Genomic DNA, 144,179 nt, shown 5'->3' on the forward strand with positions numbered 1-144,179 from the left:
ATGAGGGGAAAGCCAGAGGATGCACACAATTTCCCTATCTCTTATAGGTAGTGCCCTGCATATTCCTGGGAGTCTTATCCATGAGAAGCCATTCCACCCTGGAACAGAAAGACAAGACAAAAAAATATCCCTTTCTTTTTCAACACTTACCCAGTCTCTGCCACTGTGCAACAGAGCATCTGTAAGATGGCCATCATTTCTACTCTATCACTTCAGTTTGACTGAGTACTGGTGCTGCCTCCCGGAGGACAGGAAGCAGACCACACCTGTGACTGACTCTGATCCTGAGGGATGCCCACCTGAGTCACCGGCCATCCCTCAGGCCAGCAGACCGGCTCAGAGGCCAATGGTTCTTCTTATTAACGGTGTGTGAGCTATGTAGATTCTGATTGAATGCAGGCCATTAGATAAAACTTTGCCTCTTTGGAGCGCCTCTGGCTAAGTACACACTGACTCACGAGGGCCTTTCTACAGATTTGCACAGACTGGACAACCATTTGCTTCCGTGGGCTCACCATTTCCACCCCCACCCCGATCTGAGTTCTTGTCAAAAATTATCCAACTCCTGGGCAACAGGACTAAACACTAGGGTCACAAGTGAAGAGGAAAAAAGAACCACAAATGTCTGCTTCTAGACATGCCAACTGTAGAACAGACCTCCTCTTGTCGTGAATATAGCCCATTTAATATGCTCCATAAATACTATACACTTATATCACATTTCACACAGAGCAGTAGGGGTCCAGAGGTAAACTTCCTCTCACCAGGCTCTTAGGAAAAGAAATAAAAGCTTCCCTGAATGTTTAATGTTCTGCTGAAGCATTTTGATTATTTTATCCCCGACTCTAGAATTAGAACACGGTTTGCACCCATTAGACTCTTTTGTATGCTCAATAAAATTTTTTAATCTTTAATAAGTTCTGCACTGTTTGTCAAAATAACAATTTTCTTGTTTTAATACATAAACACATTTTTCTTATTCCTTAATTATGTTTCCCAAATAAGAAACTAAAAGCCTCCTTTTCCTTGTTGATACCTATAACTGTTACTTTTATTTTCAAGTAATCAGTATTTGGTTTTGTTACTTGTTTCTTTTTAGAGGCAGGAGGTCTTGAGTCGTAGCCTCAGTTGGTCTTGGCATTGATCCACCAGCCTCAGTTCACTGAGCGCTGTGATTAGAGTGGCAAGCCATCAATGTCATATTCCTATCAATATTGTTAAAACCTTGCCTAACGCATGTTTCGAGTTAAGTAAATAAATAAACAATTCTCTCTCCATCACATTATCTCCCCTTTCTTTAGAATTACGGAGACCAACACTGAAGAACAACCCTCCATGCCATCATCGTATCTTCCTTCTGTACCAAACATAACATTGGTTAATAGTCCCTGCCACATCTCCGTGGGAAAGTCTGTACTGGGCCATTATCAGGTTCAATGCAAGTGGATGTTAGTTTCCCAAAATTTCCATTTTCACTTGAAGGCTGCTTTGTGTTGAACCACTGACAACCAATTCGATCAGTCTTTTAGAGTGACTGTCTCGTGTTGGTTTCAAGAACATAACTGACAAGAACTCAAGGCTGCGTTCGTGCGGTTTTCCCGATGGTCTTTTTGAGTGCACATGCTCTCTGGACAGCACCTGCAGACTGCTCACCTTCCACCACACAGGACCTTTCCCTCCCGATCCTGCTATACTGTGTAACAGAATCACCTTTATTTGAAGTCCATGTGTGTATGTGCACCTGTGCATGTGTGCCTATGCATGTGTGTTTGCACATATGTACACACGGATGTGGAGGCCTGAGGTTTCAGTGGGGGTGTCTTCCTCAATAATATTCTACCTGTTTTCAGTAGCGTCTCTCACTGTACCTGGAGCTCACGGCTGTGACTACACTGGCTGGCCAGCACGCCCAGAGATCCTCCTGTCTCTACCTCCCAGCACTGAGGTTACAGACGTGACATGGCACCCAACATTTTAATGTGAGTGGTGGGGATCTGAACTCAGGTCCTTGGGCTTACATGGCGAACATTTTAACGAACGAGTCATCTCCCCAGCCCAGGGGCACTCTTGTGTACATCCCAATTTTGTCATTGTGGTTGGTTTTAATGTCAATTTGCCACAAATCCGAGGCACCTGAGTAGGAAGCCTCACCAGAAGATTGCCTTAAGACCCACCTGATTGTGAGTAGAACCTTCTAGAAGCAGTCCACAAATGAAGGGGCAGCAGAAGATTCCTCACATTTTGGTCATCTGACTTCCCTCTTGGAGGGTTGATTTCAGTTGCTGCTGCTTCCTTCACTGATACCAAAACCAGTGTTGCCAGACTGTCTTCGTGGACTAAGGACCTGGAACCTTCCAGGTTTTAGGCCCCCAGGCTTGTGGACTGAGCAATTGCTGGATGGCTGGCCTCTCCTGGGGAAATCCAGCTGCTTCGGGGCCACTTTTCCCACAGCTGAGTCCCTGGGCCTCAGGGTTGAGCACCTACACAGTCCTCAGCTTCTTGGGTGTGATTCGGCTGTTGTTATTGTTTTAAGGTAACCTAACCTAAGAAATTTGTTATATATTAAATACAAATATATATCCACCCCATAATTCCTGTTCTCTGAAGAAACCTAATACAGTCACACAGAATTAAAAGACAAACAGTGGTTTAATTAATCACTTTTATTGCTTTATCAAGGGCATTATTCCACAAAACTGTCCTTTTTCCTCTCCTTTGAGTGGACTCATCAAAGGAGTTTATTCTATGTGTTTGAAAAAACAACTGAGTTCATTTCAAAGGCTCTTGGAATATACCCAACCTCAAAACCATTAGTATCCCGTCAACTACAATGTCAGTCTTAAGTCTGCCAATCAGCTCAATCACTGACTAAAAAGAAAAAAGAAAAAAGAAAAAAGAAAAAAGAAAGAAAAGGAAAACTTAAGTCCATGGTAGTAAAATTTTGAATATTCATAACAGCCTGTGTAGGTTGGTTATAGAATCTCTTCTCGTGCTCTAGAGAAGATGATTGGATGATGTGGTTCTCGTTTTACACGTTAAGTGATATGGAGGACACACGTATGGCCTGATAATCAGATGTGCTAGGAGTATTCACCACTGTCCATTACTGACTCATTTCAGAAGCATCAGTGGCACTGACTGAAAGAACCAAGGAGTAGAAAGGAACAAGGGAGGACAGTCAAGAAGCCCAAGAAGACAAATACAATAAGTCTCTCTCTTATTAAGGCCCGAGATGTTCTGATGGCCTCACCTCTGACTGGTTATAATTCAGCTGTTTGGCCCAATGTGTTGAGAGGATAAAATCTTAGAGTCACCTCTACTCCTGCTCACACTGTGGTCCCTTGCCCATCTCCCCGTAAATCCTATCTCCAGCCACACTAAGGTGTTAAGTTAATGTGGGAGAGCCTGGGGGACCGATGGGTCCACAGTTACAGGTAGAGAAGTCACTAGGGCATAAAAGCTCACTCTGGTGTGTTGTACCCAGTCTCACATCCTGGAACACAGGAATGGGCAGGTCTGCTCCGGGAAGACTGATTGGGTTTCTCTTCTTTGCTTTTCCTGATTGGTCTTCTGTGAATGAGCAACTGGGGACCAGATCTACAGACCTGGTCATTTTCATGTCCTCTTTCTTGGTCAAGTACCAAGATTCAGGTTCCAAGATTCAGGACAAGGTAATGGAGAGGCAACAAAACATCTTCTTTGGGTTTCAGGTCTGAACTGTACTCATTCATCAAGCAGGAAGGTTTGTTAGGGTTTGTCACCTGCTATCATGGGACCAGTTCAATGTTCATTTGAAGCTGTGTGCGAAACTATCAGAAATCCTATAGGGGTAACCAAGAATATTCTGGGAATTCAGTAGCTATTTGTTCAGGTTTTTTTTTATTAGTGTGTGTGTGTGTGTGTGTGTGTGTGTGTGTGTGTGTGTATGTGTGTGTAAAAGAGGAGGTATGGGGGATATGGATATTTGTAAAGGTGTCCTTGGAAGACATTGGATTCCCTGGAGCTGGAGTTACAGTCTGTCAAACATGGGTGCTGAGAACTGGACTTCCTCTGCAAGCATTCTCATCACTGAGTCATCTTGGTAGCCTCCTAGTTCCTGGGTTTAGTACCAACACAAAATCCAACGCCTTTCCCGGAACCCTTCCCCTTCTTTCTCTCATGCCCTACATCATTACATTGCCCATCACAATGCCGATTGCACAGAAGTCAATAAATATATACTAAATAACAATCAAGAACAAGGAGGCATCTCCCTAAAACTATCATCTATCGATCTTCTTAGTGGACAAATTTTAGTAACAGTCTTCACAAATGGCTACAGACAACAGTATTTATATAAAGTGTGAACATTTGCTTATCTAACCATCCCAACTGTTACACAGGGTTAGCTAGTACAGCGGGTGTATGGCAGAATAGGTAGAAAGACCAAGTAATGTGAACAAGGTAATAAAGGTAATACATTGCAGAGTGTCAACTCAGTCTATATTTTCTTACTCTAGTACCATAATGCATAATTTCATATCCCCTGAATTTTTCCAATACTTTTGGTAACATAATTTATTATTTTAGTATAGGTACTATACCATATAGTATATATTTATTGTATTATATAGTGTGTATATATGTTGATAATACAATATGCAATAAAGATACACACTAATAATAAAAAATTTAAAAACAAAAAAATTTAAAGAACCATAAGAATGTTTTATAAAAATATTCAAGACTGCAAAGTTTTCTGTAACATAAACTAATCACCGCTGTTCTTTGAACCTCCCCACACATACTTTGATGATTCCAAGATGCATTACTTGGGCAGAATTGTGCCTATCCTGCTCTAGGGTAATCAGCTTACTCTACACTGGTGCCGCGGACAATATGTTAAATTTTAATGTCAAATATTAGGCATTTGCCAAGTGTGGTGGTGCACACCCTTAATCCCAGCACTTGGGATTAAAGTAATGTAATTTGAAGCCAACCAAATCTACAAAGAGAGTTCTAGGCCAGTCAGAGATAAATAGTAAGACCCTGTTTTTGTTTTTGTTTTTGTTTTTTTAATGAATAAACACCATATATAGAGAGAGAGGTAGGGCCTTTGGGAAGTAAGTAGGGAATGAGTGGACCAGTGCTGTCATAGAATTAACCTCAGAGAACTCACTCACCTAGTGTCACGTGACTCACAGCAAGAGGACAGCTGTCTGTGAACCAAGACATCCCTAACTGGACACCAATGGGACCACCACCGGCATTTCCCAGCCTCCAAAAACATAAGAAGTAAATCTGTGTTATTTGTAAGACACCAAGCCTGTGGTATTCTATAAAACAACCAAGAGAGACTAAGACAGAACTTGGTATCGGAAGCGGGGTGCTGCCGTACAAGAACCCCAAGTGAGTTAAGTCTTGGAACTGGGGAAAGGGAAAACTAGATGAGATCCCTGATTGTATTTAGCAGGAACTGTACCATAATGTCTTAGAAAACTACATAATATCACTGAGGTTTTTCCAAGTTCAGGTCTGTCCTACCCTGTGTTCTGTAGACACTGAGCTGGCTTTCCTATGTGTAACATATAACGGACAACTGGGAAAATGACACTCGTTTTCACTTGTTCTTCTGAGCAACATACTAAGCATACTAAGGATAATAATGGCCCTGACAGATATTCTAACTACGAGAAGTCAGTCCTTAAGGCAACAGGAATTTAGGTTCTAAAACTTTAGATTTGTTACATGACCAAAGACAAAGTTGTCTCCATTTTCAGGAGCAGAAGTAAAGGCAACTGGCAAAGACTAGAAATCATATTCATAAAAATTCTGGTAGGTTTTCTGTCTACTTCACCATACTGCTTTGAAACTTTGTCCTTGTGAACAATCTAAGTAAAATACACCGAGGCACTGAAGCGACTATTGCATTGCGTTTATTGCGACCCCTTGCGGCAGCTCACAGAGAGAAGTGTGGCATGTTAGCACAGACATAGGCAAAGTACACTTAGGCATTCAGAAGGCAGCTCTTATTTATAGCAGAGGCCTGCTATATGAGGAGACATTTCTTACACAATGGTCAGAAGCAAGAAGGCATCTTATTAAGAAAAACCTAAAGACAGAGGAAGCACATGCTAAGTATCAAAAATTAGTCTCAAAGCATTTAAGTATCAAATCTATGGGTATGTAAGAGTTCTATAGTACCATATAGAAATTTTATTTTCATTGAAATGTACTCTAGTAAAAATATTTTTATTAATTCTTTGAGAACTTCAAACAATGTGTTTTGATAATATTTACCCACAAGTCCTGTCTGTATATTTTCCCAAATACACCTGACCTATGTCCTACAATGTCATTTCTTTTTTTTTTTTTAATAACCCAGAGAATCCAATTAGTGCTATCCATACATTCCTGGGTATGGGGTGAGCCACATGAGCATGGCTAACCTACCAGGAGCTATACCATTGAAGAAAAATGACTCTCCCTTCCCCAGAATACATCTACTGTCCACAGCTCCTTGGTTGTTGGTCAGGGCTCAAGAATCCATTCCCACGCCAGGCTAGAATGACGGCTTGATCTTGTGCTGGCAACCAGAGCTTCTGCGAGTTCATGAATGCAGCAGGCCGTAATATCCAGAGGACATCATTTCACTCCAGTCCTCCCTAACCTCCACTTCTTACACGGTTTCTGCCTCCTCTTCCTCAATGGTCCCTGAGCCTTGGGGAGGGGTGTGAGGTACATGTCCCATTTGGAACTGAGCTCTCCCCTGACACGCATTCTCTGCACTTTGACCAGCTGTGGCTTTCTGCTCTAGCTACTACCCACTGCACAAAGAAATGTCTCTTGGTGTCTGACAGCTAGAATAATCTCCAGTCACAGGGCTATGAGCTCAGCCGAAAGTTTTACGTGAGTGAAGGTACTATGGAGCAAGAAGGCAGGAAATACGCAAGAGTGGCATTTATATCACGATGGAAACTAATTGGACTTAAGAACCTCATGCCAATGACCCATGTCTGGAGAGTCATTGAATCGAGAGAAGAACTCACAACTCTCATCTTTCTAGACCAATACAGTTTCTAACTGTATTCTAACTTTTACTCTGATACCCACAGATAATGGTAATTCTCATAATTGGTTGGGGGAGCTCATCATAGAAGGCTACTCTAGAGATCCATGAAGGTCAAAATACAGAGAATAAGTGAACGTGGGTTATCCGGTCCTGATAAGTACATGTGCAACACGACACTGAGCAGGGAAAGCGTACACAGGCTCCTACCCACTAACCTAGAAGCTATGTTTAATTTACAACTGCTGGCAAAGGAAAAATTAGCTTTTTCCAATGCAATCTCACTGAATATATCAACCACACTTCAGGGTAGGTCCCATGCCCAGGACTAGCTGGCCATCACAACACAAACTCAATGACATTTCTGTACACTTTTTGTCTCATTTTGCTTTGTATAGACTTTTTTGTCTTGTTAGTATTTTGCTTGTATATTTTGTTTTCAGTTTTGTGAGTATGTATAATATTAATAATTATAAACAAATAAGCCAAGAATTTGAAAGTGAGTGAAGGGAAGAAATTAAGGGACTGACAAAAAAACAGTGGAAATGATATAAATGCAGTATACTCATATATGAAATTCTAGAAAAAAATAATTTGTTACAAAAATGAAATAAATTCTGCTTATACCTATAACAGAACCTGAGTTGAAGAGATTTCCATTTACAGTGGGCAGCAGTCACTCGAGAGCTGCACAGCTGGCCAGCAGGCTAAATTAAAAAGCTGAGTGCTCAGCCATAAATGGGACATCTATCTCCAACACCTGTCCCCGGTCAAGGTTTGGGAAACACTGAGGAAAGGGGGCTAGAAAGGATGCAAAAGCCAGGAGGCAGGAAGGAGTGTGGTGAAATGCTGTCCTCTGGACACGGCCATGCTATCACACAGATGAACTCACAGCAGCCCATGCTACCTGGACAAGACCAGCATTAGATCACGTCAGTCAAAGTCCCTGCAAAAGTGGGGAAGATGATCTCCAGGCTATTTACAGAGGCGCTATTTCCAAGGGAGAATGTGGCCACTGGCAGTGCTCCTCTGAGCCAGTGTATGGCCCCTCGCATGTGCACATATGAGCAGAACTGACTAGATTTCGTGTGTTCTAATGTATTTTTAAAAGACAAAGTTGGGAGGAGTGGACATTGCAGGGACATTGGGAAAGGTGGAGGGAGAATCATGCTCATCACACATGCATCATATTTGAAGTTCTCACAAGGTTAATAACTGCCTGAAATATTGAGATTTAAGACACACATGAAATATTCAGCATTTGTTTTAGACATTTATGGAGGGAAGGTAAAAATACTACATTATTTTTTCAAAGGCATAAATCCTTTTGTAGACCATTTCTGAGGATTCAGAAAGAATTCCACTTCATCCAGTATACACTTTAAAGTCTGACCTTACACCAATAACCCCTTTCAGACCTTGCTGCTTTGACGTTATTACATAAAATGGTAGAAAATCCCTTTCAGTCCTGTGTAAAATACATATGCTCCATTCTCCAAAGAAAATACTTCTCTTGAAAAACACACATCAGTGCCAGTTTATTCCCACATTAGTAAAAGCACCTATAAAATTAAACATCTTAAATTTTCATGAGGAATTAAAGAATGTTACATCCTCAAAGATAAGTTCAGTCACTTCTTCAGATCTAAAACCCAAAGTCCAGGGAGGTTAAGAAACTTGCCTAAAATCATATTGAATTCAGGACAGCCAGGGCTGTTACAAAGGGAAACCCTGTCTTAAAAAACAAAAACAAACAAACAAAATTATGTTGAATTAATGATAGACGTAGAGTTGAGGAGAATCTCTCCACAGATGGGTCCTCCCACCAGCAAGGGGACCCTACTACTCATCAAGAATGTGCTGTTTGGGGCTGGAGAGATGGCTCAGAGGTTAAGAGCACTGTCTGCTCTTCCAGAGGTCCTGAGTTCAATTCCCAGTAACCACATGGTGGCTCGCAACCATCTGTAATGAGATCTGGTGCCCTCATCTGACCTGCAGGCATACAAGCAGGTATACCACTGTGTATATATAATAAATAAATCTTAAAAAAAAAAGACTATGCTGCTTTTTCTCCTCATTTCTTACAGTCTGGTTGCCACAGTTCGAGAGCAATGGTGTATGTATTTCCACAGTTAAGAACACAGGCATCAACACAACCGTTATCAACAGGCTTTTAAGTAGACCAGTAGTCTCCTTACCATCTAATGGACTGAAAGCCAGTGTTGTTTTTCTTTGTTTTCAGAAAGCACCAGTAGGTAACCAGACAATACGGCTGAACATTCTCTGACCGCATTAGAAACCAGCAATGCTCAACAGCAGACGGCCTGCCTATGATGATAGGATGTATACATTGTGCTAATGATAATCAGATTCACCCCAGAGGAGAGCCCAGGGCATTCACTTCCATCACCTGAACCAAAAGAAATGGCTGTTTGCCGTGAACCGAACATCTCTTCCTCTCCCGCTCCACAGTATAAGAAACAATTAGTGACATCTCACAGATAGAAAAACTAGGAGGAGACACAACTTTAGAGAAAATTGCACTTCAGAGAGAAATCAGAGGAGGCCACGAAATCAGAGGGTGAAGAGAATATAGACAGACTAGTTGAAAGGACATCGAAGTGGGCGCGAGACAGCCCAAGACCAAGTTCAGCACAAAGGAGATTTACTTTACCCAGAGAGACAAAGGACAGGAAATAAGAGACAAGGACAGAGGATGAGAGGGAAGGGACATTTGCCACAGCGGGACAGACTGCCTCTCAATAGAGAGGAGACCCATAGGTAAGACGGTTTCTTTATAAAGGAAAAGGGGGGACACCTATGTTAGAACGAGATGTTTAACTTTGATTGAGCGTGTTAATTAGGGCAGCCAAAAGGAGGCTTTTGATTGATGGACTTTAAAAGCTTCGATAACTGCGCCTTGGTGGTCATCCTCAGGGGCGTGATGTGGCCAAATAAGGGAACAGACCTTGGCAGCTAGCTTTACAAACATACCCTAACAGCTTAGCAAGACAGAGGGAATGGGGGAAGGGCCAGGCCTGCCTGAGCCATGTGTGCCATGCTCGGGCCAACTAGAGCCCCTTGGCTAGTGAGGTGGCTTGGGGGTGTAAGACGAAGGAAGATGTGTCCTTTGGACTGGGAGGACAGAGATGCCTAACACAGCTTTTCTTACCCCCATCCCTGAGAACAGATGGAATCTCTCATTGCCAAGTTCTAATGCGCTTCATTCATTCTCCGCACCAAGAAACCGGGCTTGCCAAACACCAATGAGCTGCTGACAGGGAGGTGAGTATCACCCTTCCACAGCTAGATCTGCAGCCAGGAGAGCACTTGACCTTGGGTCAGTCTCCACAGAAGACAGCGAGCACATGGGTCCAAACACAGAGACCGAAGGCAACCAATGTCCACTCAAAAAAGTCTAATATCCTTTTTTTTAAGTATAAAAATATAGAGGCAACCTCTAAAAGTAATTCATGGCTATTATTTGACAGGGCTCTTTGTGAGAACAGCTACAATTAATTCTTGCTCTAAAGGATACTCAACGGAATAGCTATTATCTCCAAATATTAAGGCATCCAAGAAAATTCATCTAATTGGGTCATTCTAGTACTGTGTAAAACTAGTCCTTGAAGACCAGGGCCCAAAACTCTTCAGACGAAAAGTTTTGATTCCTATCCACCAGCCACCTTAGGGCCTGGGCTTCTCTCTTAGACTGCTGAAAGCTGGGGAGCCACAGCTCTCTCAACGATCTCCCACGCAGGGCTGGAGCGGCTGGGGATGAGAAGGCGAACAGGCTTGGCTCCGGGCAACTCAGGTGGCTAGCATCTGCCCTCCATTGTCTGGGTGGTAAGCCCTGCATTGAGAGAAGGAGAAAAGGAATTTAAAACATACAGGAAGGAAATGCAGTCCCCATAGTCCCACCACCAATAGGGGGACACAGCACACTTTCCATAATGCAAAGTCTTTCCCTCCAGTCTCGGCAGTTATATGGTTGAAGTGTGCATGGGGAAAGTATGATATTTATTGAGACTGTACCATGCATGGGACACTACCAGATCCTAGCTGAGGTAGTCTCACTTAATTCTCCTGGCAATCAAATGAAACAAATACAACCACCATATTTTATAGAGACCGGAAGTGGCATTCTAAGTACAGTCCCAAAACAATGTATCAGCACCCCTAAGATGGATCCCAGTTCCTCCCAGAGTCCTCTTTCCTCTCCTGCTTGTTGACTTATTTAAATACTTTTCTCCTGTAGGTCAATGCCCATATCCTCCTCTGCACAGGAAAGCCTTTTAATGTGATTAATATAGTTCTTGATATTTTGATTTAATGTTACTTTTCTATTGCTGTAACAAAACCCCATGATAAAGGCTACTTATAGAGAAAGAACTGTTTAATTGGGTTTATAGTTCCAGAGGGTTACAGTCTTTGATTGTAGAGTAAAGAAGCAGCAAGAGGAACAGCTGAATGCTCACATCCTCACCTACAAGTAGGAGGCAGAGAGGACACACTGGGAATGGAGTGATTCTTTTGATACCCCAAAGCCTATCCCCAGTGACACACCTCCTCCAATAATGTCATGCCTCCTAATTATTCCCAAATAATTCCACCAACTGGGGACCAAGTAATTATATGTTTTTCCCTCCCAAACATCTCCCCACACAGACATGAAACTTCATGTCCTTTCTGGCTCTTAAAAAAAAATCGCAAATAGGCACATAGCCTCCTTGCCTATTCTGCAATACACAACCCCAGGATCCCCCGACCCCTCCTGCCAAAAACAAACAAACCAACCAACAAACAGAAAGCCTAAATGGAGCTGAAAAGACTCAGTTATCCTTAAGGGACTGGCCACTGGGAGCTTGATCATGTTTCAATGAGTATATAGACAACACAAATTGGATTGATGTATTTTTTTTCTTTTTATGTTTTTGGGGGGAAGGGAACACAAAGGCGGGGGAGTGACGGGGGGGACGAGAAGCGAGTGTGATTGGGGTGAATTATATGAAATTCCTAAATAATCAATAAAAATATTATATTGAGCAAAAAACTAAACAGCCTGATTTGTGTTGGTCAATGACTCCTGGGCATGCAACCCGCCCTGGAGTGTGGCTGACATACAACTCTGCTAGAGAAAGGTGATTTTCTCTCTTCCTCCAGCTATCAATTCCAAATAGCTGGAGAGATTTAAAAAAAAAGTTTCTCTACAGTGAAATATGCCTGAAATCTGTAATTCACTTAGTAGCGATGTACCAATAGTAATTTCTTAGTATTGATACATGTATAGTGGGTATATAAAATGTTAGCATTAGGAAAAGCTAGGTAAAGAGTTTAAAGGATTTACAGACAGCAGCTTTTCATTGAAACGCTTCTGTGAATAAAACTCGTTCAAGAGAAACATTGTTAAAGGCAATGGCAAAATACCTTAAAATTTCCGGAAAAACTGATGTTTCCATAGTTCATATTCAGCTAAGCTATGTCATACACATTAGAGAATAATGAAGATGCCCCACATACTTGTCAGGAAGCCACTGGAGGCTGTGATAAACCAAACCGAGGGGGCAAACCGAGATAACAAAGCAGTGTCAACACAGGAAAGGACGGAATTCCTACGAGGCCATGGAAGCTACCGCGGGCTGACACGCCACATCGCCACAATCAGTGCCGGAAGCGACGGTGCCCACAACACGATTGTGAAGGGTGGTTTTGTCTTAAAATGTGTAGGATTATTTGATGCTTTCACCTATAGGCAGAAGAATCTTTTCCTAAAAATAAGTTGTTTGGCATAAAAATAACAGTAATGTATCAGGTTTATAATTAGTATAATCCTAATCTATCTCAAAGTTAGAAAGCAGAGCAGTAGACCAAACTTAGAAATAGAATAGCAATTTTGATGCTACCCATGGTTAGGTCGATATTCTTTATTTTCTTTAAGCTGCCCATAGGAAACGTAGGCGAAGACACTGGGGTGCCTACTCTGAGGGAGAAAGGGGACAGGGGTGAACAGCTTGTTTTAACATCTGACATGACCATCAAGGGAAGTCTGAATTAGTTTACTTGGGAAGGCAAGCCCTCCCAACCCTCCTTATCTTAAGTTTGGTTTCTACTAGTTTTGGCAATGTTACTGGCGCACCACATCTGTCTCCAGTGAGACTTGCCCTAACCTTGGTGCTTTCCCAGCACTAAGCATCTGCTTAGACAAAGAACTAGAGACCAGAAGGGAAAGTGGGGGGCTTTTAACAAAAGTACAGGGAGGGAGATCGGAGCTTTGGAATAAGGGGCAAAGGCAGACAAAAGGGGTGGGGGACAGTCACATTGTGTCTCTGACTTTTAGCTGAGGCTTTTATTAGAGTAGACACGAAAACTGCACTTCCCTCCCTCGGACCAGGCGAGGAAGAAAACAGTCATCACTGTGTTTCTGGCGGTTTTAAACTTTGTGTCAGTTAAATGCTTGGACCCTAAGATTCAAGATGCGTGTGTGAGAGAGGAGACAGCTAGCTGAATTTACTAGCTGGGTTCACCTGTTAGCTTGTGCCAGCCATGCGGCGAGAAGAGCCAGAAGAGCACCTACTGCTTTCAGTTTACCTTTTAGTTTTAAGGCCAGTTCGAGAACCCACGTTTCTCTTTTGACTTCTTTTTTAACTAAGCCGTAACACACAGTTTAAAGGCTGTTTTCTGAAATGTTAGCAACTGAACGTTGTAAGTTGCCATTTTGACAATCAGCTGTCTTTCCCAAATCCCTAACTCTTGGCCCACCCTCACAACACCTCACCAAGAGTTCTTAACCGAGACATTTCCGAGCACAGAGACTCAAACTGCAGGCTGTGAAGAAATGCTCAGACTTAGACTCCAAAGTGGGGTTGCTTTGACCACGCATTGGGTTGGGGTACCCCTGGGCAGGAGATAAAGAGATTCCACAAAAAGATACCAAAGTGAAAATCAGAAACAGTGGTTCACATTCTCAGCAGTGGAAGCACCAGAGACAAGTAGTTAAGAACTGACCACCGAGGGGCAACTTGGGATGCATACAAAACACCACACACCTGTCCCGACTGATGGAGGATAAGCTAAGCTGTCTTTAAAAAGTCGTGGAATCACTGGTACTGGGAATGCGCTGGACACAAGGACAGTCTGAACCATCAGCCAGCTAGTAACTGTATTGGCCCTGTCTGGGAGTCGTCCTCCATCAGACCCTCCACAGATGTTTACATGAGGCCATCAGCAATAAAAAGCATTCTTCTGCCACTCAAGAGAAGGGTCTACTGAAGGCTGTAGTGTTAAGTTCCATCTGCAGGTAACACTACAGAGAGAAGAGACGTAAGAAATGTACTGTGCCTGCCTAAGGTTCTACCAGGAACCTTTCACAACAAGATCTGAAGTGTGTTTGATGAAACAGCTATGGCATTTTTAGAAATAACTAACTTTCCGCACCTCCTTCCAGCTGAGGCTTTGAGTAGAAAAACCAGCTGTTTCGAAAATACGGTTTTCAAAGACTGTGCTTCCAAAGAGAATACGCCTCCTAGGCCAAGAAAGAGATTCCGAGTTCTACGATTCTGAACTCTTCCAGTCTGTTAGGAGCTGAACTCCAAGAACAAGAATCCCTTTCCAGGAAAGGAAGTGTGAACTGTAGCATTGGGCACTAGACAAGAAAGGGGCGGCAACCACACAGGTAATGAGGAATCGGCCATCATTCCCCCAAATTCCAAAAGGTCAAGAATGGTCTCCATACAGTGTGGGACAGCGGGGAGGGCCCAGTGCAAATAAAGCTCATTGTTCTTCTCTGTGAGCTTCCATGAAACACCAAGGAGGAATGAAAACACAGAGCAGAAAACACAGAGAAGAAAACACGGAGAGTCCCCCTCTTTGGTACAATGTAAGAACGGTGAGCATTCAAGAATCCCAGGTTCTTTTCTCATAAGGAAAACCATCTAGTGTCACTAAGTGATTCTAAGAAACTCCTTCATCTCCTAGATCTACCTCCATGGGGAAAACAAAACCAAAAAAAAATCATCTTTCTAATGGTTGTGGAAAGTCTAGAACTAATTTTGTGACCAGCAGGCCACAGTGATACTAAAAGTCACCTGCTATTGGTGAGGGACATGGAATTCTCCCATCCAAATTGCCCAGAAATATAAAGTATAATCTGTCATGGGAAGGAGAATCATGAAAATCTATATAGCTTTACTCCTAGATGGAGGAAATCAGAGCCACCACATTATAATCCACAGCAGCAGTCTACTATATGGCAAGAGGAAAAACATCGAAGCCTGTGGCAAAATAAAAGCAAACAACAATGGTAGAAGAGCTGCTCAGTGGTGGAGTACTTGTCTAATACATACAAAAGCCAGAGGGTGATCTGTAGCACTGGAGCGGGGCAGGGGGGGGGGGGGGAGGAACGAACACAAAAGCAAAATCCAGCTCCACTCTCAACTAGACTGATGGAAGCCAGGCGGTGACAGAAGCATGTCCACGTTCAAATACTAATGTTAGACGACCTCCATATCTGTCCTGTTGCTTGCAGCACCAACAATCAGTCAGGGACCGTGGGACACATGAAAAGTAAGACAGTAGCTAAGTAAGCGTTATCAAGAGAAAAGGAAATGAATGGAAACAAACCCAGAGATGACTCGGAAATTGACAGCCTCAGGGAGGGCATTTACGATGATGGCCAGTAACATGCTAAAAGCACAGTGGATGCTGGGGAAGGTAGGAGAGCACTATGGTGATTTTATTGAGAAATAAAACATGAGTCAAATGGAAGTAAGTTTCGGTAGTCACAGGGATGTTCTATGATTTAATTTTTTAAACAAGTATTTGCTTAGGGACGGTAGGGGATGCCATAGTGTACACGTGGGTGCCAGAAGATAGCTTGTGGAGGTCACGCCACTCCTTCCCCCACACAGGTACTAAGGACTCTAACTCAGGTCACCAGGCTTGCGGGACCAGCACATTTAACCATTGAGCCATCTCATCAGCCCATCCATCTCTGATTTTAAAGCTACCACATCAAGAGGGGGAGAGAAGAAAAGCAGAACAAGGGCGTTCGTGGTTTTTCTGTGGGAACTATGAGGCCAACAACGGTCTCAGAGCTCTCCCCTCACATCTGTCTATAACATAAAGAACAGAGACATTTCCAGGCAACTCCTGTTACAGTAAATCCTATTAGCCTGAAGTCAGGCTGCTTTGTTTTGTGGAAGTGGAAATAGGAAATATTTAAATTCTCCTGCACAGTCAGGCCAGAAGTATCCCCCCATCTTCATATAGTATTTAGCATTCTGATCCCCCAAACATCATCCAAACTACATAAAATATTGTTTAGCATTTAAGAAGCATTTTGACCCAGGATATGTTCGTTGGATAACTTTTAACAGCGAGTGTCTGATACCAGAAGTACTAGTCTGTACATTCAGTAGATGGTAGTTAAAAGTTTGCTCATAGAAATAAAATAATAAAGGCTAAATGTTGGGGACAGGGCTCGGTGAGTGAAAGTACGTGCCTCTGAGACCTGAGTTAGAATCCCCAGAAGCCCTGGAAAGCTAGCTGTGTGATAATGTACAACTCCAAACTGCTGAGGTGAGATAGGGTGCCAAGACAGGGGACTCCCCGGAAACTCACAGGGAGCTAGCCTGGTGTACACAATGGTACCACACAGCAATGGTGGAAGATAAGAACCAATCCGAGGTTGTCATCTGACCTCCACACTTAATCTGTGGCACACATAACCATTCTCACACATGTAAGTGTATGCACACATACACACACATGCACACATGCTCTCTCCCTCCCTTTCTCTCTCTCCAAAAACCAAAAAGGAATAAAGCAATTCATTCTCTCCTGGCAAGAGTTCAGCTGATGATTTATGGTTATGATGAGGGTGCTCATTTAATACCAATAGCTGTGTGTATCTTGCCAGGAAATTCTGAAATGTGACTCCAACTCTATTTAATTCTATCTTTTGTTACTGGAGTGTGTATTCTCTGGGTAGTTAATGGAGTCACTGTTGACAGTGTGTGTCCTCAGGACTGAGGCAACTGTACTAAAAAGTTTCTTCCAATACTGAGGATGGTCCTTTGGAAGATTCTAATAGAATCTGTACTGTAAATATTCATGTTCCCCATCAGAGAATTTTTCCTTCACAGAGCCTGTCAAGGTTTATTTCCATAAGTATCCAATGCTGTCTGTTCAAACTGCAAGCACATGACAAAGGCAATGTCTTTTATTGATGTTATTATCTAAGTCAGTCAGTCCAAGATGGGGGAGCTGCCTAATAATATTTTTACAGCATTATTTCTCTGTAAATAAAATAGAGATGTCCAAGTAAAACGGTATTGACTGGACACATAGTTTAATTTCATCCTCTCCTGAATTCCCACAAGATGAAAATAATAGGATTTTGTGTTATGGTATGGATTCATAAAGAAAAACAAAACGATGAAGAATAGCCAAATTTTGGAAATCGTGAAGTTATTAATAGATGGGTGCAAATGATTTCACTGAGCAGAGAAAGCCCAATTTCAACACCGCTGCAAATACAAGGAGACATTCTGGAACGTGGTGAGAGATGGGATGGATCCTGGGCATAGCTGTGAAGCTGGGACTAGCAGCAAAGCCACAGCCCCTTGTTGTCTGAATAAGTGGCGACTGGCGCGCTCAGCACGCAGAAACAGCGACAGGCGCCATTCCCAGCAAAAACAGGTCCGCTCCGAGAGTCTCAAGAGAGGGACTTAATTTTGTTAATAATGAGTCACTGTACACTTTCTTTCTTTTCCTTGCGGACGGGAGGGCGAGGGATGTGCACGCTGACGTGAGAGAACGACCCTGCGAGTCAGTGCTCTCCTTCCATCACGTGGTTTCTGGGGCCCCAACTCGGGTTGTCGGCCTTGGCACCAAGCACCTTTAATTACTGAGCCACCTCACTGCCTACCAATGAGACTTTAGATCCCAAAGGTTAAGGGAGAGTAGGCTTAGATGAGAGTAGGGACACTAAGTCAAGCAGATAGCTTCCTATAATTTAGACATGATATCTCCCCAAAAGGCTCATGTAGTAAAACCTCGGTGCTCAGCTGATGGCGCCATTCTAGGAGGCTCTGGGACTTTAGGATACAGGATATAACAAGGTGAAGCAGGTCACTGGGGGCCCTCAGGGTGTCCCTCTCCCTCTCCTTCCACCCCACCCCTATCTTCCACTTCCGTTCGGCCCTGAGGTAACTTAACTGGCCACATTCCTGCTGCCATGGTGTTCTCCCATCCGCACTCCAAGAACAAGCGCAAGGAAGGAGAACTGACATTCTAAACCAAGAGCTAAAAGAACCCTTCGCCCTACGCTGTCTGCATTGGGGTTCTGCCACGGTGATTTGGCTGCCACACATCTCAGGGGCCTGAAGAGCTCAGATCGCTCTTGTTTCAGCTGAGTAGGGAGGGCTGTGACCAAATGCAAACCTCACCTCCCTCTGTGGGACTCTCCCTTCCTTCCATGACCACCGAAGTCACGGAACACCTCATAGCCAGATCCCAGCACAACACAAAAGAGGGTCCTCTGTGGCACCTTTTCTTTAGTCAACGGAAGACAGATTCTGTCCCCTTCCTACCCCGAAGAAATGGTCCTGAGACGCAGGGTATGTGTCACAGTGGATAAGGACAAAGGTTTGCCGAAGAAGCTCACAGAAAAGTCTTCAGCCCTGTCACATCCTATCCAGTCCCCTTCCTTCAGGACTTCCTTCCCCTCTTTCCCTCCTCCCCTCTGGGGTTGTACTCCCTAATAAAACCACAGTCCTTAAGACTCAGCTTCCAGTCTGGCTTCCTGTGGAGACCAGGTGAAGTGGTCCCACAGAGCATGTTCTCCCTGATGACAGCATGCTCCACAGCTGTGATCAAGGGCCTCGCGTGTTAACAAGGGTAACGCGCCCAGCTGTCACCAGCTCTGAGAAGAGATGGCCTGAATGAACCAAGAGAATCCTCTAGCAGGGCTGACCAGGCCATGCTGGCAAGAGTTAGGGAAGCCATGTGGAGCCCATCTTGAGGTGTGTGGGCTGAGGTGGAAGGTACACAGAGCAGCTCTCATGAAGTTGGAGCGACACACTCATGAAACTCAATGCTGTCACAAGAATAACCGAAGCTGTTCTTAGTGACATGTTGAGTGGCTCCGTGAACTTGGCTGCGCTGGCAACCTGCTGTAAATAGAGACGTCACAGCTTCCTTGGCGGAACACCGAGCAAGGTGGTCCAAAAGCCCTGGGAGCCGGGAAGGATCGGTTTTTACTATGTGATTATGATCCCTGTGGCAGAGGACATTCCCCCTCAGATATCAATGTGGAAAGCACTAGCAAGAGGACTGACTATATAAGTGTGTGTGTGTGTGTGTGTGTGTGTGTGTGTAATTATACATAGGACCCAAAATATTGCATTTAAATAGCAGTAAATACATGACTTTCTGCAATTGTAATTACAACTCTCCCTTTTCTTTCCTCCCTCCAAACCTTCTTAGAGACCCCTCCCTGCTCTCCTTCCCATTCATGGTCTCCTTTTTTCACAACTGTCATCGCATATGTTGTTTATGTATATACATATATGTTCTTAAATATAACCTGTTCAGTCTATGCAATGTTACTTGTCTGCAAGTCTTCAGGGCTGATTATTTGGCACTGGACAATCAATTGGTGTGTTCTTCCCTGGGGAATTCTCCTGCTCCCAGCATTCCTTGGTTGCCTATAGTTCTTTGGGTAGGGCTGATACAGGATTAGCGAGCCCAGTGCCAATGGATATATACGTGTGTGTGTGTGTGTGTACGTGTATATATATATGTGTATGTGTATACACACAATATATATACATACTATATATACATGCTATATATGTTTGTGTGTGTATATATATATACATACATACATACACACACACACACACACAAAACACTCCCTCACCTAAGGCTCAGGGAACATAGCAGAAGAGGGGATGGAAAGATTATCAGAGTCTGATGACCAAGGAGTTTCCTTTGAGATTGTGTTCTCTACTAATATCAGAAGCTACCTCATAAAGTCTCACCAAGATGATCACCCAAAGGTGAGCTGACCAACTATGACACTGACGGACATGCCAACTGGACAGGAAAAGGCCTATGAGACCTCAACCCTACATTATATATTTCTTAAAACTTTATTATCATATATATTTATTGTACCTGTTTCTCTGTTATATTTAGGCATTTTTATATAAATATATATGATACATGGAATATAATTCCCCCATATCACTCTCCTCTCCCCTAAGCCCTCCCACTTCCATTAATTCCCTTTGTTTCCTTAGATGGTTTTGGTTTTTTAAGTTATTTGTTTACATGTGGATTTATGAATCTAATTAATCAAGGAACCACATATGAGAGACATTTGTCTGAGACTGGATTAATTCATTCAACATGATTCACCCGAGTTCATCCATTTCCTTGTTAACGATTTAACGTCTTCAGAGCTGAACAAAACTCCATGTCTATGAACCACATTTCCTTTCTCCATCCGTCTGCTGCTGGACAACTTGGTTGGTTCCATAACAGTTCCTGTGGACGGTGCTGCAATAAGCATCAGTGTGCAAGTTTCTGAGAGGCATTGATCTGCAGCATCTTATGCAAATACCCGGAAGTGGTATAGCTGTGTTGTGTGATGGATACATTCTTAGCATCCTTAGGTGCCTCCACACTGGTTTCCATCGTGACTGAACTAATTTACCTGCCTACCAGGGTTCCGTCATGACCATAACCTCACCATCATTTGGTGTTTTCACAATGACTGCCATCCCTAATGGAGATGGGATTTCAGGGTTTTCATTTGTCTTTCTCTGATGACTAATGGGGTTGAGCATGTTTTCCTACATTTCAGCGGCCATTTGTGTTTCATGGTTTAGGGCTTGTCTGTTTAATTCATTGGCCCATTTATTGTTATGTTTTTGATGCTAATATTTGCCGTTCTTTATATAGTCTAGATATATCAACACCCCTGCCTGAAGCACAGCTGACAACAGTTTCCTCCCGTTCTGTAGGCTGTGTTGCTTCTGCTGATAGTTTCTTAGGCTATGCAAAAGCTTTTGAATTTCATGAACTCCCATTTGTCATTTCTTGAGAGTATTTGCTGTGTCCAAGGGGGTATATTTAGAAAGCTCTGGCCTATTCCTATGCCTAGAAGTCTTTTCCTCTAGGAGTTTTTTTTTTTTTAAATTAAGGTCCTTGATCCACTTTGAGCTGATTTTTGTGCACGGTAAGAGAGAGGGGTTTAATGTCCTTCTTCTGCAGGTTCCAGTGTGCATTTTTAAATCTTTGTCAAAATGTATAGAAAGTCTTTCATGTCAATTAATTCTTTAAGATTTTAATTCAATGCATTTTGATTATATTTACTCTCTAGTCCTCTCCCGACTTCTTCTAGATCCATCCATACCTTTCTACCCTCCTTCATACTTCATGACTTCTTTTATTTTTTTTTAAAATAATCCATCCAGTCCAATATGTGCTGCCCTTATACTTACTCCAGGGTGTGGGGCCATCCATCGGAGTATGGCCCTACCTACCAAGGATCACACCCTTAAAGAAAACCGATTCTTCCCCTCCCAGAATCAACCATCAATATATCTTCAGCCAGGAGTGAGACTTCCTGACCACCGCTCCCTCCATGCTGAGATGTGTCCGTCTTGCGTTTGTACAAATCTTGCATATGCTGTCATAATCTCTGTGAGTTCGTATGTGCGACTGCCCTGCTGTGCCCAGAAAACACCATTTCAACTCTAACCCGAACCCTAACTCCCCATCTCCGGTTCTTACTCTTTCTCTGTTCTCATCTGCAATGATCCCTGAGCTTTGGGAGGAGAAGTGTGATAGACACATCCCATTTAGAGCTGAGTCTAAGCTCTTATTCTCTACTCCTTGAGTAGCTGTGGATCTCTGTGTTAATCACCATAAACTACAAAAAGAAGTGTCTCTAATAAGGCTGAGAGATACAGTAATGTATGGGCATAATGGTAAGTCATTAGGACTTGGTTTAATACTATGTCCATTTAGTAATACAACAGTGGTAGGCTCTCCCCTAGGGCCTGGGTCTATCTAGCCATAGCACAGGTTCTTGACCCTTATAATGATGCCAGGTATAAGTACTATCTTATGAAGAAGGCCTTAAATCCAATCAGAAAGTGGTTGACCACTCCCAGAATATTTGTGACACTGTTGTGCCAGTGGGCACACCTTGCCAAGCCAGTCATTTTTTTTTAAGTTCACATAATTCACAGTTAGCCAAGACTGATGATTACTTTTCTCCTTGGGTAGTATATACAGCAAGTGCCAATACACATAAAGCTTCTAGGTCAGTACCAGCCTGATTCCTCTATGATCTATGGCTGGAGTATATAGCGTCTTCAGCAAGAGTCTTACCTAAGTTCTGGAGGGTGGTCAACAGTAAGGGCAATATCCTATAACATTTTGAGGGGGAGTCCATGGGACCAACAAGTCAAAAAGCAGAGGTAATGCATTCTTACATTTGGCTTTTGATAGCCACAGGTCTAGGTGGGACATTGTCCTCATATTAAGTGGTATCTCCATTTAAAAATACATATGCATGTCTATACATATATGTTTCTATAGTATTAGGTTTCCATGACTTTTCAAAGGTCTGAAGTGTTAGTTATCCCTCCCCATAATCTTTCATTTGCCCTACACGCCCACTTAATCCTCCATGCTCCATTATTTCCCATCACCCTTCACGTTAACTTCATTTTACATTCCTTCCCTTGAACCCAACCCTCAAGACTCTTACCAGTTTCTTGGCCTCTATGGATATTTCAAAAATATCTAAAGATTCAGTGCTAGTACCCACAATTGTGAGAAAAAAATGCTATGATTGTCTTCTTGGTCTAGGTTATCTCTCTACAAATATTTATGTCTAGCTCTATCCATTTACCTGCAAATTTCATGTTAGTTTAGGTCATCTACTTTTCCATAAAGTTTTTATGTTCATTTGTCAGTTGCTATAAAAATACTTAATAGACTCTCTATTGATATTATGTTAAATTCCTATCAGTTTTAGAACTGACAACAATATCGAGAAAATTCTTGGGCATGATTTATCTGTCCAGTGATTTAGCACCTCCTCAGCTTCTCTGAATGGTATTTTTCATTTCTGGAGTGTGTTACTTCTAACTGGCCAGACAACTCTAATTAGTTCATATTTTATGGTACTATAATAGTATTTTTAAACAACTTATTTTTCTGTCTATTGCTAGAATATGGAGAAATCATTTTATCAACTTCATATACATTTGTATTCAATTTAATTTTCAAAAATTAGTTCCGCCATTTTTCTTGTACATAACTCTTGTTTGCTGTCCTACATTATATCTTAGGGTAGTCACCAAGTATTCTGCTATTGAACACTATAAACTAGGTGTTTCTAACAATTCTGGAGTCTGGGTAGTACAAGATCAAAGAGCTAGAGATTTCTACATTCAGTGAGAACCTGTCTCTGCTGGAGGCATCTGGGGTCTGACTCAGATCTGGCCCCTTGCTTAAACCCCTTCCTGTAAGAAAATCCCTTAAAAATTTCTCAATCTTGGTAATTCCAAGGTCAAGGTCAAGAAGCCCCCCCCACTGCGCTAACTGCTGCTTCTTACTTCTGTTAAACAGCTTGCTTGCTCTACTTCTGCTTGCAACTGACAACCAGGATATGGTTTTCGCCTTTAAAAGCTCCCTGCAAAAAGTAGTCAGGATTGCTCTGTGAGAATGTTTTCTCTCCAGGCAATCGCCAACCATATTAATAAGTACTACTAAATTAGTAATCCTATTTTGTTGAGTGGTCCTTGTGGTCTTTGCCCCACAACATTAACCTCATTGTTATTCAAAGTCTTCATATAGGTTGAGCATCCCTCACCCAAGAATCTGACAAGCTAAGCATCCCTCAAGTGAGACCTGAAGATCTGAAATCCGAAATGCTCCGAAGTCTGCAACTTTTGGAGCAGCAAACTGACATTCAACACTTTCTAATTTTAGAACATTTCAGGTTTGGGATTTGAGGATTAGAAATGTTCAGCTGTTAAAGGCTATGCAAATAATTTATAAATTGAAAAACTTCAATATCCGAAATTCTTCTGATCCCAAGCATTAAGGATTAGAACAATTAAATTACATTATTCAGCATGACTATATGTCAGAAAAAAACAAGATCAAGAATGGAGACAGAGGTAGCTAAATGCATACGCAAGGTGAGTTTCCTAATGGCAGGCTATGGCATTGAGAGAAGGGGGCTGGCACAACTCACAAGGTCCTTAACCACAGAACTGAGGGCGGATTTACAGGACTGTGTGTGCAGATGGAAAGCAGACCTCTTAGGTTTCTGATCTGGGAACCGACTCCCTTCTTCTGCAGCCCCGTGTGTCAATGCCCAGCACCTGTAGCAAAACTCTTCTTCAGAGAAACAAGGAGGACTGAAGAGCTTCAGAAGGTCCTGAATTGTAAGCATGCCAGTGTCCCCAAAGAGTAAAATGATCTTCTACCTTCTTGTATAGCCCACCACTCTGCTAGGAACAGAGAACGGTGGCAGGCAGCAGCCACAGACAGAAGGTCCACACCACACAGAGAGGCAGAGACAGCACACACACGCGCGCACACACACACACACACACACCAAACTTGCACTAACTCACCTGCTCCTGTAGCCTACTGTTTTCCCACACCCTGTGGCACACCATACACTCAAACGTATCAATGTAGTTGTCCTGGTTGATGTCTTGCACTCCCCACTTCCGCTCCCGGAGAGCTGTCAGAAGTCGCTGGTTAGAGATCTCACCCTTCAGTTTCCATTCTACATAGGCCTCATACGATCGGTCATCATAATCCAGCTGCCTAATGAAATTTGCCAGTTCTCTGGGGTGAGAAAATTCTGAAACAAGAATGGCGCTTCTGTTACTTGGCAGCCAGTCTGCGATGGTGGGGGATCCATAATACACGGGGACGACCCCCAGTTTCAGGGGTCTCCAGAACTTCTCTGTGATGTAATCATCACAGACTGCATTCTCGAACGCCAGGATGAACTTATACTGGGCGATGATTCTGTAGAAGCCATCGGCGTCCATGGAGGCTGGGTTTTTCAGCTGCTGAGGAAGCTCTTTGTTCCGCAAACACTCGCCGTAGGAATCGACTTCGATGTAAGCCATCAGCTCCCGAACATAGCTGTCCCTGTCTGACGGTGGATCACAGTCGGACTGCACGTACACCAGCGGAGCAAGTCTTTGTCTTAGGTTGTTTTTTGACTGCAAAGGAACTAGGTATCTGCGTGACTTCAGGACTCCCACATCCTCCAAGTACTGGGTGGTCAGCGGCAAGTGGGAATGCCTGCTGAATGTGGCTGTGTGGTTGAATAAGGTGATGACCGGCTCGTGGAAGAGCTTATAGTTGTTTTTGGGGGACTCTTCATGGAAAAGGGCCCAGTCATGATGGGCTTTCCGAGGCAGAGGTAAGCTGTCTATGTTAAAGTCAGTACCTAGGAGGAGAAAATAAAATATGAATGAATATGCCCAAAGGAAGCAGGAGACATCAGGGTAAGAGTATACTATAAAGGAATGTGATGCTATAAATACCAAGTGCATATGTCAGCGCTCCTCCAAAGCACCTAGAAGTCAACGGTAAAGCATGCGCCCAAAACTGAATAAGGAAAGAATTGCCAAACATAAGGATTGTCGTTTTCATTCTTTAAAAAAGGTACAGGGAAGAGTGCCTGGGTAGATTTAAAAAGAGGCATTATTCTATTGCCTTCTGCAAATGGCTCTTCATTCCAGAGGCGTTGTCCACAAGACAGCAAGAGAAATGAAGACATCAAGACAGACAGTTCCTTAAAAAGAGGAAAGCAAGAAAAGGAAGTCAAGATGGAGAAAAGCGACTGGGCTGGCAGACTGATTAATCAAGTTAAGTGGGGAGGAATCACGCAAGAGTAGCCTTAAGAAATAGGCAGGATGGATTTTTTTTTAATCCAAAATGATTGATTTCAACAGAGTGCAGTTGATCAATCTTAGTCAAGATAGTAGACAGGAGGTTTTTAAAGACAGAAGCACTGATAATAGCCCTATGTTACAGACTGCTGCAGGGGTAAGCATGAATTTACAAGTACATCAAAAAATAAAGAGGCATAACAGACTTATAATTAGGAGTGATTCTGGCTTCCATGGAATTAATTGGAAAATCTCTGAAATATGATAATATTCAGATCGGTGTGATGGATGTGGTCAGCAGTTATTTCCTGACCATGGGGGGGTAAAGATCCGTTCAGGAAGAACTAATTTCTATGACTAAGGAAGAAAAATGAAGACTTCATCACAATATGAAATTTCTGGATGCTCCTGACAATGATGTTGTGAACACTGGCTTGAGATTGTTAAACATTAATGTACGGAAATAGCAAAACCAAACCCCCCCCACACACACACATACAGACACACACCAGAAGAAGAAAACGCCATCGTCTGCTACCTAGTGGGGAATTAAAATGTACCAAATAACTATAGCAGTATGAAACAGCATCTGGTGGGCTCACAAAAACCAGTTACTTAATGTTAGTTCAAATGCTCTCAAGTGAATACAAACTCTTTGATGCCAATAGTACATCCATGAGAAATCAGGTAATCAAAGAGTGTTTTAGTCACAATTGGAGAGAATGAATGTGGCAACCTGGAACTGCTTAGTCACAACTTACTGAGCTCACATGGTGGGCAGGGTGAGAGTCCTGCGGGTCATCCTATGCCTCCAAGCCAACAGTCCTCGTTGACTATGTGAAATTCAACCACAACTTCACGGCTAGATAATATCCAAAGTGGAGGGACCCGTGCTGATAGCGGCCACAGATATCTCATACCTGGCTGACTGTGAGGTATGAGCATGACGGGGCATGTCTGAGAACATGAAATAGAGAGGCTAGAGCGTCCCTGCAATGCCCAGAATCTAGGAGTCTGTTCCTCAGCAAGTGCAGGATCCCCTACATGCTGCAAAGTGATGAGGGAACTGAGACACGGCCAACTTTGCATTTTGTGACCAGATATACCAACGATGCTCACTGATTCTTTCCTGTTCACTAATTCTGCCAGGTGTGATGCCAACTTAATCCAATGAGACACTGCACAAGGTTTCTGAGTTCCATGGAACATATATTTTTTCTCATTCATGACTCAAAAGAAGGTTGTAAACTTTTATAGGTAACATTAGATTACATCAGAGACTGCTCCTAAGGATATTGGCTAACCCTGTCTTCTTAATACCATAGACATCACCTTCTTGTTTTTCTGTATGTAATAATCTCCCCTCCTTGTTCAGCTGTATGCAATAGCCCTGCCTCTCTGTTCAACTCTACATAATAAACACAATGAGCTTTCGGGCTACTGTGGTTTCTTCAGCAGAGAGCCAAGACTACCCAGTCCAGCAAATCCTGTGTCCATCTATGATTTTTTTTCCTTCATCCCCTCATCACCTAGACAAATACGTCTCTGGAGCCTTTCTGTGTACAGCAGAGCAAGGACACAGAAACCACAAAGCAGCATTCACAGGGCACAGAGAACCTGAGCGCTACCTCTGCTTGTCTACATCGGTGAAGCGCAGCAGGAAGGAAAAGGAGCTGCACCAAGAGCTCTGTGGCCGCTAGGAAGGGCCAGCCATGTTGGGTTGGTAACATGAATGGGACTGAAATGAGCCTGTTATTCATGACATACATGCTGTGCCTCTAGACAAGCTGCGACAGAATGCCAGCATCAGAAAGGACAGAAGATGACAAACGTCCCACATATTCAGTCTATGGTAACAAAATCAAAACAAAACCATGCCCTGCAGAATCTAAGCAAAAGTATACTTGTTTACTAAGAATCAGTGCACAGAGCTGGGCATGGTGGCATGTACCAATAATGCTAGAATTTGGGAGACTGGGGGGAGAAAGAATGCGCTCAAGGCTAGCCTGGACTACAGCCAAAACAACACAGCACAGCCCTATCTCCAAAACCAGTTATTGAGAATTTACCTCAATGGCAGAACGTGGTACCTAGCATGCACAAGAATATAGGTTCAGCACCCAGCAACCCACCCCCCGCAAAAAAAAAAAAAAAAAAAAAAAAACTAAATGTGAAAGCGTAGAGTTCCCATTCTCTCCTCTTAATTCTGTTGAGTCTGCAGGGATAGGAAAAATGCCCCTATTAGTGGGACATGTCACTTTAATAGACAGAAAAGTTAAAGGACCTAACTTACCAGAAATACTTCACATATTTCCTATTTTAAAAAGCATTTCCCAGCACCAGGCAGTGGTGGTGCATGCCTTTAATCCCAGCACTCAGGAGGCAAAGGCAAGTGAATCTCTGAGTATAAGGCCAGGCTGGTCTACAGACGGAGTTCCAGGACAACTAGGGCTACACCAAGAAACCCTGTCTCAAAGAAAGCAAAAACAAACAAACAAGAAAAGCATTTCTCAATATCTTTACTAAGGAGACAATTTTTAAAATGTCACTTTGCCCCCATACGTTACTGTCCTAGGCCTAATCATCAGACAGAAAACACTCAGAAAGAGTAAAGTCATAGCCACCACAGACCTCAACTCCCACACTGGGGACACCAGAGCCTACAGCAGAGTCAGTGCTGGACCATTCCAAAGGTGAACGATTTAACTTTAGCTCCAGGATAATGTCTATTACAAGAGTGGAGCTGAGCCAGGCAATGGAAATAACAAGATGGAGCTCCATAAAATTCTATCTATGTTTATATAATCACTTTGGCTGCCGCTTCCATTTAACAACTTTGGATTCAAACTTTCATTTCTCTGGGTTATTTCGTGTTTGCTGAATATTGATACAGTTATTAGTCCCTTTAAGCAGCTGCTGATGGACAGAACTCACACACTAAAATGCACTGTAAAGGGAATTGCAGTTTGGGATAAAGTTGATGCTGGCAAATCGTGCCAGGCTGCTGACGACAGAGACCGATTTGCAATAGCAGTAAGAGGAGTGGCATGCTTTACAGCAGTGTCCGGGACATGTTTATGCGCCTTCCTCCTGCTCAGGGCACGTGGGCATCTTTCACCATCCCCACACAAACTGGGAAAACAGAAGGCAACTCGCATTATTGGCCCTACTTGGTGACTGCGGTTTCTGTCCCGCCTGGTCCTGCAGCCGTTAAGTCCCAAAGAATCACACAGAGGTCTATATTAATTATAAACTGATTGACCCATTAGCTCAGGCTTCTTATTAGCTCTTATAACTTATATTAGCCCATTATTCTTGTCTGTGTTAGCCACGTGGCTCAGTACCTTTTTCAGCCAGACTGTCACATCTCGCTTGCCCTATGTCTGGATCATGACTGCGGACTGCAGAATCCTCTTCCCAGAATTCTCCTGTTCTCATTGTCTCACCTCTACTTCCTGCCTGGCTACCAGCCAAACAGCATTTTATCAAACAAGCTCAAGAAACAAATGTTTACAGGGTGATACAATTGTCTCACAGCACCCACTGCAATCACAAAGGTTGGCTCACTCATCTAGAACTAAAAAGCCAGGTGAGGACCAGGAGTCAAGCTGGCCAATGTCGGGAAACCAGAATATGACAGTGATGCTGATTCTAGAGAGTGAATGAATGAATGAGTATGAGTGAAGGGCTATGGGCACCCTCAAGTGCTCCCACAAAAAAAAATATAACTTTAGTACCTCTAGTCAATACAGTTTGCTTCTAAAGAAGGCACGGCTTAACCTAGAAGAGAGCCCAAAGAGTCTTCCAAACCTAACAACAAAATATTCCTACCGTGAAGCCGAACAGCCTATGAAAATCCAGTCTATCAAAAATACTCAACAAGGCTCTCTCGCCAGGCGTTCTCGTTAGAGTGACATCGTCTTTAAACCCTGCGTGGCAATCCCTGACGCACTGCCGTGATGCCCAGGGAAGACAGGGCGACCTGGAAGTCCAACTACTTCCTTAAGATCATCCAACTTTTGGATGATTATCCAAAATGCTTCACTGTGGGAGCAGACAATGTGGGCTCCAAGCAGATGCAGCAGATCCGCATGTCTCTGCGAGGGAAGGCTGTGGTGCTGATGGGCAAGAACACCATGATGCGGAAGGCCATCCAGGGGCACCTGGAGAACAACCGAGCTCTGGAGAAACTGCTGCCTCATATCCGGGGGAATGTGGGCTTTGTGTTCACCAAGGAGGACCTCACTGAGATTCGGGACATGCTGCTGGCCAATAAGGTGCCAGCTGCTGCCCGTGCTGGTGCCATCGCCCCATGCGAGGTCACTGTGCCAGCCCAGAACACTGGTCTGGGGCCCGAGAAGACCTCTTTCTTTCAGGCTTTAGGCATCACCACTAAAATCTCCAGGGGCACCATTGAAATTCTGAGTGATGTGCAGCTGATAAAAACTGGAGACAAAGTGGGAGCCACGCTGCTGAACATGCTGAACATCTCCCCCTTCTCCTTTGGGCTGATCATCCAGCAGGTGTTTGACAATGGCAGCATTTACAACCCCAAAGTGCTTGACATCACAGAGCAGGCTCTGCACTCCGGCTTCCTAGAGGGTGTCCGGAATGTTGCCAGTGTTTGTCTGCAGATCAGCTACCCGACTGTTGCCTCAGTGCCACACTCTGTCATCAATGGGTACAAGCGGGTTCTGGCTCTGTCTGTGGAGGCTGAGTACACCTTCCCACTTGCTGAAAAGGTCAAGGCCTTCTTGGCTGATCCATCTGCATTTGTGGCTGCTGCCCCTGTGGCTGCCGCCACCACTGCTGCTCCTGCTGCTGCTCCTGCAGCCCCAGCGAAGGCTGAAGCCAAGGAAGAGTCGGAGGAATCAGATGAAGATATGGGATTTGGTCTCTTTGACTAACCCTCTCAAAGCAACCAATTCAGACAACTTAGTCCAAGAAACATGGAAATAAAAGCTTACTTCTGTTAAAAAAAAATACTCAACAAGGAGAATTAAAACTTTCTGAGGAAAGCAGTATAGAACAAAGGAAAGCCTGGTGTGTTGCTCAGAGAGTACATTTACTGGTGCTTTTAAATCCTTTGCCTGTGAATTTTCTTGACTTATTCACACAACTCCAGGGTTCTAAGCAGTAACTAACATTATGAAATAATATTAGTAAGAGGATCTTGTCACGTGAAACTAAATTCTGAACAAAGGAACTAGCCACATGCACCTCTATAGACACCCTTTTTCTCTCTAGCCAGGTGAGGAGGGGTTGAGGAACTAGCCACACGCACCTCTACAGACACCCTTTCTCTCTGCAGTTGAAAAGGGGCTCTGACAGGGCCCTTGGCTCAGAGAGCCCTCCAACCAACTGCTGGGCCCATATTCCTCCTGCTCCTCCCATTCTCTCTCCAAGGGTCCCTCTGCCTGCCCCCTAACCACTTCGCCATCACGCAACCTCCCTCTCTCAATTACACACACTCATTAAGCACGCCTACTCCGCCCCAGACATGGACATTTCTCAAGCTCCTTATAGAGTCTGTGCTGAGGGCCAGCCAATAACTTTGCAATCCCCTTCATAATAGGTGCAGGGCCTAAGGCAAAAGAAAGATCAAGTCCCATACACCACTTACCTAAGTATTTTAAAGGCTAAAGATCAATCTAACAGGCAATTCAGTGTTCTCTCCTTTTACCTTTGCAAACATAACTTTATGATTACTGATGTGCACACGCATGCACTGTGTAAAACAGTAAATGACATGTACTCAAAACAAACTTTTTTAAAAGTATAGTACTACATGCCCTTAATCCTAGCACACTGAAGGCTGGGGCAGGAAGACTGAAATGTCAAGGTCAGCCTAAGCTACACAGCAAGTGAAAATAGCTATACATAATGAGACATGCCTTTCCAAAAAACAGTGAGGCGCCCCTGTTATCTGAGCATACCAGAGACTAGAGCGAAAGGACCACAAGTTCAAATTACCCTGGGCTACATAGTGAGATTCTGTCTCAAAAAAAAAAAATCAAAGATGATGATTTCTTTAGAGGCTTGTTGGCATGAGGTGAAGAAAACAGAAGGAGATTGTTCTGCTCAATATCATTAAATGTGACAGAATCCAGAGCCACCTAGGAGACAAACCTTTAGCTATGTCTATGAGGAGGTCTCTAGGCTCTGCAATTTTCTTTCCTCTCTCCCACCTTACTGGTTGACTATTAACCCCAGCTATCTCTCCTACATTCATAGTTGAACCGAGGTCCATAGTAAAGTATGTATCCCCTACTGTAGTAAAGCAAATAAAATGTCTTTCTGGTTTTAACAAGTATTTAGTGCAGAACTTTTATGGCCCATAATTTGCTATCACCCTTTGGCTAACCACCAAGCCCTACGGACACCCTAGCAGTACAGCCTGCCCTGGAGACGTCAAACCAGGAGGCACGCCAGCGCAGGTTCTGGAAGGGGACTGACGTGAAGCCTCTGGGGCAGAGAATTCTCTAGTACTATTTCTTGAACGTGATGCTGTGCCAATACTGTGTATTACATGGGACTTCATCCTGCAAACCTGCTCTCTCAGAATCCCTGAGCAACTGCCCTGCAATTAGGTCTAGCCAAAGGGAGCATGGGGTGGGGGCTGGAGAGTAAGAAGGAGCCTCCCTCAGTGGAGCCTCAAGAGGGGCAGCCAAGGCTGTCACTTTGCAAGAAGCCGCTGCCAGTGAGCTTCACCAGCACACAGGGTTTGCTATAACTGCTCCTTTCCATAAAGTACTCCTCCCTTTGCTCTATCAGTTGGTGCTTCAAGCGCTGTGCAACCAACCCTCTGCTGAAGGCCCACTGCTTGTCACGCCTAGACTGACTTCTGCTTTCTTCTGCCAACAACTTATCCATAAATCTCCTCTTGTTCTTCTGTCCCCTCACTTTTCTGAAAATACTGTTTTTTGTTTGTTTGTTTCGTTCACATGTCTAACACCTTGTCAGCCCCACTGAGCTTCTATTTCCCTGCCCAAGGGAAACTTCTATTTTCCCTGCCCAAAATTAACTTTCCAGTTTATTTCCCTTAGAACATCTGATAAAATACGAAAACATAAAAATGCATGCTTCCTTTTTATATAAAAATAAAAAGGAAACGTTTTTAAGAAAGAACCATCAAATTACTTAAAACCAAACCAAAAAAAGCCCACATTTTTTCATCCCTGTACCCCTTTATAATTCTCCTCTGGGATGCAAGTTAAATCATACAGGACACTAAGATCCACGCAGCAACAGATTTTTAAAAATGCAAAGGGAAATTGTATCAGAGTAGATTCAGAAGGATGGCTCAGCAAGTGAAGGTGCTCGCTGCCAAGCTTGAGGACCTAAGTTCGATCCCCTAGTCCTCCCTGGTGCAAAACAAGAACTGGCCCCATGAATTGTCATCTCATTTATGTATTTGCCATGGCATGAGTATGCCCTCCTTCCCTTGCACACATGCATGCACGTGTGCATACACACACACACTCAGACGCATCAAACGGGAAATAAATGTAAAGAAAAATTAAAACGATGTTAACATCCTTTCATGAAACACATCCTTGTTGCTCATTACTCATCTATGCAGTCAACATGTATGGAGACGGCAATACTGAAAGAGGTACAACCACTCCTAAAGAGCACAGATTTGCTAGGTCCTGCTAATTGGACATTAAACTAAAACTCGGGAACCTCAAAGAGGAACAAAATGAGCCTCAGGGGATATTATGATGATGATGTAAATGTTAAGCCATTAGCTGAAATTCAAACTAGAGTAGGATACATACATGCAGTCACTCCCGAAGAAAGAGAAGAATAATTATGTCTGGCTAGTCCAAGAGATTGGTGCTGAACTACTGACAAGTCCACAGAAGACCTAATAATCAAAAAATTAGGCTCAATTACTAGCTCAAGACAAACAAGTAAAGCCATTGTTGTAGTCTCTGGTATAGCTATGAATATAATCTGCATCATGATGATGATGATAATGACCTACCAAGCATGGGGATCAGCCATATAGGAGGTGGACTACAGGTAGACTGAGCATGCGCGCTAACAGGAATGAGTAAATGAATGAGCGCTCATCCAACAAGGCAGCGGACAATGCTTAATACTGGAAATCACGACAGGGTGCTAGACTGTCACACGCACTTATTTCAGAAACATGAAAACCTGGAAAGGGGAAATTGTTTTATAGTGAGAAGAGCTTTTCGCATAATTTGAAACCATGTACAGCTACGAACCTGGCATTATCCATGTAAACAGAGGGAGTATCTCTACCGTGGTGCACACAAGTCTTTCAATTGTCACATGGCATTACGCCACTGTGTGCAATGCAGTCATGTCCATATTCTACCAAGACCTCCAGCTTACGAGGACAGGTCAATAGTATGAAAGCAATCAAGGAAACACTCTTCACAATTTAGGCCCACTGAGTCCTAAGACAATCGATACAGTGGTTATCTTCAACCACAAACAAAATTTCAGGGCCAGTATGTGTATCCGCCATAGACTAAAGGTATACTTTACTTAAGTCAAAACCTAATACTAAGTCAGTCTACAGTCTAGTCAAGGTACCAATGACACATTTTTTCAAAGCAAGTTCATCCAGCAGGTACATATGGAAATTGCAAGCCATTTTACCCCACTCTTAACATTATCTAGAAGCTAAGATTTACAAAAATGAATTCATTCTCCAAACCTCCATTTAATCATGCTAAAGTCTCTCTGTATATTGAAGGGAGAAGAAATATAGAATAAAGCACTGTCCTCCCACATCCATCACATTTATATCTCCAGCCAGCTTTTAATAGCACGCCTCATCATTTAGGCGACAGACTCAAACAAGGATCTGAAGTCCACGTTAAGAATCTCTAGTAATACAAACTAAATTTCATCTTAGAAGTCCAGATCTAATGCTATAGACAAGATTCAATGTTCTGTCAGCAAACAAAAAGCAAGGTGGTAAGTGTGTAAAGCAACAGAAAATCTGTGTTTGCAAATAGTTTTTCTCTTTTTAACATGAAATTTCTAGTACTAAAACATTCATTACTACTATAACTTCTATTAAACTCAAATATGTGTTTCTATGTGTTTCTATGTGTGTGTGTGTGTGTGTGTGTGTGTGCGTGCACGCGCATGTGTGCACATAAAAAGGAAGCAGAAGAAAACAAAAACCAGCCCCACCCATGTCCCATGTTCCCCACTCAACATGGAAACTTGTGGGCATCTCCCCACAGCATGTTTTGTATATGTCAGAGGGAAGGAGAGCATGTATGTATGTATGAGCAAGAGCATGTAGCATGCACATATGTATGAGAAAGAGTGTCTGTAGAAATAAATGAGAATATATTCTAAATTCACCGACAGGGTGGGTCACTATTGACAAGTCTGCATTCCCTCATTATCTCTCTCTCTCTCTTTCTTTCTCTCTCTCTCTCTCTCTCTCTCTCTCTCTCTGTGTGTGTGTGTGTGTGTGTGTGTGTGTGTGTGTGTGTGTGTAATATTCCTTTTCACTGTGTGAATATGTGTCACTGTGATTGGGCTAGCAAAGAAGTTGATTGGCCAATAGCTGGACAGGTAGAAGTTAGGTGGGTCTTGCAGAAAAAAAAGAGAATGCAAAGAAGGAGAGAAGCCTCACAGGCACGGGAGAGATGACTCAGAGAGAAGGAGATAAACTTGTATAGTGAGAAAAGGTTTCAAACCATCTGGCAAAGCATAGATATATGGGTTAATTTAAAGTGTAAGAGTTAGCAAGTAATAATCCTGAGCTAATGGCCGAGCATTTATAATGAATAAGTCTTCACCTACATGTGTCTACATGTAGTTTCTATATGAGTTCAGGCATGTCCGTAGAAGTCAGAAGACAACATTAGATTTGGTCTTTACCGTCCACCTTGCTTGAGATAGGGTCTCTCTTGTTCACTACTTCATAAGTCACTAACTGGCCCGTGAGCTGCAGGCAATTCTCCTGTCTCTGCCTCCCAATGCCCAGATGAAGGCACACTGGGATTACTGATGTTATTGCAACTGCATCCATTTTTCTAGGAATCTGAATTCTGTGTAGCTTGCACAGCAAGCACTTCACTTACAGAGCCATCCTCCCAGCTCTCAACAAGTCTTGAGAAAATCAATCCACAGTAAGATTAGTTCCTTTGATACTGCTCATATATAAATTTGAAATATGTATCCTAAACTTTATCCTGTAAAGACTATGACTCAAGGAAAGAATAGAACAGGCCCCAAATGAAAGGAGCAGGTCCCTACCACCCTGATCATAATAGTAATACCTGAAAGGAAAAGCTCCCTGCTTCCTGGCCCATCCACCACTGTCTCTGGATATGAGCGCAGCTCAGGTCTGCAGTTGGGCACAGAGGCAATCAGCAGGCAAGCAGATACACAGAAGCACAAGCACAGCACATAGCAGCAAGAGGGAGATCATTAGACAAAGTGTAGGCTTTGCTGGCTACTCTTGAATAAATGATGTCATAACACCTTCATCTGGTGCAGCCATCATTTTATCACATGGAAAGCCTCACCAACATGTGGAGAAATGACAGGGTTAAAAAAAATATATGTTTCAATGAAACTGATCTTCTAACAAAACAAGTCTGCTTGCGCTGAACTTCTGCTTGAGTTAATAAATAAAGGTCCTTATTACTAAGCCACTTTGAGCCAGGCTTTTTGACAGTTATAATCTACTGGTATTAGAGTATGGTCTACTATATGGAGGTCTACACATGGGAGTTTAAGAAGCAGTGTAGATGGGACCTTTCCCCGTTTTCTTTTTCTAAATAGTTTAAGTTGATTCTGACAGTAAGATTCTAGGAAGCAAATATTTCTCCAGGAAGAATTTTTCAAGTTGCCCATCTGCTGGATGTTCCTATTCGGTTATCACATGGCCTTTTCCAAGTATTGTGACAAAAGCACTTACCATATCCAACTATAATTGTATATGTACTTGGCTGTCTCCCTATGGGTCAGGGAGCCCTTCAGAAAACACAAGTTTATTTATCTTTGCCTGAAGAACTCAACACAGTGCCTGCCATCTAGTAAGTATCCAAAGGTACTCAGAGAAAAATAAATAAATAAATGTATTGTAAGCTCTTATTATGTAAACACTCAGGTCATAGCTTATTCTGTCAATTCTATGTCAAGAATAAGAAAGAAAAAGACTCCAGCTGTGGACTAAAAGCAAGTCTCCAACAAGGGACATAGCTCAAACATGGATGCACTGGGAATTCTAAAAAAAATCCTAAATATTGAAATATGGGACAGCTCTCTATGTAACTGTCACATGAAGGCTCTCATCACACAAGAGCAAGTATTCCGGTTCACACTACTAGCTGTTAGATTCTGGGGTCTGTGTTTCACCCAATAAGGTCAAAAAGCACATATGGCCATAAAACAAAATAGTGAATTAGAAATTGGTGCAGCAATTTGCTGAGAATAATCACTTGTCTTATGAAATCTTTATTGCCTTATTTTCTTGGGTAAGTTTTATTTTAATTTCTCACGGTAATATTTCATAGCAAATGAGCATGTTATAGTACCACCTTGTTAAAATAATACTATGCAATAAAATATAAGCAATAATTTGTAATAATATAAGCTATTCTTTGCACAAATTTATAAAGTCAGTATTTGAGAAAAAATTACAAGGAGTTACAGGCATGGAAAATGAGACTTAAAAAATGTTAGGCTCTCAATTTGAGCTTTGAAATGAAAGACACTTTTGGTTGGCTGTAACTTCTTGGTTATCCCATGCGACTGGACCCTACTTATCCAAGTGTTTATCATCAGTAGTCAGCCATAGAGAAACACTAAGTTTCACTCTGAAACCATAGGAAATCCTTAAGTTATCACTACAAACAAATCAACAATCCAAACATACTAAGTGTGTCTGAGAAGCTTTATACAGGTCAGATGTATAAGTAAACAAATCATATTTTGCTGTGAGTAAGAAAATTTATGACGCCGGGTGGTAGTGGCACATGCCTTTAATCTCAGCACTCAGGAGACATAAGCAGGCGGATCTCTGTGAGTTTGAGGCCAGCCTGGTCTACAGAGTGAGTTCCAGGACAGGCACCAAAGCTACAGAGAAACCTTGTCTTGAAAAAAGACAAAAGAGAAAAAAGAAAATTTATGACTCAATAGTGCTTGAAATTTTTTACTAAATATATTAAATGTTGAGATATATGTAGATATAGATACCTAACAACTCAGATAGAGAACTAATAATACATACAAGCAAAGAACAACAAACAAGTTCATAGTTACTGTAACAGGTTGGATCTGAAGCATCCTACGAAAACTTGCGTGTTAACAGTCTTGGTGACTGGCCTGCCTTCAGTCTGCAGTGGTGGAACCTTCCAGATCCAGAGCCTAGCAGAAGGCAGTTGGGACTTGAGTGGGAGTTCCCCTGGGGGATGCTGGAAGCCTGGTCCTCCTCCCCTCTTGTTCCCTGGCTGTCACGAGGCCATCAGATTTGCTCTATCACAGGCTCCCCACCTGTCTTGTGTCACTGCCAAGTGACAAATGAGGCAAGGGCCACGCTCTGGAACTCTGAGGCATTTCCCTCTCTTGTGTCCCTCAGGTATTTCGTCAAAGGAGTGGAGATCTTCCAAACACACACAACACAAGAAGAGACGATAGGCGGGGGGGTAGTAAATTTTAAAACAAAGTACATGTACAATTGGAATCAACATAGCTTTAAAACAGCCAAATCTGAAAAATACCTAAATATATATGTTCATTTGTATACATGTATATATTTGTACACACACACATATAGTATGTGTGAATCAGCTCAATAAAGTAGAAAAAAACTACAGGCCAAACAATTTTACATTAAAATTCTAGAAGAACGGCCTTTATTACGACTGGAATGTGGATTGTAAAAGATGAAATTTCATTGTTTCCTGGGAGACTTCTTTATGGTTTAAATTTTTCTACAGTGATATATTTGTGGGCTATTTTTCTAATTTTTCAAAGCCAGAAATTTATAGAGAAAGGCAAAGAAAAGCAAAAGAAGGCCTCGGAAATTTAGTAAAGTGTGGAAAGGCTCAGACACATTCCCAAAACTGCCACCTGGTCCCTCTGCTCCTAGGAAATACTGCCGCTGGCATCCTGCCTGCTTGTAAGAGTAGCACGGATCACAATTTAGATGGAAAGTCACGTAGTACAGTAAGCAATGCAGGGGGTCTTTGTTGCCGTTATGCAACTGATAGCAATCTGCTCACAAACCCCACTTGAGTGCTCTGTAGCTGGACTACCTGAAAGGGTCGGAGAAGTTATTGCCACCAGGATGGACCAGGAAACCGTCTCTTAAAGGAGCCATGCATCTGCTTGTGGCCAGGAAACAAAGTCTGAAAGAAACATGATTACCAAGAAGCAGAAACTGACACTGGCTATTTTTTGTCTTGAAGCACATGTTAAGCTTCCTTTGGCTTCCTGTGGATGCGCACCGAAGATGGAAGTTATAAAATAATCCCACACTAGCTCAGAATTGAGTAAGCCAAGAATTTCATCTACCTCAGAGAGCGAAAGCACAGATTATACTTGAACATCAGCAGGCGGGGCGTTCTGCTAATTCCCATCTAATGAATGATTCCGGATGCAGGTGAAGATCAACACCCACCTGCTAGGAAAACGCCCGACAGTTCAGCCTAAAAACTGGCTAGATTTTAAAAATTACGCTGACATCAAAATAATCAAACTGGAGCCTGTCAAACCAAGCACCTTACCTTGAAATAATAATACCTCATAGTTTAAGGTATTAATCTTAATGCTTTTGATTGGGTACTACTTTTCAGTATAATAAAAACCTAAATAAAGGCGATGCTCTTAAAATAGTATGGTGGAAGACAGAAAAGTAATAAAACACAATGTGTACATAATTTTTTAAAAAGAAACTAAGTTATAAAAAGAATTTTTTAAAAAATTTAACTAACTGAAATCAGGGGATGCGTTTGCCTCCAGCAAATACTCTAGCTGGATCTGGCTTCCAAATGGAGCCTCTCCAAATGTCTACCTCTGTCCCCTAGTGTTGTTTACAGTATGTCCTAAAGGAGGCTACAGTGGCCAGTTAATTCCAGTTTGTCCAGAATGCATTATTTTCCCACTGAAAACCCTGTAACAAAGGGTCTCCCTGATTCGGGGCACATGGAGATGGATCCATAAAAACAAACAAAACAAAACAAACAACAACAAAAGCCCTCCAATCGTATCAGCATGAGGAAAGGCATGTAACTATGTTTAGCTATGCCTAACTCTTTGCCATAAAAGTTTGCAATGTGGCCTAAAGATCAGAATTTAGTTCCTTGAATGAAAAAAAGAGGACTGTCAAAAGCAAGCTGTCCAAGAAGATGCCAAACGCAAGAGGCAAGAGGACAGAGTGTACAACCCAATTCACATGAAGTCTTCAAACTGACAAAAATGAGACTCTGGTGACAGAAATCAGGTCAGTGCTTGCCTGGTTCCTGGTAGGTGGCAGGAAGGGAGGTGACCTTACTTTCTGGAATTTGGAAATTTTCTGTACTTTGTCTAAGGTCGTGAGAACAAGATACATTTCTTGTTTCCAAGAAATTGATTCATTGATTCAATTGTTTCATTGATTCCAAGATCACCAACCGGAAGCTTAAACCATCAACTTGCCCTTTAGATAGTTTGAACTGAAGCAATACCTGCTCGTACATGACTGAGTACCATTTACAACAGCAGAGGTAAGAGATCATCCAGAGTGTTCCGCTGCAGGTGACTGCATACGCTATATACATACAATGAGCATTAATTACTCAACCACATAAACATGTAATGCATGCTAATAAGAAAGCTTTAGAAACTGAGTGTGGCAATGAGTGCCAGTAAACCCTGCACTTTGGAGGCTGAAACAGGGAGAAGGCGAGTTCGAGGCCAGCCTGGGCTACCCAGCAAGACCCCGTTTAAAAACAAGTGGTTCAAAATAAAAAATAAACTAAAAGCAGAGCTGCCATGTGATCTAGCAGCCTCAACGCTGGGTGCATATCCAGGGGATGTAAAAATGAAATCAGGAGGCTGGCGTGATATCTACATACCCACGCCTATTGTCGTACTGTTCTCAATCACCAAGACAAGGAAACAACACGAGTGTCCGTCAGCTGATGACTTCAAAGGATGGAGTCTTGTCATCTGTAGGGAACTAAAGCTGATTTTCCTACGTGGCATAAGCCATGCCCAGAAAGAGCTCATGGATATGCAGAAGCTAATCTTGTAGAGGTTTCAAGTAGTCCAAAGGCTACTGAAGGCTGAGGGAGACTAAAGTGGGTGGCGAGGGAAATGGGAAGAGTTGATGGATGGGTACCAAGCCACAGAAGTAAGAAGCCTTACTATGCCACTGCACAGAAGGGGGCCTTCATTAACAATAATTCTCTGTGTTTTAAGGAGCAAGGCAAGACTTTTAATTTTTATGGTTTATAAATAATAAAGCTATAAATGATACACCAGATATTTTTAAAACAGACTTAAAGTCATTAGATTTTAACAAGCTAAGCATGGCATGTATGTATACATGTCCTGATACAGTATAACCTTGAATCCTGTTTATAGACTCAGTGAGTTCGTACTGTGTTTGAAAGACTTATTATTTTACGAGGCTGAACTTGAAATCATAATACTCTTGCCTCAGCCTTCTAAGTGCTGAAATTATAGCCATCATACCTGACCCAACTTCTGTGCTTTTATATATCAGCTTTTTAAAAAAATATTTGTAGGGGTGCTGGAGAGATGGCTCAGCACGTAAAAATACACATTGTTCTTACAGAGGACCAGGTTCCATGCCCAGAACCCACAAAGTGTCTCACAACCATCTGCAACTTTAGTTCCCAGGGATCCAATGCCTTCTTCTGATCTCCTCAGTTACCAGGCACATACATGATACACATACATACATACAGGCAAAGCTTTATACACATAACATAACTAAAATCCAAACAAAGACTTAATAATGTTAATAACTGAGTAACAACCTTGGTTCGGGAAGTGGTCTGTGATCTGATTTCAATGCCTTAGCTGCTTACGTCAAAGAATGTTTACGAGTCAGTCAGGTAAAAGGTAATAGCCATAGACTGAATAGAAGGACAGATGTACCAAAAGGGGACCAGGAAATGCAGATAACCTTTGGTAAACAGATGCAGCAATGGAACATTTAGGGTGTTCTAAAACATTAGTTTTAGAGTGTTAGCTTGCCCTGATCTGAGGAAAACATGATCCTAATGCACCCCAGAAGACTGGTATGCTCTGACCACAGCTGGCATGTGGGGTTGCAACTGATGGAATCCACGTTGTTGCTAAGCAGCCAGAGACAGTCTGCAGCAACCACAGGAGGTACGGTGCTGCCGGCCAATGGTAATGGTAGACGATGGAGGCAGCTCAATCCTTAAAATGACCCACAAGGACCCTTCTGTGAACTTGCATGGAAAATGTCTCAAGTACAACAGCCAGGAGTCTCTCACTTGCTACATATTTGGCAAGGGATAAGGCTTGGGCGCACGCGGGTGTGTGCAAGCACATACATTTCTATGTGCCAAAAGTCTTGTCGGTTTCTGTTAGCCAACAAGGCAGCTCTTTGCAATGCATCAGTTGAGCCAAGCATCTTCCTGGAATTATTTCCCGGTTGAGAAATGGAAAGGTTGTTGGATGGCCTCTTCCATCTAATGGTATGTAACAAAGTCTAGTACACAGTGGAGACCCTAGCCCAGTAAAACATCAGAGCCAATTGGATCCTCTGCAACCTGAGAGTCAAACTGGCACTCAGGGGCCCCACACGGTGCAGTCTGCCCAAGTTGGATCCTTCAGGACAGCAGCCTGTTCCCGATGACCACCCCTAGCAGCCACTGTGCTCAGGTTTCCTACCACACGCTGGTCCCCTCTGCCTAATAATGTGCCGTGGACAGCCATAGGTGTTATGGGCTGGGCTATTTAGATGCCAAATGGAGAAAATAAAATCCTCCCCCAGTACCTCGCAGCTAGTGCTTGGGAAAATAATGGCACTATAGAGATATCGTTGGGTCTGCGCGAAAGAAATTAGGGGATTAGAACGGGTAAATGACGTTATGAGAAAAAATACCACATGCACTGATCCAAGGTGAGAAAATTAAGATAGAATAACACGAAGTAGAAGGATCAAGAGGCAGGGAGCGCTGAGGCAATTTTCACCTACAGCATGGCTAGACCGGGGCCAAGGTGAACTACGGAATCATAGCATTACATTTTATGAACCTGCTCTCTGACTGATAGGGCAAAGAGGGTGTGCTGATTTTAATTCATTAAATGACTCTGTCCCAAAGGGAAAAACCTATAGTTGATAAGAAAACAAAAGACAGACGTGGTTGCACACACCTATAATCTCAAAATGAACTCTTTATGGCTGAACATTCATTTTGGATTTAAAAGAGATGTATGACAAACTAAGAGGGTATAACCTAGAACACCAGCACAGGACCAGCTATGTACCAAACACAGAGAGTGTCACCAGATTATGACAAACTAAGAGGGTGTAACCTAGAACACCAGCACAGGACCAGCTATGTACCAACCGCAGAGAGTGTCACCAGATGACATCAGTTCCACAGCCCAAACACTTGCAATGGCTGCTCAGGCATCCAGTGCTCCTATCTCGCAAATGAATTTGCTGGTTCCTGAGTTTTTACTGATTCACAGGCTGCACACCAAGAATCAAGTCTCAGGCATTGTACAGTAACAGGAGACATTTGATAGAGCTAACCCATGAACACTGACTGAAAAACAAGCTTTTGTATTTAAAAATCCATCCTTACCAAATACACACGTTTTCACGTTCTGTCTAAACTCCTGGGGCTGGAAAATATTCAACAATCACAAAACTCGGCCCCTTTGAAATCAGCTATTACCGAGGTAGTTTCTTTGAACGATGCCTCAACATGTCTTCAAAGGCATTAGATATAAGGCCAAGGAAAATGAAAGCGATACATCGGGAATTAAGAGTAAGTCGACTGTGAACTGGTAGAAAGGCCTCCAAAATAGACAAGGATGGCTCTCACACAGGCTGCACCTGCCTCGGTTCCATTCACTCTGGCACCACAGAGACACACACAGCAGGGACGAGTCAGAACCTCTGTCACTCACAAGCCTCACAATGGGGGAAGCATAGCCTAGGGATCTACTCAGGCTGCTCCATTAGTGTTAGCTCTGGGTCTGACTAGATTCATGACGCAAAGCGTGCCCAGCTATGGCAAAGATGTATTCTGTACCTAAACCTTTCCAAGCAATTATTGTATCTCTGTTTTTCCATCTTAAGACCTTGTTTACTGAGGTAAGGGTTCTTGAATTAGAGAATGAAAATGTGTACTCCTTAGCCATATAATGCCATCATAGTGTTATCTTTTCATTTGTTTATATTTATCTTTCAAAACTGAAAATGCTAACGTATTAGCATTTAATTTAATTTAATTTAATTGTTAAATTTAATAATTGTTAAAACCCTAGTTTGTAGCCAGGCATGGTGACTCACATCTTTGATCCCAGCATTTAGGGGGCAGAAGCAGGAGGATCTCTGTGAATTCAAGGCCAGCCTGGTCTACAGAGTGAGTTCCAGGACAGCCAGAGCTATACAGAGAAACCCTGTCTTGAAAACAAAAACAAACTCTAATTTGTTGATACTTTAAGGTTTGACCTCTAACAGGTAATTAGGTTCAAATGAGCTTATGAGAGGTGGGGACTAGTGTCCCTCCAAGAGAAAGAGAAACCATCCTCTCATTCTCTCCAACAAGTGTAGACACAGCAAGAAAACAAATATCTACAAGCCAGGAAGAGGATCTTACCCAATGCAGGCTTCAAAGCCCTTTGGCCTCGTACTCCCCAGGTTGGGGACTGTGAGGAACACTCCTTAAGCACTCAGCCCATGGGATTTTATAACAGCAGCCCAAACTAAGACACACTGCCGTCCTGGAGCGATCCCGGAAAACTGTCTTCTTTCTTTTGTCCTGCTGCCTCTACTATGGTCAAGTTACTCTACCCAATTTCAGTACCATTATTTCACCAAATAAGTCAGCAAGAGATTAGGTGAGCAATGTGATGACGATGTGGTATATATTAGTGTACAATGCCATAATATCCCACCAAAAGAGCAAGCAGTTATAACACATATAGCACATGCACTTCTCAAGCTCTAAACAATAGAACGTTTAACATGCACTGGGTCATGGTTCAACTGCTTCTAAACAATAAATAAATAAATAAACCAAAAGAATTTGATAGAAAGATGAACTTGACCTGAACTTATAATTTACTAATATACACACCAACTTTAGTATTGTAAGAAACACCGGGGTGAATCAACTTTTAAAGAGAATGTTTATGTTGCCACTGAGCTTTGGTGATTTCAGGCCATGCTCTATCAGCCCAGTTGCTTTAGGCTCATGGTGGCTGTTGTGGTTGAGTACATGATAGAGAAAAATTGCTTATTTCACGGCTGAAACATGAAGAAATACAGAAGGAGGGGTTGTAGTGTCCATACCCACATCTGTGGCAGGCTTCCCGATAATCTAAAACCTCCCACTAGGCACCAGCTTTTAAAGGTTCCACTACCTCCAAGTAGCTCCACATGGTAAAACAATGGCCATTTGTGGAGCACCTAAAACCCAAACTATGGCAGTATCTTTCTTTCAAAAGCACCAAGCTCTGAGATTATCAACCAAAACCTAACACCTAACAATTTAAACTTCCTTACCATAGGCACTGTTTTCCTTCTTTTATTCCTAAATTAATATACTGTTCATTTCCGTGTGTGTGTGTGTGTGTGTGTGTGTGTGTGTGTGTGTGTGTTAAATGCACAATATGAAGTTGGACACATGAAGCTTGCAGACAGCATAAAGGAAAGTACTGAGCTCAGCTCACTGCGTTACACATTCCTCAATCTCCTGGCTAAACACAAGCCAGCTCTTTCCCAATCCCAAACCACCACCAAAATGGGGAAAATAGAAACCTACAATACAAAGCCAGAGGAAATCACTGAATCAGCAAGGGATTTAAATGCACAATATGGAAGGTACAGATTGTGGTAATTTGAATGTGGTTACCCCCATACACTCATACGGAATGGCACTATTAGGAAACATGGCTTTGTTAGAGTAGGTATGGCCTTCCGGGAGGAAATGCGCCACTGTGGAGGTGGGCTTTGAAGTCAGTCTCATATATGCTCAAGCCACACCTAGTGTCTCAGTTCACTTCCTGGTGTCTTCAGATGTAGAAAGCACCATGTTAGCCTGCATGCCACCCTATTCCCTGCCACCATGCTCCCCATCATAATAACGTACTCTGAACAGTAAGCAAGCCCCAATTAAAATTTCTCCTTTACAACAGCTTCCATGACCCTGGTGTCTCTTCACAGCAATAGAAACCCTAACTAAGACACAGATGAAGGACCCAAGGAGGAAGGTGATATGGAAGAGGGGGTGTTGTTCTGCTGGATCTTGAAAACTGCAGGACCACACTAATAACAGACCGAACTGGGAGGATGGGAGTAAAAAGGTTGAGATTGATAAAAAGTATAATCACAGATAAATCAAATACCACACAGCAGGTGACCCAGAAAAACAGGGTTCTGTCTAGTTCTGAAATGAAAATCATCAGTCTTGGTTGGCACACAGTACAATAAATGGTGATATTGAAGCCCCCGCAACAACCCCTACCACCCCAGGTCCCATAATCTTGGCAGTCAGGATTTACAGAGTGATAACACTCCCTTCAGAAACCAAGCAGCTCAATAAAAAGGATCTACGTTAAGTTTAATACTTAATAATCCCCTGCGAGGAAAACAAGGTCAATCAGCTTCCCCTACAACCAACCTGAGAGAATAAGCAGACAGGAAAAAATAGAACTGAGGAAGAAAAACATTTAAGTATTAAGAGCTTACTATGGAGAAGTTGTGACCGCAACCACTCAGCAAAAATACTAACAGGAAAAAATGAAGCTAAAAGCATTATAAGAAAATGTTATAAAACTATGATTAAAAAAAAAAAAAAGACTTGAAGTTAAAACCGAAACCTCCATGAAAGCTGAGCAAGGGCTAACGAACTGGCTCAGCAGGTAAAGACCGGAGCTGATGACCAGTCCCATCCCCAGCACCCACATGGAGAAAGGAACACTGACACCCACAAGCTGTCCTCTGACCTGCACATCTGTGCTTGTGACCTGAGCATCAGCCTATATGTACACATAAATAAGTAAATGTCAAAAAAAAAAAAAAGAAATTACAACAAAATGACAAAGTAATGAAAAGAAAAAATTAAAAATAGCAAACTTGAAAATTTCAATATCATCTTCACAGTGGCTTCAAAAGCTGCAGTCAGAGAGGACACCATAGAGAAAACACACCATGACACACTTTTTTCAGGCTACAAGGTTTGCTAGGTGACCATTCTGAAGAAGAAAAAGGCCCATAAGAAGCTACATTCACACAAATTCTTGAAACCCTATTTATAAAAGAAAGAAAATCAAAACAATTCCATATACACAGCGGACTGATCTAAGAGTCTACCCAAGTCTAGACAGAAACACTTCTAGTTAGAATGCACGGTACCTTTTCTTCAAAGATACGACATGAAATAGGAACTCGGGGAGATGAACAAGCTGATGAACTGTAACAAAATTGTGCTGTGTGACTGACTGGTTACAAGGGGAAGAAGAAGCAGCAGAACCACAGCCATAGCTAAAAGACAGGAGCCTTGAGTTCTCAGGAAAATGATGCCCAACCTCAATTTCATACTCCCTTCACACCTGGTTTAGTAAGGGTTTCTACTGCTGTGAAGAGACACCATGACTGGACTGGAGAGATGGCTCAGCGGTTAAGAGCACTGGCTGCACTTCCAGAGGTCCTGAGTTCGATTCCCAGCAACCACATGGTGGCTCACAACCATCTGTAATGAGATCAGGTATACATACAGGAGACAAAACACTATATACATAATAAATAAATAAACCTCAGAGACACAGACAGAGACCATGACCACAGCAACTCTTATAAAGGAAAGCATTAGCTTTGAGTTTCAGAGTTCAGTCCATTATCATCATGGTAGGAAGCATGGTGGTATGCAGGCAGGCATGATGCTGGAGAGGTAGCTGGGAGTTCTACATTTCGATATGCACACAGCAAGAAGAGATGGTCACACTTGGGACAGCTTAAGCATATATGAGACCTCAAAGCCCACCATGACAGTGACATGCTTCCTCCAACAAGGCCACACCCACTCCAACAAGATCATACCTCCTAATACTGCCACTCCGTATAGACCAAGCATTCAAACGAGTCTATGCAGGCCATACCAATTCAAATTACCACAACACCCTTCCTAGGAAACAATTAGAAAATGGGTGGTAGCTACTCAGGGGGAACAAAACACAGCACCAACAATAGGGAGTCCACCATAAAGAAACAAAAATGGGGAGAAAGAAACTCTCAGACTATTTGAAACTTCAGAATGAGGATATCCCATAATATTCAGCACTATTAAAAAGCAAAACAAATGTCCCCTATGAGAAAATCAAATTAACAGGTCATTTTAATAGGAGACCTTTTACTTCAATCTTATTCATTTAAAACTTATTTACTGATAACTTTATGTGTATCTGATCTGTCTAATGGAACACAAACTTAACCGTAAGTAATTAATAAAATTTCACAGTCTTTGAAGATTTAGTTCAAGTAAATAAAACATACCAAAAAATGAAGAAAGAAAAGAGAGAAAAAAGAAATAAGTCACTGGATCTAAGCAAAGTTTCCATGGTAACAGTAATGAAAACAATGATGATCTGGGATCTATTTACAGTCATATGAAGAAGAAGATGATGACCTGGGAGTAATCAAACCCAAACAGGAAGCTGACGGCTGCTGCAGAGGGTGAAGAACAGGAGATATTTTTCATTCTATCCGCTCTGGATCTCACGTGAAATGCGCCATGAGGAAAAGTTAAATTACAGCATTACATTGCAATAGATTTCTGATGTAATGTAACGATATTATACTTGAGGTAGAGAAATATATGCGTCTGGGGAAATTTATTAAAAATGAAGCTAACAGGGCCAGCAAAATGGCTCAGCAGGTGAAATAATTGTTGCATAGCCTGATGGCAGGAGTTTGATCCCCTAGACTGACATGAAGGTGGAAGGGGAAAACCGACTCCACAAAGATGTCCTCTGACTTCCTCACACGTACCAGGAAACACATGCACCCTTCCATACACATGCACCCTTACACACACATGCACCCTTCCATATATATGCACCCTTCCACACACATGCACCCTTCCACACACATGCACTCTTCCATATATATGCACCCTTCCATATATATGCACCCTTATACACACATGCACCCTTACACACACATGCACCCTTCCATACACATGCACCCTTCCATACACATGCACCCTTACACACACATGCACCCTTCCATACACAGGCATTCTTACACACACATGCACCCTTCCATACACAGGCACCCTTACACACACATGCACCCTTACACACACACGCACCCTTACACACACATGCACCCTTACACACACATGCACCCTTACACACACATGCACCCTTACACACACGCACCCTTACACACACATGCACCCTTACACACACATGCGCCCTTACATACACATGCACCTTACACACACATGCACCCTTACACACACATGCACCCTTCCATACACACCACACACAATAATAATAAATTTTTTCTTAATTTGATAAAACTAACAGTTCTCAGGGGCTGGAGAGGTGGCTCAGCAGTTAAGAGCATTAGCAGCTCACAATTGAATTCCTAGCACCCATACAACAGCTCACAACTGTCTGTAACTCCAGTTCCAGGATTTCTGACACCCTCATAAAGATAAAATCCAGGGGAAACACCAATGAACATAAAATTAAGAAACAAAACAAAAATACCTAACAGCCCTCTATATGAGAAGTTAGAGAGATGCTGCTGCTGCTTGTCCAGACAACCCAAGTCCAGTTCCCAGCCACCATGTCAGGCAACTCATAAGCACCTGTAACTCCAGATCCAGAGGACCCAATGCCCTCTTCTGACCTCCACAGGCACCTACATACAAATGTACCTACTAGACATGTACACGGGCATAAATCAAAATCAAATAATAAAATCTATTTTAAAAGAATCAACATACTATTTAGAAGCGGTATGCACTGCTCTCACTGAGGGACCTAGAGAAATCAAATGATCTGGAAGCTTCTACCCTGCTGGGTAACAGATTGCTAAGGGAAAACCATCACATACAGTCTTACTCAGCTGTGGACTCTTCACGCTATGCTACTGACCAGCCAGACGAGATAAGCCCACCGGCTCAATCGCAGCAAATAACTTATGGGGGTAACCAAATGCTTTCTGATTCCCTCCTCAAGAGGCAATTCATACATCTGGCCCTATAAATCTGGACAAAAGCCCATGGCTGGGAAGGCTACATGCCCTAGTGGGAAAGCTATAGCTGTTGTTTTTCTAAGTGACAATGATCCACCTTCTAAATAATAATATTTATGGCCATAGACTGGTGCAATTGTCAGCTTCATTCGCAGAAGCTTCTTCTGCAGAAAGTAATGAGAACAAAGCAATGGTTGAATGCTCAACTCTAAATGAGATGCCTATATCCCTCCCTCCAAGTCTTGGGGAACGTCAACGGAGAGGAGACAGAAAGAAGAAAGGTGAAGTTCAGAGTGCCGTGAAAGGTGAAGTTCAGAGTGCCGTGGTGGACTAGCTTACTGGCACCACAAGGTCACTGCACCTTAAAATTCACAGCAGCTGAGTTTACTTGCAGAAGACCTGCATGCGCAACACTGGATCTGTCAACATCTGTCACGGGCAGGCAAGATGTCTGAGTTCACTGTCAAGCCTGACAACCTGAGTTGGACCCCCAAAACTAACACAGTAGGAGGAGAAAACCAATTCCTAAAAGTTGTCGTCTGACTTCCACATATGCACCATGGTATAATATATACATGCACATACATGTACACGTGTGTGAGTGTGTGTGTGTGCAGACACACTCCCAATAAATAAATGTAATAATTTTTTAAATGACCTTCTGTCATGGATGGGGAACAGAATCAAAAAGTCCCACCCTTCCCTGAGTAATTATAGCCAATAGCCTGGGTGGAGGATCTCCTAAGGCTCCAAACCTCTCTGGAGAGCTACTGGAAGTTGGAAGTTGTCGAGGTAAAGAAAAGTTTTCCCCTGTAGTGTAGTCCCTGGTGAGGTGGCCGTGCTCCTATAAATAACCTCCTAGTTGTGATTCTGTAAGCAACCCTATTGAAGTTCTTAGACCACGCCCCCATCCCAAAGAGGAGGAAGAGGGGAAACAATGGAGCGAGATGGCACCCAGCTGTAAACCCAGAATTTGGGAGGCAGGAGAACCCCACATTCGAGATCATCCTCAGTTGTAAAGAGAATTTGAGACAGTCTGGCTGCAAGCAACCTTGTCTAAAAATGAGAGAGGAAAAGGTGCGCGAGAGAGAAATACAAAATTCCAGAGGAAACCTTCAGAATAAGCAGGAAAAGAACTACCGTTCTTGTTTTGATTTTTTCAGAGATAAGGCCTTCCTTCCTAAATTGCTTTGATTCTAGTCTCTCATTATAATCCTGCTCCTTCAACCTCGTGTGTTCTGGAATAGGCAAGGGCCACCGCACTAAGAGTGATTTTGTTTGTGTGTGTTACTGTTATTTAAAAAAAAAAAGTTTGACTTTGAACATTAAATTTAAATATTAACTTGGTAAAATGATCAAAATTCTTCATCCTAAGGTCGTTTGTGCTCCGCTAGTATATTATCCCCACGCTGCTTTTCTCCTTTGTGTAGCGAGATGAAGCATTAAAGAATGACACGTGAATATTTTAAAGCATAATTAGGGGAATAAAAATCAAGGCCTGCTCCGTTTCCAGGTTTAACTGTACATAGCGCCCTCTGGTGTCACCTGATGGGAAACCATCCTGAAATCTGTAAATGAAATTTACTTAGCAAGGTCCTCTTGAGTCTTCGATTATCTTCATGTGCTCAGTCTCCTAATTCGAGGCCCCAGAATTAGGCTAGGTCGATTTCTTTGAATGCACTGCTTCACTGTAGTCTTTTGCAAAAGTTTTCACCACATCATTATGGAACCCGGTTAATGATAAATTTAGAGAGAAATATGTTCTAAGTCCCAAGCAAATGCTTCTTTAGTTGGTGGAAAAGAACCCTTTTTGCTGTTCCCAGCACCTTTCCAATCTACAGATGCTTTCCGAATCCAAAGCAGAGTCGGATGGAAGCTTGACATGAAGGGGCGTGCGCACAGAGAACAGGAAGTGCCTGTGGCAGTAGCTGCTTCCATGACCCTTACTGACGTCTGCAGGCTTCTGAACGGCAGCTGTACTGTCACCATTAGTAACCGTTTGACCAAAATTCCCTAAGGACAAGGCAATACAGATAATATACCTAAATCACCCCTGCTGGTGAAAATGGGAAGGCTCAATAGCAAAAGGCCACGCTGATGCTCCCATTCCTTTCAGAAAGGAAAAATGAAGAAATTCAACAGGAACGACTGCTTTTGTCATTCACTTCTGTGCACAGAGAAGAGTGTGTTTCCTTTCTAAGCATTATTTGCTGTTTGATAAAGTTGCATATTTCTCCCTGCCAAAACATGGGCTCGTGTTCAGTTCTCTGTTGCTGGCTGACAGAGTGCCCTGCACTTCCTCAATTCTGCTGACTCTCAGTGTCTTGAAGTGATGCTCTGCCCTCCAGGTCACAGATTCCTACCCACACTGGCTCTGCTGATCATTTAGTCAGGGATCTGGGCTGCGGTGCTCAGGCATAGCAAGTCAGAGCCTAAGTGGGACCACTAGGGGCAATGAGGGCAGCAGGGGCACTGAAAGTAGTGGAGACAGTGGGGGCAATGGGTATAGCACGTGTTATCATTTCCACCAACCCAGGTTGCCGGCGTTCTGGAAGAATGCTTAGCCACCCAAGCACTGGCACTTCCAGGTTCCACAGTCGTGCATGCACCACCAAGCATTCGGACAACTTACATAGCCACCCAGAATCCTTAAGCCCTACGTGATCTATGCGTAGCGTGGTCATGTGATCTATGCGTGCTGCAACTACGTAAGCCCCTGTGCGCATGCGCTAGGAGGCCTTTAAAAGCTGGACATGCACGGTCAAAGCTCTCCTTCCGCACCACACTTCAGATAGGCCTGAGCGTCCCTTCTTATTCCCTCTTCTTAATAAACTCTTAAAGTGGGTTCCGTTATGTGTCTTGTGATCCATTCTCATGCTCGGTAATTTCAGTATGGGTAGTGGAGGTAGTGGGGGTGAGAGAGCCCTCACAGAAACCTATAGCTCAAGGTCAAAAATTCGGTGTCTCTGAAAAGATTTTAAGGTTGGTTCCTGAGCTGTGAGCCAATAAACCGCTCCCCTCTCTATACTGGTATCAGCTTTGAACAAGAAACCCTCACAAAACATTTGTTTTGTTTTCATGTAAAATCACGAGGATAATCCTGACAAAATTCTCCTATACAGACCAGCCACACAGGACTTGGACACCAGCCTAAAATGCAATATTTCTTCCCAGGAACCAAACAAATATATAATTAGGATAACAGTATCCTGTGTAGCTTTTCTGTGTGAGATGCTGAGAATGGAATCCGGGGCCTTCAAGTACACTTAAGCAAATCCTCCTCCACCAAGCTGAATTCTTCACTTTCTCATAAAAATATTGGTCCTATTGTGACATAGAGATGAAAAGAACATATGTCTTTTTTTTTTTTTTTTTTTTTTTTTTTGGTTTTTAGAGACAGGCTTTCTCTGTAGCTTTGGAGCCTGTCCTGGAACTAGCTCTTGTAGACCAGGCTGGCCTCGAACTCACAGAGATCCGTCTGTCTCTGTTTCCCGAGTGCTGGGATTAAAGGCGTGCACCACCACCGCCCGGCTTTAAAAGAACATATGTCTTTTAAGTTAAAAAAAAAAAAAAAATGCCAGAATCTTCACGCCTTCTGAGTATATTAGAGACACATAGATGTGTGAATCAAAAGGCTAGGGTTCAAAGTTCGGATTAGCTTTGGATGATTGACAATGAGGACCATAACTCACAGAGCAGGGCACAGTCGTCTCTCAAAGGAGTTAAAGGGTGGTCTCAGCAGATCAGCTTGTGTGTATAACACAGAGAACTTTGAAAATGTTAGTTTGCACCCTCTTCTATGTCTCAAGGTCCAGCCTGTTAGTCCTCGATCCTGTGGAGGGACAGAACTGCCACCATCTATGTTCCCTAAGCTCCCAAAGAAGAGAAGGGGCTGGCCAAAACAAAGTGCCGTGTCCCCCCCCCCCGCCCCCGCCCCCCACCTCCGCGTCCTCATGCACCAGCCAGTCTGCAGCAGGGCTTCCTTATGTACTGACTTGGGCGGGATCCTCTCCAATCCCCGAAGGAACCCTGTGAATGAGGATGCCCACACACCCTGCCAGCCCCCCCTTCCCTAACTCCAGCTAGAAGCTTCTCATTCTCAACCCATTTTTCGTCTGAACAAATTGTTCTCTGGCTTCTCGGTTTTCAAATTGACATTTCTCTCTCCCCTAGTCTGCTCCTAATTAAAGGGCCTGACAAACTTGGTCTGCTAACCTCACAGCGGCGGCTACTCTGACAGCTCTCTGCTGCCCCCTCTTGTCACCGTGCGGAACAGGAGACTCATGAATACACTGTGTCTTTCGGTCAAGGCAACTCTTTTGACAATACTTGGCATGCCTGGCACTGTGCTCGGTACTCGAAATGCCATAGGGAGCAAAACGAAAACTGCCCTCCTTTCTGTGAAACTCACGATGCAGTAGGAAAGGCGCACACTGACCAATCACATAGTAAACGTTATGTCAGAGCTCAGAGGGCTTAGGAGATGTTTTAAGACCAGGTATAACGTTGTCAGGGGATTAGAGGAGGCCCCCTACAAGTAGAGATGCAAGCTGGGATGGAAGGATGAGGGGAACAAGGAGAATGAGGAGGGGTGTGGGTAGAAGGGACATCCCAGAGGAGGAAGCAGCATCGTGGTCTCAAATGGCAGGAAATCGTGGAAATTAGATGAGAAGAAAGAAAATCAGCCTGGTTAGAGGAAGCTGCCAACTGGAAGGCAAAGCCACAGAAGAGGCAGACAGCTGCAGGCAGGACCACTGGAGGCTGCTGGGAGTGGGCACTGTCCAGGAACGAGGTAGCGGTACTTAAGTCGAGAAGTTAAGGTAGAGTACGGGAGAAAAGAAGAAATCTGGTAAGGAGGCAGAGGCCAGAAAACGTTTTCAAGATTTAGGAGACACTATGGAAGCAAGGGAAGTGGACGACAAACTGGTTCCCTACAGAAGGAAAAGGAGACCCAGGGATGACTTCTAGTTTCTAGATCTCATGACAGTTCAACACTAGAGCCATTTCTGAGTTTGGAGGTGACTGTGTGGCCCTTGAAATGGATAGCAAGCACAGAACGGGCACTGTGGTGGTTTACATGAAAATGATCCCCACAGTCTCACAAGGAGTGACATTGTTAATGAAGTGTGGTCTTGTTGGAGGAGGTGTGTCACTCAGGACAGACTGGGAGATTTCAGGCCTGCTGCCCGCAGATCCTGTGGGACTCCCAACTATTTCTGCAGCACCACGTCTGCCTGCATGCCACCACGCTTCCCACCATAATAATGGACTAAACTCCTGAACTTTCAACAGCCCCAATTAAATGTTTCCCTTTAAGAGCTGCCGTGGTCATGGTGTCTCTTCGCAGCAATAGGACACTGACTAAGACAGGCACTCAGACGGAACCGACAACCAGGGGACTGACCGAAGCCCTCTGCATAGATGTTACAGTTGTGTAGCTTGGTCTTCTTGTGGGACTCCTAACAGTGGGTTCGGGGCTGTCTCTGACCCTTTGGCCATCTTTTGGAACCCTATTCCTCATACTGGGTTGCCTTGTCCAACTTTAATACAAGGGAGGTACTTAGTCTTACTGCAACTTGATAAGCCATGTTTTGTTGATATCCATGGGAAGTCTGCCCTTTTCTAAACAGAAACGGAAAAAGGAGTGGATTTGGGGGGGAGGACAGGGAGGACCAGGAGAAGAGAATGGAGGGGAAAACTGTCGTTGGGATGTTGGAAGAAAGGAAGGGAAGGAGGGAGGGAGGGAGGGAGGGAGGGAGGGAGGGAGGGAGGGAGGGAGGGAGGGAGGGAGGGAAGATGGAAAGAAGGAATTCAGGCACTCAGAAAAGAGATCTACAGAAAAGGGGTATGTACTTGAGCCATCAGCCAGAGTCCTGTATGAGTCTCAACACTAATCAGGGCCTTGCCTTATTCCATTTTCTGCTGCTATAATTGTTATTCCTTTGGGTCTGGTCCCTTTAAGAGCTAACCACGCCCACTCCCAGCCACTTCTAACCTCCCTCACCGCCATCTTAACTCTTCCTCTTCTGTCCCCTATCTCTTGGCGTGTGCACACGTGTCTCTATTTCTCTCTATGTTTATCTCCATATCTCTCTTCTTTAAGTAATAAATATTTAGTTTTATGTTTATCCTTTCGTCTATTTATTATGTTCTGTACGCCTTTTATCCACCAACTCCATCCACCAGCTCTGCCACTCGCCGCGTGGAACCTGCACCCGTTCTGGGGGCAGCCTCTTCCTGGACTAGCCTGCCTCGGTCACCCGCCAACATATTATCTTTTAAAGAACAATAATAATGGGTTACCCAAATAGAAAAGTATGTGGAAAATCAATTTATTTCTAACATTTTTGGACCTGAAGGAGGAGCATTATTGTTTGGTCATTACACAGTGGAGGGCTTTGTGGCATACGCGTGGGAGCATGCAGGAGAGAGGAGGGACCCACTTTTATAATAACACACTCCCTTCTCAGATAAGCCTCTCCTGCAGTGAGGACATTACTACACTCACGCAGAGTCCTTGTGGTCTAAGCACTGCTTAGGAAACCGCATCTCCAACACCGGTAGACTGGAGCTAACATCCAGCATCGAACTTCAGGGATCCATTCAAACCAAGGGAGCCCTTCGGGAGCTGGGGGAGTGAGACTCTGTGAGGAGCTTGTGGAATTTTTTTTTCCAAGAGTGATGAAATAGAAACATGTTTCCATCAGCGATTTGGGGTTGCTACTGTCACTGATGGGAGGAGTTCAGGGAGACCAGCAAACCTCAGCACAACCCCGAGATCAAACATCCCATGTCCCGCTGCATCAAGGATGCTGAAAAGTTTTGGTTTTAATTTGCTGGGCCCAGGATCGAACTTAATCTTATTATCAACACCGAGGCTTATACTCCTTCCCTGCTTCCAATTTATATTCAGTCTTCCAGGAGTGTAGGATTGTATAAATTACAGGGAAAGTGGTCTCTTGTTGAGCGCCTCCCCAGCACTACTCCCCAGTGGAGGAAATCCCATGAGCACTGAAGGGAACTCACTGTTTCTCTATCATCCATGCTGGGGACTGCGTAAAAGACCCGTGGTCACCATCAACGACTCTACAAATATGTACAATTGTCTATTACAGCGTCTGCACGCCCAAATACACAAAGATTGAAATACTTACTAAACACAAGTCATTTCTCTTTATACGTCAGGAGGGCATAACATACATTTTTGAATTACTCTCTGTTGTGCCACGTGGGCATTGTTGTTCCAAGGCTAGTGGGATTATCAGCCACCATCCCAAGGAGGACAAGGAGAATGAGAAACCATGCCTTGGTGTAATTTACACTGATTAATTCCACCCTGGAGTTCCAGCTAGACAACGGTGGCCTTGCCAGTCAGACAGAGAAAAAAAAAAAAAAAAGAAAGAAAAAGAAAAAAAAAGTGAGAAGCCAGAAATTCTGGGTAGGCAGAGACTCATCCCTGTAATAATTCTAGAATGAGGACTTGCTTCAGGCTGTGACATTACACAGTAATTGCTCAGCCATCTTTTCATGAGTGACTCATCAGAATCAGGGGTCCTGATAAAGGCTGAACCATAATTGAAGAAAATTTGGGCGCCATTGTTTTGTGAATAAAGTAGCTGTCTTGCTGGAGATTTTCGCCATAGCTAACTCCCCCTCTGTTACATATTTGGGGATTAATTCTCACAGTTCAGAACAGTCTCCCATGCCTTTGGAGTTTACGAATCACGCTGCTAGGCCCTCCTTCCTTTCTCCTAGGTAAACACAGAGACCTGCCTTCCGGCAATTATTTTTATCAACAGGTATTTGTTTAGGGTTCAGGCAAAACCGTCCCATTTAAGATATTCTCAGATATCCAAGGACACAGAATTACCGCTTGCCCAAAGCTGCTGAGTCATAGTGGCTCAGACAGACAGAAGAATAAGATGCCCTGGTTTTAGCGCACTTAAAGACTCCTAGCTCCTTATGCTCGCTCACCTTCGCCTCAGTTTACTGATGATTTTAGTCCGGGAAATTTACTGCTTGTGTTTAACTCTCAAGGACAGCAGGAGACATAATTAACTGCAACCCAGAGAAAGACCCACAACGCCCACGATCAGAGCGACTGATAACAGCATACTCCGGAACTGATAATTTAGAGGCCTGGGCTCCTCTTTGCTTCTACCACTTAGAGCAATAAGTGTAAACTGCAGATCTAGACCCAGAGAAATTGCAGCGTCTGGTGAATGTGCAGATCAGATCAGGAGCCATTAGCTTCCCCCTGACTGCTTATGTAGGTTGCCTGGTTACCCGGTATCATCTATGCATGCTGGGAGAAAAAAAAAAAAAGTGGTGAGCTGATTTTTAAAAAAAAAAAAAAATCTGTGCCCTATTCATTTTACTGAAAATAAACCTTTTTAGCTCTTTACCAACCACCTAAAAGTGTAGTGTAAAGCACTAGCCTTCCCCTCCAGAATTCCCTGATTTAATTTCTTTCTTAACTAACTTTCTCCATTAAGGAGTTCACCAGACACCTTTGAGCTGACAGCCATGGATCTTATTCAGCAGTATGGACGATTTTACACCAGGAGAGTCTGGGAAAAACAGGCAAAGAGGTGGAGTGCAAGGAATTCTGGGGAATGAGAAGAGACTGGTGAGAAGACAGAGATGGCTCTGACACACCTTTGTGGAACTTGGTATAAAAGAGGAATCGCCCACAGCCATGGGAAGATAAACTTAGAAATTGTGTTTCCAAGGGAAAGGCGGTACACAGAGTTTACTAGTGTGGTCTTCCCTCTTTGGGTGGGCACTAATTCTCCGGACTCCCTCCATCAGCAAGTGAGGAAAAGAAGTCACGATCTCAGGTGCTCCTGGAAGAGGAACCCAGGTAAGATCTGCTCTGGTCCCCAATCAGCATGTGGCACTTCAGAGTGCCCATAAGTCTGACCTTACCGCATTTCATGAAATTAAGGTCCAATCTAGGATCTCTAAATTAACCCTTCACATAGCATCTCAAGAGCAAATCATCAGTTAAGAAATGGCGAGACCTGCCCAACTCAGCCTGCTTCACTAGGACAAAAGAACAGACTGTTTAAAGACTACCACGCAGAAATTCGTCACATCAGAATGAATATGATTAAAAATATATGATGTTAATTTACCAAAGAACTGATAAAAAATAGTTTAAATAAGACTAGTTTTACTTTGACTTTTCCAGAAACTTACACTAAATTTTCCAGGAACATGGGATTATATAAATTAAAGGGAAAGTGGTCTGCTCTTGAATATCTACCCAACATGCTCCTCAGCTGAGAAAACTGGATCAGTGCTCATGTAATTTAGTACCAATATGGCATTTCTCTCTTATCTACACGAGAGTCTTTGTAAAGAACCCATGGTCTCCATCATTGACCTCACACAGCCATACAGATGTTCACTATGCCGTCCATGTGCCCCAGAAAACCTACAGATTCAAGAAGAGGATTCTGACCGTAAATTATCACCTTTATGCGTGGACAGTATCGTGTGAGTAGGAAAATAAAAAGGGGTGCAGAGTAGGGAGCACCTCCTTCCATTTGCTAATGGATATTTTTACAAGCAGAATTGCCTGTGAGCTCTGAGGCTTAGCAACGGTCTTGTCTAAACAGCTTGAGACACCTTTGGAAGGATGCAGGCAAGGATGCAGAGGGAGTCACGGGAAAAGGTGTCCAGGTGGAGACAACGCTGCCAGATTTGCTCACAGAGTACTCAACTCTCAGAAGAACGAAAGTGGACTTTCTGGAGAGCAGTCCAGTTTCTCGAAACTTCCCATCCAGTAGGCATAAAAGAAAACACCAGACCAAACCAATATTAAAGCAAATCCTTGAAACCGTTCTTCCTCTCTAGGTGAGAAGATCTATCTTCCAGATTTCTTAGATTAAATACGAACAGGCCTGGAGAAGCACAATACTTCGTGATCGACGTTTTATTGACATTTTTACTGGCCAGGAAGGAGGAGAGTAACTGAACTGACATTTTTATACATCATAACTATAGTAAGATTAGGATGGACAGAGTGCCCAGCCAGACAAGGAATTAAAGGAATATGCTGTTAATTTTTCTCTTTCTACACAGACAACTCCTCATCAATACATAAATTCTACCTCCACCTCACCGCTCCAACTGTAATTTTGCTACTGTCGTGAATGGTAATGTAAATGTGTGGTATGGAGGATAATCTTTGGTGACCCATGGTCATCTGACCCACAATGGGGTTGGGACCCACAGGTTGAGAACCACCGCTTTAACGGCACAGGGGCCAACCAGCCCTGGGTATACTGGGTAATCTCAAAACTCTTGTTCATCTACACTGCCAGCCAGATACAGGTTATGCACTAGCTTTTTTCTGACAATTGAAATACAGACACTTTAGGAGACAGAGACTGAATAAACGATGATGCCAATCCAGGACCATTTGTGATGGTTGCCCAGGGGAGTTACCGTTCGGTCTCACCGTTATACACAGGTTTAGCTAGGAGAATCAATGGGCTAAACGGAAGGCGGACACAGACCCAGGGAGCCTTGCATGGCACACTAACAAAAACAACAAACACTTAGCACTCGGTTTTCCATGTGAGTAGTAGCAAGCAACCCGGCCTACGGTACAGTGACAGCCACAGCCGAGGCACACTGTTAACATGCCAGGAAGCTGGCGGAAGGCGAGGCCACCTCTGAGAAAACACGGGCCCTAGCCTGACTAGAAAATAAGTGTGGGGCGTACAGATCTACAGTCCTGGACAGTCACCACGCAGAGTCCTGTTTTACCAGCTCCCACCCATCACAGCTAAAGGGGTTCCTACCAGGATAGAAGGAAACCATCAACCAGCAGAGCGATTGTTACTGCATTTTAACTGATAAAAATACAAGATTCTAAACGATGGCTGAGAAGGAAGAGGAAGGCTAAACACGCTGTGCACAATGGTTGTGTTTGTGTGTGATCGCGTGCGCGCACGCGTGCGTGCATTTGTGTGTGTGTGTGTGTGTGTGTGTGTGTGTGTGTGTGTTTGTGAGTGTGTGTGTTGGAGGACACAGGTGCTCAACTTGTTTCCCTGGGCAGAAGCCATTGCTGTGCTTAAATAAATGTCTACTGGAGATTCCTAATAGCATCCACAATATTCCGTATTATTTTTCACGTTTCAAAACTTGTAGGCAGAGGACAAAAGTCAGTGATGAAGCACTTACTGAGCATGAATGAGGCTCTGGTTCAATCCTCAGTACTTTGCAAATAAACATTCAGTTTGGTTGCTGAGGAGATGGCTCAACCAATGCTATCCCAAAGCAAGAGAACCCGAGTTTAATCCCCAGCACCAACCTGAAAAAGATAGATATGATGCCCCATCCTTGTGATCCCAGCACTAAAGAGACAGAGACCAAAAAATCCAGGCTGACTGCCCAGCCACCTTAGTCTAATTGGTAAGTTCTGGGTCCCAGTGAAACACCGTGACACAAAATGGAAGGTAGATGGCTCCTGAGAAGTGACATCCAAGTTGACCTCTGGCCTCTACATATACATGTGCACACATATATATACTCACACACACATGACCATGCATGTACGCACACCTACATAAGCACACACACATATATTCAACACACATACACAAACACACATGAATTCCTACTTGCAACTTGGTTGAGACTTAAGTTGTTTGCCTATGCTTCTAGTCTGTACATATTTACCATTGTATAGTATACTGCTGTGTCAAGACAGCATACTGCATTTGACTAAACCTTCTGTTCAAAAAATATTTTTAAAATAAAGGAGTTATTTTTAGAGCTTTGTGTGACAGTCAAAATGCAGACACACTGAAAATACTACGTCATCATCCTCAGATGGTGTATGTAAGAAATACCTGAGACATCAGTAAATTGAGTCCCACTCAAAGATATAGAATTGTGTGTATGTGTGTAAGTTGCATGCATTTGTGCTTGTGTGTGTGTGTGTGTGTGTGTGTGTGTGTGTTTCAAATCTGGGGGGGGAGGGGTAACCTGAAACAGTTCCGGCCCAAGGACTTCAGTTAAAAGCTACTCAACCTGTGCTGTGGATTTCTCTTGGTTTTTATGCGCCTAGAATTTTAGCGAATGCTTACTTATATCAGGGCACTCATGCCCACTGCTCTGTGGCCCTGACTCTGTGGGACATGCAAACCCCCCAGACTCTACTTGAAAGAACAATGAAAATGGCTCAGTTCCACTCCAGTCTTGATTCTGTCTTTCCAGTGCCACCATTAGACACATTATACACTCACACACACCACACACGCACACATATTCACCCATGCTCACACATACTCTCGCATACACACATGTGCACAAGCACACACATGCAAACATAAACATTCACAGGCACACACAGGTATACACACAAGCGCAAACAAATATACACACTCACAAGCACACACATGCGTACACACAAGCATACCCATGCAAATATACACACTCACAAGCACACACGTGCACACACAAGCACACATGCAAACATAGACATTCATAAGCACACATGTGTACATAAACACATACATGTGTATACACAGGCACACACATGCGTACACACAAGCATACACATGTGCACATAAGCATACACATGTAAATATGCACACTCACAAGCACACACATGCAAACATGCACTCATAAGCACACACATGTATGCACAAAATCACACACATGCAAACATGTACACTCACAAGCACACATGCATACACACAAGCACACACATGCATACACATAAGCACACACATGCAAACATGCACACTCATAAACATACACATGTGTACACACATACACACACACACAAAGACACATGCCGTCACCTCCATGCTCATTCATGCAGTCTCCCTTTCAGTGACATCTTAGCTCATCTGAGCGGCTTTGCCTTCATTTGGTAAGTTCATTCATTCATCTGCCCCATCATGGCACCATTGGCTTCCCAGACCCGTGTCCTGCCAACTACTGCTGCATACTGACGGGCCCACCTTCCTGCATAGGGTGGCCCTTCAATTCCAGCATGACAGATAATCAGCTTCAGGAACTAATAAGTTCTTTGAACAATAATGCTGAGAAATCTCAATCTCCCTCTCTGTGTGTGTATGTGTCACCTCCCTTCCTTCCTCTCTCCTTCCTTTCCTACCTCTCTTCTATGTAAGTAGTGTGGGGGTATGTGTATGTGTATGTGTGTGTGCATGTATGTGCATGAATGCATACATGCAGGGTGCATGCACAAGTGACTGTGGAAGCCAGAGGACATCTACAGCCATCATTTTCCAGATGGCATCCACCTTGGGTTTTTGTGAGACAGTCTTTCACTGACCTGGAGTTCACACGCGGGCTAGGCCAGCGAGCCCCATGGATACTCAGGGCTCTGCATTCCCAGCACGGGGTTAACAAATGCACACCTTATGTCTGGCTGTTTTAAGGGTCCTGGGGATTGAATGCAGGTCCTCATGTGTGGTGGTTAGAATGAAAATGATCCACATAGGCTCTGTTTGAACGCTTGGTCCCCAATTGGTGGAACTGTCTGGGAAAAATTAGGAGGTGTAGCTTGTTGGAGAGCTGATATTGGGGATGGGCTTTGAGGATTCAAAAATCCTCAACATTCCGGATGACTTTCTCTTCCTCCCTGTCTCCAACTTTTGGATAAGATGTAAGCTCTCGGCTACTGCTCCTGTGTCATGTCTTCCTGCCAGCTGCATGCTCCCCACCATGGTGGTCATAGACTCTAGCACCCTCTGGAACTGTGAGCTTTCTAAGTTGCGTTTGCCATGGTGTCTCTTCAGCGACAGAAAGGTTTCCATAGCAATCACCTTAACAACGTAGCTCTCTCCTCAGCCACCCTTTTATTCTGATTAATCTAACGTCAAAGACATAAACAACATCATGCTTGTTGATGTCCACTTACATGTCTGTCATGATCATCAAAATTCCCTGCCTTCATCACCAATGGATATTTAAACCGATATCGGCAATACCAAATTCCACACAACAGATTTATTTAGTAAGCACTACATTCACCTATGAAACCACTGAGCAGCCCATCCAACCAAGCCTAGGCTGGTGTCTTAGTTGCTGTTTTACTGATATGAAGAGACCTCATGACCGAGGTGTTGTAGAATATAATTTTAAGATGTGTTACATTTGTTTATGCTGTGGAACATTTGTTAAACGATGCAAGGATGTGTTGCATTCTTTTATGTCGCATTTGTTTAACTCTGTGAAACTGTGTTATTTTGCCTGCCTAACACACCTGATTGGTCTAATAAAGAGCTAAACGGTCAATAACAAGGCAGGAGAAAGGATAGGCAGGGCTGGCAGGAAGAGAGAATAAATAGGAGAAATCTAGGGAGAAAAAATATCAAGGAGCGAGAAAAGAAGAGACCAGTCACAAAGCCACGCTGTCAGACATGGAATAAGAAGGAAAGAAAAGATACACAAAATTGAGAAAGGTACAAGCCCAGAATCTAAAGGTAGACAGGGTTAACTTAAGAAAAGCTGTCAAGAAACAAGCAAAGCTCAGGACAGGCATTTATAAGTAATAAGAACTCTCTGTGTGTTTTTACTTGGGGCCTCCCAAAGAGTAAGAGTAAAAACTACACCAAGGCACCTTATAAAAGACAGCTTTAATTGGGAGATTGCTTACAGTTCCAGGGGGTTAGTCCATGATCATCATTGCGGGGAAACACAGTGGCAGGCAGGCAGACATGGTGCTGGAGCAGTAGCTAAGACCTGACAGAGGAGACTGGGCCTGGCACGGGCTTTTGAAACCTCAAAGCCCACCCCCAGTGACACCTCCTCTAACAAGGTCACACCTCCTCAACCTTGCTAAACAGTACACCAGCTGGGGACCATTCATTCAAAAGTATGAGCCAAGAGGGGCCTTTCTCATTCAAACCAGCACAGTTGACCAGGATTGTCTGAAATTTGCTCAATGTCTCCGGCCTTCCACACACCCAACACTGAAGAAATCAGGTGTTCTAATATACATCCAAGGAGAGCTCTGGCCTCTCTGGGGGGGGGGGGGGGATGAACAGCAACTCGCCTTTGAACAAGACTTTAACAGATGAAAGGAGGAAGGAGAAGCCCCACTCACCATAGAAGAGGAAGGCCTTGGTCATGTGATGCTGCTGGAAGGTCCGGTTGATGGTGAAGAAGCAAGCATCTGTCCCACACTGGCCCAGCCTGCCAGTCTCCCCTGTCAGTGGGGACCACCACAGCACAATGGGGTAGCTGCCAACGTCCACTGTATTCTTCACACCCAAGGCTAGGGCTGCCTTTTCAGGAAATGGGTCGAGACGGTGAGGCTCTTCCTCCACTTTTTTATGTCCATCTTGCAAATTGGAATTTTCAAACTTCTTCCTTTCAAATCTTCCAAGCTCAACCACGACCTGAGAGTGAAGACAGCCATTATCAGAATTTGATGCTTCCATTTTATTCGACACAGCTCCCACTGACGAAGATTTAGCTTCCTGTCAGTTTTCTGTAACAACATACCACAACTCCTTTAAAGTAACACACTTAGAACCACACAGGTTCTGGAGGGCAGGAGCTAGAGACGGGCGCATAGTCTAAAAATCAAATGGCCAGAATAGCTACATCCTCTACAGAGCCTGCGGAACAGTACAGCCTCTTGCTTTTTCTTTTAGGCATAGCTCACAATGCTTATTTGGCTCTCGGTCCCATTTTCAATCTATTGCCACCACTCCTCTTGCTCCTGACACTGCCCCCTCTGTGAAGAAGTCCAGGGAAGGTTCTCTGGTTTTAATGACCTGTGTGATTACCTTCGACCTCTGTGAACAATTCTGGATAACCTCCTGTCTTGTTCCACTGGGTACTGCTATAACAGTATACCTGAGGTTGATAATCTCTAAATCTTAAAGCTCTGGAGACTGTGCTGTCCAACGCTGAGGAGGCCAACAGAGGGAAACGGACAGGAAGGGTTGCGGTGTAGCTCAGGGCTGGAATGCTTGCCCCAAACACTAGAAGTTGTGGGCTTCATCCTGGCACCTGCCCTTCACCAAAGAGATTAATTTAGAGCCAGAGCGATGGTATATACATGCGATCCTAGCACTTAAGAGGTTGAGGCAGAGACTGGGGGTGGTGGTAATGCATGCCTTTAAACCCAGCACTCGGGAGGCAGAGGTGAATCTCTGTGAGTTTGAAGCCAATCTGGTCTGCAGAGCGATTTCCAGGACAGGTCCAAAGCTACACAGAGAAACCTTGTCTCAAAAAAACAAGAAACAAAGAAAAAAGAGGCTGAGGCAGTGAGATACCAAGTTCAGGGTCAACATGGGGTGCAGAGTGAGATCTTGTACCAAAAAAGGGAAGCAAGAAAGAATCAAATTCATCTTTTTATCAGCAAACTGCTCCTAAGATAGCACAATTTCATTATAATAGCACTAATCTTAATAATATTAATAAAAATAGTGTCCACAAGAGGACACGCACCCAGTAACCAAGGACAGCTCCTTTTTAATGGGCCTGTTATTCCTGGTGTGAGTAAAGTGCCGCTGACCACCACACATCACCTGAAGTCCATAACTCCCCTAAGGAAAGGGTAAAACTTCGACTAGATTCTCAACAGTACCCACGCCAACTAAGATGTTAGAACCTCCTCTATGGAAGTCAAGTGCTATTTCAGAAGAGCTAAAAAATACATTAGCTTTAAAGAACCAAAACCAAGTCAGCTCTTGCCAAGCGCTTCCTCGGCACTTTTACAATGTAATAATGTGACTCTTCCCCAAAAGCTTGATGGGAGGAAGTTAATTTACATCCCCAGATCCCTCTCTTCATCTGACTGTCCTTCTTACTAATGTACAACCAGTAACTTAAGGAAAAAGAAAGAAAAGACTGTCAAAACTCCATGAGATGGAAGCTCAATACAAATGTGTTCCACGTGCCTCACCCATGTCTCTTGTGAAGTGTAAGTTCATTTATAAATAAGGAGGCAGTTTGAAGGAGAGCTGTCTCTGCAATGCAGCTCTTAGCGTGTATTTATCCCTAGATGTCACTGTCAGGTTGTAGGAAATAGGAGAGAAAGAAGAACATGAAACAAAACCTGAAGGATAAGATCGGTCAAATCTATAACTGGATATCAACATGCAGAAGAATGAAAATAGACCCATATCTGTCACCATGCACAAAACTCAAGTCCAAATGGATCAAAGACCTCAACTTAAAGTCAGCCTTATAGAAGACAAAGTGGGAAGTACACTTGAACACATTGGCACAGGGAACCACTTCCTAAATATAACCCCAGCAGCACAGACACTGAGAGAAACAATTAATAAATGGGACCTCCTGAAACTGAGAAGCTTCTGTAAAGAAAAGGACACGGTCAACAAGACAAAACAACAGCCTACACAATGGGAAAAGATCTTCACTAACCCCACATCAGACAGAGGTCTGATCTCCAAAATATACAAAGAACTCAAGAAATTGAACACCCAAAGATCACAGAATCCAATAAAAAAAAAATGGAGTACAGATCTAAACAGAGAACTCTCAACAGAGGAATCTAAAATGGCTGAAAGACACTTAAGAAAATGTTCAACACCTGTAGTCATCAGAGAAATGCAAATCAAAGCAACTCTGAGATTCCATCCTACACCTGTAAGAATGGTCAAAATCAAAAACACTGATGACAACTTATGCTGGAGGGGTTGTGGGGAAAAGGGAACACTCCTGCATTGCTGGTGGGAATGCAAGCTGGTACAACCCCTTTAGATGTCAGTGTGGTGATTTCTCAGAAAATTAGGAAACAACCTTCCTAAGTAATACCACTTTGGGGTATATATCCAAAGGATGTTCAATCGTGCCACAAGGACATGTGCTCAACTATGTTCATAGCAGCTTTGCTTGTCATAGCCAGAACCTGGAAACAACCTAAATGCTGCTTGACTGAAGAATAGATAAGGAAAATGTGGTACATTTACACAATGAAGTACTACACAGCAGAAAAAAAAATAAGGACATCTTGAATTTTGCAGGAAAATGGATGAAGCTAGGAAACATTGTTTTGAGTGAGGTAACCCAGACACCAAAAGACAATTATCACATGTACTCACTCATAGGTGTTTTTTAAACATAAAGCAAAGAAAACCAGCCTACAAACTACAATCCCAGAGAATTTAAACAACAGTGCAGACACTAAGAGAGACTTACATAGATATAATCTACATAGATTATAGAAAGAAGAAAAAGACAAGCTCTCCTGAGTAAATTGGGGCCTTGGGGGAGGGTTCAAGAGGGGAGGGGAGAGGCAGAGAGGGGAGCAGAGAAAAATGTAGAGCTCAATAAATGTCAATAAAACAGAAAAAAAAAAAAAGAGCAGCCAAATCCACAATCCGGAGGGCAAAGAAACCAGTTCCTTCAACAAATTCAGATATGGAAAAAAACATAACAAAATAAACCTCCCAAACAAACAAAAATAAATAAATAAATATCAAATGCAAAATTTGATATTTGCTAGCCAAATGTAGTGTATGGGGATGTACTAACTGCAGATTTGGAATGCCATTGTAAAGTGAGTTTTCTCTGGGAGAAATCTAGCATGCCCACTAATAGAGGGTACTAAGAAACAACTGTTCACTGCAGCAGGTGAGACAGCAATTACATAGTTATGTTCTTTTTAAGTCTCTGGGCTTGAGGGACAGCTGGGTGACTAAGTGCACATACTGCTCTTCTAGGAGACCTGAGTTTGGTTCCTAGCATCCACATTAGGCAGCTCCCAACTGCCTGTAAGAGCTCTACAGGATCTGAAACCCGCTTTTAATCTCTGCAGGCACCCACACCAATGTGCATATGCCCGTGCATACACACACACACACACACACACACACACACACAATAAGTAAGTAAATAAGTAATGGGAAATCTATCTGGTTGATGTAGAGAGCACATTCACAATCCCAGCATTGAGGACAAGGGGCTCTAGAACAGGAGTGAGTTTGAAGTCAGCCTGGGCAGGAGAGACAGAGACAGAAACAGGGACAGGGACAGATCAACCAAACCAGTCTCAAAAAGAAAAGTAATCCATATTTGTTAGAGGAAAAAAAGAAAAAGAAAGAAAAGAAAACCATACTGGGAGATGCTAACCCCAGTCCACCAGTGGACACCAGCAGCATGCCATGCAGCCGGAGGTAGGTGAAACTGAACCAAATGCATCCACTAAGAGCCCGCCTGCACCTATAATGATCTCTTTGTGATAAGGAAGCATGGTCCAGCCCAGCATCACAGTGAACTGAGTGGGACAACACGAACCAAACACAGGCCTCGAGCTGTCTGCCCCGGGCTCCGAGGAGAAAACATGGGCCCACCTGGCACCTTGCAGCGCCAGCTAGATGGGCACGATATGAGTGAGCAGAGGTATGGTATGGCGTAAGGAAGGGACAGGGAGACAGACAGACAGACTGGCTGGTTCATGCCTGTGGACAGAGGCATAGCTGATGAGGCGAGAGAGGAGGGGAGCGGGCTGAGGGGAGTGGCTTGATTACCACCCAGGGTCAAGATGATATCTGGCCTTGAGCTGCTGCTGGGACTCACGGCTGTGTTCCTGGCTTGCCAACCATGGTCTCTGTTGATGGCCCTGGCCTCTGATGCCAACAAAAGCAGAGAGGCCAGAGCTGTACAGAGCTGGCCCCAGGCTATTAGCAAGGCTACTGGTTGCTCTCCACAAACTGGTGATGAGGCCCTACTGCTAAAAGTAACACTGAGACATCCATGGGGACCAACTAGAAGATCCATGGTGCTAGAAGGCACTCTGCATACTATCAGAGGAGAAAGGTAATGATACCAGCCAGCTACAAACCCTGAAACCTATCACAGCTACCTACCTGCACGATAAAATGGTTCAACAGTGGCATAACAGTTACAGGAGTAACCAATCGGTTTCTGATTGGATGTAAGGCCCGCTCCTTAAATAGAACCGCTGAGACTGCTAGGGTATCCAAGAGCAGACTGGATAGGTCACGGGCCTACAGGTAAACTATGAATACTATTGTCCTGCTAAAGGAATAGATCAATAAAATGACTCCTAACGCATCCTTTCACACCAATAGATCAGTGCCTTACTCAGTCCAGCTTAGAGAAGCTTCTTAGAGAAGCAACACAGAGACCAATAACTGAACAGTGTGCAAGAGTGAGAGACTTTGGAGCCCTTGGTTCTAAATGGGATGTCGTCATCAAACCTCTCACCTCAGGGGTCAGGATCTCCGTGGAAGAGGAGGCAGAAAGAGTCAGAGGTAATGGATGACTCCAAGGAAACAGTGTCTTCCAGACAAAACAGTACTGACGACGCCCATGTGGACTCACAGAGACCGTGGCCGCATGCGCAGGACCTGCACCGAGTCGCGCAGATGCTGTCCTAGCACTGAGACAGGAAGCTGGACTCTGGCTCCCATCCCTGACTAAGATGCTATCTAAACTTGACACAAACTGGCAATGGAAAAATCAGTTTTCTCCAATAGGGTGTCACAGGATGGATCAACCACACTGCACGGCAGGCTCCACGCCAACACAAAAACGCTCCATCTTTTTCTGTGGGCTTTTTGTTTCATTTTGACTTTTTTGATCTTGTTTTTGTTCGTTTTGATTTTAGTTTTTGTGTTTCTCTGCTTTTTTTTAAGAGAGAGAACAAAAAGCTGGATAGGTAGGAATGACTGGAGAAAAGTTGGAAGCGAGAAAAAACATGATCAAAATTATATATATATATATATATATATAATATATATAATATGTATATATATATATATGAACAATTTTTAAATAAATTTTTTTAAAAACTGACTGAACACGGTGACATATGACTATAGTCACACACTTAGGGCATTAAAGGCAGGAAAATCAGATATTCAAGGTTATCCTTGAACATGTATCAATTCTGAGGCTCACCTGGGTTACATGAGACAATTCTAAATAGAAAAAGAGAAAAAGAAAATGTTCTCCCAAATGGTCACGGTGGTTCCTTCCTTTAATCCCAACACTTAGAAATCAAAAATCGAAGTATCCTGAGTTCCATACCATGCTGGTCTATACAGCAGAAATCTAGACATACACACACACACACAGATGAAAATAAGAGAAGAAAAACAGAAGAAGGGTGCTCTCCTTTGTATTGTGTAGCATGGGCTCAGGATGCAGAAAAGTTAAGCAGACATCAATTACTCAGAGTTCTCTGAGGAAAGGGAAGGGAAATGGGGAGGAAGGCTAGGGCCTAGCAACGAATCCGCTATACACAGCCCGGACTCCCAGTACCTGCAGTGTGACCATCAGAAAGACAGTAGCTGTCATGCACAGGCAAGACGCCAGAAGCTTCCGCCTCTGAATCCGCACCATGCTGCCCTGTCCCGGATGACTGAGAAAGGGCTGGCCTAGCCACCAGGAGTCCTCCAGTCAGCCCGCAGCCAGAGACAGCTTCACATGGAGGAACCATCTGGGTGCCAATTTCCTGCCGGGAGCTGGTCTCCATGAAGGACTGAGATCCAAGGTTCAGAATGGGTCCGGGTTGGCGCTGGGAAGGAACAGCATGCCGTCTTCTCAGGCTATTATCAGAGCAGCCGGAGTCCTCAGACACAGCGCCATCCAAAAACACTGCAACAAATGGATAATCTTTTAGCCACATGAGCTGACAACATAGGTTTAGTGCACAAAAGCACCGAAGTCTTAAACCAAAAGGAACCTTTTAGATCAGATCGTATACCTCACTAAACCTAATACCTAATCATACACATGCCTAACACCTCACTCAGAAAGAAAGTAGCTGAGACCAGAATGGTTACCTAGCTTGCTCAAGGCCACACAACCCCATCAAATCCCACGTCTCAAATCTTCCCCTAATTTCTTTGCCATTAGAAGACTGGATTCCAGGGTTACTTAGATGAAGTCACTTCTTAACCAGGTCTCAAAGGAGTAAGAAATAGGCCACATGCCCACTTCTGAAAAGGGTGGAGGAAAAAAATAATAAAGGCTCAGGTTTTCGTTAATGATGGGATAGTGATCAACTGAAGAAACCAACCAGATCAGGGAGGGATTCTGCTTACTGGGTTATCTACTGAGTCTTTTGTGGGAAGAACAAGAAAGCAATGGATGTGTGGGCAATATGAGTTTTTCATGGGTCTGAACTGGCTGCTTTTTTTTTTTTTTTTTTGGTGTTTTTGAGACAGACCCTCACGAAGCCGGACTGGCTTCAAACTCACTTGTGTAGCCAAAGACAGCCCTGAACCTCTCATCCCTTCCCCACCCAATTCGACCTCCTAAATGATGAGATTATAGGCCTCCATTAACAAGCTCAGATTTATGGGGTATTAGGAATAAAAACCAGGGCCTTGTGCATTTGAGGTGAGCAGTATATTAACTGAGTTACCTTCCCAACCTTTCCAGGAGAGAAAAACAAAACCTCTTAAAAGGCACAGGATGGTAACAATGAATGCTTTTTATCCCTAACACGCCGTAACTCCGACATCCTGGGCAAATTTCTATGGACTGTACATTCACATTGTATGTGATCCTGTGACGGACTGTACATTCACACTGTGATCCTGTGATGGACTGTACATCCACACTGTGACCCTGTGATGGACTGTACATTCACACTGTATGTGATCCTGTGATGGACTGTACATTCACATTGTATGTGATCCTGTGATGGACTGTACATTCACATTGTATGTGATCCTGTGACGGACTGTACATTCACATTGTATGTGATCCTGTGATGGACTGTACATTCACACTGTGACCCTGTGATGGACTGTACATTCACACTGTATGTGATCCTGTGATGGACTGTACATTCACACTGTATGTGATCCTGTGATGGACTGTACATTCACACTGTATGTGATCCTGTGATGGACTGTACATTCACATTGTATGTGATCCTGTGATGGACTGTACATTCACATTGTATGTGATCCTGTGATGGACTGTACATTCACATTGTATGTGATCCTGTGATGGACTGTACATTCACATTGTATGTGATCCTGTGATGGACTGTACATTCACATTGTATGTGATCCTGTGATGGACTGTACATTCACATTGTATGTGATCCTGTGATGGACTGTACATTCACATTGTATGTGATCCTGTGATGGACTGTACATTCACACTGTATGTGATCCTGTGATGGACTGTACATTCACACTATGAACCAAACCCAAACATCCCATAAGTTGCTTTTGTCACATACCCTGTTACAGCCACAAGAGAAGTAGCTGTTCCAGAGTTAGACGGCTCAGTGTGCCAAGCACACAAGTGGCCCTGGTTTATCACCCTCATCACGGACACGGCAGAAATCACCCCTTGGTTCAGTTGCCAGCTCTGCACAGCCAGTATTTGAAGCTAGGACCCTACAATCTGCTAACTTTCTTTGAGATACTCAGTCTTAAGTCTGTAGGAACTATTTTAAGACAATGGTGCTGCTGATTTTGGTAAAAGAGTACTTAATAGATGCTTTGCTATTACATGTGTAATAGATGTACACATCTTCTGAACAGCAGATGTGTTATAATTTTTAAAAAAAGTTGCACAAGAGAAAGACACCATGCCACAGAGGTTTGTTTTTTTTTTTTTGTGGGTGGGACGTAAAAAGAGGGAGGGGGAAGAGGGAGACTGGCCTCTGGGGACAGGAGCAACAGAAGGGGGGGAGACAGATACAGAGCTCGCGAGCGCACGCAAGCAAGGTGGGCAGGGCCCTTTTAAAGGGAACGTAGTGAATGTGCACAGAAGGTGCTCTTAGTGGCTTCCGCTGAGGACTTGTATCTGTGAGAACCCCAAGAGCCGGCCAGTACAGATACTCGAATACCAACGAGATGGGCAACCCTGGGTAGTGTACACCAGCCATGCACGTAATGCATTGCAGAAGCTCACCTCTTAGAGTTAGGAGTTGGTTAGTTAGAGATCATTTTAGATGCTTTATACCGCAGCCTATAAACAGATACATTCCTCTGTCCTGGAAAAGAATATTATGGGGCATTGTCCTGAATGACTCAGGTTCACACAGGAGGCAAAGATGAAACAGAAACACGGGGAGCCTGCCTCTCTTGGGGTGCCATTACATTGGAGCTTGAGGGCTTTCATGGTACTCTCTGTGGGTCCACCTGTCCTCACAGTTGGAGGACTTGGGACTTGATGGCATGCTCCTGGCTAATGACTAGCATGGGTTAGATTGAGTGCTACTATTGTAAATACACCCTAAGGCCTGGCAGGTTGCTGCAGAGTGTAATTCACATACTGGAGGCTGCTCTTCAGTGGTGAATATTTAATCACAGCCAGGTTCCTGACACCTTCCTACACTCCTGGCTTTGGCAGTAAACTAACTTGAGGTTCTCTACATGCAAGGGAATTTGTGCGTGCTCTTGAATTATTCTTTGGCAGTTGATATGACCGATTAAACGTTGCAAAAAGGCCCTCCAGCCGTCCTGAGATCTTAGCTATAAATATATCCCGAGCTAGTTTCATAATCTCTACCTTCTGTTTTCCTTTACTCTCGACCTTTCTGTCCTAAAGCCACCACTGTTTCTGGTGTCTCTTTCCTTTCTATTGATCTTGGAGTCAGGTGACCTGATTTAAACCTACTGCTAAAAATATGATCCCCGGCCAACTGCTTAAATTTAGTGAGGTTTAGCTTCAGTTCTGTAATAACTGGAGTTAGTAATACCTACCTTGTTTTTCCAAGGTGGTTCCAAGTAATATTAAACGAAGGGACAGATTTAAACCTCTTTGCAAAATGTTACAGTCTTAAATTGACTTTTAATGGTTTATATGATTGTGTGTGTGATTGGTGTGGGGTGAATGAGGCGGCGTGTGCCAGCGGGTACATGTGAAGGTCAGAGGACAGCTTTCTGGAAGTTGTTTCTGGTCTTCCACCACGAGTTCAAGGATCAAACATAGGTTGTCAGCTTTGCATGATAACGTTTTTACACACCGAGCCATCTTGCTGGTCTGAGGTGGTGTAGTTTTAGTCTCATCTAAGATGCTAATATTTCACTACCTAATATGGGTCATATTAATTATTATAGCTATACTAAATTACTTTTGCACATAAAATGAAAGTTTAATACTCTCTCTGCCATGCAGGGGAAAGGATGACATTTATTCCTTAAAGTGAATCCACTGAGGATCAGAAATACTTAGCCACTTCCCCAAATTTATACAGTCCGAATGACAGACCCGCACCTGGGATTCAAAGTGCTAGGTCTACATTTTATGTAGCTAGTAGCTATTAATATGTGTGGAATAGAATCCTGCAGGGCACTTCCGAGGTTCTTAGAGCCTTTTGTTCCCTTCCCCTTGGCCCCACCAGATGACAACTGTTCTCTACAGACTTGTTTGTTCTCTGTGATAGCATCATTTAGTGTGACCTTTATAGCATTAACATTAAAAACAAGGAAAGAAGACATGAATTTCAGAGCTAAACTGTTCTAGTTGTGGTACTTGCCAAAGTACCTTTCTGGAAACATCCTCATGACATTTCCAAGTCATGCTTTCATGGCTCTGACAATCAAAACTGACCATGACAAATCCTGATCCTCAATGTGTTCCTCTCTTCCTCCTCCCTATTCCCATTGGCTGGAAGGAAGCGAGGCAGAAGACAGACAGCTCTAAAAAGACTCTTCTGATTGGTCTCCATTAGCAACTGGGGAGTTCAGAGCGATGGGCTAAATATAACCCTAGAGAGGGGTTTCAGAAGAATCTAACTATCAAACCTAAATTAGTCACAGGAATGTCTAATTTCTCAAATAGGTTTGGTTCTCCAAGAGATCTTGTCACTTTGCACTGCATAAACCTCCATGACTGGCATGGTGGCACACGCCTTTAATCCCAGCACTTGGGAGGCAGGAGGATCTCTGTGAGTTGGAAGCCAGCCTGGTCGACAGAGCGAGTTCCAGGACAACCCAGGCTGTCACACAGACAAACCCTATCTTGAAAAAAACAAAACAAAACAAACGAACAAAAATCTCTAGTACACCCCTTATATTGCGGCCATCCTTAGAAAGAACTGACATGGTAGGCTGGCAGGAATGTGTCTTATTTTCAAGCACTTTTTACTGCCTCCTTTCAACTATGCCACATCAAGACCCCTCATTTATCCTGATGGTGACTGCCCTCAAAGCCCCAAAACTGGGCTTCCCAGCCCCAGCCCCTTGGATTCTGCACTCGGCTAAGTATAAATTAATGTCCTAGAATGAAAATCTTACTGAAGTCTGTGCATGATTTGCAAAGGTTCTAAAAAGAGCCCAGTATGGGGCTGTAGCTCATTGGTAGATCACCTGCCCACATACACAAGGCCCTGTGCTTCATCCCTGACAGTGAAAAATAACATGAATGTATACCCTACTCTATTTCTCTAGCTTACTTCCCTGGTCTCCTCCTCGAGGTCTATGTTCCTGCTGCTCCCAGAATGTAACTTGCCTTTTCTGTACTGCTGACTCAACTCTGAACACCAGTACCTCTTGTACCATCCTAGACATTCTAGACATTTCCCAAGACTTTGGGGGGGGGGGGGGAGGCGGTGCCATGGACTGAACTAAGAACTTCAAACACACTAATTAGGCAAATGATCTACCACTGACCTACATGATTGAACTTATTTTACTTTCCTTTTTGTTTTTTGTTTCTTTTATTTTTGTGGTTTTGGTTTTTGTTTTGTTTTGTTTTGTTTTGAGACAGGGTTTCTCTGTGTAGCTCTGGCTGTCCTGGAACTTGCTCTGTAGACCAGGCTGGGCTCGAACTCACACAGAACCCTGTGCCTGTCTCCAGGATGCTGGGATTAAAGGCGTGCCCAGATCCATTTTCCCTTTTAGTAATTCAGAAATTTCTTTCTGAAAACTAAGGCTTTACATAAGCTTTTTAAAAAAGTGTTTAGAAAGCATGTAAATTAAAATAAGCTTAATGTTTCCTTTTTCCAAAGCCCATTCCAGGAATGCTCCCTATAGTCACTAATTGTTGTCACTGTAAGGAAAACCAAGCCTGACAGAAGCAGCTTACGGGAGGAAGGACTTACTTTGGTTTTCCATTTCAAAGGATTTCAGTTCATCCTGCTGGAGAAGGATGATGGATCAAATAGCTCCCTCCATGGTAATGGGCATACCAGGTGGTAAGTGCTCCCACAAATCAGAACCAGTAGCTAATATAACCTTCACAGTTCACCCCAGTCCCTGGAGATCCAGCCATGACAAGCTCAATAGAGGCTTGAGTCTCAGTAGTTTACCCTGAGGCAATACCTGGTTCCCATAAAAACCACAAACTGAGACCACACAGGTACCACCCGGTAACAGACCATCCAAAAGAAATCCCAACCATTGTAGATAGGATCACCTGCCAGCACACACCCATCTCTTTTCACCAGGACACCCCTAGACAAATGTCAGCCAATCAGGGGTCCTGAATCTTAGAAATTCCTCACCCCTATGTCTGCTACTATAAAAACTCAACCCCCAACTGCGCTGGTGCTCTCCAATCATGCCAATAGTTGGACAGACGGAGAGTCCAAGTTCTAACTTGAATAAGAATAGAGTTTGGTCTCCTAGTTGGTTTTGGGGGTAATCTGGGCATAACAGTCACCTCCTTCCATCACTGAGGCCATGCCTCCTAAAGGCTCCACAACGTCCCAAAACAGCATCATCAGCTGAGAACCAAGTGTGCAGACATGAGCCTGGGGGGAGAGGGCACTTGATGTAAAATGATGAAAGTTGAGGGAGATGCTAAGTTTCTTGGGAAAATCAACTCTACATAAGTATAAAAGCACTTAAATATAGGCTGGGAAGGTTCCTGTATGGTGCCAAATTTATACATACATGTAACATGAACCAAATTATAACCTTTTCCTCTTGTTTCCTACATATAATCCTAAGGAGGGGTTTCTGAATGTTGTTTATAAGAACAAACATGGAAACTGTTTCACTTTGATCCTTGAAGAATACAAGGTGAGCAATAACACAGTAACAGTGGAGCCTTTGATTCTCTATTAGACACTGCCATCTAGCAGGAAGCCAGCAGACAAATTATTACAAATTCAGAATTTTAACTCACCTTATTGGTCATCTGATGCACTGTCTTTGGCTTAGAGGCAAGAGAGGGGTTCTGGATTTCTATTTTGTTTTTTTTCTTTTCTTTTCTTTTCTAAGACAGCATCTGGCAACATAGCCTTGGCTGGCCTCTAAATTGCCTTCTCCAGCCTTGGCCTCCAGAATGAGCGCAAGAGATCCAAGCTGCTGAATGGAAGCAAGAAATAAAAGGAGGACACAGTTGCTCCTGGGTTTGGTGGAGGAGAAGGTTTACTGTCCATAAGAGGAGAGCACAGTCAGAGGCAGGGACATCTGGGAGAGTCCAGAGTGGACATGACTGGTATGGTGGAGCAGAGGGTTTACTGTCGATAAGAGGAGAGCATAGTCAGAAGCAAGGACATCCGGGAGAGTCCAAAGTGAACATGACTGGCAGGCTGAGCCATGTTGGGAGAGAGAAGAGAAGAGAGGGGAGAGACGGGAGACCAAGAGGCCAAGAGGGCTATCCCAGCCAAAATGGCTGAGTGGGGAGGGTAGCCTAGACCAGTCCCCTGGGCTGGAGAAGTTTAGGGTAGGGGTGGAATATTCTAGCTAAATGGATCCTGTAACAGGCTGGGACTGAGGGATGCTGGGAGAACCTGGCAGGCCACCAGCAGAGGCTTTGCTGTGTTCATGGACACCTCAGGCGATTGTGCACTATAAGGGTCTCAGAAAGCATTTGAGAGACAGGTATAAGACAGGGACCATGGTGCTGTCTGTATTGGGGGATGGAAACTCGAGTGTTCAAACACTTGAGCTGTTTCTTCAAGTCAGACATCAATCCAGGCCCTGCCTGAAAGAACTCCATCTGAGAGTATGGTGGGCCAAAGAGATGCAAGACTAGAGTTTGTAGTATGGCATCTCTGGCGAGCGGAGTGCTGCACTTCATCTGAGAGAAGAGAAGCTACATTTGAAGACATTAAGGTCCTGAACAAGTTCTGCATCTTATGATACGACATGAGTCTCATATTAAGCGCCCTAGCTGGGTACAAACGCCCTGAAAAACAACTTGCGTGTAGATAATCAAAGCCAGCTCCTGCAGAGGCTCTTCCAAAGTATATACTAAATGCACAAAGTTTCCACCGCAGGAAAAGGCAAAACTGCTACTGGCTGGGCACAAGATTCTATCAACAAGTGTTTCTCGGTGAGCTCCCAGGTACCACGGAGCAGTTCTCAAGACAGTGGGGGCAGTGAGACTTTTGCCTGTGGCCTTGCAAAGCAAGCTGAACTGTCGCCCCGGCCCGGCCAGAAAGAGCACTAAATCACACCCTCGGGATACCAAGCTCCTCCTCCCTGCTCCCTGAAACCAAGGCACCGGTGCTTTTAGAGGCCAGATTAGCTTGCACACCAGTTTCTGACTTGAAACGCGGCACCAGGGTTTCTAGACTCTCTCAGCAGACGTGGGTTCTTTGCCAGGGCCCAGCAAATTGTCTTCTCTTACACTCCGCTTCCGCGCAGAGCAGCGGTGTCCTTCAGCTAGCTCCAGCAGGCGCCCCAGTCTCCGCCAGCCCAGAAGACTCACCTTATGCTTCCGAGAATCAAAACAAGTCCCCATCAATGTACTCCAACCAGCCTCTGGGGTGCGGGACGCTCAGTGCACCCCAGGGTCCTCGTTTTCTATCTATGCCCCCGAGCTCTCCCGAAGACCCGGAAAGATGGAATGGCAAGCGCAGCTCCAGAATCATCCCGCTGCAGTTAGTCTCCATAATCCAGGATCCACGTTTTCATGGATGCGGTGTTTAAAAGCTCCCGGTCTCTGCTTCAAAAAACTTTGGACCGCCCCCTCACCCGCGTACCTCAAGACCGAAGGCTCAAGAACGCTTCAGGTCCTGAAAAGTTTGGAAAGTTCTCTATAAAAGTCTCCTGGAGCTGCTCTTCCAGAGGACCCGGGTTCAATTCCCAGCATCCACATGGCAGCTCACAACTGTCTCTAACTCCAGGATCCAACACCTCACACAGACATACATGTAGACAAAACTATAATGCACACAAAATAAAAATAAATTATATATTTTTTAAAAAGCTTCTCAAGAAAGGGAGACTCTTGAGACATGTAGGGAGATGGGGAGGGGACGGTAAGTGAGACGGGAAGAGGGAAACCAGGTGCAGCAGCCAGGAGGCCCAAAGGTACAAAGAGAGCGGCCACCTAAATGTTTGGATTTTATTGGGAAGGGCAACCCAGCCCCCTGGGCTAGAGAAGTTTAGCGTAGGGACAGAGGGATTGACTGCCAGGTCCTTTCTGATGTGTTAAAGAGACACCTTAACCTCTTTAAGTGTCAGATTTGAAATCTAACACTTTTAAGTCTCAGGAAACTGCCCTCGCTCTCGAAGGACTGAAACACAAAGTCAACTTTCAACTAAATTAAGCCAATGCACCCAGCAGGGGTTTGCTATGGGCTCAGTGTTTTAGATGCCCGTACACTCCTGGTGCCAAGGTGTTGGGAGCTGGGACATCTTGGTGACTATTGAGATTCAAACCCTTATGAAAAGGTAGGGGCGACCACTTCAAACTATCAGTCTATTCATTCAGATCCTAACAGATATATTACACAGCAAGACTAATTGCAAAAAAAAAAAAAAAAGAAAGAAAGAAAGAAGAAAGAAAGAAAGAAAGAAAGAAAGAAAGAAAGAAAAAAAAAGGCATCTGAAGTTTTGTTTTTGGAGACAAAGTTTCTCCTGGCTGTCCTGGAAATTCCTCTGTAGACCAGGCTGGCCTGGAACTCAAACTCACCTGGTAGAGCAGGCTGGCCTCTGCCTCCTGGTGCTGGGATTAAAGGCATACACTGCCAGTTTAAAGTAGTCTGTGTTGTTGTTGTTGTTGTTGTTGTTGTGTTGTTGTTGTTGTGTTGTTGTTGTTGTTGTTGTTGTTATTAACAAGACCACTGTGGCACTGGCCTTGGGACAATGTGGTGCCCAAACGCTGAAAAAGGTGCCTGAGTCAGAAAGCAGCCTCTTTAACTTTTCTTCCCTGATGAATAAAGAATCTTTCTATGCAAACAGGAGTTTGGGTGTGGTTTGTGCCTAATCCAGGGGCCAGGAAGGCGCCTCAGTTGTGTCGGAGTCCTCATCAGTACTGTTTGGAAGTGTTTGTTCCTCTTGTCAACTTGGCACAAACTAGGGTCAATCATCAGGAGGAACCTTAATGGAAAAGATGCCTCCACTATATTGGCCTGTAAGCAAGCATGGATTATGGGATGGGGGCAATGTATTTTCTTGAATAATGATTCATGTGGAAGAGCCCAGTCCACTGTGGGAGGTGCCACCCCTGGGAAAGTCCTGGGATCTATAAGAAAGGTAGCTGAATACGAGCCAGAGAGCAAGCCAGTAAGCAGCATTCCTTCACAGCCTTTGGTTCGGTTCCTGTCTCAAAGTCCTGCCCTCTCTTCCCCCCACAATGGACTATAAGCTGTAAACTGAAATAATCCTTTACCTCCCCAAGTTGCTTTCTGGCCATGGTGTTTTATCCCAACAACAGAAAGCCAACTGGGACAAAAAGTAAGAAAATTGTTGTAACAAGCTGTAGAATCATCATGATGCTTTGTGTCGTTATGAAATATGAGGTAAACTCTCTCCTCTAGCCACTGCCCACATACGAAGCACACACACTGAGCTTCTATACCTTTAGATGTCAAGAAGAATGGTAACCATGCCCGATGGTATAGCTGCATCCTGGACGGGGGGGACTCTACAGGCAGAACTTCAAAGAAATAAAAAGGAAGTATCAAAATTTATAAAACTGTAAAATAAGTCTGGACTGAAGCTTGATTAATAAAAACCCAGAGATAAAAACTGGGGTTCAACCTGAAGGTCAGAATGCAAAACAGCCAGCCACTGACTCGTACCTCTACCTCAGTACAAAATGGCGATCCAGCCTCCAGGAGTCTCAGAATGGGGCTGTGAGTGAGAGCTGTGTCCTCTTATATTCCTCTCTAGTGCTGGGATTAAGGGTGCACACCACTAGGTCAGAAAAGCAAAACTGGACTCTTCTCCAGGATGTCCTGCCTGAGAAAGAGCCACAAGGTAAGGCTGGAGATTCTTTGTTAAGACACCACAAGCCCTGTGCAGCGCGTGGCAGAAGCTTTCAGTCAGAAACATGTCTCCCTACCTCACAGCACCTTAACATGCCCAAGGTAATCAACCTCAAATCCAGAGAGTTTTATCAGAAAAAGGAAGGAAGGAAGGAAGAAAGGAAGGAAGGATCCAGTTTTTGTCAGATGGAGTAAATTTAAAATCAAGAGGCTACACAGGGTGCTCATAATGTTGTTTAAAGTCTCACATGGTGAAAAATGCACCCAACCGGGATGTAAATGGGCAGAAAAGAACACTGGGCTGCTGCAGAAGGGCACAGCTTTAATCCCAGCACTCTGGAGGCACAGTCAGGCAGATCTCTGAGTTGGAGGCCAGCCTGGTCCACAGAGTGAGTTCCAGGACAGCCGGGGATACACGGAGAAAACCAGTAGATCCTGACTATTGTCTTTATAACAGCTCTCTCTGCCACAACATTCCTCCAATGGCACTGAGCCTTTTACCACAGAAGTCTTACTGGGCACACAAATCACAGACTGCTGCCCAGGGCTGGCAGCACATGCCCCAAACAAACTGAACTCAGTAGAATTTTGGGAGGTTTTGTCTCTCAATGCTTTGTCTGCACTTTTGTTGTGGTTTTGTTTTTGCTTTGTGTTTGTTTGTTTCGAGGCAGGGTTTCTCTGTGTAACTTTGTCTGTCCTGGAACTCATTCTGTAGACTAAGCTGTCCTCAGACTCACAGAGATCCACCTGCCTCTGCCTCCCACGTGCTGGGATTAAAGGCGTGTACCACCACCACCCAGCCGGGCATTTTGTTTTTAACCTTATAAACCTTTTTTAGGTCTCTATATTATAATTTCCTATTTTACTTTTATAGATTTTCTGTGTGAGCAAATATGTGTGTCTCTGAGTCTGTATGTGTTTCTTGTGATTTTTGTTTGGGCTTTTTTTTCCTGCTTGTTTGTTTTGTCCTGTTCTGGTTTGTTTGTTTTTATTTTATTATTATTATCATTTAATATTACTATTTTAGATGCCTGTTTTGTATTCTAGTGAGAGAATTGTGGATTTGATGGGTGGGGAAGTGGGGAGGATCTGGGAGGAGTTGGGGGACAGCAAACCATAATCAGAATATGTTAGCTGAAAACATCTATTTTCAATAAAAAACAAATATCACTGAATCGAACATTGAGAATGTGTAATGTTTAATTGATAATATACATATATAATGTAATCCTATGCTAAGATAGAAATTCATACATTATGAAAAATAGGAGCTTTTCCTTGGAATTTTAGACTCTCTATTCTTTTGGACTGGGGTTACAAAAACATACTTTTCCTCCTTTATCTTTCAGCTCATAAGCTCTTGAAGAATGCCTCAAAAAGACTCTGTTGGAGAATGCTTTCAAAGCGAGAGATCAAGGACAGAAGAGCAAACTGTCAATTGAAGAGGACTCTCAGCCCTGCTATTTCAAACACCACTCCACGGCTGGGTGAAGGCTGCCAGCCAGACAGTACTTTAAGTGAATCCAGGCTCCTCATCTAAGATTTCTCTGTGCTAACTCTAGAGAGATCCTCAGGGTCACTTGACTTAAAGATGAAGCTCTTGAGAACATCTTTGTTCCACTTTCTGCGTTTTCTCACTTGGCTTCAAGCGGTATACCTGAGTTTCAAAGTAATGTCCCTCCAGTCTTGTCACCGAAATCCTTCCATTTCACCCATCCAGAAGGACAGGCTATGGTACTTCTTAAAGGTCAGGGAAAAAAACGTAAACATTATTCTTTCCATTCCCAATAATAATGTCCTAACAAGTCTCACTGAATAGATGCCCAGTAGGCAGAGTCATTAATACAAAAGCCAAAAATACAAACAAGATATATATGCGAGAAGACCTCTCGTGCTAGAACATTTGCTATTTCTCCTTGGAAAGGATGCACACACTGTTTCTGACTGACTGACCAACAGATGCGGTTTCTGCAGCTCAGAAGAGGTGGCCGATCAGACTGAGGCAGCTCCAGGTGTCACCCACGGTGCCCAAGCCGTCAGAAAACACCCAACGTCAGCCAACCGGTTCTTAGAACACTGAGTTAAAAGGCCCAGTGCTATGAACTCGGGTACAGAAGCCACACAGGGATTTGTGCATTCAATTATTCAAAGACTCAACTGGATTTGGGGGATTGAGTTTGCTGGTTGATTGGTTTTTACAGTCCTGGAAAACAAGGCTTAAAGTGAGCCAGCTAATTATCGCAAAGGACTTTAACAGCTGGGCTGTGGTGTGGCGGTACAGATATATAGCCCCAGAGGCTCAGGAAGCTACTGGAGAGAGGAATGAACGGTCAAAGAGGCATGCCTGGGCTACAGAGCAAGTTACAAGATACCACTCTGAGCAACTTGGTGAGACCCTGTGTGAAAAGAGAATTTATAAAAGTCTTTATTATGGTGATTCAAAAGAGAAATACAGACTCGCAAAATACAGGACAAGATTGAAGTCACGATGGGTCCAGCTGTGCCGATCTGCCCCGGGGAGATGTGAACAGCAGCTCAAGCTTGCTTCTGCTCCCACCCCACAAGAGAGTGAGAGGGACCCCTCCTCTTCCTTATAAGAGATCACATCCACACGCAGAAGCCACGCCCTAAGGCCAGCATCCCAAAAGTTATTGGGGAAAACAGGTCTAGCATGCATGAAGCCTCAATCCAACCCCCAAGAAACCCCTCTCTCTCTGGTCCACAATACTTAAACACAACATTTTGATGTGCTTAGGCATTGCTCTGCGTGTTTTGGACAGCAAGAAAAGTGACATGGTGCACCTTAAACATGTGACCAGGGGTCTCATTTGGCTTCCCATTCTCAGAATAGCAGCAACAATTACAGACAATATTAACTATGTATTCAACAATTCTGTTAAATGCGTCATGAAGATCAGATCATTCAGTGTTCACCTCAACACTTGGAAGAAGTTTTCCTTTGTTCCCATTCGGCGGGTGAGAAATGAAGCTAACAAAGGGCTAAGCAAGTCTCCCGGGGTTGCTGTTCAAATCACCTTTCTACCAATGTGAAAAAACGCCATGGCCAAGGCAACTTATAAAAGAAAGGATTTATTTGGGGCTCATGGTTCCACAGGGTTTAGCACCTATGATGGTGGACAGAAGCAGCAGGCGGACGTGACTGGAGCAGAGGCTGAGAGCTTATATCATGAGTCACAGAAGGAAGCAGAGAGGGCTAACTGGGAATGGTGTGTGGCCTTTGAAACCTCAAAACCTGCCCTTCCCCGCTTCCCAGTTAGATCCGCATTTCTCTTTGTGGCAGCTGTGTCCTACTATCCCCCTAGTTTCTGATGTGATGCAGGGATGTGTGTGTGTGTGTGTGTGTGTGTGTGTGTGTTGTGGGACAATCTTTTTGTACACTGTGAAGATATGTCACTCAGATTGGTTTAATAGAAAGCTAACAGCCAACAGTTAGACTTATTCTTAGCTATAAATGTCCAGTCTTAGCTTGGCTTGTTTCCTGTCAGCTTTTCTTAATTTATGTTTTGCCTTTTGCCTCTGGGCTTTCCCATTTTCTTACTTCTGCAAATCTTACTTTCATTCCATGAATTGGTGCGCAGCTGGATGGCTGTCCCCTGATCTACTCCCTCTTCTCTGGCCACTACCCTTCTTCTCCCAGATTTCTCTATTCAGCCCTGCCCATTCTCTTTCCTGAATACAAAATCAGCACACAAAACTCAATAGACTTTCTACAACCAATGACAAACACACTGACAGGAAATGAAGGAGGAGGCACTCCCATTCACAATAGCACCAAGAACAATATATCATGGCAGATCTCACCAAGGAGATGAGAAAGACCTATGATAAAAACTTTAAAACTAAGAAAAGAGGTCCAGGTAGAAACTAAATGATGGAGGAAACCCCCCCCATGCTCAAGGACTAGTAGAATATTAGGAAAAAATGACCATCCTATCAAAAGCAATTTATGGATTTAATACAGTCTTAATCAAAATCCCCATGTCAGTCTTCAAAGAAGTAGAAATGGGACGCACACATGCCACAATGTGTGTGTGTGTGTGTGTGTGTGTGTGTGTGTGTGTGTGTGTAGTGGGGGGATGGGAAAGGACATCCTGAGGGAGTCAATTCTCCCCCTCCATTGCAAGACATGGGGATCAAACTCAGGTCATCAAACTTGACGGCAAGCACTTTTACCTGCCAAGCTCAGGAATGAGAGTCTCATCATTAAGTGGTTCAAGTAAGTAGTCATGTTAAGAAATCTCATAGCCGGGCAGTGGAGGCGCAGCCTTAATCCCAGCATTGGGAGGCAGAGGCAGGTGGGTCTCTGTGAGTTCAAGGTCAGCCTGGTCTACTGAGCAAGTTCCAGGACAGTCAGGGTTACAAAAAGAAATCGTGCCTCCAAAAACCAAAATCATCATCATCAACATCATCATCATCATCGTCATCATCAACATCATCATCAGCATCATCATCATCATCGTCATCATCAACATCATCATCATCATCGTCATCATCATCATCAACATCATCATCATCATCGTCGTTGTCATCATCATCATCAACATCATCACCATCGTCATCATCATCGTCATCATCAACATCATCATCAGCATCATCATCATCATCGTCATCATCATCATCATCATCATCATCATCGTCGTCGTCATCATCATCATCAACATCATCATCATCATCGTCGTCGTCATCATCATCATCAACATCATCATCATCATCGTCGTCGTCGTCATCATCCCAAGTGGCAGGGAGCTGCAGTCGGGTTCTTAGGCCTGAGGACAAACCATGGCTGTGGCTCACAAAAATTTGGGTCCAGCACAGGCACTTAGAAAAATGATTAATAAATGGAACCTCATGAAACTGAAAACGTCTGTATGGCAAAGGGCACAATCATTTGGGAAAAATGGCAGGCTACAGAACAGGGGAAAATCTTTACCAGTTATACATCTGATAGTCAATATAATTAAAAACTTGGATATCAAGGAAACATATAGCCCAGTTAAAAATGGAGTACAGAACTAGAGAGTTCTCAATAAAGGAATCTCAAATGGCTAAGAAACACTTAAAGGTTCAATATCCTTAGTCAACAGGCAAATGCAAAAAAAAAAATTACTTTGAGATTTCATCTTGCACCAGTCAGAATGGTTGTAAAAATTTTTTTTCTTTCCTTCTGTATGTTGTACTTTCCTACTTCTGCCTTTCCTGATTCTTCTGTGTCTGTCTGGCCATGGGGGGTCTCTTTTTCTTTCATTCCCCCTCCCCACCCCAGCCTAATTTCATCCTTCTGCATACTTGGAAGTAGGAGTAAGCCTGGAAGACCAGCCTATACCTCTTCCTTGACCACTGACCATTCAGCTTTTTATTAGACCAGTCAGGTGCCTTCTTAGGCAGGCAAGATAAAACAGTAACACATCATTACATAATTAGACAAATACAACACATCTTTACATAGTTCAATATTCCACAACACTGAGCCTGGCTTGGTCTTTTAAAAGTCTCAAAAGTCACCCTTAGCTACATGCCTGCTCCATCAAGAATATACCTGTTTCAGTAAAACCATAACTCCTAACCCTCCCCCAGTTTATCAGCTGGGGCCTAAGCATGCGAATATATTAGCTGGCAGGGGCTGGGGCGGGGCAGGGATTCTCATTTAAACCACAGAGCACTACAGATGTGTATGGCTACCTACTTCCTTGGTATTGTTTCTGTGCTTTTAATTAGCTAAGAAATCTGTCCAATCTGAAATCATGAAGACATATACATATGTTTTTTTGCAAAGCTTTCTACTTTAAGCTCACCTATTAAAGGCTGATCACTTTGTGGGGATTGTTTGTTTGGTTGCTTGGTTTTCATTTTTCAAGATAGGGCTTCACTGTGTAACAGCCTTGGCTGTCCTGGAATTCACTCTGTAGACAGAGATAGAGATCTGCCTACTTTCTCGAGTGCTGGGATTAATGGCATGTGCCACTACACCCGAACTCACTTTTTTTTGTTTGATTTTTATTTTAAAGATTATTTATTTTTATATACATTGGTGTATTGCCTGCATGTGTGTCTGTGTGAAGGTGTCCTCAGGTCCATTGGAGCTGGAGTTACAACAGTTATGAGCTGCCATGTGGGTGCTGGGAATTGAACCCAGGTCCTTTGGAATAGCCAGTGCTCTTAACCCCTGAGCCATCTCTCAGATGAGAAAGCTGATCTGAACATTCCTTCTTCCTGCTATCTTGTAGATTGTTTGAACTTTAAGAATTACACTTCATCATATTTTTATCGTATCCTCTCTTTAGTGGTTGACTGTAAGAGAAGCAATATCATGTTGCCATATTCTGTTATTGCTGTTTGGTCAGAGATGCAATCTAGGCACCAAGATCTTTTAAAGACCCCAAGAGTAGGCTTCAGAGGCTTTGGGTCTGGTTTCCTCGTGGTCTTATCCCCTACTGTTGTTTTCTCTTGCTCTCCATTCTCTAGGCTGCATTTTCCCCTTGCTCCTCCTTCCGCCCAGCATCTCCTCATCTGTGGGACTCTGCGTTTGTTCTTTGTCTTCCTTCACAGATAGTCGTGTTGTCATGACGTATTATAGTTTCACCTCATTGGCATTCCCTACTAGTTACCGTTTCTATGGAGTTCTCCCAATAAACCTTTCTGAAAACCCTCTCTCTTTCCACTCTTCCTTTGCTTTATCATTCTAGTTATCACCAACACCGTGAAGATGCGATCTCCCTATAGTACTCAAGCTACTGAGCAAAAGCAATCCTCCTATCTCCGCCTCCCAAACAGCCAGGAGGGATTTCTATGGTGCATAGCTGCTTCATTACTTTTGCAACACTTGCTAGACCCTAAATATTACATTATATAGTATATGGTATCACTTATTTACTTATTTTCTCCCCATGACTCTGTACCCTGAGGGCACAGGACAATTTCCCTCTTTGTTGTTGTTTGCCTAGACCCTGTGAATGTATCTGGTATATGGCAGTCGCTCCAGAATCACTTGGTGAACTATTTCATGACTTTTGGGGGAAAGAAATGGGGAAGCAAACCTTAATTTTGTTATTACCCCTGATGACCTTTTGAAAGCATTTTTCTCAATGGAGGTTGTATGAGTCTGGTAACCTGAGTTTGATTCCCAGCACTATGGGAGAAGCAAGGCTGAGGGGAGAATTTGTCAGTTTTGGGGGGTCACTTGCACACATTTTTTTGTTGTTGTTCATTTTGCTTTAAAGTAGTTCTACAGTGTGTATTTCAAAGTGAGGAGGAAGACAGCCCTCAGAAGTCGCAGCAGGAGCCGGGTGGTGGTGGTGCACGCCTTTAATTCCAGCACTCGGGAGGCAAAGGCAGGCGTTTCTCTTTGAGTTCGAGGCCAGCCTGGTCTACAAGAGCAAGTTCCAGGGCAGACTCCAAAGCTACAGAGAAACCCTGTCTCGAAAAACCAAACTAGTCGCAGCAGGCTAGTAAAAGAGCTGACACCTTTAGGCCTTATAGGCTCCCAGCCACAGCCCGAAGGAGGACGGCGTTAGCATCAAGTCCCCGCGCGTGCATAATGGGAGGCTCGGGAGCGCGCCTTCAACTAGAGAGGACAAGTGAGTCCCACTTTTTAGAGGTTTTGGGCGAGTCCACAACGTGGCCTGCCACTGAGGAAGATGCTAGGAACAAGCGCTCCGAAAACAAACCGAGCAAACGAGAGCGCCGCTCCCTGCGCCGCTAGGGTAGATACAGGCGGCGAGCAAGGTCCGAACTGGTCGAGCGCGAGACAGCGGAAGTGCGCACGCCCAGTCCACTAGGAGACGTCACGACCTTCCACGAGATTGAGACACTCTCGCGATAGGTTATGCCGGGCTCTCCGGAAGTGACTCCCCGGAAGGAGCATGTCTGCTTTCCTTATCCTGCCTAGCGTGGCGTGCTGATCCGCCGACACCATGCAGTCGGATGATGTGAGTTCCCTCCTGTTGCTCTGGAGCCCCGGGGTTTGTTCGGGCCATTTCGTTCTCTTAGGACTCAAACCCACATACTTAGGTGGCCCGTTCGTCTCCTGTTTTCTCGGATTGCGAGATTTGCAGAACCCGGTTTTCAAAACTGGGTCCCCCCTCGAGCCCACTGCGGTTAAAAGGCCAGGACACCCCATCCTCCCGCCGGATCGACTTACTTACTCCCTGGTGCCTAGCGGTAAAGGCCTTTGTGCCGTTGCCAGCAGAGTGACAAGTGTCCCGGGACTTGGGAGGAGGGAGAGGTGCCAAGTTTACAACTCATGTTTAAGGGTCCAGCTCGTCCATGAGCGTTCCTTTTCAGTATACGTATCCTGTGTTAGGCTTTTCTCTACCTTGCTCTACTGTCTGGGTCGTAATTTCGGTAGTGTCCTACGTTCGTCGCTTTACAGGGGTTGTTAATACTTAATCAGTTCCAGCAGTATTTAGGCACTGTGGTAATTACTGAGTACTTGGTTGTTAATCAGTCAGAAAAAAACTTGTTTTTATAAGCACACTGGGGATGGAGAACAAACAGATGAAACGTTTGCATGGTAAACGATACCACAAAAGAAGAGTTATGAGGAAGAGTAGAAAGGAGAGGTCACTGCAGAAATGGCCATTCAGACTTTTCAATGAAAACCAAAGAAATTGGGAACTAGCCAGCCACTGAAGGAGGGTAGGAATGGTAAAGATACAAAGATCGGAGATGGGAAAGGCGGAGTATAGAGGGCATCGGAGGGGCTTGTTACAGGAATCAAGATGGTGAGAGAGGGATGATGAATTTGATATCCTTGCCAGGGCAAGGTGAGGTGGAATCGTGAAGGAAACGTTTTTAGGTCCTTTTAGTGGGAACTAGGGAGAATGTTGTATTCTTTGGAGGAGTGTGGAATTAAAAGTGGCATCTCGGTATGTTTATCATTGGGATCCTTCTAGAGATGCCAAGTGGGCAGCTAGATACACAGACAAATGTGGTGCTTAGGAGAGGTCTGATCCAATGCTGCTTAAAAGCCTCCCATTTCATTAGTTTCCTACCTCCCCCACCAGACAGCCCTATTAAATACCCAACATATGCTTTATGCTTCTTCGTTTTTTCCTTTAATTGCTTTAGAGTCTTTCTCAGTTCCTCTAGACAGTCCATCCAGACTTCTATGCTCTCATACACCCATATATAGCTCTTAAATTGACTGCATGCAACTTGTTGCTGCATCATTTATATACTTTCTCATAGCTAAATACTGTGCTTGAATGGTTGCACTTTATTTCAGCCACAAGCACTCGAGTGTTTATGATGTCAGGGCCTGGAGATGTCTGCTTTTGCATTAGCATAAAGAACACGCTAGCTAGTGAGAGACAGTGAAAGGGATAAAGTTGTGGGATGCATGTCTAAGTATCTAGTACTGTGAAAGGGATAAAGTTGTAGGATGCATGTCTAAGTATCTAGTACTGTGAAAGGGATAAAGTTGTAGGATGTCTGTCTAAGTATCTAGTACTGTGCAGCCTTTGACAGTGAATAGTGAACACATGTGAAAAAGAAAAGTCACCGGGTATATGTGATGTGACTCTTTTTAACACTATGCACAGGTACATACTACAGATGGTAGAATGTATGTATATACTGGGGGAAATTCTGGGAAAATAGTTGCCAACTGTTAATTAAACTCTGTTACTAAATAATAAGCCCTGTAGACCAGGCTGACCTTTAATTTACAGAGATCTGCCTTCTGCCTCCCAAATGCTGGGATTAAAGTCATGTACCACCACTGCCTAGCCATATTTAGGGCTTTAAACAAAAACAAAAACAAGACTACTGTGTAAAGGAAACAAGTCAGGCCTATTAAAAGAACACTTATTTTCTTTCCCTTTATATTTGGACGCTGCAGCACTGTGCTATGACAAGACCCTAGCCTTTTTTGTTTGTATTTTGGTGGTAGTGGTGCTGGACTTAACTGAGGGCTTTGCACATGCTGGGAAGAATTATACCAGTGAGCACCATTTGCAGCCTGGAGAACACTGCCTCTTTTTACATTAAACAGAACCTTTGGGGTCAGAGTAAAAGGGCTTTCACTTTGTCTTGCAGGTTATCTGGAATACACTAGGAAACAGACAATTTTGTTCTTTCAAAATAAGGTGAGTATATTGCAGTCTAGACTGAAACGTATTTAGTTGCCCCCTTGGTTGGAAACACTTCTTTCCTTTCATCCTAGAACCAAGACTCAGGGCTTTTGCAGAAATGAGTATAGTCTGACTGGGCTGTGCAATCGATCATCTTGCCCTCTGGCAAACAGTCAGTATGCGACCATTAAAGAAGAGAAAGGTATGAAAACCACACAAAAGTTTATAAAAGGTTCTTTTTAGTTTGACTGTAAATAGTAACATGGCTGTTTAACTTATCCATAGGACAGTGCTACCTGTATATGAAGGTCATAGAACGAGCAGCTTTTCCCCGGCGACTCTGGGAGCGGGTAAGTCTCACTGAGAAAACTGCAGGGACTGTTGTTCAAGACACTATGGCCATCTCTAGACATTGAAGCCATCTTCTTTATGCCCTGTCATTACTAACATGAAGGCCTAACGATTTACCTTCCCCCTCGTTTCCCTTTTCTGTTCCACAGGTCCGACTTAGTAAAAACTATGAGAAAGCATTGGAACAAATAGATGAAAATTTAATTTACTGGCCTCGCTTTATTCGACACAAATGTAAGCAGAGGTTTACCAAGATTACCCAGTACCTGATTCGAATTAGAAAACTTACACTGAAGCGGCGGTAAGGGCCAAGTTCATTCCTTTATTTACGTTCAGTCTTTTCCTAGACCGTGTCAAAAGCAGCACTTCCTGTTAAACTCACCTGTGACTGGGATATGGCTGTGTCCAGTGGCTCTGCAGGATTTTAAAGCACAAGATGTGTACCCTACCTACCTGGAATTTTTTCTGTGTTGGTCCCTGAGAAAAGCTGAAATGAAAGCTTTCAAAATGATGTAAAAATGTGATTATCAGGAGTGTGAACGACACCCAGGGTAAAGATGACATGGAATCCACAGGACTAATAGTTCTGAAGGAGTGCCAAATGGAGGCCTTTTCGTGGAGATCAGCAGAGAATGTTAAAAATTACGTGAACCTTTTTCAGAAAATTCCCATTTCTTGGTTCACTGAAGCATTAACCTTAGTATAATGAACCTAAAGAAAATAAAAATAACCACATTAAAACACATGTTAAAAACCGGGCAGTGGTGGTGCAAGCCTTTAATCCCAGCACTCGGGAGGCAGAAGCAGGCAGATCTCTGTGAGTTCGAGGCCAGCCTGGGATACAAGAGCTAGTTCCAGGATAGGCTCCAAAGCTACAGAGAAACCCTGTCTCGAAAAACCAAACCAAAAAAAAAAAAGAAAAGAAAAGAAAAAGGAGGGGGACGACTGGAGAGATGGCTCAGAGGTTTAGAGCACTGACTGCTCTTTCAGAGGTCCTGAGTTCAATTCCCAGCAACCACATGGTGGCTCACAGCCATCTGTAATGAGATCTTGTGCCTTCTTATGGCCAGCAAGCATACAGACAGACAGAACATTGTATACATAATAAATAAATATTTAAAAAAAAAGAAAGAAAGAAAAACCCACATGTTAAAATATTTGACTTCTGTAGCTGGGCATAGCAGTGCATGACTTTAATCACTTGGGAAGCAGAGGCAGGTTGATCTCTGTGAGTTCAAGGCCAGCCTGGTTTACAGAGCAAGTTCAAATCTTCTGACCCTGTAGTACATGCTGGCCTAGAACTTAATATGTAGCTTCTAATTCACAGTGATCCTTCTGCCTCAGCTAAGTTACTGATGTGAATGAGCCACCACTTGGGCTCCTGGCGTTTCATACCATTCAACTGTAGGTGTGTGTGTTCATGCTCACATGCACATGCAAACCTAGAGCTTTGCGTTACGTGTCAATAGAAAACCAATTCTAATTCTTTAATCTTTTGAATGAACTTGAATTTTCTAATATAATGTATTTGATTTCTGCTAGGAAGAAACTTGTTCCTTTGAGCAAGAAGGTTGAGCGGAGGGAGAAAAGAAGAGAGGTAAACACTGTTCTGATACTTACATAGCTTCTCTATCTCCATGTGAGAAAGGGGTTGGTGCCTGGGGTTCATCATAATGAGTCACAAATTGGGGAGTGTATCTTCAGTGACATAGGGTCACTTTCATATCTTCAGATTATGATTTTCAGTGAAGGCTAAAATCAGATACTCTGGGGTGTTTGGATATAATGGAAAACAGTAAGAAGGTATTTTAGATAACTCCATATCTAAAATTCCTGTCAGACATTTCAGAATTTAGAATTTTGACATTGTCTGACTCATACATTATCTTCAGCCGAGTTTAAACCCTGTCTGTAAGTAACCTTATGGCTATTTTTGGTTATATTATTTAGAAAATTGAAAGGTTTTGATTGTTGGTTTAAAAAAAACAAGGAACGGAACACTCTGCTCTGGTCTCGGGCTAAGCTATTCTGAAGTAAACTGGGTTGTTTGGTTACTAAAGGGTGGTGATGGTAACATGCACGAAGAGAGCAGCCTGCTTCAGAAGTTCCAGCTTTTGTCCGGAGTAGTCTCTGTCCTCCTCTCTGATACTTCTGAGTTGAGTCGAGCTTCCTCCTCAGAATCAGCTGTCCTGACAAGTTCCAGTTCTCATTCCTTCTTGGCATTCACGGTGCTTTCACCTTCACGAAATGGCATTCGCTTCCTTTTGTCCTTTTAAGGACTAATCACATGGACCTTTAGATCTCTAATCTGTTGTTTCATTGCTGTCCAAGACAGCCTCTTACTATGTGACCTAAACTGGCCTAACATGATCCTCCTTTAGCACCCCAGGTGTGTATCACCACACAGAGCTTATATGACTGGAGACTGCACTGAATTCTTAATTCTCCACTAATTATACACCAATTTTTATTCAAGTCCAGCTAGTGTCTTTCCATATTCCCTAATTATCAAACAGGTGCTCTTGCAAACATTGCAGAGAAAGGTACACTTCTTCTATGTGAATTCAGAGGCCTCCTTCCCACCAAAAGTATTTTCTGACACTTTTTTCAATGTACTTAGGTATTTATAGTGTACATAGAGCACACATGCATGGCATACCATGTCACTCACAGCCTTGAGTGACAGTCCTCAAGCAGCTCCTCCTATTTTCTTGAGAGCTTTTATTGGCCTGAACTCTGTAGGCCAGGATCTTTCCCACAAGCTTCCAGGGGTCCACCTATCTGCCTCCTTTGTTGCTATTGACACAGTTATTAGTGTATGCCATCATGTGCCTTTCTGTGTGGATTCTTGGGAGTCCAAACTCAGGTCCTCACTTGATCAAGTCACAGGTCAAGCACTTTACCAACTGAACCATCTCTCCAGCCCCTCTTGACATTCTTAAATGTATGTAAGCATATACGTGCAGTTTGTCAATCAAGAACTTGTTAAAAATCCAGAATACTATTGCTGAAGTCATAGGAATTATTTTCTTTAGTTGTTATGTTTATGCAAATTATAGATGGGAATTCTTGAAAGAAGAAATGTGTCTGGATAGAGAGGCAAAAGCCTCACTAATGGAGGCAAGTAGGAAATAACTACACCACATCATACTGTTATTAAAAGCTGGTAATTATTGTGCAGGCTAAAAAATGAGTCCTAATGGAGTAATGGATCTGCACTTTTTCTTATAGGAAAAAGCATTAATAGCTGCCCAGCTGGACAATGCCATTGAGAAGGAATTACTGGAAAGACTGAAACAAGAAACGGTGAGAAAGCTAGTAGTGTTGGCATGTGTTTTCTTAAGTAGTAGCACCATGTTAGGAAATACAGAAAATGCATTTTTAAATTTTTATTTGTTTGTTTATTAGGTGGGTTGTTTTTTTGTTTTTGATTTTGTTTTGAGACGTGGTTTCCCTGGTTGTCCTGGAACTCATTTTGTAGACCAGGCTGGAGCCAAACTCAAAGAGATCTACTTGCCTCTGTCTTCCAAGTACTGGGATTAAAGGCTTGTGCCACCACTGCCCAGGTAATCCATTTATTTTTAAACATGTCACAAATAGCTGTCCCGTGGCAATTTGTCCATGGAATAAAACAAATTCAATGTAGGCCTGTCTTCCTGGTGAGACTTTTTTCCATTTGCCCTTATTTCCAAGCTCAACAGTGCTGTATAAAAACATAGAAGTCATAGGTTTTCCCTCCATCCATGCATAGCCTCCAGGGCCAGACCTGATTCCGGGCAGCAAAGAACAAAAAGATAGGCAGAAAGCTGGGGTTGGATGAGAAACCTGAGCACCCTGGAAGCTTATCATGTTTAATATATAGAGTTGAACAGGGAGGCAGTTATTACACACAGCTGAACAAGGGAGTAGGCTTATTACATGCAGATAAATAAGGAGGCAGGGTTTATGGTACACAGCTGGACCAAGGAGACAGGTTTAGCTAAATCTTAGTAGGGGCAGTCTCTGTAGTAGGGACTTCTTCAGACCATAAATGTTGGGGGAGGTGGTGCTATAGTAGACATCAGCATGTGCACTCAGACCAGAGGACAGCTTTGCCATCCCTCTCTGAGCCTCACCTTGGGACACAGCTTTGCCGTTCTTCCAGGGTCTTATGCTCTGGGGTCCTTGGCATAGCCGTACCATGGCATCAGCAGACATTCACTCACTCCAGTACCTCCCTATAGTTTATCTTGCTGTTTTGAGACTATAACTCATGATAACATCACATTCATTATGTAGCAAAAGATGATCTTAATTTCTTGATCTTCCTGCCTCCAACCAGGTTGGAATGGGGAGGTCACCATGCAGGTGTATATGATGTTGGAAATTGAACCTAGGAATTTGTATGTGCTAAATAAGTACTCTGCCTATCAAGCTCTGTCCTCGGTCTCAATGGCTAGAGTGTTTGCTTTTGTGTGTTACTCTAGTCTTTTGAGGTTCTTTAAGTTCTTAAAAACCTTTTTAAAAGGTATCTCAGTCTTTTGACTAATAACAGTGTCATTTAGAAAGATGGAAAGGTGATTAAAATGTGTTACTTCCCTTTCTAAGCAAAATTAGATTTGTCCCAATGTTGTGGTTTCATAAACTAGTAGATTTGAAATGACTTGGCTCTCTTCTCCATAGAAGCTATCTATTTAACTGCTGATTGTTAAACGTTGTAAATATACTGTACATAGGTTGGAAACTATAGAGATATTGTTCATCACAGTTTTCTTATTTAGTGCCTGACGATGAATAATATGCTTGTTGGGCAGAGGAACTTTGAAAAATGTAATACTCAGGAACAGTTAAAGGCAGTCTATGTTTATTCTTCAGTATGGCGACATCTACAACTTCCCCATCCATGCCTTCGACAAGGCCCTTGAGAAACAGGAAGCAGAGAGTGACTCTGAAGATGAAGAAGAAGATGAGGAGGAAGATGAAGAGGTGAGTATAGTTTGTCTTGTATTAAAACACAGTAATCTTTAGGACATGTTCTCATGTAATTCAGAGGCAGCATTTTCCCCATTTTTTTTTAGAGATTTGTTATATATACAGTATTCTGCCTGCATGTCAGAAGAGGGCATCATATCTCATTACAGATGGCTGTGAGCCAGCTTGTGGTTGCTAGGACTTGAACTCAGGACCTCTGAAGAGCCAGTGCTCTTAACCTCTGAGCCATCTCTCCAGTTCTCCACCCACCTTTTGTATCATGTGATGATTAATTCTGGTTTAGCAGAGTTCAGCCAATAAACTATAGGCTTTATTTTTCTTTTTAATTTATAAATGTTAAACTTGAGAGTAATGGATTTGGTAGACTCTGATTCACTTATTTATGAAGAGGTAAAACTACATGTCTAAACTGGATCTTCATTTTTTTTTTCCCCTAACCTGTAACTATGTTTTATCTTAGGATGTGGGTAAAAGAGAGTTTGTAGAAGACGATGATGTAGATGAGAGTGACCTGAGTGATTTTGAGGTGAGCTCTGTGGAATAAAGAATGTTTTGTGGGCTGCTACAAAAGTGGGGAGCAGGGAGGACCTGAACACAGAAGCAGGGAAGAGTCTGGAGAAATTGTGCACTCCCATGTCTGACTTCTGTCTCCACGTATTAGGATATGGATAAACTGGATGCTGGCAGTGACGAAGAACAGGATGAGGACTCCTCCAGTGAAGAAGAAGAGGAAGAGAAGGCCCTTAAGGCCAAACACAAAGGCAAAGCACCCTTGAAAGGACTTTTGCGGAAAAAACGGGCCTATGTGGAGATAGAGTATGAGCAGGAGACAGAGCCCACAACCAAAGCCAAAACCACATGAGTTTCCTTCACGTTTTATCCTGAAAAGTCAACACTTCCAATTGTGCTCCTTTGTGCTATATTTCATACAGTATTTATATTGCTAATATTTATGTCACTCAGGGAGTGAGTGAAGAGAGAGCCTTACAGTGTAAAGAGTATTTTTGTAACACGTGCTGTTTGTAACAGCCTGAGCCCAGGGAGCTCACAGAGGAGCCCCTGGAGCTGGACTGACACTGTGTGTAAATGGTTCTAAATTACAAGTGATAAATTTTCCCTTCCCAATTTTTACTTAGAAATGTCAGTGTTTCTTTATCCTTTTTAGTTTTTTGAGACAGGGTTTTTCTGTGTAGTCTGGGCTGTTCTGTAACTCTTTCTGTATACCAAGCTGGCCTCAAACCCAGATCCACCTCTGCCTGCTGAGTGCTGGGATTAAAGGCTTGTGCCACCACCACCCAGCTTCAATATTTTTTTCCTTGTTCAGTTTCTCTTATAAACTGAAGGAAACAAAAGTTCAAACTTACAATGTTTAGTATAAAAATAGATTTTCCGTAAGTCCATCCACACCCTTCCTTGCTGGTTGGTCATGGTACGTGTCACTCAGGGACACCTGCAGAGCACTGCTGCACTTTCCTGATGCAGCTCACCACTGTGCTGTCTTCACAGGACAGGACAATTCTAGACAGGAGACCCTGAAACATGAAACCAAACAAGCAGTAAATTTGTAAAACCTGTTTCCCCATTGTCTTATCTCATACACTTGAGTGTATGGCACTAAGGGAAGTGCCTCTACCAGAGGAGGTGTCAGTTAAAACCTGTTCCATGCGTGTACATAGCCCACTGGCTTCTAAGAGCCTGCTTCATTCTAGCAAAACAACTCAAACTGGACCTCTGGCTGGAAAACTGCACAAACGTAAAGAGCAGCTGTGAGATGTTTGAATAAACTGTAAAGCAAACCACACCTGAGCTCTACGTATTTTGGAGCATGAATTACTTCTCATGTTCCTTTAATCTTTAGAGATTCTTACTGTAATAAAAATGGGAAATTAGTCTTTCAATTACTTGTAAATAAATACATGTTATAGATTCCATAAACTGTAGTTCTGAGAATTTTGTGGGACATGAAAATGAATTTCCTGCTGGTAAATTGAGTATTTGGAAACTGGGGAGATAGCTTAGTGGGATGAGCATGCGGACCTGGGTTCAGTCCATGTCATCAGTGGGAGCACACACCTGTAACCTAAGTATGGGGAGGGGGAAACAGGTAGATCCTTGGGGCCTACTTGGCCCATCAACCAACCAGCCAAGCCTGCTCGAAGAATTCCGTGTCAGTGAGATCTGTTTTAAAAAGTGGGGACTGGAGAGATGGCTCAGTGGTTAAGAACACTGCTCTTCCAGAGGACCGGGTACAATTCCCAGCACCCACATGGCAGCTCACAACTGTCTGAAGATCCAGTTGCAGGGGATCTGACACCTTTACATCAATTAAAAATATTAAAAAAAAAAAAACCCAAAGGTGCGTGAATGATACCGTCACATTCATTTGCCTGCACATGCACACGAGAATATGGACAAACATCTCAAGAAGTGTCCCTCCTACCATAGGAACATTGTGGTATCTCAATTACAGTATTAATCCTTAGCAGCTAAGAACCTCATTGCTTTGGGCTTTGTTGGTACTGGTTTTAATTCAATGTCTAGAGCAGAACTTTAAGGTGTCTCAGTAATACAGTAGGTGTCATGTCAATCTCAGAACAGAACTTAATTGTATAAAATCCTGGTGGCTTGGCTTGTTCTTTCTTGTCCTGAACGCCAGTAATTTCTGATCTTTTTTGCTCTAAATGAATACTATAAAAGTATGGCCCTACCACCAAAAATAAACAGAGTGAGGTATCGGACAAACAGTCCAAGACTAGAGAGTACAGAGGTAGGGGCCTAACACCCTCCATGTTCATGTCCAAACTTGGTTGGGCATACAAGTACTTAAATTACAATTAATCATGGGTTACCTAGGCACGAGGCCCACTGAAACCGACTTGCAGAGTCTTGCCTTACCTTCACCTGCCCCTGAGAACAATGGTCCAGAAGAATCAGGCAGTCTGTGGCTTCCTGGAGCAGGGTGCTCTTAGTGGCCTCAGTCGTGAGACTTGTGTCCCTTGCTACATCGCATATCAGTTTCAGGAGGGCCTTCAGCAAGACCACAACTCTGCAGGAAATTCTGAAATCACGAAAAAAAAAAAACCTTCATATTGCAAACTGGAATGTTAAACTTGGACAAGACTTGGTCCAGATATGGGAAAACTGAGTCAAACAGGAGCAAAGACAGCAGATTGTTAGTCTCAGTTCCTTTCTACTGCACCCAGCCTGTGTACACACACTGGCTTGCTTGCTCAAGAACACTTGACACCAGTTAGGGAGCAGAGACAGGTGGATCCCTGAGAGTCTGAGCAGCCAGCAACACCCTGCTGTCTCAAACAAACCACCAGGAAACTGTTTCCTGCCAATGCTTAATTCTGTTCAAGGAAACTGCCCTATTATGGGCTGAGAAGATCTCTCCTGCTCAAGGCCCTATAATTTTGACCTGAGATGAGACAGCCTAGTCATGTAAGTTAATGCTTGGACATGAAGGGTAAAGTGAGACTGCAGGTAGTGGTATGTACTTAGACTCCTAGCACAGAGGACACAGAAGGATCTAGAACTTGAGCTCTACTACAGAGAAAAACCTTAAGAGAAATAAGGATGACTGGCACGGCTTAGGTATCAATATGAACTTTCAGTCACTGGCTACTCACTTGCCTAGTCTATTATTCTACTTTACTATTAATTGCTTTTCTCTAAATCTTCCTCCTTCCGATGAAATAGACAGAAGTATTGGTTACATGATATTCTGAGTACACATCATGCCACTAAGTTATAGGCTTTAACTTGGTAAGTTTTACAAGCCAAACTTTAATGAAAGGTGGAAAACAATATGCACTGTGGGATATATATGTATGTGTATATATGTATATGTATACACACACACGCACACGCACATGCAATATTTCTGGATGCTTTACCTGGGCCAAGTATACTGCAAGACAAGTTTCAGGGTTTCCAGTATCTTCAACCTGGTTTCTTCTTCTGGTCCGTCATAAACCTCCAGATAACCAATGATAACTTGCTCCAGCCTCTTCATGTGCCGAACAGTTAGGATCCCCAACCTAAAAAAAGAAGAGGAAATGAGATGCCAAGAAGTTGAACATGGTGTGTGTGAGCAGAGCAGCCCAGGCACTTACTTCTTCACAAAAGCGGGCAGGTTTCTGGCATACGTCCTACGTAAGAGAAGGCGATGCTCTGGCTCCATGTGGGTGAGGATCAGCTGTAGTACATCATGACAGTGGGCAGTGGCTCGAGCTGCGTCTCCCTTCCAGTGCAGAGCTTTCTCTAGCACAGGGAATAAATCTAGGAGGCACAGGAGCACAGCCTAGAGAAAAGAATGAAAAGGAACCAGCGTTCATTTATTTGCATTCACAGCATTTCTGACTCTTCTAAGGTCTTCATTAATCTACTGCCCCTAGGATATGTCACAGAACTCTAAAAGACATATTACTGCAGATTTTCAAACCTCCTCTCAAGAACTGTTCTTTACTAATCTGTGAAGTGGAAAGAATGGCTGAGCTCAGGCCTTGCTTAACCCAGGAATCTAGATCTATTGTCCCTTAGACTTAGTGGTCCATGACAGTCATGGGCACTTTACATCAGACTGCTCCACAGAATCCACGATGGCCCAAACTTTTTTATTTGAAGTTATCATGTCCAGGCATTCCCTTTTAGCACTCCGGCTTTTCTAGGTTTCTGACGATTTAAAAAAATCTCCTTTCTATCCCATGTTAATAAATTTTCGATCTGATATTAAGTGGATTCCCAGTACTCAAAATATTATAGGTAGAGAAAGCACAGAAGAGAAGCAGGGAGGAGCTGCTGATCACTGTGCTGTGCATCTGCCATCTGCCATCCCAGCACTTAGCAGCCAGGGTCAGTGCAGGTTTCCGGCCAGCTAGAATCAGACCCTGTTACAGAAAACAAGAGCAACAAGTTGAGGAGGCTCAGTAGAGAGCACTTTCCTTGCATGTATGAGAACTGGGATTCAACCCCAGCACAAAGAAAACCAAGATGTCTCTACTAATAACTTTCCATAGCTTGTTTCTTCTGTCTTCACAGTGTTCTCTCTCCTAAGAAACTACTTTTTACCCTTCATTAACATCTATCCCATCATTCCCACAGTCACCTTAAAGCTACCCTCAACCTTGCTAGTTGCCTATTGCTGCTGGTCACACATTACATCTCTTGTAATATAGCTATTGCTGTATTATGCATACACCGGGATTGATGTATGCAGTCATATATTTACATAAAAGTCTTCCAAAGGGTTTCAAGCTAGAAACACTCTCTGAATCACTTATTCTTGAACCTACCAGATACACATAACAGCCATCAGTTAGTGGCTGTTGGCTGGAGAAGGACACTAAAGTATCTACATACAAGAGGTTTCAAATCCATTTGTTGACATGGACCAGCACAGAGGAAGAACATTTAATTAATAAAAACAGATCTACCCACAAGTGGCGTATAGTTGACATTCATGAAGATAAAAGCTGGGCTGTTCTGCAGATGTTCAGGGGAGTGGATGCCCTCTTAACACTGAGATGCAGCAGCTTTCAGGTGTCCTCCTTTTCCCAGGGGACAACAGCTCTAAACTGCAATACTACCCTCGACACATCCCAGAACCCAGGAGGTTAGGAGTAAATCTTACACACCTGAATGAGGTTGTGCTCTGGCATGTACAAGTGGTTGAAAAGGGCGTGGTAAAGGACCTGGGCTCTGTTGTACTGCAGCAAATCAGCAGCAGGCTGCAAACACACAAATTATTCAGTTAAAGGTTTCTCAAGAGTGGCAAAATGTGGCTAATTTTAAATTAGATATGGGTATATGCAGATTCAGTAAACCACCCTTTTCTGCATGCATTTCAGGAGTGCCACAGTACAAACGTCTCCTTCAGCAACACTCTGTACATTTTGACATGATCCCTTTTGAGTTCTGCTTTTTTTTCAAACTTGAGAGCTACCAGTTAATTTCTATAAGCATGTTTGTCTTTGCTTCTATTATCATATATATATATTTATATATAATATATTTATATAATGAAGCATGACTTTGTCTCTTCTAAAATTGCCAATTTAGTTATTATATTATCAGTGAGATACTATTTCTACCAGGTTGGATGAGAAAGATATATTATATATATGAAGAAAAAACATAAATAAGTGAATAAAATGACAACATGAAGAGAAAGCTACTTATAAGACATAAACAGAGAAAAATAGCTGAGAAAGGAAGCACAGCCATGAGTAGCTCAGCCCGCCCAATCAGTACAGGCCGGAGTGAGGCTGCTCACCACGTTAATCACAATGTGATGGAGGCACTGCACACCCAAGACTTTATTCTCGGTCTGATAGTCATCTGAGATGAGCAAAGACGGAGGAAGTATCTTCTCCAGATGCTGGCTGAGCCAGGGCTGAGTGACCTGCTGCAGAGTCCAGGAGAAAACATGTTTAACTGCAGGATTATTCTTCCAGGATTCCCTGCAAGGGCACATGAAAACCACGCTAAGTAAAATGACACAATATTAGCAAAGAAACTATTTAAGCTTAACAAGAGTTTCTGTTTTTGTCTTTAACAGATTTATACATATACATTTATATATCCTACACAACTTGTTTTTTCAAATACATTTTATGATTTGAATTACTTGCATTATACACATTTAGCAACTGCCCAGACTCTGGGTAATATAAGCTTATCAAATAAGTAGCCCCATTTATAACTACAGCTATGTAAAAGTCCTCTAGGTCAGTGGTCATGTTGGTGGATGATGTGCCATGTGCTGAGGAGAGGAGAGGAAAGGTGTCTCATCATTACAGTGTCCAAGTAACGAATCAGAACACGAGCACCAACTCAGTTTATAAAAGGAGTCTGCACATCTGCCTCAACCTCCTCAAAATAATTACTGTATAATAAACTATATTGCCTTGAGTTACAAATAATAAAATAAGATTCATGGACACTACCTGACCTAGTCCTAGCCAAAACAATAAAAGAAACACTAAAACTGTGCACAGTGTTGCACCTCTGTAATCTTAAGCATGAAGGAAACTGAGGCAGGAGGGTCTCTCAAGGTTGAGGCCAATGTGGACTAACTACGTAAGAGCTCAGAGACAGGCTATAAAGTAAGCATGTCTGAAAGAAAGAAAGAGGCGCTAGTTTCAAAGCCTTTTAGCGCCAATTTTATTTTGTGTCAGCATTCTGGTGCCAGAAGACTAGGGCTCTAGCTCAGGCAGTAATGGGCCTAACACGCACAAAGCCCTGGGCTCAATCCGAGGCAGAGCACACAGCAGGCATGGCGGGGTACGCCTGTGGGGCATATAATTAAAAATAATAAAATCCCTTTAAAAGGAAAAAAAAAAACCTTGCCTGGAATAGATGTGATGACACACAAAGACATTAGAGGCAGACCAATCTGTCAGTCCCATGTTGGCCTGGTCTATAGAAGAGTTTCGGGTCGGCCCGGACTATATAGTGACACTCTATCACAAAAATGAATAAATAAAATATAAATAAATGAACAAAATTAAAACCTGGCTGAAAACAAAACAAAAAACTAAACGTAGCAAGACAAAATTCACAGCAAGTACTTTAGCTAATAGCAATCCAATTCAGTCCACTTTATAGTGAATTGATTTTCATCACTTTATTTCAATTATTAGTTCCTTATATAATAATCATCCTAATTTAATAATTAACAGTTATCAGAGTCAGAGGTCCCAATATTTAAATCCAAACTGAAAGATTGGTGTTTAGCATAAGATACTTGATTCCATACAAATGGGACAGAATTTCCAACTTCCCAAGGCAGTCGTTCTAGGCAGAAAAATGGAGTTAGAAGACTACGGTTCTAATCTGGAGTTTGCCTCTATCTGGTTACCTCATTTCTAGCAGGTCACAACCGCTCTGGGCCTTAAGAGATCGACTATGCCAACATTTCTATCTGCCTGCTTATAGTGAAAGGTGCAGTACTCACTTATTCAAACGGGGTTTCAGAAGCCCCAAGACCGCAGCAAATCTCCCTCGATCATCCTCATTTTCCCCGCACAAGAATCCTGCCACAGAACTGCACTCCGTAACCCGAAGCAGTAAGGACAGCACCTCGTCAGCCACCTGCTGAGACCTTGTGCTGGTCCACGGCTGCTTCAGTCTGTGTGTAGTGGCAAAAACATACACGGGTCCCGCCAAGTGGCGGAGGCCCGTCTTCCACGCAGGGCAGACCGGGGAACTCTTAGCAGTAGTTTCCACCTTCCCCAACAGCTTGAGAAACAGTAACCCGACTTCGGTTGCCTTCTCGGGCACTTCGGAATGGCCGTCGCCTCCCTCTGCCTTCTCCTGGGGCGGGGCTGCGAACTTTTCCAGGGCCTTCGCCACCTGTCCCAGGACCTCGGGCATCCCCCGAGTCCCACTCCCCGCAAATAACTCGTTCCCATCGGCGGCCTCGATTAAAGCACTGAGGTCGTGCAGGACGGCGGGTCTGGCGTGGCCCCGGCCTGGCGCCTGGCTAAGACCGTGAAGAATCTTGGAGAGGGCATGTTCGAGGGTGCGAGCAGAGCCCTCGGAGGGAGGGGAGGCCTCGTCCAGCTTCATTCCAGCTCGCTCCCGGGTGGGTTGGGTCCCCCACCGGGGACGGGGTCTAGAGTCTCAGAGGGAAGATCGCCCCCGGGCTGGGAGTCTCCCAACGAACGGCACGGAAACCAGAGACAGACGACTAGAGTGCAAGAGCCTCAAACTCCTAACACGTGGAGGAATTAATCCCTCTGAAGACCGAGAACCAAAAAAAGTAAGTTTTAAAGATAAACTACTGAGCCGTGACACCTTCGAGGCCCCCAGGACCTACAGCTTTCCCGGTACAGACTCTACACTCAGCAACTTCCGGCCCCGGGCTCGTTGTCGCCGTAAAGTGCAAAAGTAACTTCCGCCAGGGGAGCCGCAACGCTTCCGGTCACGACTTACAGCCGGAAAGCAACAGCCAGGCCGAGAGGGAACGCTGTCAAAGGTGGAGCTATGAAGAATATATTTGCATAATTAAGCGTCCGTTCGATAATTTTGCTGCTGATTTTATTTTCTAGAGCAGAGACAAGAGCATGCTCCCAAAATCTCCCCAGTAGATTTTAATTGTGCTAGATTTTGTGTTCAGAAACTAAATAGAGCCGCACTATGTTAGTCGCCCTCCCTGTAAAACCTGTAGGACTGACTTGACTGTTCCTCTCGCACGCAGGAAACTTGATCCTTTCATGGTTCATGAGCATGATGATTGGGGTTTCACGCTACTGCGTGATATGTGCCGCCCATTAAACCTTGTTACGACGTGGGCACATTACCCGTCTGACGTGAACTTTATAGGATCCTTAGTTTTGTTGTGAATTTTAAGTTAAGTTACTCGTTTTGAATGCTTTAGGACATGCCTTATTATAACTATACTTCTTTTAAGATTCTTGTGTCTATGAGTGTTTAGTTCGCAGCAGACATATCCGTGTATCGCCTGTGTACCTAGTCCCTGTAGAAGCCGGGAAAGGCTGTTCATACACAGATGGCATACCGTGTATATTGTGCGCATACCGTGTATATTGTGCGTTCCTGGTCCCTAGGGAAGTGAGAAAGTCTGGTTCGCTGAACTTGACTTTTTGAAGGTTGTTAGTCATGGCATGCCTTTAATTGCCGAGCCATCCCTTATATTTTGATTGTGAGCCCAGTGTTTAAGGGCTGAGCCATTTCTCTAGCCCACTATCCTTTGAGCTCCCTGGCCCGCACTTCACAGTGCACTGTCTGTAACTACCCTATCTATGAGGCCTAGCTGTCCCCCCTTTTTCCTGTGTGACATTTTGCATAAGTGCAATAGCTCAGATCTCTGTGTCTTAATTTCTGCATTGGAGAAATTTTTTTTAGAGTTTCTACTTCTTAGGACTGTTGGGAGAATTTATTTTTAAGTTTAATACACGTAAATGCTTAGGACAGCCTCTAATTGGCATTAAGGTCATACAGATGTCACTCCTGTGGTTTTGCCACAGCACCAGCATTAACTTTCTTCTTTCCGAGGAAATTTGGTCATTAGAATCCTAACTCAGGGTCTCTTTCGGTTGGCTTTTCCTACATCGACCAATTGGTGGCACTCCTGATCAATCACTGTTAAGCACATCCAAAGGAACCTTCCCACACAAAGGCCCAAGTGCAGCATGACGCTGGTCACTAAGAGGTTATTGTGTTCATTCTGTGTGGGACATTTCTTCTTGGTAACATGTGCCCCTTGTGTTCAGTGGATCCGTGCGTCCCCTTGGACTTAAGGAAGGCTCCTTATTGTAGAGATCTCTCGCTGAGCTTCCTGAAGCCAGAGTTGGCCTTGCCTTTATTCCTAGTGCCTGGCACAATGTAGCCAGGCAACAAATGTATCCTGAACCTCCATGTCTGCACACAGAGGACAGACAGAATTGATCACGGTCCATGCACGCATTGAAGCTGCATGGATCTGCATCCACACAATGCAGCTCGGTACAGCTGCACTGAGAAAAAGAGAGCAATCTTTGTGTAATGTTGTGGAACTCCGGGATATATAATGAGTGAAAAGAGTAGAGGGGACGCAGTGTAGGTTTTGTCTTGTTAAAAAAAAATATATGGGAAAATAGCAAAAATGTTTTCACTTCACAGAAATGGAACCTAAATAACAAACTCAATAAAAAAAATTACACATAGGGCATACTGGCTTATTTTATGACAACTTGACACAAGCTAGAATCATTGGAGAAGAAGGAGCCTCAGCTGAGAAAATGCCTTCATAAAATACAGTTGTAAGGCATTTTCTCTATTAATGATTAATGGGGGAGAGCCCAGCATTGTAGGTGGTCCCATCCCTGGGCGTATGACTCTAGTTCTATTAAGAAAGCAGGAAAAGGAATGAAAGCTAGACACCCCCCCTTTCTCTCACACACACGCACACGGTTTTCACTTTGGAATCATGTAAATGCCATACATGGTTATTATCAGGCATTGCAGCACAAAACTATAATACCAGAATTTGGGAGGCTACGACAGGAAGATCCAGTCCAGCTTCCGGGAAATAATAATGTAGCTTATTTGGGGGCATGTGTGCCTAGCATGCACAAGACAATGAACTAGAACCCTAGCACCCCATGAAGCTACATGAAGGCCTGACTCGAAAGAAAGGAAGGAAGAAGAAAATTATGAAGTCACATTCACTAGAATGGCTAGAAACAAAAAGCACTGGAAACTTTTGGCAAGGACTTGGGTAATCCGGGAAAGAATATGAAATGCCCGCACAGTGGTGAATGAAGCGGTGCAAATGTTGTGGAACGGTCTGACAGCTTTTCTGAGAATTAAACAGATTTAACGGAGTTGAACAGGATTCAGCAATTCTCTTCCTAGCTATATAGCCAAGACAACTAAATTCTTGTACTGACACAAAAACTTGGACATGAATGTTCACAGCTACAATCTTCTTAGGCAATTAAATCAGTTCTACAGGGGAAAAAAAGTGGATAAACACTATAGTTCATAGGGCAGACATCACCTAAGGCCCATATCAAAGGCTTATTTCTCTGAGTGATCCTGGAGGTTTTGGCAGCCAGGCATGCATTGCTGTGGTAAATACTTAAGAGTATTCTCCCCTTCCCCCAAGACAGGGTTTCTCTACATAACAGCAATGCTGCCCTAGAACTCTCTAGACCAGCCTGGCCTCGAACTCAGAGGTCCGCCTGCCTTTGCCTCTTGAGTGCTGGTATTAAAGGCGTGCGCCACCACTGCCCAGTGTGAGACTGTTCTTATAAGGAAGGAAAGATTATTTTGGCTCATAGTCTCAGATGTTCTATGTCTTTGAGTCTGCGGTAACAGAGTAGATCATGGTGGGAGAGAACAGAAAAAGCTGTTCCTCCAGTAGCATTTGGAAAGATAGGCAGGCAGGCAGGCACATGCACACCTGCGCACACATACACACACACACTCAAGTGGGGGGCAGGGAGAATGACTAAGGACATATCTCCAATGTCTCCTTTGAAGTCAGGCCTCTGATGATCCAAACACTTCCTGCCAGACCTTCCTTCTAAAGGTTCTGCCACCTTGCAGTAGTGCCCCAAGTTAGAGACCAAGCAAGCTTTTGTCACATGGGCCTTTGGGGTGCACAGTTCACACCTAAAAAAGCCTGTGAGGTGAGTGATCGTGCTCTGCCATGAACTCCCTGGATGTTGCGTCACAGGCCCAAAGCAACCTGGCCAATAGATTACATATTAGAATCGACATAACCATGAAACAAACCTTTCTCTTGCAGAAGTTGACTACCCCAGCTGCTTCGCTATGATGACAAAAACTAGCACAGAATCCCACTGATGTGGGTTGTCTTTCTGTATATGTGTTGCTTTTATTGGTTGATGAATAAAACTGTTTTGCACAGTAGCTTAGCAGAGTAAAGCCAGGCAGGAAATCCAAACAAATATCTATATCTATCTATCTATCTATCTATCTATCTATCTATCTATCTATCTATCTATCTATCTATCTATGGAAAGTAGACAGAGCAAAGGGGACATCAGCAAGCCACAAAGGAAACAAGACATGTAGAAAATGAGGTAATGCCACAGTCACATGGCAATATATAGACTAATAGAAATGGGTTAATTTAAGATATAAGAGCTAGCTAGAAATACATCTGAGCTATCACCTAAACAGTGTTGTAATTAATATAATTTCTGTGTGACTATTCGGGTCTGGGCAGCTGGGAAGAGGAAGCACAGTCTCTATTTACAGTACACACAACAGGATTTTGCTTAGCCATAATTAATTAAAGTTTTTGGTTCATTCTGTTTTGTTTGGTGAGCATGTTTAGTGCTGGGAATTGAACCTGTGGCCTTACCCATGCTAGACACATGCTTCATCCCTGAGCTGTGCCCTCAGCTGTGAGATTATGATGCATACTACAAAATGGATGACCCTTCAAGACATTATGCAAATCAAAATAAGCCAGTGATAAAGACACATGTTATATAATTTTACTGACATGAAATCTCCAGAATACCCGTATCAATAATGTCACAGCAAAGACCAGTGGTTCCTAGGAGATAGGGGAAGGAAATGGAGGATGACTGAAAACAGTTACTGGGTTTGCTTTTAGGATGCTAAAAATGTCCTGAATGTGGTTAGTGGTATGATTGCCCTAAAATGGAATATTATGGTTTGTGCTTTAAATTTCAGTTAAAAAGTGCTAAGGGCCAGCAAGATGTCTTCATAGATGTAGAACACACTGAAATCCATGTAATGGTGGGAAAAGAATCAGCGCAACTCTCAAATGCAAATAATTATATGTAAAGATATGGGCTCTGAACTGCAAGAATAAATAAGTAGCTTCTGGTTCATAGAGCAAAAACCCAAGGACAAAGAGCAGGCTTTTTGGTGTCACACCACACTAGCCTGAGAACTCTCCAGTCATGTGTTTTGTTTTTGTTTTGTTTGTTTTTTAGGGATGTAAAGCCAAACCAAGTAACCTTGTTAAACGGTGCATGGACAATGTGCAAATTAATGTGGGGCTACATGTATATAACAGTGTTTTTTTTTTATATCAGTGCTAGGTTTGTGTAGACTCGTGCGAAGGTCAGAGGCAAAGCCTAGATTTACAAGCACAGGTAGATGACCTTGAGGGGCAGAGTAGACAGTGTTAATGTAGGGAAGGCAGGCTGAGAAGACGATGGACACGAGCCAGGCAGGCAAAAGATGACCTCAGCTTTTACAAGTCCCTTACGTACTTATGGACTTAGACACATTTATGTACTTATCTAAAATAGGTATCAAGTGCATTTATGTATAAAGGGATTAAATTTTAGATATTTCCTGTGATGGGAAACAGAAGACTACAGTCACTTGCAGGAAGTGCTTAAATAAGCATCCAGGAAGACTTCTCAGCTTTCCAGGGACCATATCTCGAACAGTTTGGGACCTGCGGTGGAACGAACTTGTTCTCTCAGCATTTGAAATGTTGATGAAAGAGGATCAGCAGTTCAAGCCCAACCTCGACTGCATTCTCTCACCAAACCTGTCTCTAAAAATAAAAAAAAAATAAAATAAAAATCCAAAGCAAACACTAAAACTGTTTTTGGTGATAACAATCTCGTAAGGAAAAACAAAATGAAAGCCGAAAGGAATAATAGTCTCTTCATTTTCCTGAGAATAACAGCTACAAGTGATTGAAACATGACATTATTCCTCAGGCGGCCGTCAAGGCCGCTGTGGCCCAAACATGGTTTATAGCAGGTTTTGAAATACTCTAAGCGGTTACTGCTGGAGAAGCTCTCCAGCCACATGAGCTTTGAGCCATTTGTCAATATCCCCAGTTTTAGAAGTGGTGCCACAGTATGCTCCGTTAGCTTCGCTGTGGATATCACCTGACACAGGGGTCATGGTGGCAATTTTTCCCCCAGGAAATCAGAGGTAGTTCGCATAGTCTGAAAACATGGACCCTTCGCTTGTGCCGAAGTGCCAACCTGAGAGTGTCCGTGCCAAGTTCTCGGCATGCATCCCGTGAAGAGCGTAAAATATAAGCATCTGTAGACCTTGATTCCTTTGCTTGCCATCCTGCCACCTTGTAATGGGTTTCTTGGAAAGGAAGGTGAATGCTGAGACTTTTTTTGTCAGGACTCAGATCTTTATCAGAACTGGCTCTGGACCCTTTGTGAAAATGGCAGGGTAGACCAATTCACTACAAAAGTTGAGCTCCCGAATGGTGCAGGGCCTTGCTGTATATATGATTTTATCTCCTTTGTTCCCCTTCTATGCTAACATCTATTCTCATTGGGCACTCATAAGGCCTTTCAGTTTCTTTCACTTGGTAGTATTTAATTTATTCCTCTAAATCCCACTTTTCTGGCTTTGGAGTGTACCTTTTTAAAAAATATATTTTTTAACTAACATTTTTTTTCATTTATTTTACATACTGACCAGTTTCTCCTTCTTCCTCTCCTCCCATTCCTTCCCGACCCCATTCACCCCGAACCCTATCTCCCCCACTCCCCATCCACTTCTCTGTCTCCATTCAGAAAGGGACAGGCCTCCCATGGGTTTGAACAAAACATGACACATCAGGTTTAGCTAGAACCAAGTTCCTCCTCCTGCATCAAGACTGGGAGAGGTAAAAGCCAGCTAAGCACCAGGGACAGGTTCTGATCTTACTGCTAGGAGTCTTACAAGCAGTTCAAGCTACACAACTGTCACACACACACATGCAGAGGACCTAGGTCGTTCCCTTTCAGGCTCCCTAACTGTTGGTCTACCCAGAGTCCATGTGCTCCCACGATCTCAGGCTAGCTGTCTCTGTGGGTTCTCTCATCATGACCTTGCCCTCCTGGCTCATATAATCCTTCCTCTTTTTCTTCAGGAGGACTCCTGCAGTTTGGCCCCCATGCTTGGCTGTGGATCACTGTATCTGCTTCCATAAGTTACTGGATAAAGGCTCTCTGATGACAATTAGGGTAGTCACCAATCTGATTACAGTAGATGGCCAGTTCAGCCCCCCTCTCCGCTGTTGCTAGGAGTATTAACTGGGGCCATCAAAATACCAATAATCCAATTTAAAAAATGGGGTACAGATCTAAACAGAGAATTCTCAACAGAAGAATCTTAAATGGTCTAAATACACTTAAAGAATTGGTCAGGGGGCTGGAGAGATGGCTCAGAGGTTAAGAGCATTTTCTGCTCTTCCAAAGGTCCTGAGTTCAATTCCCAGCAACCACATGGTGGGTCACAACCATCTGTAATGGGATCTGGTGCCCTCTTCTGGCCTGCACGCATACACACAGACAGAATATTGTATACATAATAAATAAATAAATATTTAAAAAGAATTGTTCAGCATCCTTAGTCATCAGGGAAATGTAAATCAAAATGATTCTGAGATACAATCTTACACCTGTCAGAATGACTAAGATCAAAAACACTGATGACAACTTACGTTGGAGAGGGTGTGGAGTAAGAGGAACATTCCTTCATTGCTGGTGGGAATGCAAACTTGTACAGTTACTTTGAAAATTGGTATGGGAGTTTCTCAGAAAAATGGGAATCAATCTGTCTCAAGACCCAGCTATACCAATCTTGGGTATATACTCAAAGAATGCTTAATCATACCACAAGGACACTTGCTCCACTATGTTCATAACAGCACTATTTGTAATATCCAGAACCTGGAAACAACTTAGATGCCCCTCAACTGAAGAACGAATAAAGAAAATGTAGTACATTTACACAATGGAGTATTACTCTGCTGTTAAAAACAACGATGTCAGGGGCTGGAGAGATGACTCAGTGGTTAAGAGCATTGACTGCTTTTCCAGAGGACACAGGTTCGATTTCCAGCACCCATAGGGAAACTCACTACTGTCTGTAACTCCCAAATCTGACACCCACACACAAACAGCAAGACATACATGCAGGCAAAACACCAATGCACATAAAATAAAGACAAATAAATCATTTTTAATATACATAATAAAATGAAAATTTCAGGCAAATAGATGGAACTAGAAAAAAATCATCCTGAGTGAGTTAACCCAGACCCAGAAAGACAAGCATGTACTCATTCATAAGTGGATATTAGGAGTCAAAGACAGGATAACCAACATACAATTCATAGTCCCAGAGAAACTAGATAACAAAAAGGGCCCAAAGAGGGATGCATAGATTTTCCTGGAAAGGGGAAATAGAAGAGATCTCCTGGGTAATCTGGGGGCAGGAGTGGAGGGACGGGGATGGGGGTAGGGCATCCTGGGCACCTGAGGCAGGTTGGGAGTGGGATGGAGGAGAAGAGTGAGAGAAGTGAGTGGGTGGGGCATTTTGGGGTTAGGGAGAGATCAGGGAAACTCCTGAAACTCTTTGGAGAGGTAGATTTGTTATAAATTTTCACATCTTTGCCCTGGTGGCTTTAACAGAAGCATACCGTGACTGTTACTTAATTTCGTGACTTCATTAAGATTATGAAATGGGAATTTTCTAGTTTTATTTCCTTTGGCATTCTTTTAATGGGAACTACCCTGTAAGTAGGCCTTTCCATCTGTAGCTGGTTATTTGATCACCCGGAATGCTGCTGACATGGAGAAGGCAGGGAAAACGCTTGACTCCTTCCCTTCATGAACCGGTGTTTACAGTAATGAGCCTAGCACTCCAGTGGCCTTCAATCAACACGGAGCGTTTGCTCCCTGCTGTTCCTGTCCGTCTCATCTGGTCTCAAGGAACTCTATAGATGTAATGAGTTTTTCCCAAAAGTTATACTTAGGTTGCCCAGACTATTGCCAACAATAGTCTTTTCATTTTGGCTACTATGTCCCTTGTCACGTAATCTTGGAATGTTTCCCGGATTTCCAGAAACGGCAAGATTGCATCAGCCATTTCTCCAGAGAGCCCCGGTACTTTCTGAGAGGAACATTATTTAAAAGCTACAGCTGAGTATTAAAATGCCATTTCTTCAGGAGTTCCAACTGATTCTCTTCTTTGGCCTCACTAGTCTTTTTTGTGGACACACCTAGTAAATACAGGCTTCAGCATCAGAAACTACTTGAGTTTAATTCCCTCCCTTCCCACATGCAAGCTATCAGAAAACTTCATTATATATCTAAAATATGCTTTAAGTTCTCCTTCTCCTTCCCCTCCCCTTCCTTCTCTTCTTTTCTTTCTCCTCTTCCTTTTTCTCCCTCCTTCTCCTCCTTTTCTTCTTCCAGTGCTATAGACTGAATCCACGGTTTCACCATGCTAAACAATTATTCTACCATTAAGCGACACTCCCAGTCCCCCCCTCCCATTTACTATCTTTACTGTCTCATGCCAAGCCCACTTACAAGCCTTCAACCTGACTTTTCTCCATTCATTTTTATTTTTATTAAAAATTCAGACGCTCTCATTTCTCTATTTAAGTCCCATGCCATAACTGAAACTCCTTAAGATTGCTGCTCGGCCCAGCGTGGTCTTCCTGTGTCCCTTGAATCTCATCTTGTACCTGTTTTCTCCCTGTCTTGCTGTGCTGTGGAATTTTCTCTCCTTCACTCTATGATCTGCTGGGCCTCCAAGTTCTTCTATCTGTCCTGTCTCGACTCTATCTCCTGCCGTGCTTCTGTCCTTAGCTGAGACCCCTCCTGCTCGGAAAGACTTTATCCCATGCCCAGCTCGGTTTAGCATAGACAGACACTGCCTGGCTGATCGTGGTTGTGGATGTGGATATGCATGTTTGTTTCATAGCCATGTCTTTCAGGACCCAATACCCTGGGGGAGGGGGTAGGAATCATTTAGTGCTTGGTCACTGGAACAGTACTGCTGTCTACAAGGCACACCGTAAATAAACGCTAGCTGGTGAATACATTTGACAGAGAAAGACTACCCATGTCAGATTCTCTAGGAATGGCATGTTCAGTGGATGTCCCCTATCTCCACTACAGTAGAGTAAATCCTCACTGAAGTCCTATGACACAGTTATGGTCAGTAAGGAAAACAACAGCTGTATTCATTGTGTTGTTTACTCAATTCTTTTGTCTTTTGACACTGGGTCCCGCTATGCAGTCCCAACTGGACTGGAACTCACTATGTAGACCGGGTTAGCCTCAAATTTGCAACAGTCCTCCGGTCTCTGCTTCCTGACTGCTGGGATTGCATAACGAGCTACATGTTTTGATTTCTTTCCTCTCCATGTGTATGTGTGTTGACAGGTGCGTGTGCATTTGAGTGTATGCATGCGGAGGTCAGAGGTTGACATCAATGTCTTCATCAGTCCCTCTTCACCTTATATATCGGAGCAGGGTCTTTTGTATTCAGAGTTCATGAAGTTTCCCTGTTTGCTAACTTGCCCTGAGGGTCTCCTACTAAGTACTGGGATTACACAGTGTGGTGGGACACCATAATCTTCCTGCCATTTACATGGGTGCCAAGAATCCGAACTCTGGTCTTCACACTTGCGTAATAAGCTTCTTTGCCCACTGAACTGCCACCCAAGTCCATTTCGTATGTCCTGAAGTCTTTTTGTCCATGGCTTGTTTGTTTGCATGGCTCCCGATGACCTGAGATGTGAAAAGAGCTCATAACTGTTATGAGTTGGAGACTTTCACGTCCTTTCTTCCACATGCTTGCCTTGACTGCATTCTGAGGCATGTCCTGTTACCTCTATTAATAGAGGAGGGACAACGCATCCAGCACAGCTAAGGACTTGACCTGACTCAGGTGATGAAGAATAAAGAAGGGACAGACCCTCAGTTACATGTCTAGAAGGGCAGAATCAGGTGGGTCTCCTGTCTGTCAACTACACGGATCTGCTCAGGACTTTGTTACTTATGCATTCGCTCAGGCATCCTTGACTCCCCATCAGGGAAAACTGAACTTAGAATGATTGAGGAACTAGTTGGGCAAGGTGACACACATTTAAGACCAGCCTTGGATACACAGTGAGTTCAAAGCCAGATTTGGGGTACCTGAGACACTGTTTCACATACGCACCCTCCATAATATTTTATAAAAGAAAGGGAAAAAAATCGAGGAGCTAGACTGAAAATTCCTAGCTAAGGTAAGGAGGGCTGACTTTAAACTCACTCTTCGGATTCCAGCCTTAGTTTTGTTTAATCTGCTACATCTCATAACGAGGAGAGAAGAGTATCCGTATTTTCCGAAAACAGCCACATGTCATCACTGATTCTTGGCAGTGGACTTTTTTGTTTATAAAAGACTGGGAATTTGGGGGTTGGAGAGATGGCTCAGCAGTTAAGAGCACTTGCTGTTCTTCTAGATGGACCCAGTTCCCAGCACTCAGAATGGATGGCTCATGCCTGCCTGAACTTCAGCTCCAAGGGCTTGGACACCCTCTCTGATCTTCATGGCTACCCACACATATAGCATAAATAAACACATATCCATAAATAAAATATTTTACTTTAAACTTTATTATTAAAAATAAAATGTTGCAAATAAGAAAAATCACACATGGAAATAAACCAGACCCAAAGACTATATATTGAGGAAGAGACCTGCTCAGTCATCCTCATCAACTTAGACTGTGAAAGCCAATATGGACAAGTTCAACAGAACTGCCATATACGGGCTGCTCAGGCATGCTTCAGCGTTGCCAGGGCATAAATTTCATTTTTTAAAAAAGTCTATACAACTCAAATGAACTTAAATTAATTTGTGTTTGCCAATGAGGCAGGAGGACCACCAGTTCAAGGTTAGTGTGTACATATGTGGTGAGATCCTCTCTCTAAAACTGGCAAACAAAGCTAATTTCTGCCTGAAGATCCCAGTATAATCAAGAAGAGAGCATGTAACAAAAATCGGTTTGAACAGCCCCTTTCCCTCAAGCACAGGGGAGGGAGGGCAGAGCTATATGTGACCTGGAATGAAGGCTTCATCTGCCTACAACCAGCAGAGGGCCTTCTGTGGGAAGGATGCGCCCAAGATACCGCACATGTGGGGTATGGCAGGGGTCACGGAGTTTAGTTTAGTTTAGTGTGCAAGCTGAAAGACTCAGCCTTGCTGGGAAGGGGTGGGAGAAAGGGCAGCTGTTAGATTGTTCCTGCACAAGCCTGGGAGTACCTCTCCATTTAAAAGGGATAGCCGAGTAAGCTAATTTAGAACTGTCCTCTCCTTCGTCTGTGCCCATTTTATGATTTTCTCTTCATAAGTAAGATTTCAAGGAAATTATTTCTAATTTTATACACGTACCCCATTTTAAAATAAACTTACCATTTTGTATGCAAATTTAAATGTTTTATGTCTTTGAATCCCATTTTAAAGAATGCGTTAGAGCTAGGGATGCAGTTCAGGGATCAGCGATTGTGTAGCATGACCTAGGTCCTGGTTTTGACTTCCCAGCAGTTTTTAAAATGCTGCATTAGCTATCAAAAGAGTCTATGTAAAATCCTGCTAAATAATGAGGAAAAACTCCCTGGCACACGGAAGGCCATTATTCAGCTCCACGCACACAGTTTCCCAAACATGCAGAGGATGTAATTCATTGCGGCGTCTTGTGTCTCAATATGAATGTGTAACTTTTGGCCCTTTCAAACCTGTGATGGATTTTCTGCATGTCTCTCTTTGCTGAGTCGCTTATAAGACTCTGCTCCTTGCTTGAATGACCGAGTCAGGGATTGCGTTTTAAGCATGAGGAAACAGATTTTTCCCCCCTTGTTGTCATTCCTTTCAAAAAGGTTGCTCAAAGTGGTGCTTAAAAGATAATTCTAGCTTGCTAAATTTAGGGTGTGGATAAAGTCCAAAGTGAGAAGACTTCATTGGTAATTGTGCAAGATATGTTAACGTGTGAGGCGAGGAAGGGTGTTTCCAACTCCGAATGACTTTTCCCTCCTTCCCTCCCTCCCTCTCTGACACACACCATGTAATTTAACAAGATCCAAAGTTATCTGCGTCAGTGACAAGCTCTTTACTACCATGACTGAATTTCAAATATAAAACTAGGGGAGTTTTATATATAAAATACGGGTTAGGGGGACGGTACGTGCTCAGTAGGTGCTAAGCCCTGGTTTCAATTCCTAGCACATTTATATAATGTAATATAGTAAATAAATAAAATATAGTAAATAAATAAATAATGTAAAATAGTAAATAAATGATTTCATGTTTGAGTTATTCTAAAAAAAAAAACTCCTTGAAGTCAGAGATACTCTTCAAAATCAGCAAGTTATTTTTTTTTATTTTGGGCGTACTGGGCAAGGCTAGGGAAGCCCCACCTGCTAATCTTCATTCTCAGCCTTTGAGGTTTTGGTCACTTTGTATCACAGACTGACCTTGAGATCCTGATCTTCCTGAATGAGCTTCCAAGAATTCTAGTTTCATAAAGGTATGTTGCCATGACTAGCTTACTCATCTTTGTATTTAAGATATTGTTCTTTAGTCTACTATCTAAAAATAAACAGACAAAAAAAGCAGCAACAGCAGCAGCTCCCTATACAAATTGGTACAAGAAGTGTACTATTATCTGTAGCCTGCTTTGAAATGCATTGAAAATATAATGATGATGAAAAGACGTGTGATATAGATATAGCAGAATATTCTTGTAATAATTCAAGTGGTTCACTCTACAACCTTTTCGCTATAAAAGGGTGGAGGTAGGGACCACACAAGTTGAGTCCAGATTTATTTCCCAGGTAGAATCACAGAGCTGGTGCCAGACAGGATAACCGTGGGGACCTAGATGTCTTCAGCTTTGGACATGTCATTAAACTCTCCACCTTCCAACCTGGTCCCAGATGACAGGCTGGTAGCAGTAGTGAGGTCTCTGGTGACACAAAAGACAATCCAGGGTGACACAAAAAACAAATGCAGAAGGATGGAGCGGAAGGTATTGATCCGTGGTCCCTGAATATTTCAGGAAGGGATACATTGCCGTTTCAAAGTGAAATGTCCCTGACAGGTTCACAGGTTGAACCAATCCACCTGGTATTGCTGTTTGAATAGGTTCTAGGACCCTCAGATGGAGACCTAGCAGGAAAGGCTGTGAGCCTTGAGATTTTATAGCATGGATCTGCTTCCTGTCTCGATTGCTGATGACACCCATTGCTAGCACCACACAGCCTTTCAGCACCGTGCCTTTTCTATAAGAATGGGCTGCATCTCTCATTCGAACCATGAAGGAATCATTCCTTCTTCCTTCATGATGTGTCTTGTAGGGTATCTGATCACAGCAATGAGAGCAGGCAGGATGTGCTCCCACTAGCTCAGAAAGGAAAAGGGCATGGCTTACAGCAAAAGCACCTTACTAAAGGCCACCAGTGGCTTCCTTGTTCTTTGGTCTCCTCCCTCCAGACACAATCCTTCAGTTTCTTGCTTTCTGGGTGTTTTGTTTAGGGGGCACTGCAGACAGACTCTAGGGCCTTGCCCAAACTAAGTAAGTGCTCCACAACCAATGACACCCCCAAGCCCTCCACCACTTTCTAAGCTATCCATGGCTTTCTATAGACACAGAACCTGAATCAACCCAACAGAGATCTGAATGCGGCAAGTAACAGAAACAATCCCCTGACATTTATTACTGCATTTCGGATTTGGGTTCCAATCGTTTCTTCTTATTGGTCTCTTCATGCTTCAAATTTTAAAGTCTTCCAGTCATAACAAATGCTATTCATGTCTTTGAAGAAACCAGCACCTTGAGACATAATGCTTATTCATTGAACATTTAGAACTCAGTCTCTGTGGGGATTCACACCGTCATTTAGGCATGAATCCTTAGCAATCCCTGTGGTTTGTCTTTTGCGGGGGTTGTTTTCTGTTTCCCTTTCATGGTAACAGCAACTCATCTGGAGGATTCTACAAGGATATGATAGTCTTAGTAATATCAGACAATAGGCAAAGATGAAGAAAAATGTGCTGTTTTGTAAGAGATCATGACGGACCACACTCAGTAACCATCAAGTGCCCCACAATGTTTCCCGGTGCTGATGTCCCCCTAGCTACTCCTCTGCGGAGCACAAATAGTGTCTTGATGAGCTGTCACAGAGGTATAGAATCAAAGCACAAAGTGACAGTTGATGTCATTCCCTCAGAAAGGAAATGGGCATGACTTTTAATTTCTTACATTGGCTCAGTTGCAATCCACCATTGCAACTTTGAGTTGGAACAATAAACAGCTTAATATGTGCCATGAATTTGTACAAGCTTGTATAGCTGGTTGTTTCCAAATCAATTACATTTGTCCCTCTGAACTTGTGCACACAGGTTGAGCTGTGAGTGACATGTCCGGGACAGCGAGGGTGGGAGTCGGATGCTCAGAGAGACCGGAGACAATGGAGTGGAGGTCCAGTGACAGGGAAGGAGGAAACGGGACAAAACTGAAGGATAAAAGACTTTAGTGAAGATGGGGAAACCCTGGCTGTGGTGGGTTGAGCAGGAAGTATCAGGAGGAATGGCAGAACTTGGGTGTGTGTGAGACCAGGGTCTATTTACATAGCCTGGCTAGGTACATGGCTACTTATATGGCTTTGTCGGAACTCACTATGTGGACAGGCTGGCCCTAACTCAGATCTGCCCACCTCTGCCTCCCAGCTGTTGGGATTAAAGGCGTGTGCTGCTATGCCCAGCCCAAAGTTATCAAAGCTGGTCTATATAGTTAGTTCAACACAACTTTCTCTGATCCTTTTCCCTTTCAGACACATTCAGGGTGTAAGTTCTTTGTTAATATAAGTAGGACTGGGCATGTTGTAGCTGCCTATGACTATGTGGGACTCAGAGGAGAAATAATTAGCTTGGTTCTCAGATGGTGCTTAGTGGTTTGGGTTTTTAAGTTTATCTGCATAAACTTCAGGAAGCTACTGCATCAAAGCCTTTGTTCCTGGTCTCCACACAGTACTTCCCAGCCCCCTCCCCCCATATCCCACCCTATGGTCCATCCCCACATTAGCTTCATATAGAATGCATTCTTTGGTTCCCAAAAGTCTGGTTAATTGTGGTAAATGGTCACATGACAACTCTCAAGGTTGGGCACACTCCTGGTGTTGCTGTCAGCTTAACAAAGGCGCCCGCAAAGCTAAGTTGGAGGACGCAGGTAGATGATCTGGGCCAAAAGTTGCCACCATGTGGAATTCTCAATGGGGGAATAGGCCAGGATCTACTACTGGTCAGGGTCTGTAGGGACACAGAAGTAGTAGAGATTGGGTCCGAGGGTAGCTACATGGACCTTTGAGGTTCCAAAGTCTCGGGCACTGAACTTACAGAGAGAATCCTATCGTTCCAAGACTTAGTTGGTGAATGACACGGGAAGACATCCGATTTTAAAACATTTCCAAAACTCCTGGTGATCAATCCTGGCTACATCAGATCTTACTTCACACCAGCGTTTAATCCTTTTTCTTTTGCATTGCTGGAACCTGAACCCAGGTCCTTGAGCATAAGAACCAAGCACTCTACCACTGAGCTGTGCCCAGCCCTCAGTTTTCTTTTTTTCAAAAGGATTAGATCTTAAGCCTTAGAAAGGCCAAGTGTGGTCTGACTTGGAAGGAGGAAGATGCAAGGTGAAGGGTTCAGGTCCCGCTCCTGGCACAGGTCACAACCACGAGCCAAATTTGATTAAAGAAACATGTTATTAAATTTAATTTTCTTTAAATACATAACCTTTTCCCACTCTCAGCTGCTTGGCTGAAGAAGAGACTCCACCCCCTCCGTCCTTGAGGGGCCGCATACGTAAAGCCTGAGATGGTGAGGATGAAGTATAAAAATACTGTTTACAAAGGGAAGCAGACGTCCGCACTATTGTAACCTCCCGACACCCCTATCCCAGGGTTCTTTTCGTTTCAAAATAATAATAATAATAACAGCCCCATGGGAATGTGCTGATAGAAACAGTTCCTTCCTACAGAGTGGGGTCTCTTCAAAACCAGCAAGGAATAGGAAGCTCTGAGATTAACCAGGGTCGGGGAGAGAATGGATAGCACCTTACATCCTAACAGGAGATGGTTGGTCCCATCACCCTGCCGTTGGTTTCCTACACCCCATGTAAACATCGACTTTTCCCTTTTCTGGGGCCCTGCCCTCCTTTATTTCATGCTGAGTCTTTCACCTTGGTTCTTTTAATCTTTCCTTCCATCCCTTTAAACCATCCCAAGGCTCCGGCAGGAATAAGGGATATGGGTGGGGCGGGGCCACATCCTCCAAGTCAGAGTAGCTTGTTCTCCAAAGGGAAGCATCCTGGTCCACAGTCACAGGGTTGACTCCTTCCCAGGGCAAGGATGAGGCAGGCAGATAGTGTAGTACCAGATAGAGTAGTCTGGCTGGGCGAGGCCACTGGGACTGGGTAACAGGGAAAGAAACGCTGGGAGACAGAGCTGGGGCGAGTCTGGTACTGGTCCAGCACTGCTGGTGAAAGCCCAGCCCTGTCACCTTTGCCTTTAGGCAAGCACGAATGTCACCACCCAGAAGTCTTGTTCGTTGTATAGAGGAACCCCAGTGTCCACAAAGTAAGCTGTCTTCTCAAGTGTCCACGTCCAAGGAGCGCTCACACCAGCTCATCCAACAGGATCCCAATGCTCTGCGTGGTCTCTGTGGGGCCAGCGATGGGCTTGTTACACATGGGGCAGACACAACGCACTTCTAGCCACTTCACCAGACACCTGTGAACAAGAGGACGGTTATCTCCGAGGAGCCATTCCAGATGGCTCCAGCTGTCTCTGAGTCCAGCTGCTTCTGAGAACAAAGTACCCCTGTGCTTGCCCTGAGCTCACCCCTCTGGGGTGCTGAACCTAGGGCATCACTGTTGAACAACATGGGCAGGATTAGAAGGTTCTTAAAGATACTCCCCTAATTATTTCTCCTCTACAGAAACACCCCCCCCCCACAACACACATACAATCACATTTCCACATACTTGCGGTGAAAGGCATGCTGGCATGGAAGTACACCTAGCTCATCCTTCCCCTTGAAATCTTCCAGGCAAACTGCACAGGTCTGCTATGGGGAGGGAAGAAGGGAGGGGGGGATGGGAGTCGGGGGAGAGAGAGAGAATCTGTGAGCTAAGGGTCTAGAGGCCCTCTTCATTCATCCCTCCTGAGTATTCACCATCGAATTTTCAAACAAGGAAACCAAACTCCAGCCCAGTCTCTTGCCTCCTGCAGCAGCCAGCAGAAGCTCAGTCATATTTATAACACAGCATTGACAGGATAACAGCCAACACGGCTGCTTAAACTGAAATCAACCAAATGAAGAAATTATAAACATGGCTCCTCAGCAGCACGAGCCACATTTCTCCCACTGTTTATCTCATTATGGAAATGTGGGCTGGGACATGGGTCAGTGGTCGAGTTTTGCACACCATTTGTGAGATCCCAAATTGGATCCCCTGCACCAAAATCAAACACTAAAGAGTGTGTGTTGATTTTTGCTCTTAGTGATAAGGCCCCTGGGAGAGGAAACATGGATCTCTCTGCTCAACATCCTTGAGCAGTGATTTATTTTAGGTTTTGTCTCTTTGGGTGGACAGACTCTCAAGCAGCCCAAGCTGACCTCAGACTCACTGTATAACCAAGGCTGTCCCTTAAATTTCTCATCTTTTAGCCTCCACCTCCCTAGTGTTGGGACTGTAGATTTGTGATAGTACTTTCAGGCTACTGTTTATATGCATGCCAATTCTTTTCCCATGATGCACTGTTCACTCATGCCGACACCATTCTAGGTTGTTCTGGTACTCAATAGCTACCATCTTCTCACAATCTTACATCTAACAAGCCATAGTGCGATCAAATCCCTACAGTACCCTTTAGACATGGATGCTATTATTGTTACTGGTAACTTCCCAGCTATTTACACTGCATATATTTTGGCTCAGGAGAGAGAGTTGTGCTCATGGTGCCTATTTAGCGGATGCAGGCTACTTTGGTATGAGTTCGTTCTAAGGCTCTCTCAAACCCTGGAGGAGGTCATCCATATTTTCAATGCTCAACAGATACCTATGACTGATGGCTCCCAGATTGGATAGACTCAGAACATTCTTATGAACACACAGATTTTGAATTGATGTTGGTCTCAAATTCTAGCCTACAGCATGGACTAAGGAGGAACATAGTAATAAGAAGGACTGTAGGATAGATGTCATGTCATGGCTATCTTGGCTGTCAATTTGACTATATCTGCAATTTACTAAAACCAAAATGGCTGGGCACACCTCAGAGATTTTCTTCTTTCTTCCCTTCCTTTTTTTTTTTTCTGAGACAGGATTTCTCTGTGTAGCCCTGGCCCTCCTTGAACTCAGAGAACTGCCTGCCTTTGAAGGCTAGGATTAAAGGCATGTCCCATCACCACCTGGCAGTGAGAGATTTTTTTCTTAACTAAATCACCCATTTCTAATCTGGATCTGTAAGGTGAGAAATCCACCTGTACTCTGGGGCCACTATGGCAGGCTAGTGGACAAGGGAAGAAGAAAGCAGCCCTGCCTGCTTGCTCTCTCTCACTGGCAGACCCATTCCTTCACTGGCATTAGAGTCTACTTCTTTGAGATTCCAGAATCTAATGAAGACTAGCTGAGACATCCAGTCTTGTGAATTAAACAACTACTAGATTCTTAGCCCTTTCAGTAGACGGTCACTATTGGACTAGCTGGACCACAGCCTGTAAGCAATTCTAATAAATCCTTAATATATATTCATTCTGTCAGTTCTGTTCCACTTGAGAACTGACGAATACAGATATATGTGCTGTTACATTCTTTAAATCCATAATTACAACCCGATTTATGAAACGCTGCGATCTCAGCTGAACTACTGCAAAAGGCTTAGGAAACCCCTGAAATTACTTTAAGGACCGGAGGTGTGGTAGCAACGTGAAAACCAAGAGTAAATAAAATGAGGCCATGTCTAGGGAGTCTCATATTTGGTGATGCTGGAATCCTCCTCATTTTCAGACAACCACAGACGGCTCACTCGCTGGTTAGGGTGTCTGTGGCTATGGATAGAAGCCTTGGGAGATGAGTTAGGTAACCTCAAAGGCTGAGGGGACTGGTCGGGAAATGGTCCATTAAAAGGGGGGGGTGGGGGAAAGAAGGGAAGGAGGAAATGATATAATTACATTTTAATTGAAATAAAAAGGTCAAAGTTGAGAGACCCAATAGAATTGGTCTTATATTGGTGGGCTTGGGGAAAGGATGGAGGGGAGACAGGCCAGAACTACTGCAAGGTATACAAGTCACTGATCTGTTAGGACAATGTCATATACATGAGTTAAAGGACCTTATTTTCTTTAGCCATAGACCAGAGTACAGGTTCTGAATAAAGGGAAAGTTAGTAGCACACTGCCTATGCCAAAGAGCATGTGACACCCTTAAAGATTCAACACAGCACACTGCCTATGACCACACATAGATTTTGCCCAGCATATTGCCTATGGCATAGAGCCTAAAGCCACCTGTATAGGTTCAACACTGCACACTGCTTATGGTCTAGAGCCTGTGACATCCTTACAGATGTCTACACAGTACATTGTCTATGACATAGAGACCGTGACACCCTGTTCCCATTTATCTCGAGTCTTTTGTGATCCCTTTGTTTCATGCCTTATCTGACTCTAGACAAAAATGCATTACCTACTGGGTTGAAGTCCTTCTGTTTGGACACAGGAACCTGAAGGCAGGGACTAAAGAGTCTGGAGAAGGTCCAAGCAAAGAGCTGGAGAAAGATGCTCTAAGCAGGATCCTCCCAAACGTTATTCCAAGACACTTACCCCATAGAGCTGCAACTTCTTGGCATCACCTTTAAGCACCACCTGAGGAGGAAAGACGCAGCGGATGTCTGTAGGTACCAACTACAGAGACCAGAGAGGCTCACCGAATGATGCGACCCCCTCTCTCTCCATGAAGATGAAGGGCAAACCCAGCTTGAGGACAGTGGCAGGAGTGGTAGGCCCCCAGGATGCCCAGGAGGTAAGGGAATGTAGGCTATGGAAGTTTGGGTTTACTCTCCCTATCAGGGCAAGTGGTGAGGAGAAAGTTTAATGCAAAGAGACAGTATTTACCTCCTTATAGCCGTACCGTTCGCTCTGTGCCTGGTTCCGGAGTTTACTAGGTAAAGAAAGAGGAGAGGGCAGATTACCATTTCTTTTCTTTTCTTTCTCTTTCTTTTTAAAGATACATAGACAATGACAGTATATGTGAAGGCTGACTGCTTGGACATTTTTCTGGAGATGAAACAGGTACTTATCATAGATGCCAATGGCGGCATAGTTCAGATGTATGCAAGCCAACCAGAGATAAGGATTAAGGCTTTATTAGCAGGTCCCAGTCACATTCTCCAGTAGAGCATCCTGTATGGCTTATCTGCCTTCTTTGCCTTTTCCCAGTCGGTAAATTCCTCCAGGTATCCAAACTACGGAGATCAACTGTATTCTTACTATGTGCCGAAGGAGCTAGATATTTTTTAACTGCTTGCCTGTACACAGCCACTCGATAGCCAAAACACAGCATGTTGATACTCATAACAATGGTGTAATAAATAGTCCATCCAGGTTTGTTGTGTGTCCCTTGGAGATTGACATTGTCTCACTGAATCCAAGTGACTACAGGAAGGAGGAACTTTCCATTTTATAGACGAAAAAAACCAAATGAACCCCAAAGAAATCAAGCAAGTTGCCCAGACTTTACAGAGATGATGGGGAGCAGCTCCTGGGTTAAATAGAAGTCAGTCTCTGTGATTAGGGCGCCTATATTGTTTACCACAGAGCATGATCCCCCTGTCTCTGCAATTAGGTGGAATACATCGGAGTCCTAAGTTCTTATTTGATTGTGAGATACCTGCTTGCTTTTTTAAGCCTTTGACTTCGGGTGACCCACTGTACAGATGGCTAGAAACATGAATAGACACTGACTCTGCCATCTTACATCAATGGGGAAATTCTTCCTGAGTTCTACACACAGCCCAGATGGACTTCAAATTCATGACCTTCAAAAAGAATTGGGACCATAGTCCTAAGCTATGTGCCCAGCTGCAGGTAGGTGGACGGCCTCCCATACATGGGCATAGAACTGTCTCTCACCTTTTTTTGCTGTTGTTGAGAGCTAGAAATTAACCCCAGTGCCCAAGGCATGCTATAATGATCAAGTTAATTTGATTAAGAAATACCTTAAAAGCCAGCGGTGGTGGCACACACCTTTAATCCCAGTACTCGGGAGACAGAGGTAGGAGGATCTCTGTGAATTTGAGACTAGTCTTGCCTACAAGAGCTAGTTCCAGGATAAGCTCCAAAGCTACAGAGAAACACTGTCTCAAAAATCAAAAAACAAAACAAAACAAAACAAAACAAAAAAACCTTAATCTCAGTATTCGGTAAAATATATCTCAGGGTGTGTCTATGATGTCATTTCCAGACATAATCCAATAATGAGAGTTTTAACCTAGTCCTCCAATGGATTCATGGTACAGTGGCATCAATGAAGATTGCAGAAAGAGGAATCTTACCCTGGCCCTGCTGTTTTCTCTACTTTCTGTTCTTGTCCAGTAAGAATTGACAAATAGCCCCTGCCACAAGTTCCTGCCACCACAATTTTCTGCTTAAGCATTTGAGACTATGTGACCATGGATGAAACCATCTGAAACCACAAATCAAATCAGGCATTTTTCATAGCAATGATAAAAGCATATATTTAATATATGCTATATTTACTGCATACATGCTTTACCACAGAGCTACACACCCAGCACTTCTAACATAGGTTTGGCTGGAGTATGGGAGGGAAACCTGGCTATACTGGAGTAGGGCCAAGTCCTGTTCTTACAGAATCGACGGGCTAAGAACAGCTTTTATTCTTCACTATGTAAAAATAGGAAAATAACATCTCCTAGTATATAAAAACTTTCACCTCACAATCCGAAATTTTAGCTCAGCAGCAGGGCACTTGTTTCCCACGTATGAAGGCCTGGTTTTGATTCCCTGCACTACCAAAGGAAAAAAAATTCATTTTTCTAAAATGCCATTGGCCCAGCAGTTTCTGAATTGTCCGTGATTGCCTTTGGAACCGGCTATAGCGGCATCAGAGCATGGCTGGGTGTCTGTGAGACTCCACAACCAAGAAAGCCCGCTAATAAAAAGGTTGCTGGCCTGAGTGAGGAAAACAGATCACCTCATTTCTGTGGCTGCAGCTCCTCCCAAGGTGGCGAAGAAGCAAACGCAGAGCCCTGCCTGAGAGGTGGGTCAGGACCGATAAGATCTGGCCACCTGCCTCCTCCATCCTTTCTGACAGGAAGTCACGTGGTCTGGCAAGGCTGAATGTTCCGGAGCCTCTGGGAAAGTCCCAGCCAGGTGGACTCCTGCCAGGGCTTGGGGCTGAGCAGCACTGCCATTGCCCCTTCTTCCCCGCCACCCCTCTCCTGCCCCCTCTACAGTGTGCTTTCTGCTCACTTTCAGGCCTGGACTAACTCCCAACTGTCTAATCCTTTAAAATGCAGAACTACCTAGTTCTGGAAAGGCTTCCATATACATCATGCAAGTGTGTCTTCTTCTCAGCTCCCAAAGGAGCTGGACAGGGAAGGGTGTGTCCAAAGCACGGATGAGCTATTACCTGACCGTGCTGTGTGTGGTTTTTCTTTAGAAAAAAAAAAAAACTTTCATCTTCTTTCCTGTTTTTGAGAGTCTTATGTAACCCAGGTTAGCCTCAACACTTGCTATGCAGCCAAGGATGACCCTGACCTTCTGATCTTCCTTCCTCAATCTCTGAGATGCTAGGATTATGTGCTTGCTAGGCACTCTCCCATTTAGCTATAACCCAGTTCATCTGCACTCTTGAGCTCATTCTGAACCTGCCCTCTAGGTCTAAGGACCAAATGCTTGCTAGGTCACTGAGCAACATTACACCCTTGTCTGGGGGTAGAAGTTTAACAGAGAATACCACACATTCTTTTAAGGGTTCAACTGCCTCCCCATCAACGCTGATACACTTGTGCAACATGTACTTCACTTTATGACCACTGGGGTTCTTGGGGTCCATTCACCTATTGTGTATGGCAGGCTCCCTTTAGTGGAGGGAACCCAAACCCTCAAAACTCCATTTTCATCCTGCGTGGCTATTTCGGCTCAGGAAGGATTAGGTCGTGAGGGGATGGGGCTCAAATAGTTGCAAAGAAAACAGCAGAAAGCATACTCTGGGCCGTCCCAGCTAGGGATGGAGAGCCAAGAACTCTGGACAGGTGGCTCTCTCAGCTGCTGGCTGAGCAAAGCAACTAAAAATACCACGATTTCAGCGAGAACATTGCAAGCTACCGCCAGCAGGCTCTCTCTTCCCTCTTTTCCCTCTTGAGAGCAAAACAATGCAGCCAGCTCCTGAAAATAATTGTTCCTTTCCTGCCTGTTTGTATCCCACTGACCCCTCCATCCTGTGTAAGCAAGTCATCTCTGAGGAGAAAGAGGAGAGACCCCGGGCAGCTGGCAGTTGAGGCGTCCTTGGCTCATGAGCTCACCGGGTCAGGAGTGGCAGTCACGGACCTATTTTGGCTGAGGTGGAAACTGAGAAGCAGAGAGAGGAAGTGGCTTGTGTGCCTGTGTGTCTTTCTATATATAGACACACACGCCACATACCAGCAAGCCTTTGGAACCATGAGACCCAGGGGTCAGCTGGCTCTGGACAGGCTACAGCACACAGGGTGGGGCGGTGAAGGAGCCGGACACTGCCGAGAGGACAGATGGCACCGCGCTGCACCACAGCGGAGACGGCTTTTAGTACCACGTGGTCACGACTCTCTCTGTTCTGCTACAGCCAAAACAAAACAAATCAGTAACAGACAGAACCCTAGCCTGTCTTCTATAGGACCCCGACACCCAGCTGAAAGGGGCTGGCCATGGAGGGTTCAGCTGCAGACTCTACTTCCCACGCAAGAAAGAAGACACACAAAAGACAAGCAGGGAGGAGAGCATGAAGGGCTAAATTGTCAGACTAACCCACCTCAGCATCTCCCTGGACAAATTCTCAACTGTCCAGACATGAATGTCTTCATTTATGCAGTTCCCTAACCCTTACATTGGAGGCTTGTTCACAGAATTAAGTGAGCTAAATGGTTTACCACAATGCCTGACACAAGAAAGCCCTCAGCAAAGACTAGCCCCAAACGCAAGGTCACGCCTGTTAGTGCCAATTAGGAAAGGGACTTCAGCTATCTGCTTGTTGGTCAGAGTGCTAGCCTCTGGATTTTCTTCCGTTCAGCATCATTGTGTGTGTGTGTAAAGGGACCAACTAAAGAAATAGAGTTTTCTTATTTTTTCTTCGATTTTTTGCTTTTGTTTTCTTTTTCTTTTTTTCTTTTCTTTTCTTTCTTTTTCCTTTCCTTTTCTTTTTTTTTTTTTGAGACAGGGTTTCTCTATAGGTTTGGAGCCTGTCCTGAAACTTACTCTGTAGACAAGGCTGGACTTGAACTCAGAGATCCGCCTGCCTCTGCCTCCCAAGTGCTGGGATCAAAGGTGTGCACCACCACTGCCTGGCCTTCAAACAGATTTTTAAAACTTGAATTTCTCCACCTAAGGATGCAAGGAAAATAGGGCTTGATTTTTTTCCTCTGATAAAATTAGTGCAAAGCCCACATTTAGCTGCTAAGTGGGAACACTTTTTTTCTGTTCTACACCCTCTTTTCTGTTCTATATCCTCTTTAATGTTCCTTATCCCTATGTTTCCCTCTACAAACCATTCTTATTTACTGGTCTTTTCCCTCAAGCCCTTTATCAAGCAATTAACTTGGGAATAATTCTCGGGAAGGGTCAAGGTGAGTTCAAGTCCAGCTGGGTCTGCAAAGTGAGTTCCAGGACAGCCAGGGCCACACAGAGAAACTCTTGTCTCAAAAAGCGAACAAAACAAAAGACCCTGTTTGGGAAGGTTCTGAAGAGCCCCACAGTAGCCATGGGCTGTGGGTGCTGTGCTTGGCTCATGTACTTCCAAGCATCTGCCTTTCAGATAGACACCATCCTCCAGCAGAGAATCCCAGCAAGGTACCAAGACTCCTGGCTTTTAATTTCCTAACTGATTTGATTAGACCCTACCTTGCCCGTGTCTCTCCAGGCATGAGGCAATGTGTGTGCCAGGGAAAGGGCCAGTTGTCACAAAGACTCCAAGGACTATTAACATGTTCTATTGACCAGAGATGCCCTATTGTCTCCAACGTACAGGGCAGACCCATGGGACAAAGAACAGTAAGTACCAACAGAACACCCCACTAGCACGCTGCTTTGGTTTCTACTCTAAGTACCAAGCATGCGCAACACTTTCCCCATGTGCATGCACTCATATCCATGTGTGTAAGCACACATGTGTATATGTAGGAGACTGACACAGGAAGTCTTCCTCAGTGGCTCTCCATCATATTCACTGAGGAAGTTTTTGTCCTTGAACTCAGAGCTCCATTAGGCAGTTGGTCTAGGTAGCCAGCTTGCTCTAGACATCCTAACTCCACATTCCAGGGCAGGAATTACCTGGGGCCAGTGTTCACCCAGCATCAACACAGGTTCTGGTATTCAAATTCCACCCCTGATACAGGCACTTTAGGTACTGAACCATCTCCTCAGTTTTCTATGTCCTTCACCATAAGGAGAAACAGTTCCTGGAGCCCAGCTACCCCAGTCAAGCGAAAGTCCTTTCCTCGATCCCTAAACAACTAAGAGTAAGTGCCATTCTTTCTTTCTGCTCTCAAAAGTAAAAGCTGACAAGAAAGACAGTAAACAAGGAGTTTTCCATATAAGTTTGCTAACATCAGCCTTGGAAGAACTGGCAATTTCACAGGAGAACGAAAGAACCGATACCTACCGACCGACCTCTCCCTGGCTGTGAGGGGGAAGCAGGTTAAGAGTGCTGGCTTTATCACTCAGTTAACAGTCATTCTAGACAGCCTTAGAATAACTGGCCAACTGGTGGAATGCAGTCCAACCAGTGACCTTATGTGCTCTGGGATAACTTGATAGGCGGATATAAATAGAAACAGCAGGCCTCAAGAGTCCAGAGGGGCAGGCTAATGTACATCCTTCCACCAGAGGCTCTAGCACAAAGCTCTGGTGTGTGTGCGCACACGGACTCATGCACTTGACTTGCTTAATACCCTCCAGGCCCTGGTATCCATCCTTCTTCGTTTCCCTCCCCAGATCAGCCAGCCAGCAACCAACCTGATGAAGTAGCAGCAGAAGATGAGGCTGAGCATGAAGACAAAGATGCCTGTACCGAAGATGACCATGTAGATGTTGAGGGGAAGGTCTTGGAAACTGATAGGTGGCATTGAGCAGGACTTGTTGGTGCTAACCAGTCCCAGGCCACAGAAACACCCTGCAAAGCAAGAGGCAAAGAATACTAAAGTTAGACGCTTACCACTGGGGCCCGTGGCACAGTGTTAACAGGAATACAGGCTCCACCTTTAACTTAGATCTCAGCACTAACTTCTGAATACAAGATCCTGAATAAACTACTCAATAAATCTATGAAATGGAATGTTAGGCAAAGTACTTAAATGGACTAATAATTTAGAAGTCTAGTATGGTGGTACACGCCTTTAGTCCTCCAGTGGCAGAGGCAGGTGGATCTGAGTTCAAGGCCAGCATGGTCTACAGGCAGGACTTTACAAAGAAACTCTGTCTCAAAAAACAAAGAATTTAGGCAAGGGTAGAAGGTAGAGAAAAGAAAATATCAAAACTGCCTCCAAGTAGGAGACACACTGAGTACATAGTAAAAAGATGAGCCTTCGGGGAGAAAACACATTGTTTGAGTCTTGACCCAAGTCTCCTAAGCTTGTGATGTTCAATGAGTTATTGCTATAGAACTAACCTCATTATAGGAAAACTTGCAAAACAGAATAGAAATGATGGTTTAAGAAATAATGAACGCGCTGGGCGGCGGTGGTGCACGCCTTTAATCCCAGCACTTGGGAGGCAGAGGCAGGCGGATCTCCGTGAGTTCAAGACCAACCTGGTCTACAAGAGCTAGTTCCAGGACAGGCTCCAAAGCTACAGAGAAACCCTGTCTCAAAAAAACAAAATAAATAAGTAAAAAGAAACAAATGCAAAGAGCAATCGCAGAGGTAATCCGTCACTATTAACCACGTATCAGAACCGGACCGGAAAGAATCGTTCACTAGAAGTCTAGGCCGGCATTCCACAAGGTGGTGATGAGGACTGCTGCCAGGGAATGGCAGCTTCCTTGAGTGGCCACATTTCTACTCACAGCCTCAAGGTTCCATCCTCGAGTGTATCCCCTAAGAACTTGTTAAAATTGTGCAGTCTTGGGCCTATAACACACTTAATGAACTGGATTCATTAAGAAGATCCTTGGAGGATTGGGCGGTGGTGGCGCACACGCCTTTAATCCCAGCACTTTGGGAGGAAGAGGCAGGAGGCTCTCAGTGAGTTCAAGGCTAGCCTGGTTTACAAACAAGTGCTCCTGGACAACCAGGACTGTAACAGAAACAGAGTTTCAAAAAACAAACAAAAAGATCCTTGGAGATCCTCCTGCACAAGTCAATTCAGAAGCACTAAAAACTTGCTGCTTCCAGTCTCAGAGGCCGCCATCAGCTTCCCTTGCCCATGTTTGATGTTGAAGTGGGTATGAACTCAAGAAAGACTCTGGGCAATAAACCAAAGAAAGTCTTCAAAAAAAAAAAAAGGCAAGATTTTCTTAGTTGGGCACAATGACATAACATTATAACCCCAATTATCTGGGAAGTGTCTACTCAGGAGGCTGGAACAAGGGAATCAAGGGTTTTAGGCTAGCGCAGGCTATTCAGTGATATCCCTGCCCCCCCCCAATAAAATCAAATTCCTTTAAGGAAATATATCCTTCTTATATCACCTCAGACATGTCGGGAAGGTATAGATAAGACAGAGCTGGGAAGAGAATAGCCAAATGCATTAAAGAGTGGTATCTCCGACAAATCACCAATCACATTCTCCACTCCCAGCCTTTTTACTTTCCCAGTTCCTTCCAGACCTCAGGGGCTAGGTTCTCTCCTGTCTCTTTGGTTAGGAGCTAGGATTCTACCTGGTAATTTCCACAAGTGAGTGCTACCACAACTGCAGCAGAACAGCCACAGAGACAGCAATCGGTTGTGACAGTGTTATGGTCTGGACTTGAGGCCACCCTGCAGTAGGCTTCAATGGTGACCCTTCTTTCTCTCTGCTTCTTGGTCCCCATGACGTAAAGCTACAACCTCCCTACTTGATAGACTTAAATCTTAAAAAGCTATGAGCTAAAGATTTTCTGAGTCATGTATGATTACGATTCTGTCAGTGATGACAAAATCGTCACACGAGACACGTCATTCCTCTGTCTCTTCTGTCAATGGATTGTAACATGAGGGGGCCGGCTTGTTGGGGTTTCCGTCCCGCCCGGTACCCCCCAGCTGGCAAACCCCAAAGAAAATCACAGATGGGACACCATAAGGTTATAAACTGATTGGCCCATTAGGTCAGGCTTCTTGTTAACTCTTATAACTTATATTAACCCATTATTCTCATCTATGTTAGCCATAATGGCTCCGTACCTTTCTCAGCTGGGCAAGTTACATGCTGCCTCTTCAGTGGTCTGCGCAGGAGTGGCTGAGGAAGTTTCCTCCTCCCTAGCCTTTTCCTATTCTCATTGCCCTGCCTCCACTTCCTGTCTGGTTGACCCACCTATACTTCCTGCCTGGCCAATCAGCGTTTTATTAAAATACATGATTGACAGAATACAGACAATTCTCCCGCACCAATGGATGACCTAAGCCTTCATTCAAAAGTCAAAGACTATGACCCATCCTACTGCCACACCCCTACTTCACACACTTATTCCTGTCTTATTGATGTCACCACTGTTTCTAGTTTCTCTAATTATCCTATACGTCTGGCACATCTACTAACTCCACTTACCATGTAATTTCCAAACTCCTGTCTGGTTTCAAGTCTATACGAACATGCACCTGCCCCCTTGCAATATCCTGTGAGCGTTCTCCATCTGGACCAGTCTTATTAAATCTTGCCCAACCATGTCATTGTCTCCATACCTTTGTCTATGGCACCTTCTCTGCCTAGAATTCTTTCCTTTCTGAGGTCTAGTCTTGGTCTTCGTGAGAATTTTCCTTCCTGATGCTGAGGCTGTGGTCTACTGAGATGAATCCTCAGCCCCTGCCATGATCTTTAGGATACTCCAGAGATCTCTCTGTCATGGAATTCTCCAATGCTAAGGACTTGCATCACCTGCCATGGGTTTTGCTCAGAATACCTTGTTACACCATTGTTGCTAGTATCAACTTAAACTGACTTTTGTGGCACGCTGCATTGTTTATATGATAAGCATGATAGTTAAGATTAAGAATAATCCAGTGCATAGAGGATTGGATGACTTTCCATATAGGAAAGAGACTCAAACACTTTCCTTGACACAGTGAGATGTTATATAATAGAGGTGAGTCTATCATTCTGAGAGCAAAGAAAGAGCCAGGGAATTAAGTGTCCTAACAAGCCCGAACCTTCCTAGGCCTGGGAATACTAACTTGGACTCCTAAGCACTCGGCAGTGCCCTGAGCTAATGTTTGATCTGTCTATATAGCTAGTTAACAGACAGATCCCTGTTTTCTCAAAGCAACCTAGTCTTCTTGGCAAAAGCTCCTACTTCAAAGAAGGAAGACTGATGGTTGGGAAAACTGCCCAGAAACTGCCCTCAGCTAATAAATCACCAGTCAACCAACAGGTTTTGTTCTGGGTGTGTTTTGTACACTGACCTAGACCTTGTGGGGGAAACAGAAAGCGAAAGAAGCTCTTGTTCTGAATGAATTTTCAATTAGGGGAGATTAAAGAAGCAATTAGCTCCTAACACTTGCTTTGCTCAAGAAGATGTTTCTTGCTTCTACGCTCCACTGGAGGGTTAGGAAGAATACCAATTTCATCACTGATTCCCACTTGAGGATTTGCCTTCTGTGGGCCTTTCTCAGGGAAACTCTAAGCTATCATGCTAGACCTGCCCCAGCATCCTTTCAGGACCAACAGGACCTTGTACAGCCAGTAGCCTCCTTCATCCTACCACAGAAATATCTGATACTGTAAGAGGGTCAGCATCCTCACTTTTGCCATGGCTTTTCTATGGACCTTACTTAAGCAGGACTCTGGTATCTACTGGGTCCTAAAGAACGTCTATTTCTATTCTGGAAAACCAGAACTGTGTGTGCAGGGTTTACACTTGCACACAGTTTTTGTACTTTGGTTCCAGCAGTCCTAGATCAGTTATCTCCATCTTTTCCCATCTTCTAAAAGGCTCTCTCTGGGGCTCCAAGACTGGACCAGCGAACTTGGGACTTTATGAAATGTATAAGGAGGCAGCTTCAAGAGTAAATGTTCAAGCCTGCATTGCGTAATAGTTTCTTTGAGATTAAAACATTTTCTTTTGCAGGAAGGTGAACAACTCAGATAGCTTCAGGAAGTCCCTCAAACCGAACAGATGCACCAGGCCCCTCCCCACCAGAGTAAACAATGAAAGCTGAGAATCTGAACTCCGAAGGAAGCTGAGCTGCAAAAGACTCTGAAAACCAGACCAGCTACCTGGAAGAGGTTTAGCCCAACCAGGCCACCTATTGAGCTGCTGGCTGTGCAGTGTGCTCCAGGTTTCCTAACTTTTGTGAGCCGTCACCCATGCTGGGGTGGGCTTTGGTGATATAGCTATCTGAACCATTTCTGCTTGCCTATATTCCTGTAAGTAACCCCAATGAAACTCATTGGCTCACCCAAGTTGGACTTCAGTGGTGCCTGTATTTTGGCCTGTGGTAGAATGCCAAGGGGGGTGTTAATATACTTGCAAGGTGCATCTCCCCAGGAAAAAGCGTTGTTACACAACAGTCTGCTGTCATAGTAGCTTATGTGACCCCAGCAGTCTGATGGGCTCAGGCAGAGTTTTTCTGAGGTCAGCATGGGTGATGGTGAAAGCCCACCTCATTTTTTTTAATTTTTCTTTTTTTGGGGGGGGATTCAAGACAGGGTTTCTCTGAAGCTTTGGAGTCTGTCCTGGAACTAGTTCTTGTACATAGGGCTGGCCTTGAACTCACAAAGATCCACCTGCCTCTGTCTCCCAAGTGGTGAGATTAAAGGCATGTACCACCACCGCCTGGCTTGAATACCCCACTTCATGAGGATTTGAAATGTTTTTCCCTTAGAATATTTGTACATAGTCTGGTATCTCCAGGACAGGGCTCAAGCCTAAATGTGAAATTCATCCTATGTTTTATATACACCTTGTTCACATAGCCTGAAAAATACATTACACATTTTAAGAAATTCTGTGTACAGAGCAAAGTTTAATGGTGTGAAACTGTCTCTTGTGATTTCATATTGAATTTTATATAATTTGAACTTTCCAGGAATTTTAATTTTCAGATTGGGAATGTTCAACTTATACTATTGAAGAGAAATGGAAAAAAATAGTTATTGTCCAGATTGGACAGTAGAGTTTTTCTTTGAAGCTTTAATGTCAAAGAATATAGCTTTAATGTAAAAGAATATGCATCCCAGATACAGGGTCTCTAAGAGGTTTTTCAAGGGGGCAGAAATGGATTGCATTCCCTCTGGAGTCAGGAGAGGGATCTTCCAATCAAGATAAACCAGTGGTGGCTCACACCTTTAATCCCAGCACTTGCCTGGCAGAGACAGGCAAATCTCTGAGTCCAAGGCTAGCCTGGTCTACAGAGCGAATTCCAGGTCAGGCTCCAAAGCTACAGAGGAAATCCTGTCTCGAAAAACAACAAACAAAAAACCAAACCAAAACAAAAAGTGCAAGATAAAGACAGAGTGCATTGCAGGTCAGTGATGGAGTTTGAGTTGTTTAGAATGAGCAAGGCCTGGGTCCGACACCACGCGGGTGGGGCAGGGAAGGTGCCAAGTTTCCAAAGGAAACTGCTCAGAAGAAAGTCGGGGTTATTGACAGCTTAGCCCTCCCTAAGTCTCTGGTCCATTGTCTTGACACCACGGCATCTCAGCTGGCAGGCTGCAAGTAGGAATGACGTCAGAGCAGGTCTGGCCAAGACCAGCAGATCTGGGAACTGCTTCTTTCCAGCCAAAGGGAATCTTTCCCAGATGCTGGGACACACCGTCAGCCTCAACCCCCATCCCCCGCCTATCACACACAGCTTGGTTCATTTTCAGGAAATTAGATCTGACTAGCAAAAGGAGGAAGGATGAGTGGGGGGTTGGGGCCACTCATACACATGCAGCCGAAACTCTGCCTTTAAAACAAAAGACTCTTGAAATAATTAATCCAAGATCTGGCAGAAATCTACCCAAGAATAGATTTCCCCCCTCTGAATAACCAGTTAATCATACAAACAAACAAACAAACAAAAAAACAAAAAAAAAAACCCTCCAGCTGCTTTTCACCTCGCCCAACTCTTCACGTCTAGAAAAAAGTGGCCAAGATTCTGGGGATCCCTGCGGGGAAAGGGTGGGTGGTTTAACATCTAAAGCATAAGTGACTGTCTCAGAAAGATTCATCAGCTCCTTAGACGGGGAATCCAGACCCGCTCTTAACCCGTAACAATTGAGCCACCAAAAAAGCCTCAGGTGAATTAATTTAGCATCATTACCCGGTGGAATGTGAGATAGGGGTTGGTGGTGGGTGGCTGGCTGTGCATAGAGACGCTGTCACCATCTAGACTAAAAGCAGACCCCGCGGTCTGGCCTCCTTGCCAGAAAGCGAAACTCTTGCCAGGCCAGCCCTGAGCTGGGGGCCCAGCAATAATCTGCAAGGCTTTATCTATTCAGTATTGATGCTCTTTAATCCTGCCCCTGGAAGCCGGTGGGAACCAACAAAGATGGGGAAAGTCACCCCGCACAGGGTACTGCACGTTGCACTGTATACATATTTAAAAGAGCCTGCAAAGTTTCAGAGCCGGAACTTGAGCTCCCTCTAGGAGATTCTAGCCCGAGCGCGGATTTAATTTTCCAACCACCACAACAAAGAACAGAGTTTGAGAGCGCACAAAGGCAGGCGAAGGGGGTAGAAGAGCCGGACCGCCACACAAAGGCCGGGAAGCCCTCGGCTCACACGCCCCTAGCCCTCCACTTGCTTCCAGACCCTTTTTATCTCCAGATACTGAGAATGGGTCGTTTCAAACTGCGCGCTGTGCAGAGCACCGCAGGACGCCAGGACCTCTCTGGGACGGTGAAACTTGGCTCAGGACCTGGCTCTGAGCGGTGTCCGCTCACCCGCCAGACCGGGGACTCACCGTTACACCACTGAAATGGGTGCATCAATGAAGTCAAGGACGGCTTCCCGGGGCGAACGGAGACGGGGTGTTGAGACCTGGCGGGGTTATGCACGGCGACAGCCGGGCTGGAGATGCAACTCCCGGAGGAGTCAGATGCTGTGGAGAGGCCGGTTTGCAGAGCAACAAAGAGGGCAGAGGAGGAAACAAAGTCTTTCGGAGCGAAGCTCGGCCGAGGGGAATCGCAAAAGGCCCAGGCCGGGAGGGCAGCGGAGTGGGCCGCGACGCCCAGCCGAGGAGACAGCAGCCGGGGCACTGAGCCGGGCTGGGGTCCCGCTGCACCGAGCAGTGCGCGCTGGGATTCCGAAAACTGACACCGCGCCGCTCACACCCCCTCCCTATGACTGCCCCCTCCCGGGAGTCCGCCCCCTGCTCGTCACCTGCCCTCCGGCCAATGGGAGTCTTTCTCCTGCCCCCGGGTATTATTTACAGGCGGGTCCCCCCTCTCTGCAAAAGGGAGCCTTTTTGCTGGGTAGGCTCCGACCCCGCCTCCTAGCTAGACCTGGGGAGTCCCTGGTCTGTGGCGCCGCCTTCTAGGACCCGATCTGGGGGGTAAGGGTGGGGGAGCAGGGTAGGAGGGAAGCGACCAGACGATTAGTGCCACTTTTGTTTTCCGCCTACAGATCCGTGCCTGTCTCGAATTTCTATAGCTCCGTAGCAGCCAGTCCTGGAGGGTTGTGCGTGGCAGCTAGCGCATTCCCAGACTCACTGCGAAAGGAGGGGACTGAGGCAACAAGGCAAAGCCGCAGAAACTCAAAACTGGGATCTTCAAAGGGCCATTGTTCTCACCTCGCTCCAGGACAGCGCCCAAGGATTTAAGTTCTAAAGCTGAGAGACCGTCACTTGCCGGGGTTCCAATCTCCCAGATTGTGACTTAAAAACCCGAGAAGCTGGCTTTGTCAATGCCGGGGGTGGGGGGGTCGTCTTAAGTGGGTGTTGAATGAACAGAGGATGAAGGAATGATAATCCCAGTTCTCTGTGCAGGATTATTTATTTTGCATGACATTCCATCGTTTATTTCACTTTTTTTTAAAACGAAATTTATTTAGTCCTTACTGACCTTCAACTCAGACCGGCCCTTCTCTGCTTCCTGATTGCTGGGATTACAGGTCTACTACCACACCCAACGGGTTTATCTCTGTTTTTGTTTATCTTTCCACGTGAAGAATTACCAACAAGTGTACAGTATTATTCGACGTACCTTAGTACAGGAGCCTCATCCAGGATCAGAGGCAGTGTTTGAGGAGACCCACGAATAAGCAAACAAAATGTCCTGCCCTTCGTGCAACACTTTTTATCCCACGATTGATCTGTCTATTGGAACTGAGTCCTGTCCCTAACTCTGGGGAGTTCCTGGCACCTAAGTAAGCTAATGCGTGTGAGTGCTTTACCATTCCGAAGTGTAGTCCTTAAAGTATCAAATGTCCTATTTAGCAAAAAGGCAGTCTTTCCTATCTCTGGGGATGGTCAGAAGGTCTCCAAATTCAAAAGATCCTTGTGGGCAGCGACTTGTGGTGTTTGCAAGTAAGCTATACATCCCTTAAACGTCAAATCGTCTTTCCCTCCTAATAGCATAATTTGGCAATGTGGAGGGCTCACTGTAGTCTATCAATTGGTTCCTTAACAATTCTGTTCTTTCAGAGCTTGGGGAGGGTGCGGTGATGTCACTTGCGGATCTGCTTTCTCTGTCTTTTTGATATTTGTTTGTTTGTGTTTTTGTTTGTTTTGTTGTTTTGTTTTAGGTTTTTTGCTGTGTTTTGAGACAGGGTTTTAGTAACGACGTAGCTCCGGCTGACCTGAAACTTATTATATTTGACTAGACAGGCCTGGAAATCAGAGATCTGCCTGCGTCTGCCTCCTGCGAGCTGGGATGAAAGATGTCAGGAATGACACACTGGATTCTCAATGAGGTCACTGCAAAGAGTGCCTAATGGCCTCTGATCCTCTTCTCTGACTTCAGAGTCACAGGAATCACGCTAATGGGAGACATGTGACCTCTCCTGACACCCAAGCCCGGGCCCAGAGCTTCTGTTTTAAAAGCCTGCTCCAGAAATCCTTCTGATAGATAGGCCTTGTTTCCTGCAACAATCCTGCTAGTTGTTTAGAGAAACAGAGCTCTGATTTGATAGTGACCCAGAGTTATTTTTTTAATGCATATAATCTGACTATTTCTTTTGCTTAATAACTTTTGATGGTTTCTGGTGCTTACAGGTTTGTGTGGCGTTCACATCCCTTCAGCCCTCAGCTCCCTTCCTTCCTTCCTGCCTGCCTGCCTGCCTGCCTGCCTGCCTTCCTTTCTTTTTCCCTTTTTGTAGTTGTGGAGGCATTTACATGCCACTGCTGAAGCATTGAAGTCAGAGGCCAACTTGTGGAAATCACTTTTTTCCTTCCACTATTTGAGTCCTGGGGCTCAAATTCCTTTTGGGAGGCTTGGCAACACGCACCCATTCCCATTGAGCCATCTCAGTACCTTCTTTTTGAACTGATGCTTTCCTTTCCTTGTGTGTGTGTGTGTGTGTGTGTGTGTGTGTGTGTGTGTGTGTAAGGGTTTGTAAGCCCAGGTGGACCTCCAACTCTATACCACACCCTCCAGCTGGTGTGGAACTTGCATTGCTATGTAAACAAGGATGGCCCTGAACTCCCAGAGCTGTACCTAGCTCTGCCTCCTGAGTTGGTATTAAATAAAGCGGGGGGGGGGGGACACCATGTCTGTATAGGTTAACCAGTTATAGCACACCCATCATTTTGATGGGGGATGTAGGTAAGGGCGGAAGTTGTGCATGCCTTGAGACAGGGACTCTATGGGGATTTTCTGATGCTTCCCGTCCATTTTGCCGTGACCTAAAACTAAAAAGCAAAAGAAAATCCTTAATCCAGATTGAAAATCAAGCTCCAAGTGTGCACAATATTTACTAGATAGATGGCAATTTCTACACATTGGTTCCAAGTCAGGTGTGATAGGTGATTCTGCTTTAAGGGATATAAAGTGCCCCAGCACACAATTGTAAAACAGGAAGAGCCTTTGAAGGGGAAGGTGACGTGGAGAGAGAAGTTCCTTTCCCTACCCATTCGCCTCCAGGCTAAAATGAGCCTCCTAGGAAAACCACCTAGAAGGCTGGGCCAGGGAGGTGTTTCTGCAGACAGCTGGCGAAGCTGAGCAGCGAAGATCCCAGGTCAAACTCACAGAAGCCCTGCTATAGTGGGTACCACGTGGTCTGTACTTTATACCTTTTTGTGACTTTGTTTGGTTTCTCAAGAAAGGGTTTTTCTGTAACTTTGGAACCTGTCCTGGAACTCGCCCTGTAGGCCAGACTGGCCTCGAAATCACAGAGATCCGCCTGTCTCTGCTTCCCACGTGCTGGGATTAAAGGCATGCACCACCACCACCCAGCTAATCATTTAGACGTTTGTGCGCACCTTTTCACGGTCCCGGGAAATTCTCCCAAGGCCTGTTGTCCTCCTTATCCCTCATGACATTGGCTACGGTTCAGCGCCTCAGACGATGGCTGGCAATGGGCACAGCAGATGGGAAAAGCTTTGGCCTTGAACATTTTAATGATGCGGTTCATCAGAAATCAATCTGTCCT

General features: G+C 43.9%; 4 protein-coding genes, 1 non-coding gene and 1 pseudogene across 9 annotated transcripts; 3 read left to right on the plus strand and 3 right to left on the minus strand.

Annotated features, from left to right (window-relative positions):
• Positions 1–2,648: 2,648 nt before the first annotated feature.
• Positions 2,649–80,150, minus strand: Pofut3 (protein O-fucosyltransferase 3). The gene is made up of 5 exons (XM_048456526.3): positions 80,012–80,150; positions 71,696–72,031; positions 65,535–65,829; positions 24,718–25,553; positions 2,649–10,901 (listed from the first exon to the last, which is right to left on the minus strand). The coding sequence occupies exons 2-5, from the start codon at positions 71,774–71,776 to the stop codon at positions 10,668–10,670; spliced, it is 1,446 nt and encodes a 481-aa protein (XP_048312483.3). The 5' UTR covers positions 71,777–72,031; positions 80,012–80,150; the 3' UTR covers positions 2,649–10,667.
• LOC148118350 (large ribosomal subunit protein uL10 pseudogene) lies at positions 29,887–30,981 on the plus strand (annotated as a pseudogene).
• A 10,191-nt stretch (positions 80,151–90,341) lies between the features above and the next one.
• Positions 90,342–99,865, plus strand: Mak16 (MAK16 homolog). The gene is made up of 10 exons (XM_048456525.3): positions 90,342–90,463; positions 92,574–92,623; positions 92,701–92,810; positions 92,894–92,958; positions 93,109–93,260; positions 94,502–94,556; positions 96,191–96,265; positions 97,814–97,924; positions 98,391–98,456; positions 98,592–99,865. The coding sequence occupies exons 1-10, from the start codon at positions 90,449–90,451 to the stop codon at positions 98,790–98,792; spliced, it is 900 nt and encodes a 299-aa protein (XP_048312482.2). The 5' UTR covers positions 90,342–90,448; the 3' UTR covers positions 98,793–99,865.
• On the minus strand, positions 93,159–106,817 carry Tti2 (TELO2 interacting protein 2). Of its 4 annotated transcripts, none has more exons than XR_014998715.2 (8): positions 105,891–106,817; positions 104,208–104,394; positions 103,570–103,662; positions 102,049–102,236; positions 101,830–101,973; positions 100,826–100,988; positions 99,295–99,462; positions 93,159–93,670 (listed from the first exon to the last, which is right to left on the minus strand). XR_014998715.2 is itself a non-coding variant. In XM_048456524.3 (7 exons), exons 1-7 carry the CDS (start codon positions 106,502–106,504, stop codon positions 99,367–99,369), a joined length of 1,485 nt encoding a protein of 494 aa, XP_048312481.3. In that variant the 5' UTR covers positions 106,505–106,817; the 3' UTR covers positions 96,797–99,366. The 4 variants fall into 4 exon arrangements, 1 of the variants encoding a protein (XP_048312481.3); XR_014998714.2 differs by lacking the exon at positions 93,159–93,670 and adding an exon at positions 96,352–96,662; XR_007236276.3 differs by lacking the exon at positions 93,159–93,670 and adding an exon at positions 96,797–97,886.
• Positions 106,818–107,143: 326 nt separating this feature from the next.
• On the plus strand, positions 107,144–107,248 carry LOC125414577 (small nucleolar RNA U13). Its single transcript, XR_007236316.2, has one exon. It is a non-coding gene; the product is annotated as a small nucleolar RNA U13 (small nucleolar RNA).
• A 15,694-nt stretch (positions 107,249–122,942) lies between these two features.
• On the minus strand, positions 122,943–140,917 carry Rnf122 (ring finger protein 122). 2 transcript variants are annotated; one of them, XM_048456523.3, is made up of 6 exons: positions 140,554–140,917; positions 133,490–133,646; positions 127,376–127,421; positions 127,085–127,126; positions 124,242–124,321; positions 122,943–123,987 (listed from the first exon to the last, which is right to left on the minus strand). In XM_048456523.3, the coding sequence occupies exons 1-6, from the start codon at positions 140,576–140,578 to the stop codon at positions 123,873–123,875; spliced, it is 465 nt and encodes a 154-aa protein (XP_048312480.1). In that variant the 5' UTR covers positions 140,579–140,917; the 3' UTR covers positions 122,943–123,872. The 2 variants fall into 2 exon arrangements, with proteins under 2 accessions (XP_048312480.1, XP_048312479.1); XM_048456522.3 differs by having other exon boundaries at positions 124,242–124,324; positions 140,554–140,916.
• Between the last annotated feature and the right edge of the window lie 3,262 nt (positions 140,918–144,179).

The sequence above is a fragment of the Myodes glareolus genome, chromosome 23 (assembly GCF_982192425.1).
Source record: "Myodes glareolus chromosome 23, mMyoGla1.1, whole genome shotgun sequence".
Taxonomy (NCBI): Eukaryota; Metazoa; Chordata; class Mammalia; order Rodentia; family Cricetidae; genus Myodes; species Myodes glareolus.

What these genes read in the sequence shown, in the direction of transcription:
- Pofut3 (XM_048456526.3), bottom strand. Translation starts at nt 71,776, where the DNA reads ATGGTGCGGATTCAGAGGCGGAAGCTTCTGGCGTCTTGCCTGTGCATG. An exon ending in CAAGGCCTTCCTCTTCTATG is followed by an intron (nt 25,554 to 65,534) that starts GTGAGTGGGGCT and finishes TTCTCCTCCTAG; the next exon opens with GTACTGACTTTAACATAGAC. An exon ending in ACAGTAGGCTACAGGAGCAG is followed by an intron (nt 10,902 to 24,717) that starts GTGAGTTAGTGC and finishes CTCTCAATGCAG; the next exon opens with GGCTTACCACCCAGACAATG.
- Mak16 (XM_048456525.3), top strand. An exon ending in AAACTTACACTGAAGCGGCG is followed by an intron (nt 93,261 to 94,501) that starts GTAAGGGCCAAG and finishes GATTTCTGCTAG; the next exon opens with GAAGAAACTTGTTCCTTTGA. An exon ending in AAAGACTGAAACAAGAAACG is followed by an intron (nt 96,266 to 97,813) that starts GTGAGAAAGCTA and finishes TTTATTCTTCAG; the next exon opens with TATGGCGACATCTACAACTT.
- Tti2 (XM_048456524.3), bottom strand. Translation starts at nt 106,504, where the DNA reads ATGAAGCTGGACGAGGCCTCCCCTCCCTCCGAGGGCTCTGCTCGCACC. An exon ending in CTGCCCGCTTTTGTGAAGAA is followed by an intron (nt 101,974 to 102,048) that starts GTAAGTGCCTGG and finishes TTCTTTTTTTAG; the next exon opens with GTTGGGGATCCTAACTGTTC. An exon ending in GTTCTCAGGGGCAGGTGAAG is followed by an intron (nt 99,463 to 100,825) that starts GTAAGGCAAGAC and finishes TTCATGTTTCAG; the next exon opens with GGTCTCCTGTCTAGAATTGT.
- Rnf122 (XM_048456522.3), bottom strand. Translation starts at nt 140,578, where the DNA reads ATGCACCCATTTCAGTGGTGTAACG. An exon ending in AGAAGTTGCAGCTCTATGGG is followed by an intron (nt 124,325 to 127,084) that starts GTAAGTGTCTTG and finishes CCCTCCCCATAG; the next exon opens with CAGACCTGTGCAGTTTGCCT. An exon ending in CAGCATGCCTTTCACCGCAA is followed by an intron (nt 123,988 to 124,241) that starts GTATGTGGAAAT and finishes TCTTGTTCACAG; the next exon opens with GTGTCTGGTGAAGTGGCTAG.